General features: G+C 39.6%; 1 long non-coding RNA gene across 1 annotated transcript; it reads left to right on the top strand.

Moving 5' to 3' along the window:
- Positions 1-91,313: 91,313 nt before the first annotated feature.
- Positions 91,314-92,099, top strand: LOC310638826. The gene is made up of 2 exons (XR_014492193.1): positions 91,314-91,528; positions 91,707-92,099. It is a non-coding gene; the product is annotated as an uncharacterized lncRNA (long non-coding RNA).
- The last annotated feature ends 52,080 nt before the right edge of the window (positions 92,100-144,179 follow it).

Here is a 144,179-nt window from a genome sequence, read left to right as displayed (position 1 = left end):
ATTTCACTGTGCCTTGCTATCCTTACAGTAATGAAATTTATCTTATTTGTTGACATCACCCCAAAAAACTTTATACAGGGAAAAAACCTGTTCCTTAAATTTCAGTGAATCTAAGCCAAGTCTCTGACAAATGACATGAAAAAAGCTACTTTCCTTTCAGATAAATAGTGTAGTAGCATGAATCTTTGGATCTTGTTGCATTTCAGTCAATAACTGAATATGAATTTAGCACAAAACAATTCATTGCACAGATTTCCTTTACTGAAGAAATAATGTAACATTAATTATTTTATTTAAATAATATTAATTCAAGGCAACACAAATTGTTCTTCTTGGCCCAAAATAGTTAAACTTTATTCTTATTAGCATCTGAATTTATTTATCTAAATGAAGTAGAGCAGAGGGAAGTTTCCATGGTAACTAAAGAAGTTGGGGATAATGTTATTTCTCCTTAATTGCTGTATATTTGTATACAAACAATGTAACCATATCTTTTCATTTCAGTCAAAGACTTTGAAGTTGCAAGAATAAACTTGACTTTGAATCTTTTATTAAAAAAGAATTTAACCATAAGAGAAGGATATCAGAGAAAAAAAGAGATCACTCTAAAACTTCACAAAAGAAAGCATCTTTTAAGACATAAAAACATTTTCTAATTGGAAATGCTGTGCTAATATATCACATGTTAATGATTCTATCAATTGTATCCCAGAAATGCAATCCTGGAATTTTCATTGTTGAAAAATAATACCAAACTCAGAAACCACTTTCTGCAGTATGGGATGGTTTGTTTCTGGTCTTCTGGTCAACATGTATGTATGTATGTATGTATGTATGTATGTATGTATGTATACATATATATATATGTGTGTGTGTGTGTGTGTGTGTGTAGGATGACAAAGGCATTAAAATTATTCTCATTGCTTCAAAGTAGAGAAAGATAAAAATTCACAAATACTGAGGTTACCTAAGGTTGTTTTTTTTAATATTTGAGTGAAAAATATGATTTGCTGAAGCTTACATAAGGTTCTTATTACACTTGTTACTTTGACCATTGTTTCAGATTGGTATGGACAGTTATAGCTCAGAATCAGTCACCCTGTCACACAAAAAAGAAAACCCTACCAGTATGGGGTATCCTTAAAACAAAGATGTGAAAACCATAGAAATTCTCATGAAATGGTACTCCAACACCAAAGCCTCAAGCCCACATGTTTTTCTTTGTTTAGCCCTGCCCAGATTACATGTGTGCTTGCTTGATAAATTGAGGGATGAACTAGAAAGCCTTGTAGCAATCTGGTTGATGGCACTAGTATCAAGGAAGTAAGATTCTCTAGGTTTGAAGAGAAACCAAGAAGTGGAGAAGTTGCCAGCTCACTTGAGTCAGAATCAGCTATGACCATGAGAACAGTGACTGTTGATGGGAAATCTCCTGCAACATATGAACAAAAAAGTGAGGTACTAGGGAAAGTGTGATGAGGTTCCACAATTGCTTTTCTGTAAAATTGGTTCTTGGTCTCTTTTTTTTTGGGATGGTAGACACTTTTGACATAAGATCCTTGTGTATATGTGTGTGCATATTTTATATACACACACCCATATTTACATATCCCTTGAATCTAGTGAATGCAAAGTAAGATGGATTTGTTGATTTTTAAAGTATTGCTTAAAATGGTAGGCAAAACAAGTCATTTTTTTCTTTCAAAAAAGATTTTTTAAAAAAGAATTTGAACAGGTTGATCAGTAAAGGTAAAGGTAAAGGTTCCCCCGCACATGCGTGCTAGTCGTTTCCGACTGTAGGGGGCGGTGCTCATCTCCGTTTCAAAGCCAAAGAGCCAGCGTTTGTCCGAGGACGTCTCCGTGGTCATGTGGCCGGCATGACTAGACGCCAAAGGCGCACGGAACGCTGTTACCTTCCCACCGTACTGGTCCCTATTTTTCTACTTGCATTTTTACGTGCTTTCGAACTGCTAGGTTGGCAGAAGCTGGGACGAGTAACAGGAGCTCACTCTGTTACGCAGCACTTGGGATTCGACCCGCCAAACTGCCGACCTTCTGATCGACAAGCTCAGCGTCTTAACCCACTGAGCCACCGCGTCCCTATGGTTGATCAGTAGTAAGCTATATTTCAGCCCCAGCCAGGTTTTGTTCATGATGCTACACCCACCCTTTGGATTAAGCCCTAAGCATAGTTTCAGTTCCAGTTCCTAATATTTAATTTAGAACTATCCCTTTAGGATTGAGAGACAGATGGGATGCATACGGTTGTGAGAGAGAAAAAATAAATAGAAATAAAACGAACAAAACATGTCCCTGTTTCTGATTATTATACATGTGGGCTGATGTGTGGTTAGGTTCAGCAGTCACAAAACTTGTACTATATATAATGATGTGGCTCTTAATAGTTCTTCTTACAGGAATGTTTTATTATGTAATGTTCACTTATCTGATTATTTCCTCATTGTTTTAATCCTGTTTATGCATATTTGGATCAAAAGTCATTCAATATCAATTAATGATTGGAACAGTATATAGAGCTGTAAAATCTTTCCTTTCTTCCTTCTTTTTCCTCCTCTTCTTCCTCTTTCCCCTGGCATCATCAGCTTTTGCCCTAAATGTTGACCTAACAGATATATTTGTTTACCTAACAGATGTCCCGTTGCCTGGAGGCGGTTCGGGTTTGGATGGGGAGAAACAGGCTCCGACTCAATCCTGCCAAGACTGAGTGGCTGTGCATACAGGCATCTCAAGTGAACCATTCTATTCCATCTTTAATGATGGGGGGTGAGGTGTTACCCCCCCGTCGATAGGGCTCGCAACTTGAGTGTCCTCCTGGACTCGTGGCTCAGTCTTGAAGATCACATAGGAGCCGTGACCAGGGGGGCTTTTGCCCAGGTCCGCCTGGTGTGCCAGTTGCGGTCCTATCTGGACCAAGATGCCTTGCGCACAGTCACTCATGCGCTCATGACCTCCCGGTTAGACTACTGCAATGCTCTCTACATGGGGCTGCCCTTGAGGATCACGCGGAGGCTTCAACTGGTGCAGAATGCAGCCGTGTGAGTTGTGATGGGGGTTTCCCGATACTGCCATACTCCACGAGCTGCATTGGCTTCTGGTTGCCCTCCGGGTGAGATTCAAGGTGCTGGTGATGACCTATAAAGCCCTAAATGGCTTGGGTCCGGGATATCTGAGGGAACACCTGCTGCTGGCATCAAGTTCCCTTCGTCCTGTGCGCTCCCACAGGGAGGGCCTTCTCAGGGTGCTGCTGGCAAAGGATTGCCGGTGGGCAACACCCAGGGGGAGGGTCTTCTCTGTGGGCACACCTGCCATTTGGAACCAGTTACCCATAGAGCTCAGGACTGCCCCTAATTTTTGTTCATTCCGCTGGGACCTGAAGACCTGGCTCTTTGAGCTTTCCGGCCAGGACTGAGAATTTTTAATTTTTAACTTATTGTAATTGGGTTTTTTAATCAGAGTTATAGGGGTTTTAGATTTTTAATCAAGGATAATTTAATCTATTTTAATTGTTATTAACTTTTTGTATTGTAATGTTGTTTTAATTGCCTTGGGAACCGCCCTGGGTCCAACGGGAGAAGGGCGGTATATAAGTTCAATAAATAATAATAATAATAATAATAATAATAATAATAATAATAATAATAATAATAATAATAATAATAATAATAATATTTAGCACAGATATAGTACTGTAACACAAAAATAATGATAATTTTGGAATCCAAGTAAAATAATAAAAGACATATTAAGGCACCAAAAGCCTATTTTTTAAAATGTTACTTGTGATACATTTGTAACAAAAATAACACATTATATTTATAAATAAACCTACTGGTTTTAATTAAATGATCAAACACTTTTAAAATGTGATGAAAATGTTCCAAAATACTTATAACAGTTTTGTGACGTCTCCAGAAAACTGCAGATTTGCTAAAAGCTTTAGATTTCTTTTACTTTATATCTTTCTACAAGGGTGAGGGGCGGAATCTCAAGGCTTAGTCCATGTCACCATGCTAATTTATGCAAATAAAAAACTACTGGTGGTGTTAGACAAGCAGCATCAAATATTGGCATTTTATTTTTTTAAAGCCCTCCAGGCACAGATTTAAAAAAAATGGCTTCTACTTTTAATCTGTCACACAAACAAAAACCCAAGCGAGACCTCATTTCCTGATGTTTGAAATAGCCAATTATAGCAATTATAATCAATTCAAGATTGGCAGGCTTCCAAGAAGTTTCTGTCATATCAAATAGAACTAAATTTTTGAAAACTTAGAAAAATGTCACAGAAAATATTGAGCCAAATAATTAACTTATTCTTTTTTTGTCAACTTTCAGAAAGACTTCAGTATATACAGTAGATACCATAACTTTGAGGTATAAGTTATTTTGTGCAGATGATCTATATTGATGACAATATGCTGTATATGCATTTTCTGTAATGCTGAAATTTTGTGTCTATATAGCACCAGGTTTCAATAGTTCTCTTGCAGGAAGATAATATTCTTTTTATGTTTATTGAATTTCATCTTATTTGGACAGAATTTCTTATTATTTTATTTGCTCTTGAATTTAACCATTGATTAACTGGCACTAGAGTTTAATAAGTTGAAATGAGATATGTAAACACATCTGACTCTGAGGATAATCTGTATTTCAGAATCTGGATAATTTGTGGTTTAATAGTTCTGTTCCACTTATATGCTTCAAAAATCCTAGATTAAACAAGAGTTCATGGTCCCAAAGAAGGGACAAAGTTAATAAGTAGTAGTTGTCTAACAGAATATAACCTCATTTTCGCCTTCAGTATGTAATTTTAGTTCACTTAATACATTTTCTTGTAAACCTGAGAAGAAATATCTAAGTGCAATATCTTCAGTGAGAATTATTTCATTTCAAACGGATAGGCCTGAAGCTAGTCTTGAAACAAGTACTCCAGACTAGATTGTTTACTAACAAATTTTTTTTAGTTTTGAGACTTGATCTAGTAAATAAGAAAGCAGTCTGATTCGACTGAGATCATTTTCAAGGGGACCCATATTGATTCAATATTAAGTCAAAATAAGGTTCAGAGGTCCTTAGCTTTGTTAAGGCTACACTTTCTTTATAGAGCTAAAGGACCCGATATGTTTGATATTGGCATGAAAATAAACCAATCAAATAGTCAGATTCTATATACATAATATCATCCAGTTAATAACAGGTAAAAAGACAGTGATAATCGAAAGTCTGATGCCAGTGTAATGGGGTTTTCATTGGTTTCAAAGAAATCCATAGGGAGATCATCATTCAATTTTTTTAATATATCGTACGATGACATCATATCACATGATGAAATCAATGAATTTTCCTTTCCTGCTTTGCCATTACTGTTCTGGAGTGTGTGAAAAGACATGTTTTAACCACTCCACAACTAATAAGAAGTCTGCACATTTGCATTGCTAGTGAAAGGAAAATGACGTTGCTTGCACTCTATATTCCCATCCAGAATACTTGATGAGGTTGGGTTTTTTTTACATTTGACACAGTTTCACTTCCAGTCCCAGCCACTACCAATTGCTTTCATTATTTTAACTGAGATAAAGGAGATTGATGCCTGAAGACCTATAAATAATTTAAAGATGTAGAATAATGTTATGTTCATACTGAATTCTTTTATAGTTCTTTATAGAGTTTAAGGTTCCATCCATTGATTATGAACAAGGGTCAAAGCTTTTTTTTTTAAATGTTTTAAAAATTGAAGTTCTATTCCTAGGTGATGGCTTATACCACAGAAGACAGTGATAAGTGTCTTACCAGAGCCAGATGTGATCTGAAGCAGGGAGGTCCTTGGTGCTCTCTGAGCTTGACAGTTTTCTTGCAGATGTTTCATTACCAAACTCAGTAAATCATTAGTATTTCCTTTAAAACTCATTTATTTATTTATTATTTATTGATGGGATTTATATCCCGCCCTATCTCCCGAAGGACTCAGAGCGGCTAACAATAAAACATATAATAAGTACATAAATCAAGATAAAATGAAATTGAGAAAACTCATGCAAAGTTTATTAAAGTTATTTGGATTAGTTCCATGTTTTAATAAGTTGATGGGTTTTTGCTTGTTTAATAAAATGCAAGCTTAACTTTGCCATGAATAAGAGAATGATTGAATGTTTGTGTGTGTGTGTGACTGCATGCAGCAATTTGGTACCATTTCTCATCCCTATTAGATACTTTAGTGAATGTCAGGAACTAATTGGCTTTTCTCTCTGTAGCATTTAAGATAACATTGCAAGAATTATAGAATTATGTATCTTAAGTAATTACTTCAATAATACCCTTTACATTTTCATGCAGATTTAGTAGAAGATTCAATATGAAACAGTTACAATCAACAAGACTACATAATACATATGAACATAGTTTACTAAGTAAAGGAATGCTGACTTCAGAATCACATCTTTTCACTTTTAATGCACTGCTATTCAGAGTGTATAAACATGCACTTAATTTTTGCTCTGTATTTTATGCAGAATATATGTTTACTAAGTAGAAAAAATGTTTTTAAAAATGTAATTATCTAAGGATTCTTCAGTATAATGCCTACTTAAAATTTTAAAGTTCTGCACAATGGCACACTTGAATTACAAATCTCATTTTTATACAGGGTTGTTAAATTCTTCCTGAGAGATGTCAATATTCTTGTTTCAGGTTAATTACTTCGAAAACAAAGGAAGCAATGCTTATACAATACAAAAGTCCTTCTTTGCTTTCCAGAGATGATGATGGATGGATGGATGGATGGAAGAAAGGGGTGGAGAAAACATAGGTTATTTTAAAAATGAGAAAATCCAAGACAAGTAGCCATATTGCAAGATAAAAATAAAGAAAATAAAAAATTGAAAGATTTAGAGTTGTAATATGAAAGAACATCATGTATTATGTAATAATTTACCTAAGAAAAGCTAATTGATTTCATCTTTATAAAAAAAATCCATACAATATGTAGTGAAAGTTATTGGGTACCTGCTCAGTTTTAGCTATGAAGCAATGCATTGCAAATCCATTTACTTTTCAATCTTAACTATAGAAGATTGATCAGTAGTCATTTTATTAGAACTATAAAGCATATGATAAAAATATATTACTTTTAAGCCATGAATATTTCTTCCCATACTTTGTATTTCTTCTAGAAGAAAGACACACTGATTGAAGACTGATCTTTTATTAGACTTAATGGAAATGGATAGGGAACTATTGCATTGTTCAATAATTTTTCCCCATTAAACTTACTTCCTATCAAGCAACAGTAAAAGAGATATTGATGGACTTGACCAGGGAGAAAGCCATTGCTGTTTTACTGTATCTGTATCATCAAGATAATATTTTTTTCATGCTTTTCTTGCCTGAAGCACATAACTTTCCCTCTGCTTATTTAGGCTGACAGATTAGTTTCTTTTCCTTGAACAGAGATTTTTTTTTTGCCTTCCACACTGTATTGTCTTACCCATTCCAAATATGCCACTGTATAGCATTAAATATGCAACTACTTGCAAAATTATGACAGACTTGGCAATCTCTTAAGAAATGTTGATGCAGGAATGGGAAACTTTTTCCAAAATTATTAAGCTCAAAAGTGTGGATTTGGATGAAGATAGAAATATATGGACCAGAGTTATAAGGGAATGAGATCTTTTCATTTTGTCACTCATTTCACTTATTTTAATAGGATTAAGTTATATTAAGATAGCTGGTTTGGTATAGTGATTAAGGCACCAGGATAGAAAACAGGAAGTCAGAAGTTCTAGTCCCACCTTAGGCAAAAAGCCAGCTTGAAGAAAAATATAAGGAAAAATCACTTTCAAAAATCTTGCCAAGAATAAAATAACATATAAATATTAATCACTGTCCATCATATTTTTTTTTATTTCTAGCATTTATAACATGCTGGGTCAGGATTTCTGGGAGTTGAAGTCCACAAGTCATAAAACAGCCAAGGTTGCCTACCCCTGGGCTAGGACATGGATCACAGATACTGATTTAGGTCAAAGATGGTTTGACTACAAATACATTAGCAATTGTTAACATATAAAGTGTTTGCCTTGGTTTCAATTTGAAGTAGAATAAACACTGGACTCATCCAGAGAAGACCCTGACAGTCAGTAGAGACAATAGCATTTTGTTTTCAAACTCTATTTTATCATTCTCCTACATTTTCTGAAAGGTTTTTTAGATAACCTTTAGTTTGAAATAAGGTAATCTGCTTAATGGAATTAAATTATCTTTAAGATATTTTTTAAAAATACATGCAAACAATGTCATTTCCAGACTAGCAATGAAAAGAAATTAAATCTTGGCTGCTGCTGTCAGGAAGCAAACCAATCATTGTACTAATTTACAGATGCCGAAATATCATATTCCATGTCAACTGCAATTGGATTAAAAGACATATTGTTTTTAACACTGCTCAGCACTTTTCAGGTTAAATCACACAATGTGCTCAAGACTCCTCTGTTGTACGAAACTTTCATTGTTATCACCTATAAAAAGACTGCAGAATTTAATTAATGTAAGCTATTTGTTAATTACATTAAACAACTTATTCCTTTTTTAATAGGAAAATCTATCAAATAATATCTTCTCCCAATATTTTGGGAAATAACAAGTACTGATGCGTTTAGCTAGGTTAGCCAACTGCCCATTTATAGGAGTCTAGAATACATGATGTATTTTAAATAAAACTGATGGAGAATCTGTAGTCATTTTCATATGGTACAATTATTATCAACTAAAAAAACCTGTTTTCAGAACTATGATGAAGTCAGTTATATTTTATCTAATATTCCCTCCAGAATTTCCTATAATGTTTTTATCAAGTCATTACTGGCACAGATTATTATCCAGTTTATGCAAATTACCAGTTGGTATCCTGACCAAGAGTCATAAAAATCATCTTCTGCCCTACTCAACAGTATCAGTATTATTAGGTGCAAAAGTTCATTCTTTCTGATATCTAACCACATTCTATGAACGAATGAATGGCTTTTTTCTTGATAAAAAGTGAATGCTGAATATGCATTTATTTGAAATTATGCCATAATTTCCCCGTTGTTATTCATTTGCCCCTTTCAATTTTTTAAAAAGAGTAAAAACATGTCTTAAATGTTTCTAAATGAGTAAAAACATTGCTATTAAATATATTAAATATGACTGTACCTTTGTTGAAAAATTACTTTTCTGACATAAGTACATATAACGTTTTTTATAACCATTTTGACTGCTTGCGTGACTTGCGTTTCTTTCTTTTATTCATGGCATATTGTCTCCCTACTGAAATGGTTAGAAATTTGGTATTCTGACAGGACAAACGTAGAAAAAGTTTGAGTTTTCTGTCTTAAAATTATTATGTCCCTAAAAGAAATGAATATTCAACCATAGGTCACAAAGAGAACTTAAAACAAGTGTCCTAAAATACGTGTGTGTGTGGGGGGGGGGGAATGTGAGTGCTATCTACTACCCAATATATCTTGTTCAGAAAATCTAAGAGGATATTTTTTTAAAAAAAGTGTTGAAAATACTTCTTTTTTTAAAAAAAATGTTTAATAAAGAAATTCAAGTTAAGTGCAGTGGTTAAGGCACCAGGGTAAAAACCAGGAGACTATGAATTCTAGTCCTGCCTGACATACAAAGCCAGGTAGGGACCAGTCACTCACTCTCAGGGCAATCCACCTCACAGGGTTATTGTTGTAAGGAAAAGAGGACTAGTTATGTTTGCCACCTTGATATACTTTTTAAGTAATAAAGGCGGGATATAGGCACTTTGTCTCTCATTTATTTCCAGACAATAGTGGCATGAGGGAAAAAACCTCAATTCTCTTACCTAATGTTGTTTCGCAGTCCCTGTGGCAGCACTATTTTTTAAAAAAATAGTAACAAAGTACTGAATATTAGAACACTTAAAAATGGAAAAGAAATTTCAAAGTTCAGGCTAAAATTCCAGGAAAATAGAGTTTATTCTGAGCTCGGGCTACTAAAAATGAGTCTGTCAAATTCAAATTGTTTTCAGTTTGGAAGTACAAATTTTTTGATAATAAGACTAACTAGATAAATCTATTACAGATTTTTTTTCTGAAGTGAATGGTCATGAAAATGGAATCTGTTGCAGCACAAGGAAGTATATAATTTACAGAATCCATTAATGTCTCCTTGAAATATTTATTGGCTCAGATATTACATATCAGATATACACAATTAGATAAATTCTGGGTAAAATTCATGCATTGTAAAAAGTTGTATATAAAATGATTGCATCTGGCAAAGTTCCATACATAAATACGTGTATTTAAGCAATGTCTATATAAAAATGAATACTTTATAAAAAGCTACATACAAAATATATCTATGTTTTAGGGAAATATGCCCCCCAAATATGTCTCTATTAGAAATATTTGTATATAAAAACAATACTGCTATGTGTTTAAGTGTTAAATGACAAAATGATGCTCACTATTTTGATTGAATAGCCTAAAAACTAAATAATTGTGACAGTGATATGATTTGAATCATATTACACATAGATGTGATTACATATAATTTTATGACAGTGTTCTTAATTGTTCTTTTAAATGACAGCATGAGTGAAAAGTAGTGTTTACATCACCATAACATTTGTTTGAATAGGGATATTTTAATAAAAAAGGGGAAATAATAGGTCTTTTGTAATTGTAAGAGACATATGAAATAGAGAAGGAAGACAGCTACCTTAACATTGCCATGTTTGTAGTTAGCAGATGTTAATTGTTAAAGAGAAAAATAAATATGGAAGATCAAGGATTGGACTATGATAAAAAAGGCCCATCATAAAAATGTGCACAGTCTTACTAGAAAATCAATAAACCTTGTTTTTATGAGTACACAAGAACCCTTCCATATTTTACAAATCAAATCAGCTGATATAAATATCTCCCAATTCTTATGTGAGAGATATGTCTTAAATTTACTTTGCAGCCTATACCATTTTATTAGTAATTATCCTTGATTATCAGTCCCGTATTTTGTTCCCAGAAGTGTTCTGCCAACTTTACTACCTTGGATGTTGTTCACGAAAAAGTTGCAATGATATCTGCAAGATCTACATCAGACACAGGCAATAGCGAATGTGTAAGCAATGAATCACAAAAAGCGGATGCACTATGGAGGATGGGTCAGACAATCATTCTCTGCTTGCTGAAGAAAGTGAATTAGACACAGAGAGAACACAATTCAGAAATTGCAGCTTTAAAATTTTTTCATGTAGAATAGTTTCATTTTAAAAAAAACCACAGAGATGTTTTAATTAGTACTGCTATGAAATCAGAATTCCAAGAGGCTCTAGTGACATATTGCAATTAAGAGTAATTAACTTTATGGATCTGTTAACAAAAAAAATGTGAACTCATTTTTATCAGTATTAATTAATTTCTTGGCTTTTTTAGGTTTATACAATTTAATACGGGAATTAAAAACAATTCAATTTGGCAAATATTCCCCCTTCCCATGCACTGTTACATATATAAATTTGTTTTAATCATTGTCAATTCTTTATTCATTCTGGAAATCAGATAAAGACAACCCCTCCAATTATTTTAAATAAAAATCAAATAGAAATAAATCTTAACTAGACTCTCAGTTTACCTCAAAGATCCAGATTCTAATTTAAGGAGATTCCCAATTGATCGAATTAAGACTCAATGGAATGAGATGGGAGCAGTGTGGGAGCCTAGAGGTAACGATACTTGCTTCACACTTGGGAGGCAGAGAGTTCAATCCTAGGCAGCGATAGATATTTCTCTATCAGGGCGCAAAGAGAAAAATGTCTTCTGCGAACTCCGCATAGGCGTCAGGAAGGACATCTGGCCAGTAAACGCTCAACTCCATTCAGTTACCTTGAATCTACCCTGAAAAAATGGATTACAGGGTTGTAAAAGAGAAAATAAAATCTCAATGGGATAAGATGTAGGACTGCATGTTCAACTATGCTAGTTATGCCATTAAAATGCAGTATGAATTGGGAAAATATATCTGCCCTATACAATGGTGGTTATTTAGTGTCCAAAGAAATCATAAAACAGAAGGGAAAATTTTTATATCTAACCCACAGGTAGTCTTTTCAGCCAATGTTCAAATGTTCTCTGTAACCAATCAATTTTCAGCTTTGCTGTATCCAGGATGGGGAACTTTCACTATCACTGTACTTAAATAGGAAATGTTAGACTGAAACCAATCCAGAAACCTAGTGGAAAGCAAAAATGTTTGCAATATTCAAGGTATAAACCTCCTGATGGCCTGGGAATTTTGGCAAATACAGGTAGTCCTCAACAATATGCCCACAATGAGGACTAGAATATCCGTTGCTAAGCAAGGTAGTTGTTAAATGTATTTCCCAATTTTAAGACCTTTTTTGCCATAATTGTTAAGGAAATCACTTCAGTTGTTAAGTGAATCATGCGGCTATTAAGAAAGTCTGACTTCCCCATAACTTTGCTTGTCAGAAACAGCTGGGAAGGTCGCAAATGGCCATCACCTGAACCTGGGATGCTGCAAGTGCGGTAAATACATGCCAGTTTGATCACGTGACTTTGCAATGATCGTAACTGTGAGGATCGGTTGTAAGTCTTTTTCAGTTCTGTTGTAACTTCAGTCACTAAATGAATGTAGGCAGATTTAGCACTGAGTTTAAACTTTGGATAAGAATGATCTGTCCATTGCAGAGGGAGGAAAAGACCAAAGGAATGAATAGGAGGTGGAAGAGAAATAAAAGGAAATGAGGTTAAGAGGATGGATCCTACACCCTGGAACATTTTTCATCTATGTTTTAAACCACATTATGAATATTTTTTCTGTGTGTTCTGTGTGCTTTTAGACAAACCTATTAATGTGTGCTTAAATGTGTGCTGTGTGCTTTTAAACAAAGCTATTTGATCTACAAATATCGGTTAAAATGAATCTGACCAACCAAACAGGGCAGCAGATGGCTTGGTAGCATTCTGGAGATGAATTTTGCTTTCCATCTTTTTTCCTATCAAAACAACTGCCTGCCTGAAGGATATCTAACTCCAAAAAAGTCCAGAAAGTGCTGGACTGAGGCTGGAGTAGAAGTAGCATTTTTCACCAGGTCTCATGGTATGAACGTTTTTTAAGTGCAGTTAAAAAATATAGTTTCAGAGGCATCCTGTAGCTTATATACTCCAACATTGGACTATTTGTTTTCCGTAACTATAATTATCTGTTTTCTTTCATAAATCAAAGTATTACAATTTAGAATGCAAACTTTAAAAAAGAATCAACTGGGTTTGACACACATTAAAATGATAAATTTAAGGTTATATTAAATTGTAACTGTTTTTATTTGAATGTGAATTAAAACAACATGCCTGTTTTTTAAAAAAATAATAATAGGTGGGTCAGTCAATTATGTGGAGCATTGCTCGGTCCAGAGGTTAAGGTTAAGGTTTTTCAATTTTTATATATTAAATTCATACATACTGTGACCATGTAATATGTTAATATCTACTTTCTACTTTTATAGCTTAATGTACCTAATGCTAGAATATTTGCTATTATTCTGCTTTATTAAACTGATATGCTGACTTTGTTGTGAAATAAGGAATTAGGAATTAGAACTGTGTCATCTCTGTATAAAAATAAGGATTTTCTGTGTAAATATAATTTTTTTCCAATGAGATATAACAGCCATACGATATAGCCCAGAAATTATTTTGCACAGGAACATTTGAAACAGAAACACTGTTATCTAAACTGGAACTTGTTGTAGGTATGTGAATTGAATAATTTGTTCTGCAGTGCAAGATAATTTTCTATACTTTTGTGAAATACTTGAAATTTGCAATCTAAACCCAATTCCCATAAATGGGACTATGTTAGCTTTTTGCAGCAAAAACAGCCAACATATTTTAAAACTTTTTATTGCTTTATTACATTTATAGAATGAGTAATTTATATTTTAATTGATTCAGACTTTCATTTAATACAAGCAATGATATATCTGCAAAATGTATAAATAAGCCATTAGTTTCCATGCAGTATTTAGTTAGCAAAAGTTCTTTATTTCCAAAACAACAAAGATCTGATAGCTCACTAAGAGAACTCAATATTATTAGATTATAGCAAACAATTCTTGCAGCAAATTTTGCCTTTGTGACTGGAACACAGCCATTTTCTAGAATATATCATTGCATTCCTTATTAATCAACTTTCCACAGCAACTGTACTAAAACAAACACCTGTGTGTTTTTTATCCTTTATTTTCCCAATCCCATGATATTCCTTGAACAATATTTTTGTATTCTCTCTCCAAACCAATTGATATGTCTATTTTCTCTGTGAAGTGTACCATTTTGGGTTACATAAGAACTGACACTGAAAACTCAGATTGTATATATAATTTCTGCAACATTGCATTGCAGAATACAAAAACATAAAAACTTGTCTTTCTTGCCTGTAAAATTCAAAGATTGCCAATGTCTCATTGTCTGTTGGCTTCACTTGGCAATAACCAATAACATTCTTGACCCAACCATGTTTTAGCTTTCTTTTTGTATCAAAGGACAATCATGAACTTTTGGTCCATCTCTTGTTCACCAGAAAAGGAGCATATCTAAATTGTAGTCATAGCCAACATTGTAAACTAAGAGGGATGCTTGAATATGTAGCTCAGAAACATCTAAACTGCCTCATATCTTTTACAAAATAATGATAAACATTCTTTCTTTTCCTCCTGGCTTTCTCCTTCCCATCCGTCGGGTCTTTCCATGTGATAGAATTTTGCAAATGAGCCATAAATTATCTCAGAAAATTGTGTGTTGCTTAGCAGCAGCACTTGATGATCCCATCCTCTCCTTCCAGTATTTACTGCACTTTCCAGGTTAGATGAAATAATAGAATTAGGGCTTTATTCCAAACTGTAAAGATATTTTACAGCAATTCTGTCTCTGATGATGCAGAACAAAGAAGGTATTTTTTAAAATGAGAATGGGATGAGACATTGCACTGTTGTTCTGTATTATTCTCATAAGAGACTTTCTTATAAGCTTAGATAATATTTTAAAATGGAACTATATATATATATATATATAGCGTTATCTAGACAAGTATTAATCAGACAAAAATCCTCAGGCTCTTACACATATAATTAGCAATTTAATTATTTTAAAGACATAGAATCAAACTTTCAGTACAATTAATATTTAAGTACTAAGAATTGTAATTACAGCCAAGCTTGTCAAAGCCCATCTTTGCAAAGGAATGGCACAGAGAAAATAGCTTTGCAGTATTATGGCTTTATGTGCCTAAATGCTGATAGAATATGGGTTGAGGCAATTTGGAGTTCTCAGCAGCCTAATCCATTTATATTGCCAATTTAGAGAACAGTGTGAGTCACCAATGAATCTGGCACAACTTGATTATTTGGATGCAAGACTTACAGTGTTTTTTTGTTGTTGTTGTATTTCTGCTAATCATAGGAAAGTACTATGGATAGACTTAATTGGAGGGTTCACATTGCAGATCTGCATAATGCTTACTTTTTCCAATGTTAATCTCTAACTTCCAAGCTAATCATAAACTTGCACTAAAATATCACAGCCTAGTGGTTGTAACCAGGGTTTAGGAATGTTTAGCAATCATTGCCAGAGGTTTTGAAGTGGAAAATTATATACTGTACACACGTGTGTGCAAACACACACACACACACACACACACACACATACACAAACAAACAAACACACACAGGATCTAATTGCTTGACATCTCAGGCCCATTTTGCAGTGTGGTCTAGTGGTTAATGCACTAGAGTACAAAGCTAGACTGCTTTAGGCCTGAAAGCCCTATAAACCATAACTCCAGAAGTCCAAAGTGGATACTGGTTTAACAGAAAGTGTTCTCCTTGGATGAATCTGAGGTGTCTTCTTGTTCAGTCAGAAGACGGTGCATGATTTTATTGCTCATGCTACTTACTTTATCACCTTCCTTGAATTCATGTTCCTTGTGAGGCTTACAGCATGGTTGAATTCCTGATGCACCTGAATTGGCATGAATAGGATAATGGGTGTACCAGTCATTGGGCCAGTCATTCTTTCTCAAACAGCCTACCGCAGAGGGTTGTTCCTGTGAAGAAAATAGAAGAAGGAAGGAGTATTATGCATGTTTATTGCCCTGAGTTATTTATAAAAATAACAAAGGTAGGATAAAAGTAAATAATTGTTTAAAAAGTATACTCTAAAATAAGTGTATTAAATATCTGATAAGTTTAACATAGTGTTTTGGGTAACACCTTCCGTTTTACCCAAGGAAGTCAAAATCTTTTATCCTGCCACATGCCTAATCAGGTGATGTGATTAGATCATTATCTGTGTCTTTTGGAGCAGGAGACCCCAATCCCCAGGCTGTGGACTAGTACCAATATACTGGTCTGTGGCCTCGTAGGAACTGGTCCACACAAACAGTGGAAAAGGGAGTGAAGCTTCATCTGCACACGTGTGGAACTAGAAGATGCCTTCAACTGGACTATCTTCATTAGTGCTACTTTATGCAGAAAAAACGTGGAGACTACTAGAGGGAGGTGGCTTTGCACAGCCTATATTTTTGCAGCCTTATCTTTTAATCCCCGAAACTTTCATGCCAAGTGCAATGTTGCCATCACATAAGTATCCACATAAATATCACAGGAATATACCATGATCTTATTTCAGGGGGTTTTGGTGTTTGCACATGCATGTGTTGTTGTTATTTGTAAACTAGTATAAGTATATTTCATCTACTCCCCTGCAAGGTAAGCAATAAATGAATGGAGTTTAGGATTTACCTTAAGTCTGAAACAGTTTGACATGCAATTAGGTAACTCAGAGAAATGTTTCCACTTGATTATGAGAAACATAAACTGACTGGCTTCAGATGAACCCAAACAAGAGGCTTTAATTACTAATAATTCTTCCTTTTCAGTGCAAATACTGACACTGGCTCATTTTCGTACGTATTTAACCTGGTGAATTAAAATATTGGGTTATTTAGATGGAAGATACGCATATCAATAAATTGGGATGTCAAAAAGCAAATAAGATAATTGAAATTGTACGTATTGGCAAACTCTCCTCAAGTCCATTGTTTCAGTTATCTAATCCTTTCAAGAATCTACAATTAAGGGGAAAGCAAGAATATTGGCCTAAAAAAACCAATGCAAAGAATTTAACTATTTTTTAAAAAGGACGTCTGCTTCTACAAAATATTTTCTTGAAAAATATGAGTAGACAGCAGTATTTTTATACTTTAGAGATTTATTTTATTTTCCAGGTTCTCTAATTAAATAACCATTGATTATGCAGATGAAGAAAAGGCTTTGGCAACCAAGTAAGACAAATAAATGAGATTCAAAGATAAGCAGAACTATGAAAATGAGGAAGATCTTCAGAGGTTACAAAGCTGTAGTCCTGAAAATTAGCTTGTCTTTAAAAAAAATCTTGACAGAGGTTACAAGAGTTTTTAATATTGCACTGAAAAACAGAGAAAATGTCTATATATTGGTCTTAAGAAAACTAAAGCTGCATGATTCTGACAGAAATATAATTTGTTCCCTTCAGTGTCAAAAGATTATTTGGGGAAGCCAAAATGCAGAATTTTACTGCTTTCTACAATTTGGTACATTCTGATATGTGGAGTTTCACATTCTCTAACTGGTTTGCATGTTTATGAAAATTATAACTCTATATCTGTAGAGAGCCTAATTTGTAGCAATGTATAGTTTGTGTTACTAATTATTATAGATAGTGCTATAATTTTGTTAATTTTTCTATTTATCACATCATATCAGTCTGTCAGTCTGGGCTGTCAGTCTTTGTTTTTTTTTTTAGCTCTTTTAATGTTTTAATACCTTATATGCCATCCAAAGTCTATTGGAATTGGGCAACTGATATATTAATAATAATCGTCCTTAATGTGTTTCCCTAAATCATTTAAAGTTGCCCTGACATTTGTATAGTTCATATTCATTGTTTTGTCATTGTTATCAATCATTCAGTTGCTTCCCATTCTTCATGACCCAACAGACACCTGTTTAAAAGGTTTTCTATCAGTAACTGTTTCTTATTCTTTTAAACCCATGTTTAGAATCAGTGAAAGTCAGCCTTGTATTTTGCTGGTGGCATTTTTGATTACTTTGGATTTTTGAATGCATCAGAATATGCCTTCCACTTCAAGTCCAAAATATTTCAGCTTTAACATCTTTATTATTGTTTGATTTATTTCTTTTTCTTGAGGCCCAAAACTATTTTCAAGAAGTTTCTCCAGCATAACAATTCAGAGCAGCAACATTGGGAAGTGTGTGCATGAGAAGGTGAGGGGAAACAAGCAAGATGATAGCTGTGGCAGTATAATTCAAAGTGAGTGAGTGCCATTATGTATCCAGCCCATTTGAATGATTATATTATCAATGTAGTATTGAGTTTTTATTCAGTATATTCATTTTCTTTCTTAAAAAAATTACATTTTTAAAAAAAGCAATTAAAGATCCATCTCATTTTTATAATTTCCCCTAACATTTGCATTGAACTATTATGTGTAGAATTAGAATAGAATAGAATAGAATAGAATAGAATAGAATAGAATAGAATAGAATAGAATAGAATAGAATAGAATAGAATAGAATAGAATAGAATAGAATAGAATAGAGCTGGAAGGGACCTTGGCGGTCTTCTAGTCCAGCCCCCTGCTCAAGTAGGAGGACCTATACCATCTCAGACAGGTGATTGTCCAGTCTCTTTTTAAAAACTTCCAGCAATGGAGCACCACAATTTCTGGGGTAAGCTGTTCCATGGTTGATTGTCCTCACTATCAGGATGTTTTTCCTTAACTCCAGGTTGCTTCTCTGTTTGGTTAGCTTCCAACCATTGTTTCTCGTCCTTCCCTCTAGTGCTCTGGTGAACAACTTCACTTCCTCTTCTTTGTGGCAGCCCCTCAGATACTGGAATACTGCTATCATGTCTCCCCTATTTCTTCTTTTCTTTAGACTGGCCAAACCCAAGTTCTGCAGCCATTCTTCATACGTTTTGGACTCCAGGCCTTTGATTATCTTAGTTGCTCTAATTCTACCCATATTTATAATGTAAGTTTAAATTATGTAACTTTCTCCAATGCAGTTTTTTTAATACAATTCTTCCCAGACTTTGCTTACTTTTTAAAAGTGATCCTACATATTTTTATATTTAATTTACATAAATATATCTTCTTTTTCAAGTACAACTTTTATACTTGAATTGTGTATGTGTGTGTGTATGGTTGCTGTTGTTGTTGTTGCAATGCACTGTCAGTCCTTCAAGGCAAGTCAGATAAGGAAACAGACTCCCCAAGGACTGCTAGAACTTAATAATGGAATAATGGAATCTTGAAAATCTGATACTTTCTCTTTCCCCATTGTTATATCTATTAGAATAAATCTTTAGTTTCTTGAGTTTTTCCCCCCACCCTTCTTACATGGTTCAATGTAACTTCCGTTGAATACTTCTTCAAGATTATCTGTATAATCCTCCACATGCTTATAAAAAAGGGGACAGCTTGCACTGCAACACACTTTTGTCAGACTAAACCCTCTCTTGCCAATCCCACCCTCCATGAATGCTGCTGAATGGTACTTTACAGTAGAAATGGTTTCAGTCCTTTATATGTATGTATGTATATATATATATATATATATATATATATATATATATATATATATATATATATATATATATATATATATATATATATTTATATAAGAACGAAGCTGAAGTCACCAGCCTGAGGATGACAGATGAGATTTCATCGAAACTTTGCCCTGATACCTCCAATTCTACGTGGGGAAAAAACCCGAATGACCAAAAATCTACATACAAACACCCGCAAAAACCTCAGAAAACATATATTTATTTTATTTTATTTTATTTTATTTTATTAGATTTATATACCGCCCTTTCCCGAAGGAAAATTTACATATATATATGTAAATTTTTTGAATTGCTAACAAAGAATTAAAGGGAGACTGATATGCATTTCAAACTTATTTGTTCTCATCAGTCAGCCATACCCTTCTGAGATTCGAACCTGGGCTGATTGCGTCTTAAGCAGTTGTTTTAACCCCTAGGCCACAGGCTCTCTCTCTCTCTTTGTTAGCTGAGAAGCAAGGGAGATGTGTGTTAAATGTCTGCTAAATATTCAGATTCCCTTGCTAGGCCCCAAACATGGGACAAATCTTATTTCCTGTTTCAGCCCAACCCAGGTTCGAATCTCAGAAGGGTATGGCTGACTGATGAGAACAAATAAATTTGAAATGCATATCAGTCTCCCTTTAATTCTTTGTTAGCAATTCAAAAAATTTACACAAATATGAACTGTCACTCATCCACTGCCTGTGGATGGCCCTGGGTTGGGCTGAAACAGGAAATAAGATTTGTCCCATGTTTGGGGCCTAGCAATGTAATCTGAATATTTAGCAGACATTTAACATATATATATATATATATATATATATATATATATATATATATGTTCTTACTTGCTTACTTGGAATATAGTGACATCTTGGGTATGTGTGTGTGTGTGTGTGTGTGTATGTGTTTACGCACACACATGCATGTGCGCATTTTCAAAATTAGTCTTGATTCTTGGTGACTGCCTAAGTTAGACCCTACAATTTTCTTGGCAAGATTTCAGAAGTGATTTGCCTGTTTCTTAGAGCTGAGAGTGATTGACCCAAAGTCAGCCAGCTGACTTCATGCATGAGGCAGGACTAGAATTCACCACCTCTCTGTTTCTAGCCTGATGTCTTAACCACTACACCAAACTGTCTATCCATATTTTGATAGGCAAAGCTAATGTGATATGTTTGCAATGTAACCATGAAATATCTGGGCACTCTCTTAAGTGGCCATTAGGGTTCCTGTTTACTTTTGCATTGCAATGGGAGGTGCATTGATGTAATTAATTTCATGATGAAATACCACACTGAAAAATATAAGCTTGTAGCAATAAAATGTTACTACAAATTATGCAGAACAATCTGACCACAGCTTCTGTTTCACTTACGTTTACTTGGTTTACTTATACATAGTGGAGAGCTGTTTGCAATGGCAATGATCATTTTTTTATATTACCTATGGTTTGTGTGTGCCTTTGTGCTTTCAAGTCAGTCTTCACTCTCAGTGACTACATCAGCCCTGCAGGTTTTTTGTCAGTATATTCAGAATTGGTTTGCTCTGCTTTCTTCCTAGGTGTGAGAGACAATCACTGACCCAAAGTACGCCCAGGCCCAAACAGTCTCATGGTCTCTTGGCTTCTAGCTTGGCCCCTTTAATTACTATACCAACCTGGACTGTTAAAATAATTTGATTGTTGTGTTTTAGTTATTTTATTTGAATTATTTAGTTAGTTTTAATTTAATTTAGTTTTAATTTAATTCTTACTGTAGGATGCAAAGCTGCAATCCTCTAAAAAAATAAAACTGTATCATCTTCTTTTCAATTCATGACTGCTCCTTAAAATTATGGAAATTGATTTCAGACTGGATTTAATATTCGCACTGAAATAAAGCATCTTGTCTCAAAGATGGGGCAAATGACATCAGGTTCAGTAGGCATAACAATCCTTTTAGGATCAGTGAATAAGTTTACAAAACTAAATTATAATTCTTTCTGGATCTATTATTTTCTTTCACTGTGTTAAGGGACGGTGCACCTTTTCCTGGCAGTGTTCTTATAAGATGGTGTGCTGAGTCTTACAATTTCAAATACTAGAAATCCATAGGCCAGAACCCAGGAGATTTGGGCTGGTTTTACATTGGAGGGTGAGATTGCTCAGTACACAAAGCAATTTCCCCCCCTAAAAATAGTGGTGGGAAAGAATTTCTGAGCATACCTAGAGCTGATATACACCCAAACCTCCATTAGTCTGCTTATAGTGTGAAGGTTTAAATCATTTATATCCCATTTATTCTGTTTTAGAAATAAGCCATTCAAGTTTTTAAGGAGAACCACACTGAGATTGTACTTTGAAATAAAGACTAGTGCTGTGACCCAGAAAAAAAGATAGATAGTGAAAAGCAGACAACTGTCCTTCCGTTATAGTATGCAGTATAGTATCCTTTATAGTATGCAGTGAAATGAAACGGTATGCAGATACAATAAATGCTATTGTTTGCAATAGTGGTAAATGCTATTGTCTAAAGCAGCAGCTCCCAATCTTTTGGGCACCAGGAATTGTCATATGAACATCATGCCCCCATCTCTTATCAAAGGCATTCCAGTGTAAAGACTGAGGTGTGTTTTATAATATTTTCTTTATCTTTCTTATGTGGCATAATAAACAAACATATACTCTATACCTTTTCTTTGTTTAGGGCTTTCTGCAGGAGCCTGATAATCACTGCAATTTATGCATGCCAATAAATTACATTACTGTTGCATCTATCTCCAATCATTTTGATTCTTAGTGTAAGTGGGCATTTCCCCCACAATAGTTTAGGGTATAAAACATTGAATTAACTGCATCATTTGATTCCCTAGTTAGAAAACTAAATCCATACTGCCTTTTATTTTACAATATTGTATTTTTATATATAATATGCTGTTGCATTAATGTTGACTCTAGTGACAACCTGGTTAAGTCTCTGTGATTTTCTTGGCAAGATTTTCAAAAGTGGCTTACTCTTGCCTTCCTCCTATGGCTGAAAGAAAGTGACTGGCCTAAGGCCACCCAGAGAGCTTCATGCTCAGATAGGACTAGAACTCCCAGTCTTGGTTTCTGGCCTAATGCTTTAACCACTGCACAAAACAGGCACCTTTGTTGAAGCTTGTAAAAATCAAAATCATCAGATTGGGTTTTAATGTAAAATCATATTATTTGCACAAACCAAAATACGGCCATATTTTCTGAATTGTACTTTTCCTCAATTTTGTGATGTCTTCTTCCTTCAAAATTGCTATACAATGTGAACATGGAGAGAAAGAACATGCACAAAATATATTTGAGAAATAATCACACAAAAACAATATTTTTTATAGAAAATTGCTTGTAAATATAGAAACTTTAGGAAAGCTGCAATAAATGTATGCATTAAGATAAACCTTCATATTGGATTTTCAATATTAGAAACTCAACCTGAATTTAAAATATTTCTTCCTTTCTGATTTTTGGATCCCTATATTGTTGCCTTTTTTTCCTATTATTTTCTTGCTATGATAGTCACAAACATATTTTCTTTTTTACAGTAGCAGAAAAAGCTACCAAAAAGGGTTATGTCAGTCCTAAGAAAAATACATTGTTGATGTGCTGAGTTATAAAAGCATTAATATAATCATGTGTCATCTTGGCTTTCTTTGAAGAGTTTCACTGAAAGGAAAGCGATGTGTTTGCATTCCATTTTGACTACACTGTTAAAATATTAAAATAACAGTTCCATATTTCTCATCGCTCTGATCTCATGTATTATGAAGGGCAAGCATAAAATACAAATGAATCCATTGCTACTGTGGCAAATTAAGTTCTGTTTAGAAAAAAAATGAAATGTTGGCCACATTCCTGCCCAGACTGCCAGTTTCATTTTAAAGAAATTAAATGACATATCGTGCTCCACATACTAATAACTAATTATAGATAAATGTTCATTAGGTTATTTAACTAACATTACAAACTTTCACTAAATTCCTGTTAATGAAAATTATACCATAAGACAAGAAATCCCTCTATAAATATCTATAAATTATTATACTTACATTGATGAGGAATATCCATGGCAGAAAGGCAGTAATACAGTAACGGAATTCCTACATAGATTTCAAGACCACAGATACCTTATTTAACAAATGTTATTCATTTGCTTAAGACTAATAGTCTTAAAAATATATCTTCTGTAAGATTTCATCCCCTTCATGGATTACAGCCTTGTCGTGGTGAAGGGGCTTGCGTAATTCAATGAAGCTATGAGCTATGCCATGCAGGGCCACCCAAGATGGAAAGGTCATAGCAGAGAGTTCTGACAAAACATGATCCACTGGAGAAGGAAATGGCAACCCACTCCAGTATCTTTGCCATGAAAACCCTATGGACAGTACCAAAAGGCAAAACGATACTACGCTGGAAGATGAGCCCCTCAGGTCGGAAGGCATCCAATATGCTACTGGGGAAGAGCAGAGGGCTAGTACTAGTAGTGCCAGAAAGAATGACAGAATGATCTCAGTTCAAATCCAAGGCAAACCATTCAATATCAGAGTAGTCCAAGTCTATGCCCCAACCACCAGTGCTAAAGAGGATGAAATTGACTGGTTCTATGAAGCCCTACAGCACCTTATAGAACTCGATGTCCTCATCATCATGGGGGATTGGAATGCTTAAGTAGGAAGCCAAAAGATAACCAGAATAACAGGCAGGTTTGGCCTTGGAGTACAAAATGAAGCAGGGCACCGGCTGATAGAATTTTGTCAAGAGAATATGATGGTGATAGCAAACACTCTTTTCCAACAACCCAAGAGATGCTTTACACGTGGACATCACCAGATAGTCAACACAGAAATCAGACTGACTATATGCTCTGCAGCCAAAGATGGAGAAGCTCTATACAGTCAGTAAAAACAAGACCAGGAGCTGTCTGTGGCTCAGACATGAGCTTCTCGTTGCAAAGTTTAGGCTTAAACTGAAGAAAGTAGGGAAAAGCACTAGGCCACTCAGGTATGAATTAAATCATATCCCTGTTGAATATACAGTAGAGGTGACAAAAAGATTTAAGGAATTAGATCTAATAGACAGAGTGCCTGAAGAACTATAGACAGAGGTTTGCAACATTGTACAAGAGGTAGCAACCAAAACCATCCCAAAGAAAAAGAAATGCAAGAAAGCAAAATGGCTGTCTGAGGAAGCTTTGCAAATAGCTGAGGAAAGGAGGGAAGCAAAAGGCAAGGGAGAAAAAGAAATATACGCCCAATTGAACGCAGAATTCCAGAGAATAGCTAGAAGAGATAAGAATGCCTTCTTAAATGAATAGTGCAAAGAAATAGAAGAAAACAATAGAATAGGGAGGACCAGAGATCTTTTCAAGAAAATTGGAGAGATGAACGTTTCATGCAAAAATGGGCATGATAAAGGACCAAAATGGCAGTGACCTAACAGAGGCAGAAGAGATTAAGAAGAGGTGCCAAATTATACAGAAGAACTATACAAGAATGAGCTTAACGTCCCTAATAACCATGATGAAGTGGCCACAGACCTTGAGCCAGACATCCTAGAAGGTGAAGTGAAGTGGGCCTTAGGAAAGCTGAGCAACAAAAAAGCTAGTGGAGGTGACAGTATTGCAGCTGAGCTATTCAAAATCTTAAAAGACGATGCAGTAAAAGTGCTACACTCAATTTGCCAGCAAATTTGGAAAACTCAACTAGAGATCAAATTGCCAACATACGCTGGATCATGGAGAAAGCTAGGGAGTTCCAGAAAAACATCTACTTCTTCTTCATTGACTGTGCTAAAGCCTTTGATTGTGTGGATCATAACAAACTCTGGCAAGTTCTTAAAGAGATGGGCGTACCAGACCATCTTATTTGTCTCTTGAGAAACCTATCTGTGGGCCAAGAAGCAACAGTGAGAACTGGACACGGAACCACTGATTGGTTGAAAATTGGGAAAGGAGTCCGGCAAGGCTGTATACTGTCGCCCTGCCTATTTAACTTATATGCAGAGCACATCATGAGAAAGGCAGGGCTAGATGAATCAAAAGTTGGAATTAAGATTGCCGGAGGAAATATCAACAACCTAAGATATGCAGATGATACCACTCTAATGGCAGAAAGTGAAGAGGAACTAAAGAGCCTCTTGTTGCGGGTGAAGAAGGAGAGTGCAAAACTTGGGTTGAAACTTAACATTAAAAAAACCAAGATCATGGCATCTGGCCCTCTCAATTCCTGGCAAATAGATGGGGAAGAAATGGAGGTAGTGACAGATTTTATTTTCCTGGGCTCCAAGATCACTACAGATGGGGACTGTAGCCAAGAAATTAAAAGACGTTTGCTCCTCAGGAGGAAAGCCGTGGCAAATCTAGACAGCACACTAAAAAGCAGAGACATCACCCTGTCAACCAAAGTGTGTATAGTCAAGGCTATGGTCTTCCCAGTTGCAATTTATGGCTGTGAAAGTTGGACCATACAAAAGGCTGAGCGCCAAAGAATTGAGGCCTTTGAACTATGGTGCTGGAGAAGACTCCTGCGAGTCGCTAGGACTGCAAGGCGATCAAACCGGTCAGTCCTAGAGGAGATCAACCCTGACTGCTCTTTAGAAGGCCAGATCCTGAAGCTAAAACTCAAATACTTTGGCCACCTAATGAGAAGGAAGCACTCACTGTTAGGTTTCAACCCAAGTTTTGCACTCTCCTTCTTCACCCGCAACAAGAGGCTCTTTAGTTCCTCTTCACTTTCTGCCATTAGAGTGGTATCATCTGCATATCTTAGGTTGTTGATATTTCTTCCGGCAATCTTAATTCCAACTTTTGATTCATCTAGCCCTGCCTTTCTCACGATGTGCTCTGCATATAAGTTAAATAGGCAGGGCAACAGTATACAGCCGTGCTGGACTCCTTTCCCAATTTTGAACCAATCAGTGGTTCCGTGTCCAGTTCTCACTGTTCCTTCTTGGCCCACATATACTGTAGGTTTCTCAAGAGACAAATAAGATGGTCTGGTACTCCCATCTCTTTAAGAACTTGCCACAGTTTGTCGTGATCCACACAATCAAAGGCTTTAGCACAGTCAATGAAACAGAAGTAGATGTTTTTCTGGAACTCCCTAGCTTTCTCCATGATCCAGCGTATGTTGGCAATTTGATCTCTAGTTGAGTTTTCCAAATTTGCTGGCAAATTGAGTGTAGCACTTTTACTGCATCGTCTTTTAAGATTTTGAATAGCTCAGCTGGAATACTGTCACCTCCACTAGCTTTTTTGTTGCTCAGCTTTCCTAAGGCCCACTTCACTTCACATTCTAGGATGTCTGGCTCGAGGTCTGTGGCCACTTCATCATGGTTATTAGGGACGTTAAGCTCATTCTTGTATAGTTCTTCTGTATAATTTGGCACATCTTCTTAATCTCTTCTGCCTCTGTTAGGTCACTGCCAATTTGATCTCTAGTTCCTCTGCCTCTTTGAAATCCTGCCTGTACTTCTGGTAGTTCTCAATCCACATACTGCTGGAGTCTAGCTTGTAGGATTTTAAGCATAACTTTACTAGCATGAGAAATGAGTGCAATGGTGCGATAGTTTGAACATTCTTTGGCACTGCCTTTCTTTGGAATTGGAATGTAAACTGATCTTTTCCAATCCTGTGGCCACTGTTGAGTTTTCCAAATTTGCTGGCACTTTTACTGCATCGTCTTTTAAGATTTTGAATAGCTCACCACAGGGACAGGGCTTTTAAATCCCATATTCTTAGAAGTGCTTTATTGCGTGTCTGGAAAAAGTATTATTATAAGTTAAATTATAAAATACCGATTTGGGGAATTCCTGGACACGCGATAGAGGGCGTATCTATGGGAGTGAGTATGGATATGGTTTCTTATAAGGAACTACTTAGATTGCAAGGGAATGATTGGCAACTTAAACCATTAGAGGAGTTAAGACAAGAAAACATAAGTTACTCTTGGTTTCAATATACCCAATTGAAAGCTAGGTGGAAGTCAGATCAAAAGGTTGGCATCACAATTACAGATCAAAATTTAGTAAAGCAAATTAGAGATTTAAATTATGCACATATAAAGAGGATATATAATGCTTTAATTGAATTGGATTCGGAAATGGAACTTGTTAAAGATTGCATGATAAAGTGGGCACAAAATATTCAGGAACCAATTTCGTTGGACACCTGGGAGATAATTTGGGTCAGAAATGTTAAATTTACTCAGGCTCAAAATTTAAGAGAAAATTTTTATAAAATGTTTTATAGATGGCATCTGGATCCCAAGAAGTTGTCCAACATGTATCCTAATTTACAGTCTAAATGTTGGAGGTGTGGTAGTTTAGAAGCTACCTATTTTCACATGTGGTGGACTTGTAGAAATATAAAAGCTTTTTGGATTAAAATTTGGTGGAACATTCAAAAGATTTTTAAGAGAAAGATAAAGTTTTCTCCGCAATTGTTTTTATTGGGTATTGTTGTAGATTGTGATGTTAAAGAAACTAACTTGATGTTGAACATGATAACAGCAGCACGGTTACTGGTGGGACAATATTGGAAGAAGGATGGTTTGCCCACTATAGAATAATGGGTTTTTAAAGTTTCGAATCTTGCAGAAATTTCTAAGATTTCTGCTTATTTGAAAGATCATTCACAGGAAAGATATATTTCAGTTTGGAAGAGATGGATAAATTATATTCAGAACAAATATGGGACTAAAAAGTTCCATTTAGGTTATGAGTAGATTTTAGTGGGATATTGTTATTGGTACGTTGTTTGTAGTTACCGGTATGTTAAAGGAGAGTTAAAGCACATTATGAATTTGGTTAATTCTATATTATGCATAATTTTTATTTAGAATATGATTATTGTAACTATAATCCTGTATTTAGCTCTGGGAAGTGGGGGGGGAGGTGGGTGGGTTTGGGGTGGGAGGGATTTGGGGATATATTGTAAAATTTTGTTTTTGTAAAACTCTTTAATAAAAAAAAGATTTTGAATAGCTCAGCTGGAATACTGTCACCTCCACTAGCTTTGTTGTTGCTCAGCTTTTCTAAGGCCCACTTCACTTCACATTCTAGGATGTCTGGCTCGAGGTCAGTGACCACCTCATTGCATTGTGTCATGTCAATGGATAGACTGATACAATGTTTTCTGATTATTTTTGATATTGCCTTGTGGAAATGTATAAAATAAATATTCATGTTTATTAACTGTATAATGATTGTGATATTTGGGAAAGTTTCCATGCCCTTTTTCATAGATAATAATAATCTTTATGTTTTTGCAGCATTGGAAAAAAATGAAAAATGTAAAAAAAACTTTAAAAGAAAAGTAGTTATCAGTTGTCAGTTGCCCATAGTATATTGTATAATGTTATTGACCTTGAAACAATAGAGAGAGGCAGATGGATTTTGATATAAAAGTTAAATTGTGGAGGTTTATTCTCCTTCAAGTGCCCAGGCTAATCAGATTCAGAACTGTTCAGGGATCACCCTTTCATGCTTTCTGAGTGAAATAGTTCTGATAACTGAATAAAACACCTAGTAATTTCAACCTAATCTACATACAGATAGAAAACTACAGGTTTTTCCTTCTCTCTTCCTGGGCAGGCAGGATATTTTCATTGCAGAGTTATATAAAGTATTTGGCTATTTTATGTAGATGTTTTAAATATTGATTTTAACTGGTCGTTGGGATCATATAATCAAAAGGTGAGGTAGAATAAATGAAATAAATATTTCCATCTATATATTTCTTTTTTTAATGGATGGCCAGAAAAGCAAAGCTTGAAAAAGAATTTGCACAACAGTTATGAATATATTGACATGGGTTTCAAGATGTTGTATGTAAAAATGAACAATACCTTTTCTAACAGAATACTACTACTCAATTTTTCCATTAAAAACTTGCTTTATTATTATTATTATTATTATTATTATTATTATTATTATTATTATTATTAATTTTATTTGTATACCGCCCTTCTCCCGAAGGACTCAGGGCGGTGAACAGGGCAATACATATTAAAAAACAAGATACAAAAATTAAAAACGATTAAACAAATGCCCATGAATAAGTTAAAACACATTAAAATAGATTAAAACAGATTAATAAAACCCAACCCCATCCCATCAGGCCAGGCCAGCTTGTTCGAAAAGGTAGGTTTTGAGATCGCGTCGGAAGGAGCGGAGGTCAGGGGCCATCCGGAGCTCGACTGGAAGATGGTTCCATAAATCCGGCATGCCCACAGAGAACGCCCTCCCCCTGGGGGCCACCACTTGACATTCTTTGACCGGTGGCACCCTGAGGAGGCCCTCTCTGTGGGAGCGTACTGGGCGGAGGGAAGTTGACGCTGGCCGCAGGTGCTCCCCAAGGTATTCCGGACCCATGCCATGTAGGGCTTTGTAGGTCATTACCAACACCTTGAATCTCACCCGGAAGACAACTGGAAGCCAATGCAGCTCGCGGAGCAGAGGTGTAACATGGGAGTGTCGGGAAACTCCCAACACAACTCTCGCGGCTGCATTCTGTACCAGTTGGAGCCTCCGAGTGGTCTTCAAGTAGAGAACGTTGCAGTAGTCCAGATGAGAGGTCACAAGGGCATGAGTGACCGTACGTAAGGCATCTCGGTCTAGATAGGGCCGCAACTGGTGCACCAGGCGAACCTGGGCGAAGGCCCCCCTAGTCACAGCTACTATATGGTCTTCTAGAGAAAGCTGTGAATCTAGGAGGACTCCCAAGTTGCGAGCCCTATCTACGGGGGGGTAATAACTCACCCCCCATAAAGAGAGATGGGATATCCTGAATATCCTGAGATGCTGGTACGCACAGCCACTCAGTCTTGTCAGGGTTGAGTCGAAGCCTGTTCCTCCCCATCCAGACCCGAACCGCCTCCAGGCAGCGGGACATCACGTCGAGGGCATCACTGGGGTGGTTTGGGGTCGAAATGAAAAGCTGGGTATCATCAGCATACTGATGACACCCAACTCCAAAACCACGAATGATCTCACCCAGCGGTTTCATATAGATGTTGAACAGGAGAGGCGAGAGGACCGACCCCTGAGGGACTCCACAAGTATATATACCATGTTTGTAGGAACCCTTATTTTCTTTTCTAAGAAGATAACTCTGAAACTGTCTTGGTATATATACTTTACTTACCAGCTTTCAGCTGAAAAACATCAAAAGGCACAATATAATAAAGTATGTGTTATTGTATTCCCACATGCACACATATAGCACATTTATATTTGTACAGCACAGTATAATGGGCACAAATATATATAGCAATAGCGATAGCAAAAGTACTTAGACTTATATACCGCCCCATAGTGCTTTACAACTCTCTCTGGGCTGTTTACAATGTCAGCATATTGCCCCAACAATCTGGGTCCTCATTTTACCAACTTCGGAAGGATAGAAGACTGAATCAAACTTGAGCCCCATCAGGATCAAACTTCAAGCTGTGGGCAGAGTTTGCCTGCAATAGTGCATTATATCCACTGCACCACCAGAATGGATGATAATTAGTTGCTGATATTATGGTCTAGATTTCAGATTGTCTCTGTTAACAAGGAAAATATATGTGGATGGATTGGGCGGCTTGTTGATAGCAAAGATTATCCTTCAGAATGACTCCATCTAGCATTATTATTACACAATAAGTGCTGGACCCATAGGCTCTTTCTTTCCACTTTGATGCTGACTGAAAAGCAGTATCTTATAAGGACATATCTTCAGCTGAACTTTCAGCATCTTACACCAAACACAACTTTCAGTCATCATCAATGATTCCACTCAGGAGAGTAATTTACAACATTTTTGTGAGATGGAGAAGCAGTATCATATATTTTTAGATGTTCAAATTGTAGAAATTTGAGGGATATAATTTCAGGCTGGGTTATACAAAAAAGATTTAACAATTTACTGTTGAATATATTTTTTAAAAAAGTATGTTTTGTATTTAACCAGACATAGTCTAATATACTGTCAAATCCTTATATCATGGATCTGAAAAAAATGGAAAGAAGTCTTTAACTCCTTCACTAAAATGTAATCTGCCTAATCTAAAAAAATTGTAGCTTTTAAATAAGTATTTCCTTCTTGCTTCTCAGCTCTTATTTCTAACCCACCTATCACTGATTCATTGATCTTCCATAAAGTCACTGATCTCTTACTATCTGCCGTTATAATTCCCCCTTCTATTATATTCCCTAGCTTGATATTTCTCTATTAACCAATTTCACTCAAAAGCAATTCCCATAATCTACGAAAAGATTAGTAAATTGCCTTCCACTGACTAACCTTGCCCTTTTTTTATTCTGGTCTTTAAAAAGTATGTAGCAGGTAGTTAGGAAATATTTCTTTTGATATATTCATTTGGATGTTTTCTGTCCTGTTATCTTTCTACTGCAGGCTACTTTTCCTTCTCTTTTATTTTTTTTATTTTTTACTTTCCCTCAGCACACCCTTTATCTGCCTTCTCTCTAGCATTCCAAAGTTAGGGGACCTGAAAATGTGTGATGAAAAGGAATAAAGCACGTAAGCAAATAGCTTTAAAAGACACTAAACTATGTCTAAAAATGTTATAGGTACAGTGATTTTTTTAAAAAAAACAAACAAACAAACACAACACTGTCTAAAATATTTAAGACTAGGTTGACCAAATGGTTGAAGTGTGGGAAGAATTTTGGAGAACTGAAATAATTTGTAACATCTTTTCCTGTGTTTTGTTCTGAACAATTATTTGTAAAATGTTATTTAAGTTGTGCAAAGTGAAGGTGTGAATCAAGAACAACCTTCCATTATTAACAATCTTTTTGAAAAGAGCTATGTAATGAAATAACTTAGTGAAAGAACAAAGAAGAAAGAGAAAGCACATACTGGATGAAAATAAAATATTACCAAACAACTAGAATATTTACAATTATAGAATTTAAAATTCATTATTTCATTATGAGCATACAAAACTAGTTTAATTATATTATCCTTGAGAAATAATTGTAAATCATGTAGAACTGCAAACATTAATATGTATATTGACCCTTCTGGTCCCAATTCTAGTAATTTGGTCTTATATTGTCTAGGGGATGGCTCCTCATACATCACTTCTCAGGTTTCTAAATTTCTTTTAAGAGCTGTAACTATTAGAGGAGAACGGTGCAATTCCCTTCCACCAAGGCTTCTGGTGTCCAATTGTCTATGATTTTACTTTCCCCATGTTTTTCTTTTGTTGCACTTGTACTTTGGACTGTGACCGCAAATAAATAAGTAATAATAACTAATATGTATATTAATGTCACCAATAGTTACCATCATCCAAAATAAATGCACATAACCTTAAAAAGAAAATAAAATCTATACCAAAAACAATTAGTAAAAACCAAATTATGTTCTGCAGTCCCTCCCACTATATCCAACTGGGCATTGCATAAAAATTATTTATAAATATTAAAATTTATTATGGTTACTGCCTTTACATCAAATATTCCCCCAGAAACAATATTCTAATTTGAGCTGTTATTTTAAGAAAAACAGACATAATCTATCAAAGAGATTGGAGTAGGGAAGAAAGATCTATTATTCTCTTAATAATGTTCTACTATATTGCAAAAATAAATGCATTCTGATAATGTTCTCTAACCTCTCCAAATTGGATTCCAAAATCCTCTTCCAATAAAATGTTGGAGAATGTTATTTTCCTCTCAGTAAAAATTGAATGAAACTGTGCCTCAATTTCTCTATCTCAGGATAAATGACATATAACAACTACTATAAATGTAAAAAATGAATTAAAATTACAAAAAAATAAAACAAGACAAAAAACAGGGGGTTGGAGGGGAGAAGTGGGATGTCTCCTCTATTAGTGTATCAACCACATCCAGCCAGCAGCTTCTCAGCACCTTATGACAACCAACATAGCCAGGTTTTAAGGATTTTCCTGAAGGCTAAAAGAGAGCGGGCAGATCTTAACTTCTTTGGCAAGATGTTCCAGAGGGTAGGACCTGCAGGAGAAGAGGGCTGTTCTCCTGGATTTTATCTGCTGAAATTATTTGGCTGATGCATTAGGCACCTTCTGCCAGCACATGGACTGGGCCAATCCTATTAAGGAAAGATGATTTCGCAGATATACTGGAACCATGCCATTAAGGGCTTTAAAGATAAATGTCTATCTATATTTTCAATCATCCAGGTCATTGTTGTTCCAAAGGTGCTTTTCAAAAGGCAACTGGACTTTCTTGGTTCTTTCCTTGAAAAAGTGTTGGTTCTTATTCAAGAAGCTTCTTCTGTTTTGGCTGAATAGTGGGAAATGCAAAGATTTATACTCCTTGCAGTCATTTGGCTTTAGCCACCTGAAGGTCAGTAATTAGTTCTCTGAGAGTTGTTGAGAACTGAAGAAGGTTCTTGGATGAGAAGAAAAGTTTTCAAAGAAAAAATACCAAGAAAATCCATTTGCTTTTTGAAAAGCAACTTTGGGCTGGCTTTAAAGGTAATAACCAACACCTTGAATCGCACATGGAAGCAAATGGTCAGCTAGTGCAGCTCACGTAACAGTGATATTATATGTGCCACCCCAAGCACCTCAAAACTGCCATGGTGCTGCATTCTGGACCAATTGTAACTTTTGAATGATCTTCAAGGGTAGCCAATATAGAATGTGTTGCAATAATCCAAGTGGGAGATGCCCAGGACATGAATGACTGAATGCAGGGCCTCACTATCTAGAAAAGATTGCAATTGGTGCACCACATGAATTGTGAAAAGCTTGTCCTAACTACAGCTGCCTTCCGATCTTCAACCAGGAGCCGTGAGTTAGGGGAACCCCCAGGTTGCACACCAGATCCATCTGGGGCAATGCCATCCCATCTAAAACTAAAGTTGATAAGTCTCTGGGATCCTGAGCTTGGCATATCCACAGCCACTCTTACTAGGGTTCAGTTGAAGCTTCTTGACCTCCATCCAGGCCCCCATAGTGAAAGGGAAGCCACAGCATCACTTGAGTCACCAGAGGTGGAGATGTAACATTGAGTATTATTATCCCATGGTGTCTCTATATACATGGAGATTGGATTTTTGTTAGAGTTCAATAGAAAAGAACATTCTTTTTTAGGAATTTTTAAATTATTGATTAATCATAAATTTTAATATGCCATGTATTTTTTTAACAAGGCATCATACAAGTTTCTGGATTTTCATTCTGTATTCCTTAAATATTTGCACATTTTATCTTGCAACAATGAACTAACCAATGCTATTACATTTTGAAACTCTGCTTTCATGTTGGTGTGAATCAATAGTGTCCATCCTTTTCTTGATATCGGACCAAAATCATTTCATGAAAGAGGGAAAGTTTTGAATGAGAATCTTGGACTCAGATCTCCTCTTGACAGGGAAAGTAATTGACTGACTTGGCAAGTTGCTGTATCATGGTTTAAAAATTTCATTTTTAAGGATAAAGAGTAACGTCTGATAAATAAAAATGCAGAAACCTGTGTATTCTGTTCTGACTCCCTTAGAAGAAAGATTGATCATGAATAAAATTGCAAAATTATGATAATAAATAGATCCACCTTCAGATTTCTGTACATTGCTTAATGCCAGTTTTTTTTTATTGAAAAGTTTTAAAATACAATTTTCCTTTAAGAATCCCCCCTTCCCCCTCCCTCCTCCCCCCTCCCTACCTCCCCCCCTCCCCCCTCCCCCCCCGGACTTCCCAGAGCTAAATACAAGGTATATATATAAAAAGCAATCATAAACAATCATATACTAACAACTATAAACTCTAAAATCCATCACTCTCTAGCTTATATAGGATAAAACAAGCCTTAATAATATTGAATATGTATAAAAAGAAACTAAGATAAGAAAAGAAAAAAAGACGAAAGAAGACTTATTCAAATGCTACATAAAACTTCTTAACCCTATACTTATTCTGGATAAACTCAATCCATTTTCTCCATTCCATAATATAGCGTTCTTGCGAATGATCTTTCAAATAGGCCGAAATCTTCGCCATCTCTGCCGGGTCGGAAACCTTTAAAGTCCACTCCTCTATGGTCGGCAGTTCCTCTTTCTTCCAATATTGGCCTATCAAAAGTCTTGCCGCCGTAATTAAGTTCAACATCAACTTAATGTCCACAACTGTAGCGTCTGCAATTATTCCCAACAAAAAAAGTTGCGGACAAAACTTTATCCTCTGTTTAAAAATCTTCTGCATATTCCACCAGACTTTTATCCAAAAAGCCTTAACCTTCTTACATGTCCACCATATGTGAAAATATGTTGCATCTTCATCACCACACCTCCAACATTTAGGCTGATAATTCGGATACATACTTGCAAGCTTTTTAGGATCTAAATGCCATCTATAAAACATTTTGTAAAAGTTCTCTCTTAGATTTTGAGCTTGAGTAAATTTTACGTTCCTCACCCAAATCTTTTCCCACGTGTCCATTATGATGGCTTCCTGGATGTTTTGGGCCCATTTTATCATACAATCCTTAACAAGCTCTGTTTCTGAGTCAATCTCTATCAATGCAAGATATATCCGTTTGATATGTGCTGGTCCCTGATTTCTAATTTGCTTTATCAAATTTTCATCAGTCATTGTAAATCCATTTTTCTGGTCTTCTTTCCACCTGGCCCGTAACTGAGTATATTGAAACCAATTTTGAACAACCTTCTCTTCTCGCAAGAGGCTATATGATTTCAAACACCAAACATTTCTTTCCAAACTGAGGATCTCCTTGTACGTAGTCACATCATGTTTGAAGCCAGCATGTATATTTTCTATTGCGTGTTTTGGAATTGCCCACAATGGTATCTTGCAACTTAACTTATGTCTATACTTCTTCCAAACTCTCAGCAATGCCTGTCTTAAAATATGCACCCTAAACACGTTGTCTACCTTCTTATCATACAACAAATATGCATGCCAGCCAAACAACAAATCGTGGCCCTCAAGATTTAATAACCTCCCTTGCGTCAAATTAATCCAGTCACTTATTCCTACTAATGCAGCAGCTTCATAATATAATTTAAAATTAGGCAATTTAAGGCCACCTCTCTCACGAGTATCCTGCATAATCTTAAGTTTAACTCGTGGTTTTTTTCCTGCCCACACAAATTTATTGATACCTCGCTGCCATTCCTCCAAGTTAGAATCTTTCTTAAGAATCGGTATCATTTGAAATAAAAATAAAAATTTAGGCAGGACATTCATTTTAACTGCTGCAATCCGTCCCAACAAAGACAATGCCAGTTTTTCTATGATACAGAATGGTTCACATTTCTTCCTCAGACCTAAAAGTAAAAGCAATTCATAATTTACTATTGATGTAATAAACAGATTTAGAAAATGTTTATCCTGATTACACCCAAAGGTATTAAGCTGGACTAAGTCATCATCAGTTCATCACATAAATAAGACTGGTTGTTAAATTTCAGTATGAAAATGTAAACTGCATACTCATTTAATTTACAAATGGACCATAAAAATATAAGCAGATGTTCTGGTACTAACATTTTATGAATACGACTTATGTTTAATAATTGATACTTCATGTATAATTCATATATATTCCTATTAGTAGGACAGTGAATGATGAGTAAATGTGGTTATTCATATTAGAGTAAAAATGGAACATTAGAGTATATCAGTAAATAAAATGAGTATAGTATCAAGTAATATAGTAATTTCATACTAAATATGGATAAATATTTTTTTTTACAAATGCCACCAGTCTGATGGATCACATGAACATGGAGGTGGTGTGTCAGTTGTAACTTTGAGGACAGGTCATACGTTATTTTTCCTGAGTTCATTGTAACTGTGAACCATTATTAAACAAATATTTGTAAGTCAGAGGCTACTGTAACTCTATCTGAAGGTCCTTGGGAAATCAATAACATTTCATAAAGATAGTGGCAGCTCCAAGTTAAGCTTGTTTGGGCTCAGACAATAAGCATGGTTGAAACTGGCTACAGTTTGGATGCCAGACCATGACTAGGCTAGACTGTAGTGGTATCATTATGTGGGCAAATAAGGGGTGTCATCTTGACTTTTTTTTACTTCCCTCACAAATGTTGTAGCAAAATTCTTTGATTCAATGGAGATTTTACTCAATAAAGATAAAAAGTTTTATACTCTATCTGGCACAGTTACACTATATTATAACCATTTTTGTTTCATGTCCCAATCTGAACATCTGAGATCTTTTATAGTTCCACTACCAAACACCTTAAAAGTTTATATCAAGATAGTTCTTGCCAGAGTACAATTATCATAGTGTTCCATGTGAACTTTGAGCAATTCAGTTTCCAAGGAAACAAAGAGAGTATTTCTCAAGCCACTGAAATCAGCACACAGTTTGCCAGCATGTCAGTGGGGAAAGAATTCATCACTCTATTTCTAAGGTAAAGTGGAGCTAATCCTTACAAAGAGATTCTGTCACTTTATGTGGGACAGCCAAAAAGCATAACATAGAAGTAATAACAGTTTAAAAGTAGGTGAGGAGAAGGGCCACAGTGATGGTGGAAAAAAGAGAAATATTAATTTTAACTCTTTATCCCTACTAGGTGAGTTCAAAGAGATGTTCAGTTAGTAACTCTGTTAAAAAATGCCTGCCAGTCCATCTTTTTTTTTAACCTAAAACACAAAGGAAATAGGATGGATGCCCTTAAGGAAGTAACTAGGATGACTCACTTGTCTCAGCAAGGATTTCTCTTCTTGTAAGTAAGGAGAAAAGTTTAATTAATGTATAACAAAGTATAGGAATGTCCAAATTGAACAGGGCCTGGAAAGTCTCATTCAATGGAGTAAATTTAACATGAAAGAATGAGGAAGAATTCTTCTCGTTCTCTGCCTGTTATACTACAAAAAGACCACAGATATTAGAAATATAAGATCTGGACAAATAACTCTACGTCTTTGCTGCCAGTTATTCATCTTCAGGATTTTCACAACCTTGTTCTAGTAGCACTAAGAAACATTACAAATAATTTCTAAAGAATATGACAATGTCACATCATAAACCTGTATCAGTTCACCAAATATATAATAGCAAAACAAATGTTTCAGTTTCAGTTTCAGTTTTATTAAATTTTTATACCGCCCTTCTCCCTAGGGACTCAGGGCGGTGAACAGGGCAAATGATAAAAGTACAAAACTACAAAAGTTAAAATAGAATTAAATTAATGCCCAAGATAAAACAGTAAAATATACAAATATTTAAAAACCCAAATTAACTCCCCATCAGGCCAGGCCAGCTTGTTCAAACAGGTGGGTCTTTAACCCGCGCCGGAAGGAGCGGAGATCCGGTGCCATCCGGAGCTCCACCGGCAGTTGATTCCATAAGGCCGGGGCGCCCACAGAGAAGGCCCTCCCCCTGGGGGCCACCAGCCGGCATTCTCTGACTGGAGGCACCCTGAGGAGGCCCTCTCTGTGGGAACGCACAGGGCGGAGGGGGGTTGACGCCGGCAGCAGGTGGTCCCCGAGGATAAATATATGTCATAATAAGGGAAGCATATTGTCAAAATCCATTTATATCACATTTCATAATTGTATAGGTAGAACAACGTGCTATTTCTGGGGATTCTGCCATCTCTTCGAGGGGGGGGAGAGGATGGTTACTAAAGCGATTTTCAAACAACAGGGAATGTTTTAACTGGGGGAGGGAGGGGGACAGACAGGTCTGATTGCATCTTCATTTACAACTGAAAAGGAAAGCAATAACCATAAAACCAAGGAGAGTTCCCTTTCCCATGGAAGGACCTGACACCTAGCAACTGATGAGAGCCTGACCAAATGGATGAGGGGAGGGGCTGAAATGGGAATGTGTTATATAGGATTGAAATGTAACTTTGTTAGACTCCGTCTTGTATTCCCACAATCAATTCCATCCTAGTAAACATTTTCCTTTTGGACTAAACTTGCATCCAAGAGTTCTTATTTACTAAGATGTGGATTGAGGTGGGTCCTGACAGTAGACGGAATCTGCTTTAAGAGTCAACCTGGAAGGGAAAACCTTACCGGGGGACTTTGCAACAAATACAATGTCTGGCGACGAAGCAAGAGAGGAGGGAAGCCCCATGGAGGGGGAGTCTTCCCCCCAAATGGAATCCCAGAGACGATGGGAAGCTGAAGCAGCAGATTCCCCCAGGGAAGAAGCGGTGGAGCAGTACGACCAAAAACCCCGATGGTCGATGGGCGTTGGAAGGAAACGTGAGTGGGAAAAGGCTTCGGGAGAAACAACCCTGAGGTGTAGTAACCACCAACCGGAATGGAGGCAAGAGATGGAGAGCTCCATGCACGCCAGCGAGGAGGAGCGGATCCTGGAAAAGGCCATTGATCTGATGAAAGCAACCCTGAGCTCACTGAGGGAGGAGAGAGCTGAGAATCGCAACCAAGGCAGCGCCTAGGGACGCAACTGGAAAGGTAACGGAGGGGATCCAACACCTGAAACCCCGGGGCCGTCCAATGGAACAGGAATTGCTGCCTCAGCAGTACCCACCCCCCCCAGAACCACAGATGGGGACCAGGATGAGGAGCGATACCGGCCACGGTGCAGACAACGCTCCAGCCAAAGATTCCCGCCCCTGGAAGTCAAATTCAAGGGGGAGCCATCACGACTGGGATTTTTCCTAACCCAAGTCCTCAGCTACATGGAAGAGTACGGACGGGACATCCCCAGTGACAAAACACGCATCCGAATTGTGCAATCTGCCTTGGATGGGACAGCTGCAGACTGGGTGGTGAACTTGCATGACTCCAACGCCCCAGAACTCAACGACTTCAACCGATTCATGTCATCTTTGAGGCAGCGGTTCGAGGATCCTTTGGCTGACCATAAGGCCCAGGAGAGAATCAAAATGGTGAGGCAGGGCAGGCGAGCAGTGGCTGATTATACCCAAGAATTCCGAGCCATTGCCAGCAAGCTGAACTGGCCAGAAGACATCCTCCTTAGCCACTTCAAAGACGGTCTGAACTACGACCTGTATGACGATTGCCTGCCTCGAGGAGACCCACCCCACCTCGACGACTGGTACATCCTGGCGGAGGAAGTGGAAATAGACCTACTGAAGAGACACCGCAGAGGAAAACCATGGGGCCGCCTGCCACCCGAGCAAACACGCGAGGGGGAAAAACCACCAGCCACAGCCAAAAAATCAACAGGTTGCTTCAACTGTGGGAGAGAGGGCCACCGTGCTGCAGAATGTCGTTCAAAAGCCCCCCCACGAAAACCAGAGGCATCATCTTCCAAGAAGCCAGGGAAGCCCCAAGGCAACACAAAAGAATCTTCCATGAAGGGGACAGAGGCTGTAGAGTCCACAATTCCTGCCAGGAACTGGGACTGGACTCTGGCCTGCACCGCAGGGACGGTGGACAACTCGGAAGACAGCTCAGAGGGAGAACCATTGGTAAGTGGACCCCTTCCACCCATACTTAAGACAGTGACTATATTAGCTTCCCCTATGCCTGAAGCAGCCAAAATAAAAGCTCTGATAGACTCTGGGTGCATCCGCTGCCTTATCAGCCCAACGCTGGTGGAGAGATTGAGCATCCCAGTGAGGAGGCTAAAACAACCAATCTCTTTTAGTCAATTAGATGGGACAATAGCAGGGGGAGGACCAGCCACCCTAGCCACTTTATCAATCCACCTATCACTGGGGCCCCATGAGGAGGACATAACGTTTATAGTGGCCCCAGGCATGGAATGCCCAATGATCCTAGGACTGGAATGGCTGAAGAAATGGAACCCCGGGATAAACTGGAGGACAGCAGAACTCAACTTCCCAAAGGGGGGGGCAGAAGAACGTAGACTCCAAAAGCACCCCCCCAGCCCAGAGGGAGGAGACAGCAGCAGTGGGGAAAGAGAAGGGATTACCAGAGATACCGGAGGAATACAGGGACCTGGCTGAGGTTTTCAGTGAGGAAAGAGCAGATTAGCTTCCCCCCCACTGCCCCACAGACTGCACCGTAGAATTCAAACCTGGGGCAAAACTCCCAAAACCCAGGATGTATGCCATGAGCCCAAGGGAAATGGCAGAAATGGAGAGATTCATAAAGAAAAACTTAGAAAGAAGATTTATTGAGCCTGCCAAACCCAAAGTGGCCGCCCCGGTTCTGTTCAGGGAGAAGAAGGATGGGTCTTTTCGCTTGGTTGTGGATTATAGAAATTTGAACACAATTAGTGAATGTAATCTGTACCCCCTTCCCCTAATGGAGGATATGCTATCCCACTTATCGAAAGGAAAGATTTTTACCAAACTAGACCTGAGGGAAGCATACTACTGTATTAGGATTAAGGAAGGAGACGAATGGAAGACTGCATTCAACTGCCCAATGGGGTGCTATCAATTCAAAGTATTGCCATTCGGACTGCAAGGGGCCCCCGCAGACTTTATGCAATTAATTAATGACGTGCTGAGAGAGCACCTATATAAGGGGGTCCTGGTTTACCTCGATGACATCCTTATCTTCACAGAAACCAAAGAGGAACATATCAAACTAGTCAGAGCAGTCCTGAAGAAGTTGCGAGCTGCCCACTTATATGCTAAATTATCAAAGTGTGAATTCTATCAGGAAAAAATCGACTACCTGGGATATCGCATATCTCCAGAGGGCATCGAAATGGACCCTGAGAAGGTCAGGGCAGTACTAGAGTGGGAACCCCCCCTGCACACGGAAGCAATTGCAAAGTTTCCTGGTGTTGTGACTCAGGGTCAGCCTGTGGGTCCGACAGCCGGCTCCGATGTATCGGAGGACTCAGATGTGGGGGAGGAGGGAAACGAACCGGCTGATGATGATTTGGAGACTTTGCAGAGTCCTCAGCCGGGAACCTCTGCTCAGCTGTGTGAGCCCGAGAGTGCGGAGGATGATGACCCACAGCTGGCCCTGTTCAAGGACGCCCGACGCAGGAGGCAGTCGAGCAGGGACAAACAAAGAAAGGCTATGGGACTCCTCGGGAGGAGGCACAGGGAGACCACGCCCTGAGCTCTCTATAAAAGGAGTGTTTGGGGAGGGGCTGGTTGCTGAAAGCAACTCTTTTGCTTGAGAAGATAAGCTCTTGTGTGTTTACTATTAAATCTTGGCAGAAGCCTTTTAGCCTTGGACGCTTTCCAGTCTCTTCTTTTGATTAGGGGTGCGAGAAGAGGGCTGGTTCAGAACAGTTTGCTTTCAGCCACCCACCCCTTAATACTACGATGGAGCAGCTTCTTGCCGAGAATGCCCAGCTCAACCAGCAACTCACCTTGCTGGCCACTCAGGTGGCACAACTGCAGGCTCAGGTACATGCTGCCCCCCCACCCAGGAGGAAATGTCAGATAGCTATGCCGGATAAATTTGCTGGTAAACCAGAACTGTTTCCTGCCTTCCTGGGACAATGCCAGCTTTATATCAGCGTGAGAGCAGCTGATTTCCCCTGCTTTGCTATCGGGAAACGGCCCGAGCCCGATCTAGACGGTGTGTCCATGGACTTTCTGACGGATCTACCCCCATCCTCCGGCTTCACGACAGTGTTTGTGGTGGTGGACATGTTGACCAAGATGGCGCACTTCATCCCCTGTCGCGGCTTACCGTCAGCTCGCGCCACTAGTCGCATGTTCATCCAACAGGTGTTCCGGCTGCACGGCCTTCCCGATAGAGTCATCTCCGATAGGGGGGCCCAGTTTACAGCCCGCTTCTGGCAGGAGTTGATGCGGGCGTTGGACATTAAGGTTTGCCTCTCGTCCGCGCATCATCCTCAGACCGACGGGGGTACCGAGAAGGTCATCGGCATCTTAGAGCAGTATCTGCGCTGCTACGTTAACCTGCAGCAGGACAATTGGGTGGACTATTTGGCCATAGCCGAGTTTGCCTTTAACAACTCGCAGCACACCTCCACGCAGATGACACCGTTCTTGGCCAATGTGGGTTATCACCCTCGGTTTTTCCCCCTTTCTCCCGTGGACTCACCGGAGCCGGCAGCGAACGAATTCATGGCGGAGTTACAGGCGATCCATCGGTTGGTGCGACGGCAGCTGGAGAAGGCCAAGGCCGACTACAAGAGGTTCGCCGATCGGTCGAGAAGGGATACGCCTCCACTATCGGTGGGGGATCGGGTCTGGCTGTCCACCAGGAACCTACCATCCACTCGGCCGGCGAGGAAGCTGGACCACCGTTACCTTGGACCGTTCCCAGTCGAGGCCGTCATCAACCCGGTCGCCTATCGTTTAACTCTGCCACGTTCCCTGCGCGTGCACCCCGTCTTCCATCGGTCCTTGTTGGTCCCCGAACAACCGGCTTGTCCACTTCGCCAAGCGGAACCTCCCCCATCAGGACCTCGTGATGGCGACAGCACCCCCGAGTACGAGGTCGCCAGCATCAGGGATTCCCGCTGGCTGAAAGCAAACTGTTCTGAACCAGCTCTCTTCTCGCACCCCTAATCAAAAGAAGAGACTGGAAAGCGTCCAAGGCTAAAAGGCTTCTGCCAAGATTTAATAGTAAACACACAAGAGCTTATCTTCTCAAGCAAAAGAGTTGCTTTCAGCAACCAGCCCCTCCCCAAACACTCCTTTTATAGAGAGCTCAGGGCGTGGTCTCCCTGTGCCTCCTCCCGAGGAGTCCCATAGCCTTTCTTTGTTTGTCCCTGCTCGACTGCCTCCTGCGTCGGGCGTCCTTGAACAGGGCCAGCTGTGGGTCATCATCCTCCGCACTCTCGGGCTCACACAGCTGAGCAGAGGTTCCCGGCTGAGGACTCTGCAAAGTCTCCAAATCATCATCAGCCGGTTCGTTTCCCTCCTCCCCCACATCTGAGTCCTCCGATACATCGGAGCCGGCTGTCGGACCCACAGGCTGACCCTGAGTCACAACACCTGGGGTTTGCAAACTTCTACCGCCAATTCATCCCCGCATTTGGCCAAATAGCCATGCCCCTCACAAATTTGTTGAAAACGAAGGGGAGGGGTCACCCGTAAAACCCAGCCAGCCTCTGAAATGGTCAATGGAATGTCAAGCAGCATTTGAGAGGCTAAAGAGACTTTTTTCTGCTGAACCTGTCCTAAAACACCCAGATCCTGACAAACCTTTTGTAATACAGGCAGATGCGAGTGATGTAGCGGTAGGAGCCGTACTATTACAAGAAAATGATGGGGGGACATTGCAACCATGCGCATACACATCCAGAAAACTCACAGAAACAGAACAACGCTGGCCAATATGGGAAAAAGAGGCATTCTCGTTGAGGTGGGCATTACTAACATGGCACCAATTTTTAGAAGGAAACAAAATACCTTTCCAGGTCTGGACAGACCACAAAAATTTGGAAGCACTAAAAACACCCAGGAAGCTCACTCCTAAGCAAGCCCGCTGGTCCCAACATTTTCACTGATTCAATTTCACTCTCAAACACTTACCGGGGGGGAAAGAACTTCCTGGCAGATGCATTATCCCGCATGCCCCAATATAACAGCACAAGAGTTACTGACTTTAAACCACTTGTACCGGAACAACAACTGGCAGCACCAGTCACCACCAGGGCACAAGAAAAAATGAAGCCGAAGGTAGATAGCCAAACTGGAATAGAATTCAGGAAATCTTTGGAAAGTGATGAATGGTTCCAGAAAAATAAACATGTGTGCACAATTAAAGATGGACTGCCATGGGTGGGGGAGAAGCTATATATACCTGCCACACAGAGAATCAATTTCATGCAACTGTGCCATGATACAAAATCAGCAGGACACTTTGGCTTTGTAAAAACCTTACACTTAACTAAAAGGCAATTTTGGTGGCCATCTATGAAAAAGGGCATAGAAAGCTATGTGGGTAGCTGTCAAATTTGTGCGAAGGCCAAAAGACTGCAAGGGAAACTGCCAGGTCTGTTACAACCGGTGGCAAACCCCTCAGCCCCATGGAAAGAAATAGCCATGGATTTTATCATAGAACTGCCAGAAAGTAATGGAAACACCGTAGTCTGGACTGTCACAGATCTGTTCTCTAAGCAAGTACATTTCATACCTTGCCAAAAAATCCCGACTGCAAAAGCATTAGCCAAACTTTTTGTACAGCATATTTACAGATTGCACGGGGTACCACAACGTATCATATCTGACAGAGGGGTGCAATTTACGTCGGCATTTTGGAAAGAATTTTTATCCCTCTTAGGAACCACCCAAGGACTGTCATCTAGTCACCATCCTCAGACAGACGGAGCTTCTGAAAGACTTAATAATATACTTGAACAATATCTGAGATGCTATATTAATTTTCAGCAGTCCGACTGGACGGACCTACTGCCTTTTGCAGAAGTAGCATATAATAATGCAGTCCACTCAAGCACAGGTTACACTCCTTTTCAAGTAGCTACAGGCCAGAGTTTCAACCCAATACCAGAACTAACCCCAAAAGAACCGGTTATCCCTGATCTGAAGGAATGGATTGCTCAATTACAAAATACATGGCCAATCGTTAGGAAAGCGTTGGAAGATGCCAGAAAAGCATACAAGACACAGGCAGACAAAAAAAGAACCGATCCCACACCATTTAGGGTAGGAGAGATGGTATATTTATCCACAAAATACCTGAAATCACTCCAACCCTGTAAAAAACTAGGACCAAAATATATTGGACCCTTTCCAATTAAAAGAATCATAAACCCAGTAACAGTTGAATTAGAACTACCCAAAAATCTTAGACGAATACACCCAACCTTCCACTGCAGTCTATTAAAGAGAGAACAACAATCACCACTACGAGCAAAAATCCCACCACCACCACCCCCCATCATGGTGGAAGGAGAACAACATTTTGAAGTGAAAGAAATCTTAGATTCCAGAAAACACCATGGAATGATACAATATTTAGTGGCATGGAAACACCTCCCCTCCTCAGAAAATGAGTGGGTTAACAAACTCCATGTTAAAGCACCTAAGTTGCTTAAGAGGTTTCATACAGAATATCCAAACAAACCAGGCTAACATTTATATGTTTTCTTTCCCCACAGATGGACTCATCTTTTTTCTGAAAGGAGAGCCGAATGTCAGAATCCATTTATATCACATTTCATAATTGTATAGGTAGAACAACGTGCTATTTCTGGGGATTCTGCCATCTCTCCGAGGGGGGGGGAGAGAGGATGGTTACTAAAGCGATTTTCAAACAACAGGGAATGTTTTAACTGGGGGAGGGAGGGGGACAGACAGGTCTGGATTGCATCTTCATTTACAACTGAAAAGGAAAGCAATAACCATAAAACCAAGGAGAGTTCCCTTTCCCATGGAAGGACCTGACACCTAGCAACTGATGAGAGCCTGACCAAATGGATGAGGGGAGGGGCTGAAATGGGAATGTTTTATATAGGATTGAAATGTAACTTTGTTAGATTGTATTCCCACAATTCCCACAATCGATTCCATCCTAGTAAACATTTTCCTTTTGGACTAAACTTACATCCAAGAGTTCTTATTTCCTAAGATGTGGATTGAGGTGGGTCCTGACACATATAAAGTATTATGTGTCATTCAAATTATGAAATTTCCTTTTGTTTTATTCCATATTTGTTCAAATACAGAAAGAGAGGTATTCTTCAGAACACTAAAACTGATGGAGAATGGATGACTATCCATCTTTAGGATATTACAGGGGATACAATAAATATAGTAAATATTTCTGTTTCCTCCCTTCCTCCCCATCCTCCCTTCCCTCCTTCCCTCCCTTGCTTTTTGTCACATTAGCCCATGATAATCACAGGAGGAAAGGGTGTTGAGAGAAGGGACAAGAGCAAAAGAGGCAAAAGAGCAAAGAGAGATGAGAATAATGAGAGCAACTAAAACTTCAAATAAATAATCATGGAAGAAGAAATAAAAGCAATTTCAATATACATAAATGGACTGAATTCGGCTATAAAAAGAAAAAGAACACTAAATAAATAGGGGAAATTAAAAATGGAGTAAAAGAGGTGTGGTATTATATATTCAAAAAATAATACAAACTACATTGTTATATTCAGACGAAGAAGGGCAAATTTTAATCATGGAAGTAATTATGAATTGTAAAAAAAACTTTATTGGTAGAGATTTATGCCCCAAATGAAAACCAAGAAAATTTCTATTCAAAATTACACCAGAAAATAATAGAATTGGAATTCAAAAGCATATGTATGATTGGAGATTTCAATGCTATTGTAAAGGCCGGGCTGGATTATAATATGAGTGGGTGAAAAAGAGAATACGCTTAAAAGACAGCTAATTTAGATGGAAGAAAAATGAGGACATAAGGATATTATCATACCTAATATAAACATTGAAAATCCAAGGAGAAGAGCTGCTCGGACATCATCCCTGAATTGTATCGGAAGAGGAATGGGAGGGAAGAAAGGAGAGGAGAGAGGGAAGAGAGTAGAGGAGGGGGAAGGAAGTAGGAAGGTTGGAGGGAAAGAGGAGGAATGGGAGGGGAGTGGTGAGGGAAAGAGGAGAGGAGAGGAAGAAGAGGGAAGTAGGAAAGAAAGGAGAAAGGGAGAAAGAAAGTAGAGAAGAGGGAAGAGAGAGAGAGAGAAGGAGGGTGGATACAGTGAAAGGGGATATGGACGAGCAGCACCCAAATTTACGTGTATGTATTTATGTATGGCAATATACTTGTTGACTTGTTTGTGGAAGAAATGGGAAAATAAAATTGAATATATAAAAAAAGATAATCACTAGTAGGAAAGAAGGAAACATATAGATTTCATACATATAAATATGCATCATTAAATGTAAGCCAGAAGTTGGCAATTTATGAACCTTGGGGTATGTGGGGCAAACTGAATTTCTACTTGGTGGCTCCTGGAACAGCGTTTGATTGGCTGTAGAAACCTTAGCATTGTACTTTTTTAAAAATCAGAAATATCTAATCCCCTAAAACAAATATACCAAAACTCCATGTGAATGACTTGCTTAATCTCTTTTTCATCTATATGCACCCTCCTGATGTGACACAGTCTTCTATTGTATTAATTCACCCCTATCCTCCAAATAGGGGTGTTAAGGACATAGTGGTGCCAAATAAACTATACATGTTTACTTGGATTTTTTTTCTGGGAAGAACCTTTGTAAGAAGCACACTATAACATTTAGTTTCAAGTTTGCAACCCTCAATTTATTTTATTTTATCTGGAAGGAGCCCAGTCATCAGGCTCACACTTGACACAAAAGCAAAGAAATATAGTTATGGCAAGTGAATCCAGCCCCTATGCTTGCTTGCTCAGTTGTCAAGAAAATTTAGGCAATAGGGTTATTGTATTAGATCGTAGCTCAGTTAAACCTAGGTTAGTATAATTATGCAATCAAAGCCAGTTTCACTGGAAATAGGATTTTTTTTTGGTTCTTTAATCTTAGACAAGGATATATTTACTTCAAAAATGACATGAATGCAGTGCACATTCCTGTTTGGGTTTTTAAGAATTCTACAGATAACTTGCTATTTTGAACAAGCTAGGCAATTTAATTTCAGCCTGATTTTTTTTCCTGTCTACCTCACTGGCAACCTTTTCAGGTTGCTGTAGCAACAACCTATAGCAGCCATCTGACGTTTCAACCTGCCCCAAGTAAGTTTTCACATTTGTGAGATAATGCCATAGTAAATGGACTCCTGACCTTTATCTGAAGCAAAATAGGCTCTGTGAAATATTCAGAATGGCAGAACTTGATATATCCTCTTAAATAGAGATGATATTTGTTCTAGACGGTTGCTATAAATTGTTTCTTTTTCAGCAAAATATTAAAATATAGCAGTTCCCGGTTTCAAGATTTTTCATGGAATTTAGAATTGCTGCATTTGCTTTTAGAAAAACCAAAAGTAATGCATTGGTTTGACTTTTTTTTTTAAAAAAAACCCAAATGTAGCATTTTGCTCTCCAATGGATACTACATTGTAGTTATCGGACCATTCAGTGTGCTATTTTTTCCTTCCACGTATATAAAGAATACACTTGATTTATGCCAATCCCACTGAATGCAAAGGAGTATAATACACCGAGACTGAGGGTTCAATCTTGCAGAAGTGAAAGTCACTTTAGGTAATGATTGTTGCAGTTCTTTAAATTCTGCATTTTGGGATGCTTCCCTTGATCCTTTTGAAGCCATATCTTGCTATGGTTAAGTGAAAGCATATGAAAGTCAGGGACATCTTCACTTTGGAGAATTTTTTTTGTTGGCTGGCTCAAGTCAGCTGTCCTTAACTACAAAAGAGCATCAAAATTATCAGAAGCAAAATGGATAAAAACTATCTTACTTGGTAATTTATCATCTAGTGTTATCATTTTAGCCTAATGATCAGTCATACTGCCAGGAAAAATAGGTTACCCTTTAATATTAATTTCCAAATGCAGGAATTGGGTATGTCAATTCTAGTGAAAAGAACTAGGGGTGACATGATAGTAGTGTTCCAATATTTGAGGGCTGCCTCAAAAAAAGGGGAGGTCAACCTATTTTCCAAGCACCAGAAGGTAAGACAAGAAACAATGGATGAAAACTAATCAAGGAGAGAAGCAACCTAGAACTAAGGAAAGTTTTTCCTAACAGTGAGAACAATTAACCAGTGGAACGGCTTGCATTCAGAAGCTGTGGGTTCTCCATCACTGGAGGCTTTTAAGAAGAGACTAGATAGCCACTTGTCTGAAATGGTATAGGATCTCCTGCTGAAATGGTATAGGATCTCCTGCTTGAGCAAGGGGTTGGACTAGGAGACCTCCAAGGTCCCTTCCAACTCTGTTATTCTGTTCTTTTCTATATTTTAAAGTTATTTTATTTCAACTTCGGGTCCACAATTATATCAAAATCCTGAAGCTCTTGACATATAAACCATCCAAAAGATTTTCTCCCTAAGGAAAAGAAAAAGGATTGTTTTATGCCTAATAATAAGGGCTGAAAGTACTGACATGGAAATTTTTGAGTAGAGGTATAAAAAAATGGAGGAAAAAAACGAGCCAAGAAGTCTAGTCATTTACACCGTACAACACATTTTTGTTTTAATAGAACTCAGTTTAGCAGCTTTCAGACACAATGAATAATTTTTAATTGCCGTGTTGCATCCATTCAATTGCCAAAAATCTGCTAGATCCTTGTCTCTCAAACTGAGGGTTTACTGCAAATGATACTGTGAAAATCAGTTTCATTTGTCATTACGCAAATAACAAATCTGATGCTAGTCATATATATTTGAAGTTAAATATTTGGCTTTCAAAGACATTCCTCCTCCAATGTTTGCTAAATGAAGGTTTTACTTTCACTTTTATAAATTTATAAACTTAATTATAATTATGCTTTAAAAGTTTACTTTGAGGCACTTCCCTGAGAGAACATTCTTTCTTTCTCTTTCTTCTTTCCTTTCTCCCTCCTTTTGATTTTCCTATTCCATTCTTAATATCTAATAAAAACCTAACTGGAAAGGTCCTCTTAATTTCTTTTCTCTGTTCTCAGGTCTGAAAAGTTTTCTCCTCTCCCTTGTGATGACCAAAGTGGAACAAGTAATATATTATGGAAGAAAGTCAAAGGCAGTTGAGGAGACAAATGAAAAGCCGTAACAATACTAAAGTTATTACTTTTCCAGTGATTTAAACTGTGACATTCATTTCTTTCCTTGATTTTCGTGCTGAAAGAAGAATTCAAGAAAAAGAGAAGATCCACCTAAACCAGGAGTGTTAAACTGCCGGCCCACGGGCTGGATGCACCATGCTGAAACCACTCCCACCCCATTGCTGGCAACGGGAAAAAATTGTGACACCTCTGACCTAAACTATTATCAAGAAGAAATATTTAAAATAGCCTCCCTGAACTGATGCTCTCGAGGTGTGTCAGATCATTTATTTCCATTGTCCATAGCCAGAACACGGTGGGCTGAGAGTATGATGAGAACTTTGATGGATCTGGTATGATTAGAGAAGGTTAAGCCAACAACAACAAATCCTAAATGAATAATAATACAGAATGTTTTTTTACAAACCTATTTAATGCTATAGTTATTTGGATCATTTTTATTTTCTATAAAAATGTGTTCATAATTTTTTCCCTTTCTGACATTATTAAATATTGTTTTATGTCTAGGACAGAGTTTTTAAAAGTGTGGTCCTAGGACCTCTTTCCCCCCACTTTTTTTAAAAAAAATAAGTTCCCATCAGTGTTCAGAATGTCTCTATCACTTATAATTTCTCATAATAAGTTATATTTGGATAACCAAAAGCTTCCCTTATTCAAACCCTCTTAGCATTTTCATATTTCCCCTCTTATACCAAAATACAATATTTTAGTTATAAATCCTATCTTTTTAGTTATAATAATACTTCTATTTGTAACAATTATCTATTCTTAGCCGTGTTCAAATATCTGATTAATAGTATAATATCCCATCTAATGGGTCAAAACCTCTATTTCCTTCAGTCTTACTCTAGCTTTCTTCCTTTGCCAACTAACTTTTCAGGTCAATGCATTTGAATCATCAAGTAATTCTTCCTCTATTTTTGTGTATATTGTTTGGAATAAGAATGACAATTTGATTAAAGTATTTTTGGAAGGACGCTTAGTCCACTGATATTCATTAAACAGCCTTCCTCCTTTTCCAATTTCCCACAATTCTCCTAACAGCTCTGTCTTCCATTCAATCAGCTCTTCTTTCTTATCCTCAAGTGTGTTCTGAGATCTTGACAGATATCTTTTCCATTTCTGATATTATTGCTACGTCTTCTAATTCTTTGTTTGTCTGGGTCTGTCTGTTAGTTCCTTTCTTTAGGTCCTCCATCTTTGGATCTGCTTCCTCTGATTTTCCTTCTATTTTCTGGGTGGCTAGTTCCTCCTTTGTAGTTATTTTCTGAGTCTGTAAATTTAGATTAAAGAATTGTTCTTTTATCTCCTTTGTGTTATTTTTAGTCTCATCATGAGCTAAGACAATTGTTTCTTGTATTGATTTTAACATAGAAAGAATGAGGGTCCCCTCCTTCTCCATCGCCTCTTTGGGGTGACTTTCAACCCTTTTTATTCATTGATTTATTGATTTATTGATTTATTGATTTATTGATTGGTTTTATATACCGCCCTATTCCCGAAGGACTCAGGGCGGTTTACAGGGCAAAATTAAAAAAACAATATAAGTTAAAATAGAGTTAAAATAAAATTAAATAACAATTAATAGCCCCAAAATTTTAAAATTTAAAAATTTAAAACCCCTCAGTCCAGGCCAGATAAATCAAATAACCAGGTTTTTAGGTCCCGGCGAAATGAACGAAGGTCGGGGGCAGTCCGGAGATCCACAGGCAGATCATTCCATAGGGCAGGCGCACCCACAGAGAACGCCTTTCCCCTGGGGATCACCCGCTGGCACTCACTGACCGGCGGCACCCTAAGGAGGCCCTCCCTGTGGGAGCGCACAGGGTGATGGGAAATTGATGCTGGCAGCAGGTGCTCCCTAAGATAATCCGGACCCATGCCATTTAGGGCTTTATAGGTCATCACCAGCACCTTGAATCTCACCCGGAGGGCAACCGGAAGCCAATGCAACTTGCGGAGGAGAGGTGTTACATGGGAGTATCGGGAGACTCCCATCACAACTCGCGCGGCTGCATTCTGCACCAGCTGAAGCCTTTGAGAGGTCCTCAAGGGCAGGCCCATGTAGAGAGCATTGCAATAGTCTAACCGGGAGGTCACGAGCGCATGAGTGACTGTGTGTAGGGCATCTCGGTCCAGATAGGGCTGCAACTGGTGCACCAGGCGGATCTGGGCAAAAGCCCCCCTGGTCATGGCTCATATATGATCTTCCAAACTGAGCCGTGAGTCCATGAGGATGCCCAAGTTGTGAGGCCTATCAACGGGGGTAACACCTCAACCCCCATAGTTAATGATGGACAAAACTGGTTTATCCGAGATGCCGATATGCACAGCCACTCAGTCTTGGCAGGATTGAGTCAAAGCCTGTTTCTCCCCATCCAAACCCGGACTGCCTCTAGGCAATGGGACATCATGTCAAGGGCATCACTGGGTTGGTTCGGGGTGGAAAGAAAAAGCTGGATATCATCAGCATACGGAAGATACCCCACCCCGAAACCACGAATGAGCTCGCCGAGTGGTTTCATGTAGATGTTGAACAAGAGGGGAGAGAGGACCGACCCCTGAGGGACTCCACAAACAAGAGGCCTCGGGGCGGACCTCTGCCCTCCCATCAACACCGACTGCGAGCGGCCCAGGAGGTAGGAGGAGAACCACTGTAAAACAGTGCCCTCCACTCCCAACCCCCTGAGACGCTGCAGTAGGATACCATGGTCGATGGTATCAAAAGCCGCTGAGAGATCTAACAGGACTAGGACAGAGGAACAACCCCTGTCCCGAGCCCGCCAGAGTCCTCAATGGGGGAAAATCAGACATGGAAGATGGAGCCCGGTCTTCCTGTGCCTGTCATGCCATGACATCAAGCCGCGAGGGTTTCTGAAGTGGACATTATACTGCGTATTAAACTGTACATGTAGTCCTTAAGTTATGATGGTAATTGGGACTGAAATTTCCATCACTAAGTTATGTAGTTATAAAGTGTAACATCATGGGGCCAATTCACAGTGACAGCAATCTTGGCTTTCCATGTGCTGTTCTTAAATGAATATCACCAGTCATTAGCTGAGGACTCACTCCAATCTAAACCATTTTGGGCTTGGTTCCTCCCAGCCCTGACCTTGCTTGTATGGTAAGGAACTAGTTTACAATTCTCCATATCTGCCTATCTTCTCCACATCTCTGTCCTTTGGGTCACCCTGAACCCTGTACCTTGTGCGCTAGCAAGTAACTCCAGAATCATGCAGTTCTAAGGCTGGTTACCATGTTGCACCTCAGGGGCTTCTTAGTGTGCTGTAGCTTCAAGACTGCCAAAGCCCCTGAGCCACAGCATGGCATGAAGCTGTAGCTATCCCTGGAAACTACAGCCACCCTAGAAGCATGATGCAAAGCTACAGTGCTCGGGGAAGCTCCAACATCACAATGTAAAGCCCCAGCCACTCAGAAAGCCCCAGCCACACTAGCCCAGTCCCAGCCTCAATTGCCCCCACCACCCTACAGTCCAAGGCCCTTACTGCCCTTGTGTTTCACTGCCCCAACTGACCATCACTGTTCTTGCTCATGCTGCTGACATTCTGACTCTTCACGAGGAAGCTGCTGGCCATGTGAGGCCATCTTCCTTACTTCTTATGATTAAACCACTATTCATGATGATGACAAGAAAGTCTCATGCAGCCGGCAGCTACCTTGCAAAGCACTAAGTTAGACATGTCTGGTCAACAGCCAGAGCAAGAAGATGACGGTCAGCTAGGACAGCAGGAGTCACAATTGCAGGAGGCCAAAAGGGGAAGTACGAGGAGGTACTTGAAGCACTCCTGTGTTCATAAGTGCTAGCAGACTGCCAAAGATCAAATTTTGATCATGGGGGCACTGCAATAGCTGTAATTTCAGGAACTGATCATAAGTTCCTTCATTCAGAACTGCCATAACTTCAAATGATCACTGAAAGAGTGGTCATAACTTGAGGACTACTTGTAAACAGATATGTAGAATGTTCCCAAAACGAAAGCCAATCTTTGTATTATCCACAGATTTAAATGTGCATAAATGCCATTCTTGGCTAAAATGTATTTCATTGACTGATGCTGGAAATAAATGTGATATTTTCAGTGTTACATTTGAGTGCTCTAATCTCTACTAAATCATTTTTCCCAGGTGTCACCTCTAAGACAATGATTAATGACATACTAATAAAGCTCACTTTGGCATTCTGAAACGAAAATGTCATTTGTATTGGGCATGAATAATTTTTCAGCTAAATAGAACCGTGCAATGTTCTTGTTCAAGGACTTTTTTAAAAAAATGCCTTAATACAAATGAAGGGGAAAAAAGAGGGAGAGAGTGGGGATCTGAATTATCTCCATGATGAAGTGATGTTTTTGTTTACTGATTTTTCTCTATTGTTTTCTTCTCTTGTATGCTCTTGGTAGCCCAGCTACTATTATGAATTTTGGGCCATAATCAGATTTACAATATCGTTGCTCATGTATTGTTCTTATCTAAACTATAGTTAAAGCACACAGTAATCCAAATCTGCCATTGGAGTGTTTTCATATCAGATTATTCTCAATGCCCTACCAGTTGCAAATGGTCAGGACAGGAAAGAAGAGATCTAGTTGCTGCCTCTCAATTTCTATTTCTGCTTTCTTTAATAAAATAAAGAAAAATGTACACTGTTTCCAGTGATTTTTACTGCATTCGAACCCAAACATTTGGCAAAGCTCCCAATGTATGATTTTGGCAACTTGTTCATGATGTTGTAGATAATCAATCTGTCTATGTACATCAGTCTGTACATGTATATGAGCTCAGCTTGTCAGTTAGACATGGCAAAAAAGGAAGCAAACTGTCATTATTTCTCCTTCACTATACAGATGGATTATCACACTTTTAGGGAAGTAACAATTAGATTTTCCATCTGGTGAGTTTGACCATTCTGGATAGTACAGATGGTCCTCGGCTTATGACCACAATTAGGACCAGAATTTTATTGCTACACAAAGTGATTCTTAAGTGATTTGCACCCAACTTTTTGACATTCTTTGCCCTGTGGTTAAGTGAATCATTGCACTTGTTAAATGAATCACTTGGTTGTTAACTGACTTTGTTTGTCAGAAAATTGGCTGAGAATATTGGAAATAGTGATCATGTGGCCTGGGACACTGCAATTTTCTGTTGCCAATTTTGATCTTGTGACCATAGGGATGCTGTTATGGTCATAAGTGTGGGAACCAGCTTAAGTCACTTTTTCCAGTGTGATTGTAATTTGCAACAGTCAGTCAACATACAAACCGAATTAATCTTTGAGGTGAAAAGTTCACCATTGATAGAGAATAGAACGATATTGTGAATCCTGAAAGAAGTCCCCAAACCTTTCAGTCAAACATTGACATTTTGTTTTAAAAAATCTACTATAAGAGAATACAGAATAACAGAGTTGGAAGGGACTTTAGAGTTCTTCTAGTCCAACTTCCCCTGCTCAAGCAAGAAGCCCTATACCATTTCAGACAAATTGTTGTCCAATATCTTTTTAAAGACCTCCAGAGTTGGAGCACCTGCAATTTCTGGAGTCATTACATTGATTAATTGTTCTCTCAGGAATTTCTCCCCTCCGCCCTGTGCGTGCCCACAGAGAGGGCCTCCTCAGGGTGCCTCCGGTCAGGGCCCCCTCAGGGTGCCTCCGGTCAGGGAATGCCGACTGGTGGCCCCCAGGGGGAGGGCCTTCTCTGTGGGCGCTCCGGCGTTATGGAACCAACTGCCGGTTGAGCTCCGGATGGCATCGGACCTTTGCTCCTTCCGCCGCGGGCTGAAGACCCACTTATTTGAACTAGCTGGTCTGGCCTGATGGGGAATGTTAGGGTTTTTAATGGGTTTTTTATTGCTTTTATTGTTATTGTAATTTTTAATCGGGCATTCGTTTAATTCCTTTTAATTTTTGTATTGTTATTTATATATGCCCTGTTAACCGCCCTGAGTCCTTCGGGAGAAGGGCGGTATACAAATTTAAGAAATACTAATACTAATACTAAATACTTAGTTCTAGTTTGGTTCTTTCTTTGATTAGTTTCCATCTATTGCTTCTTATCCTGGGTTAAGACATGAAGTAGTATTTCTAAATATTTCTATTCCAACGTGTTTGACCTTTCTCTCAATATCCCATAATCACAGAACTGATTTACATAAATATATTATGTTGCTATTTGCTTTCATATTCTGTAGATATTAAATGACTTCTGACCTTTCAATGTGCCTTATTATTCCAATCAATATTATCTTAATTTCTATGTGAGTCTTCTTAGTAGTGCTACCATTTTCATCCCAATTCTTTATAATCTTTCCTGACTCTTGTTTACACCATTATATTTCTTTCTTTGTATAACAATGATTTCATTTGGAATCCTGAAGATTAAGATACAGGTATTATTTCTTTTGTTTATATTCAAAATTTACACAGAGCAAGACACAACACAGTTTCATCCAGTTAATATCGAATATTAATCTCTATTCAATAAATAATTAAATTATACATAGTCTTGAAGTCCTGATGTAATTCTAATGGGATTTAATCAGATCAGCCCTTTGAATTGCATCCTCAGATTCAAATGCCAAAATTATTTAAACTGTCAAATGAAATCAGGTGCCTCTGAGTCATTTTGGAGAGATCTATATGCAGTTTGGAAATTGGATGGATTTACTGGATTTACAGTTTCAAAAGTTATGTGGGAGTTGAATAGTCTGAGGCTTTTTGCTATTGACATGAGTAATTGGCCAGTCACAGATACTTTGAAAAGCATCACCACTCATAATAGAGTAGTGCTCTGTTATTTGTGATCTACGTACTTTTCTGCTGAAATTTCTTTAAGCAGCTTTTGTTAGAAAGAATAAGACAGAGAAGAAAGAGGAGAGAAATTTAGAGATTCTGACTTAGCTTGCTTGATGTGAGCCTCTAACTTTCCCCATATTTCTTTATACATATAACTTTTTAATTTCCTGCATTTCCTCCATTTTTTTCAGCCACCAAATTTCTCTTCTTCTATTTCATTCTCTTTCATTCCATCTCTACCACCTATCCTCTTTAAAAATCTTGAAACTTAAATGGATTTAAATAACTTTTGCTTTAAAACCATGAATGTTAAATTCAAACTAAAATCCCAAACCAATAACTTATTCTATCATCTCTCTCTCTCTCTCTCTCTCTCTCTCTCTCTCCATCCATCTATCCATCCATCCAGTGGTGGAATTCAAATATGTGAACAACTGGTTCTCTGTTTGGAAGTCCATTCTGGGCCTGGCAACAAAAAATTAGATACCAGTTCTGCCAAAGTGGTGCGAACCAGCTGAATCGCACCACTGTACTATCTATCTATCTATCTATCTATCTATCTATCTATCTATCTATCTATCTATCTATCTATCTATCTATCATCTATCTATCTATCTATCTATCTATCTATCTATCTATCTATCTATCTATCTATCTATCTCTATCATCTATCTATCAATATATATTTGATCTAGGTCTTTCCTGCCTTTTCTTGGAAGACTCAAGGTGTTGTACACAATGGATCTTCTGTAACTTTATTCCCTCGGAACAATCTACAAAGGCACTCTCTGTAAAGCAACCCAAAGGGATCCATGTTTAAGAGATCCATATTTAATCTGTCCCCTTCATGGATTACTGACTTGTCATGGTGAAGTGGCTTGCGTAATTCAATGAAGCTAAGAGCTATGCCGTGCAGGGCCACCCAAGATGGAAAGGTCATAGCAGAGAGTTCTGACAAAACGTGATCCACTGGAGAAGGAAATGGCAACCCACTCTAGTATCTTTGCCATGAAAACCCTATGGACAGTACCAAAAGGCAAAACAATATGACACTGGAAGATGAGCCCCTCAGGTCTGAAGGCATCCAATATGCTACTGGGGAAGAGCAGAGGGCTAGTACTAGTAGCGCCAGAAAGAATGAAGCGACTGGGCCAAAGCCGAAAGGACGCTCAGCTGTGGATGTGTTTGGTGGTGAAAGGAAAGTCTGATGCTGTAAAGATTTTTTCTCCATAGGAACCTGGAATGTAAGATCCATGAATCAAGGAAAGCTGGACATGGTCAAAAAAGAGATGACAAGACTGAACATCGACATCTTAGGTATCAACAAACTAAAATGGACAGGAATGGGTGAATTTAATTCAGATGACCATCAGGTATACTACTGCAGACAAGAATCCCTCAGAAGAAATGGAGTAGCCTTCATAGTCAATAAAAGAGTAGGAAAAGCAATACTGGGATCCAATCCTCAAAATGACAGAATGATCTCAGTTCGAATCCAAGGCCAACTATTCAATATCACAGTAGTCCAAATCTATGCCCCAACCACCAGTGCTGAAGAGGATGAAATTAACCGGTTCTATGAAGCCCTACAGCACCTTATAGAACTAACACCCAAAAATGATGTTATTATCATCATGGGGGACTGGAATGCTAAAGTGGGAAGCCAAAAGTTAACCGGAATAACAGGCAAGTTTGGCCTTGGAGTACAAAACGAAGCAGGGCACAGGCTGATAGAATTTTGTCAAGAAAATACGATGGTCATAGCAAACACTCTTTTCCAACAACCCAAGAGACGGCTCTACACATGGACATCACCAGACGGTCAACACAGAAATCAGATTGACTATATGCTCTGCAGCCAAAGATGGAGAATGTTGTGTATGTAAATAGTTAGCAATAAGCCATGGAAGAGATTGCAAACACAGTGCAGCTTTGCAAGGTTTAAAGCGGGAAAATAAGGTGCAATCATTGGACGCCACAACCAAGGAGCGGGAAAACAGACTGTTTGTATTGGTTACAGTTCAAACGCTTTCTCTATAAAAGGGTTGCAACATTTGACAGTTGACAGTTGACTTTGTGTATTCAATAAACTCGTTCTGTGTTAACCACTCTGAGTCCTCGTCAATTCGAACCAAACAACTGGCGACGAAGGTGGGATTGACAGAAGACCAGAGATTAGGAAGAATTGTCGTGAAGGCGGCAAATTCAGAGCGAGTCACAGTCAACCGAGCGGCCGCGGCAGAATAGGAAAAAATTCTCCGAATGGCGCAAATCGGGTCACTGAAGGAATTCGACCCTAACTTCCCCGAAGATTGGGAAGAATACATCGGTCAGGTCGAAGGATTCCTGTTAGTGAACGGAATCACTGACGACCGAAAAAAAGCGGCGGCACTTTTGACAATTTGCGGCACTCCGGTCTACAGAGTTGCTGTCGGGCTGTGCCAGCCACAACCAGTCTCCAGCGTGCCCTATGCCGACCTCCTCGCAAAATTAAAGGTTCACTTTACTCCCCGAAGGTCCGAACTCTTTTGGCGGCGCATCTTCGAGAAGAGAAATCAGAGACCGGGGGAGTCCATACAGAAATTCGTCGCTGCCGTCAGGGAAGCCGCAGTACGTGGCAAATACGATAATTTAGAAATTAGAATTCGGGACAGAGTCGTGCTGGGCTTACGTGATGAACAATTACAAAATAGAATAATCACCAAACCTACCGGCGATTTACAGGAAGTGCTCGACGAACTCCTAACGTATGAGTCAACCGGGTATCGCGACCCCCCCCCCGCAGTAGCATGGCGGCAGCACCCGAAATTAACCAAGAGGGCTATGTGGACTGCGGGGAGGTGGATCAGCAGTGGGAGGAAGAGATCGCCGAAGTCTCCAGGCGATTCGGAAAGATGGCACCAAGACAACTCAGAAGCGAGGGGCCTGAACCTGGCCGCCGGCAACAACCCGCAACACCGCAAAGACCACCGACCGGGGCACAACGACCGTGGCGGGACACCGCAACCAGACCGCGCGACAACGACACCCAGAACCGATGTGGCAGCTGCGGCGGCAACCATCCCCGCGCTTCCTGCCGATTCCGCACCGCCAAGTGCAGGGCTTGCGGCAAGACCGGCCACATCCAGGCCATCTGCAGAAACCGCGTTCGGGACACCCGTCTGAACGAAGTCGATGTGTGGCCAGAGGGTAAGGTAACCCCCAATGCTAGTGGCAAGGAGACCCCTAGAACCCGGGTGAAATTTCCAAACCTAAGGGAGGTGGCCCGAGTCAATCGGAGACGGCGGGGAAGGGGGCACAATTTTCCGGACGGAAAATTAAAAATCACAGTCCTTCTGCAAGGGGTCCCTTGCAGAATGGAAATCGACTCAGGGGCTTCAGTGTCGATAATTTCCACTGAAACCCTTGAGAAAATTGAACAACTAAGCGGAAAAAGAATTCCACTTAGTCCAACAAATATTCAATTAATGGACTTCCAAAAAAGTCCAATAATCGTAAAAGGAAAGACCAGCCTTAGAGTAAACTTTAAGGGGTTTAAGGGGGTCTTAGATTTGATAGTTACGAAGGGGAATAGGACCAGCTTAATAGGGCTTAATTGGTTTCCTGCCCTGGGAATTTGGATAGGGGGAATAAATTCAGTGATTAGAAATAAGACCCTCGAATCCGTCTGCAAAGAATTTGCAGACGTATTCGATGGATCTCTAGGCAAGTACAAAGGGCCCCCCATTAATTTTAACCTAGACCCCTCAGTAAATCCAATCAGGCTAAAGGCCCGGAGGGTACCTTTTGCCTTAAAAGAAAAAATCGAGGCCGAGCTCGACCGGCTTGTAGGCCTCGGAGTTTTAGAACCTGTTGAGGGCGGTTTGTGGGAGACACCGATTGTCACACCCCTCAAACCCAATGGGGATGTGAGAATCTGCGCCGACTACAAGGCGACCCTCAACATTGGAATGAAAAAGCATGCTTACCCGGTCCCGACGGTGAAGCAGGTCCTCGCCACGATCCAGGACGCCGCCATCTTCGCCAAGCTCGACTTGGCGCATGCGTACTTACAGTTGACTGTTTCCAAAGAGGCTGCAGAGGCACAGACAATTGTTACCCACAAGGGGGCGTTCCGAGTCCACAGACTGCAATTTGGAATTGCAGCAGCTCCAGGCATCTTCCAAGAAGTGATGGAGAGGACCTTAAAGGGCATACCTGGAGTATGCCCTTACTTTGATGATGTCCTAATAGCTGGAAAAGATGAAGGAATGTTAGTAGAGCGGCTGGAACAGGTACTGGGTAGATTTAGAAAGGCTGGATTAAAATTAAAAAAGGAAAAATGTAGCATAGGGGTTAAATCCACTGATTTTTTGGGGTTCAGGATTGACAAAAGCGGAGTCCACCCTACCCCTGAAAAAATTAAAGCAATAAAAGGGGCTCCTGAACCAAGGAACAAGGCTGAGCTACAGGCCTTCCTAGGCTTGGTAAATTTTTATCACACTTTTGTGCCACATAAGGCTGCCATTGCAGAACCACTGCACAGGCTTTTAGATAAGAAGACCCCTTGGCATTGGCAAGACAAGCACAAAGCGAGTTTCCAGACCTTAAAAGACATCCTTTCCAGTAGCTCAACTGTAACCCACTTTATAGAAAACAGACCAATCTACCTGGCGTGCGATGCTTCGCCTTATGGCGTTGGGGCAGTAATCAGCCATTTAGACACCCAGGGATTGCAAAGACCCATTGCTTACTACTCCCGCACACTAACCAAGGCAGAGCGGAACTATGCTCAAATAGACCGGGAAGCTTTAGCCATAGTGGCAGGAGTTAAAAAGTTCCACGACTACCTGTATGGCAGGAACTTTACAATACTGACAGACCACAAACCCCTGCTGGGACTGTTTACCACAGATAAACAGACTCCCCAAATTATGTCTCCCAGGATGCTGAGATGGTCCATTTTCCTCTCAGCATATTCATTTTCCCTCCAATACCGACCAGGTAAGGACATGGGTCACGCAGACGCTCTTAGCAGATTGCCCCTTAGCACAACAGAGGAGGACCCTGCCCCAGTGGGACAAGTAATGTCCCTACAAGATATTCCTGATCTGCCCCTAACTGCTAAAGACATAGCTGAGGCAACCAATAAGGACCTCATCTTAAGGAGAGTAATGGCCTGGGTCATGAGCGGTTGGCCCAACGCCAACCCGGACGTAAAATACAGTCCATTTTTCAGAAGGAAAGATGAACTATCAGTTCATATGGGTTGCTTACTCTGGGGAACTCGTGTAGTAATTCCAGAAATCCACAAATCAGCTATTCTATTTGAATTGCATGAGGGACACCCCGGAATAGTAAGGATGAAGGCCCTGGCTAGGAGTCACTTGTGGTGGCCAGGATTGGACCACGACATTGAGGAATGCGTTGCCAATTGCCATCTGTGCCAACGTTCCAGGCCTGAACAACAACACATCCGCACACATAAATGGGAGCTAGCTAGGAATCCTTGGTCCAGGATTCATATTGACTTCGCTGGACCTTTCCAGGGGTTAACGTTCCTTGTAGTGGTCGACAGCTACTCTAGATGGCTAGAAGTAGTACCGGTCAGTTCAGTAACGGCAGGCAGAACAATACAGGCATTAAGGGGCCTCTTTGCCACTCATGGGTTGCCGGATTTAATAGTGTCTGATAACGGGCCACAATTCACATCTATTGAATTTCAGGATTTCCTCAAGGCCAACTCGATTAAGCATAAGACTTCTGCACCCTTCCACCCCTCCACCAACGGATTGGCTGAAAGGAATGTGAGGACCACGAAGGACGCGCTTAAAAGAATCATTCGAGGTGACTGGCATCAGAGACTAGCTGAGTTCTTGTTGGCTCAGCACACAACCCCTTGTTCGGCTACAGGGAAAAGTCCAGCTGAAATGAGGTGGGGCAGGAAAATTTTGACCAAGTTGGACAGACTACACCCTGACAGACTCCAACCAAACATTGAATTAGACATTCCTAACAGAACATTTGAAGTGGGGGACTTGATTTGGGCCAGGAACTACGCCCAAGGGGACAAATGGATTCCAGGGGTGGTAACTGAAATCTTAGGTCCCCTATCATACATCATTGAGGGGGAAGGGAATAGGATCTGTAAAAGACACATAGACCAGCTGAGGAAAAGATCTAGTGGGTGTGTGCCTGTTGAGGGGGACCAAAGCTCAGTAAGGGGAAACAGTACAGACAACATTAGGCCAGAAAGCGGTGTAGAGGTTGGGCAAGATGACACATTCCCTGATGCCCAACAACAACAACAATTCAGTCCAATTGATTGGGAAATACCCCTGCGAAGTAGGCCAGTGACCACTGAATCCCAAACACAACCTAATACACAAGGCAGTACATCTGAAGCCAGTAACCCAGAGCCCAGGTCTAGTAGTAACCAGCATAGTAACCAGCAGCCAAGCAGTCAACCAGGAAGAAGGGTCCCTAATAGCCAAAGTAACAGATACCTGTCCAGAATACATAGGCCACCAAAATACCTAATGGATTTTGTAAAGAAATGACACCAACTGGGGGGTAAGGGGTGTTGTGTATGTAAATAGTTAGCAATAAGCCATGGAAGAGATTGCAAACACAGTGCAGCTTTGCAAGGTTTAAAGCGGGAAAATAAGGTGCAATCATTGGACGCCACAACCAAGGAGCGGGAAAACAGACTGTTTGTATTGGTTACAGTTCAAACGCTTTCTCTATAATAGGGTTGCAACATTTGACAGTTGACAGTTGACTTTGTGTATTCAATAAACTCGTTCTGTGTTAACCACTCTGAGTCCTCGTCAATTCGAACCAAACAGAGAAGCTCTATACAGTCAGTAAAAACAAGACCAGGAGCTGACTGTGGCTCAGACCATGAGCTTCTTGTTGCAAAGTTTAGGCTTAAACTGAAGAAATAGGGAAAAGCACTAGGCCACTCAGGTATGAATTAAATCATATCCCTGTTGAATATACAGTAGAGGTGACAAATAAATTTAAGGAATTAGATCTGATAGACAGAGTGCCTGAAGAACTATGGACAGAGGTTCGCAACATTGTACAACAGGTAGCAACCAAAATCATCCCAAAGAAAAAGAAATGCAAGAAAGCAAAATGGCTGTCTGAGGAAGCTTTGCAAATAGCTGAGGAAAGGAGGGAAGTGAAAGGCAAGGGAGAAAAAGAAAAATATGCCCAGTTGAATGCAGAATTCCAGAGAATAGGTAGAAGAGATAAGAATGCCTTCTTAAATGAACAGTGAAAAGAAATAGAAGAAAACAATAGAATAGGGAGGACAAGAGATCTTTTCAAGAAAATTGGAGAGATGTAGGGAACGTTTCATGCAAAAATGGGCATGATAAAGGACCAAAATGGCAGAGACCTAAAAGAGGCAGAAGAGATTAAGAAGAGGTGGCAAAATTACACAGAAGAACTATACAAGAATGAGTTTAACGTCCCTGGTAATCACAATGAGGTGGTCACTGACCTTGAGCCAGACATCCTAGAATGTGAAGTGAAGTGGACCTTAGAAAAGCTGAGCAACAACAAAGCTAGTGGAGGTGACAGTATTCCAGCTGAGCTATTCAAAATCTTAAAAGATGATGCAGTAAAAGTGCTACACTCAATTTGCCAGCAAATTTGGAAAACTCAACAGTGGCCACAGGATTGGAAAAGATCAGTTTACATTCCAATTCCAAAGAAAGGCAGTGCCAAAGAATGTTCAAACTATCGCACCATTGCACTCATTTCTCATGCTAGTAAAGTTATTCTTAAAATCCTACAAGCTAGACTCCAGCAGTATGTGGATCGAGAACTACCAGAAGTACAGGCAGGATTTCAAAGAGGCAGAGGAACTAGAGATCAAATTGCCAACATACGCTGGATTATGGAGAAAGCTAGAGAGTTCCAGAAAAAACATCTACTTCTGCTTCATTGACTATGCTAAAGCCTTTGATTGTGTGGATCATAACAAACCGTGGCAAGTTCTTAAAGAGATCGGCGTACCAGACCATCTTATTTGTCTCTTGAGAAACCTATATGTGGGCCAAGAAGCAACAGTGAGAACTGGACATGGAACAACTGATTGGTTCAAAATTGGGAAAGGAGTCCGGCAAGGCTGTACACTGTTGCCCTGCCTATTTAACTTATATGCAGAGCACATCATGAGAAAGGCAGGGCTAGATGAATCAAAAGTTGGAATTAAGATTGCTGGAAGAAATATCAACAACTTAACATATGCATATGATACCACTCTAATGGCAGAAAGTGAAGAAGAACTAAAGAGCCTCTTGTGAGTGAAGAAGGAGAGTGCAAAACTTGGGTTGAAACTTAACATTAAAAAAACCAAGATCATGGCATCTTGCCCTCTTAATTCCTGGCAAATAGATGGGGAAGAAATGGAGGTAGTGATAGATTTTATTTTCCTGGGCTCCAAGATCACTGCAGATGGGGACTGTAGCCAAGAAATTAAAAGACACTTGCTCCTCAGGAGGAAAGCCGTGGCAAATCTAGACAGCACACTAAAAAGCAGAGACATCACCCTGTCAACAAAAGTGTGTATAGTCAAGGCTATGGTCTTCCCAGTTGCAATGTATGGCTGTGAAAGTTGGACCATAAGAAAGGCCTTTGAACTATGGTGCTGGATAAGAGTCCTGCAAGTCCCTTGGACTGCAAGGCGATCAAACCGGTCAGTCCTAGAGGAGATCAACCCTGACTGCTCTTTAGAAGGCCAGATCCTTCTAGCTAAAACTCAAATACTTTGGCCACCTAATGAGAAGGAAGGACTCACTGGAGAAGAGCCTAATGCTGGGAAAGATTGAGGGCAATAGAAGAAAGGGACGACAGAGAATGAGGTGGCTGGATGGAGTCACTGAAGCAGTAGGCGTGAACTTAAATGGACTCCAGAAGATGGTAGAGGACAGGAAGGCCTGGAGGAACGTTGTCCATAGGGTCGCGATGGGTCGGACACGACTTCGCAGCTAACAACAACGATTTAATCTGTTTTTAATGCCACTTTAATCAGTTGTCTAATGAGTGCCAAAATCTTCACCACCAGAAGGAAGACATAATATATAATTTACATAATCTAGAAAATATGACTAAAATGAGTAAATATATTTGTTTCAGTTCCTTATTTTTCCCAAATGTATTTCACCATATATTTCAGCGTTAATTGTTTTCTATTTGAATCTAATAGAATTAGTAGAAAGGGCAGAAAGAGCAATCTTCTAAATCACCTATTCATTTTCACTGGCCAGATATAAAATTAATCTTCTTACTAGAAAGTGGTTTTTTTTAAAATAAAAGGGGTAAATCCTGATACAGTTCACAATCTTCCAATTTATGCACAGAGCCCTGGAATTATGAGCCATAAAAATTAACTTTTATCTGACCTTAATCATATTCATATGGATGAAAGACAATTGTGGACAGTGGAAAGGCTAATCTGAATATATAATTATAGAAAGAGCAGATCTTCCAATCTCTCCAGTTTTCTGAATGAGATTTTTTTAAAAAATGTATTAGTTGGTTTTTTTTCATTATTTCTCAAAGCAAATACTTTATTTCTTAATGGTAGAAATAATTCTTACTTGTCTTTACTCTGTTATATCTGCAGGTCTTGTTGATTTACTCAGAAAGTGAAAAAAAGCTGTTAGGCCATAGATAAGTCTGTTCTGTACCAAGAACATGATTATCAATTTTGTCACCAAACCATAGGTGTTCTCATGATAGCCTAAGGAAATTCAGTCTTCAGAATTACTTTGGAATTAACATATTGAAGCTAAAGTTTGATTCTCATGATCAGCTTTCCCATTTTTGTATTTGTCAGTCTGGATGTTTTATCAAAAGATAATTATTTTGTTCTCAGAGTTTTTTAAATTAAAGTTATAATTCCCTAATTGCAAATCTTTTTGGGAGGCACTCTCCAGCAATAAATTAAGTTGTAATGAACTACCATGCTCACCTGTAAGTCTGTCCAGTAATAGTGAGTGTGACTGGTCTGGTGTTGTGTGTTACTTCACAAGAAATAAACATGCCTGCATCTATAGCAATATATATAGCCACAATCAGAAACAGTATGAATATTTCCCCTTTGTTATCCATGATATTCTCTGAAATTGCCCAAAGTTTTCAAAAGGATGCTTCATTTGTGTCAATGCACTTCCACAAAATACCCTTTGAATATTTTGCACAATCATATTAATTATGGTCAATAGGATCCAATCATTAATTTTAATTATATTCATTCATGAACTAAATGTTCATGCCAGTACACTTCAGAAAGTGCTCTTTGAAATGTTGAAGCAGTCTTGTGCTCTGGGAAGTTCAACAAATCTGATCTGAAGGTTTTCCATGATCTTCACATGCACAGCTCCTTCTTTTCACTGACAGTCACAGAAGAAAGAAATCTGCTGCAACATTTAAAGAAGTAGCTCTTGTTTAAATGCTTTGCTTAACCTTAATAATTAATTCAACATAATTTTTTTAAAAAGACTTAATTAGCCTAGAACCAACTAACTTAATATACAGATAACATTTAATCATGTCACTGAAAATTTCTAAGACCACAGTATCTTGTGCTAGATATCTGCTGGGAAAAATAAATATTTCAATGTATTTATTTAGTACTTCAGTATTTATTAGTGGTAAAAATAAATCCACACAATTAAAAAAAGATAGATCAGCCAGAGATTTAGCAAACTGACTAAAATCTGTTACTAAAAAGAATGACTATTATTGTTATTGTAATAATGATGATAATGATGATTGTTATTTATACACAGTATACAAGAAATTCTGTTTTGGTTTTGATACTTTTATCTACTGCATCCTTCTCAGGGATCTAGACTAGTTAAAGGCATTGCCAAAATGCTCCAAGTAATGCAGCTATTTGTGACTGATGAGTTGAGGTTCTTATTGTGTCCAAGTGCTTTTCAGATCTTTTGGTATGACACCAAAAATATTGGCACAACTAATACTTTCCTTTTCCACATCTCCTCAATCCATATGTCTCTTATTTATTCTTCTAACTCTGATTACTGCAAACATTTGTTTCTATACTATGGTTGATAAGATATTTTGACTGGCTTAGACTTAGGGAAGGCAGATGTTGTTTGATGCTGGTGCTAAAGATATTGTCTTAGGATGCAAGCTGTTCCAAGTAAACCTGTCTGTTGCATTTGATTGACTGTTATTTTGTTCTTCTTATTTTTGTTGTAATGTGAAAATGGAATTGGATAGTCAAAGAAGATGAAATGGAAGATTTGTTTGATTGTTGTTACCAGGCAGATGAGGGTTTGTTGCATTTTTGTATTTGGAATTTTACTTCAGTAAGCTGCCCAGAGTCACCATAAGTGAATTGGGCAGTCATACAAATTTTCTTTAAATTAAAATAAAAAATATAAAGTGCACAGATTTCTATTTATATTATTCTTTCCTGAAAATTGCCTTTTCATATTTTATTTTGCCACAGAGAAAGAGCAAGTAGGATTCAGTAATGGACACCCCAGGCGATGTGCTGTTTTAATCGAGCAGGTTTTATGCCATGCCAATTTTTTTTGGTATGTTTACTAAAGTGCACAATCTCCTGTATCTCAACTAGAGTCTAGACTTTCAGACCTCTTTTGTTCAAATTTCCTAAGAATGGTGTAACTATGGTGATGAACCAGGCTAGTTAACTATGTCTGATAGATATTAGAGCAAATGGTTTCTATAATCGAACAGTTAAGACTGGAGAATTCTGTTAGTTGCAACAATTATCTGAGCTCACAAATGAAAACAAAATAAGCTGTTAAAATACTGCTCCTGTCAATGTGACCATATGTTTAAAAGAAGCTATTAGAGAAAGCCTTGCTCAGTAATCTTATAAGGGAAAGCATACATCTAGCCAAATCAAAATAGCAGATGGTAGAAAGCAATTAAAAAAACTCATTATGAAGTGTGATCAACGCTATTCCACCATCATATAACCCAATCCAAATATGACTAAGCAATATTTCATGACACGCCTCATTGATTCAAAATCAATGGGTCTTGAAGGGAAATTTTAAAAAAAGGAAAATGACAAACAATTGGGACATGTTTCCAGAAAAGACAAATTTCAGTTGAACTGGATAACAAGATACTGGTATAATTATACCACAGAGCTAATGATAATGGACCTAGAAAAATGTTTGAAAATATATTATTTTCTCATCTTTATTTTTTTAAGTGTAATAAAACAAATTTCTCAGAAAATAAAATATTTTTCCTGGTGAAATATACTGATACATAGTTGGTCAGAAAGCCTTGATCTTAGAAGCTCTTGATCTCTGAGTTTCTGCACTACTCTTTTGTTAAAAATGATACATGTAAACTCCCTTAATCTTAGGAATGAAAATGGTTAAGAAGTTGATGGGGCTTCAGTAATGGTCTTTGTATGTCAAGTTTTTCAACACTTTTGCAAACATTTGTTTCTTTCTTTTTTGTGGACTGAGCATTTTTTAAATGTTTTGGTTAAACATGGACCTCTTAGAAGTCACAAAGCTTGTTCTATTAGAATAATTACATGCCTTCTTAAGTATAGGTAATTCTATAATAATATTTGTTTTACTGAAGGAAAACTTGGTAAGTTAGACATTTTTATAACACTACATTTAGGTTAAGTGCAAGCATAGACAGACCTGTGATCTTGATTGAGAAATATATAAAAATCCTGTTTTAAATTGCCTACATAGAGTTTCCTAAATCAAGAAAAATGTTCTATCCTTTTCTCTCCTCCTTGATTCACCCCAAGATATAAGTTCTTTATATGTGTGTCTGGAGTTGATTTATTGGATGTCTGTGATTCCAAGCACATATCTTTAGAAAGAAAAATCAGGACCAATTTTATCTGAACATTATCTATTCAGTGGGACAGTCTTTTTATCCTAGTGGCTGTCCATTGATTATGAACGCTTCCTATTTGTCCATAGTCTTTACTTTGCATTTGTTTTCAAGAAATAAACTGATGGATGTGTCTTATTAATTTTTGTTCCTGTAAACTGTCAAAGTTTGGCAATACAAGACACCTAGAAGTTAAATATGAATTGTGTCATGCGTTGTGACAGTGCTGAACCGGTTCTTGGATTTTTGGTGGTCATGTGCTCATGATCTGGGTGCTTGGCATCTGGCTTACAATTATGCAGCATCCTGAGGTCACATGGTTACCATTTGTGACTGGTTTTTTTGCTGGCTTCCAACAAGCAAAGTCAGTGGAAACCCAGCAAGAGGTAAAAAAATGGCTTAGAGTAGAAATAAAGGTATCTAGATTAAAGTTCGTCAACTAGCCAGACTCACTGAATTAGTTTGGGCTAGTATCCTTTCTTAGCTCACTGCAGAGTTGTTGAAATGACAAGTTATAAGTAAAATTGGCTAAAAATCAAATCAATCAACCAACCAACCCACTAATCCATATATGCTGTTTTTCTAATTGGCTTTTTCCAGAACATATTTTTAACTTCCTAGTTCTGATACTTCATATTGACCTCCTAGTTATAACTAATCTAGCCTTTCATAGCTTTCTAAGGTCAGATGTGTATGATTTCATTATTAACTGCTTCTAAATTTTTAATTAAAATGAAAAGCCATCTATAATTTCACATTTCTATAGCTGTTAGGTAGTTGCAATTTATTATTTAGTAAAATACTGGCTCTTCCAAAGACAGCAGAGAAGAAAGGCTTTCCTAGGAGGTCTATTTTTGCCCCCCCCAAAATTGGACTAAAATTTGTTTAACTCCTTTTCCACCATCAAGTTCAAGTTTTCTCCGATAGCTATTGATTTCATTTGTTTTAAACATTTAAACATTCATAAGTAAATTTCAATAGGATGTACTTGAAATTTAAAAAAGTAACTGAGGAGGAGATAACCAGAGACTTATTTAGATATAGCCACATTTAGTATTTAGTAATTTGAAAAAGTACAGTAGACAAGTTTGGTAAAGTGGGATACCATGAATTCTAGCTGACCTTAGATACAAAGTCAGCTAGAGGACCTTGGGCCAGTCAATCTTTCTCATCCAGAGGGAGAAGACAAAGGCAAACAACTTCCAGAAACCTTGCCAAGAAAACTTCAGGGACTAATTTTAGCAGTCACCAGGAGATAACTCTACTTTCTCACAAATAAAATAAAAATTTAAAAGTAATAATTACAAATACTATTTAAAAAAAAGAAATCCACAATCTTTCAAAAGATAATCCTTCATGAAGAAAATTACTTTCAAATTATAAGAACATTTAATCAAAATCTTAATTAATTTATGTTTTTATTATTTGCATTATATTGTATTATATTTGTGTGATTCACTACTACCCACATTGCAAACCAAACAGTTTGGAAATGTTTCTGAAAAGTAAAATATCCACTTTGTAATATGCATGATTTAGAGATAAGTTTATTCTGAAATGTATTCTTCTAATTTTATGCTTGAATTTTAGCCCTTAACAGATTTTTCTCCTGTGTTATAATAAAATGTCATTCTTTTAAGGATTTAAGTAATTCTGGCTGTGATTGGATATTCAACAACCAAATGCTATTAATTTCCTGATATTTTTTTTCAGAAAGAGAAAAAGAGAGACTGCACAGGATACTTTATCTTGCATAAATATCTCAATAACTCTTCCTGGTAAAGCTTGCTTGAAAATGACAAAGGAAGCCTGATAATGTCTCACAGTGCTAAGCAGCACTACAAGCAGAGAACAATAATGTACTTTGAATTCATGAATATGAATGCTTAGAACTGTGCCATCTCATTTTTTTTGGAGTACAAATTAAATATATACTATTATTCTGGACTACAAAGTAAATAAATGAGGTATATTTACTCTGAAAAATTGAACATTGATGACATCCTTAATTGAGCTATGTTTGTTTTTACATTTTAAAGAATTAATACATCACACTTTCAAAAATCTGGAATACCTGCATTCTTGCATAGAAAAGTAACAGGCCAAAAGTCCATTAAGATTATCCCTTCTACTGTGATACACATTTTGAATCATAAAATGTACAGCCTGAGTAGTTTTAAGAGCCCGTTTGGTATAATAGTTAAACACAAAGCTATAAATCAAGAGGCTGAGAGTGCTAGTCCTGCCTTAGGCACAAAATCAGTTGGGTAACCTTGGTCCAGTCCTCCCTCAGAGCCCTTAGGAAGGAGCTAATGGCAAACCACTTCTGAAAAGCCTTGCAAAGAAAATTGCAGGAACTTGTCCAAGGTTGCCAGGAGTAAAAAAAGAAACAGGCTCAAAGTTATATTGCATACTAATTTCAATGGGCTTATCTGATTGTCTAATCAATGACATGAAAATAAATAAACAATATCCACTACATCTACCAAATATGATGTGTTTAACATAAACTCGTCAGGAAGGAAAAAATAATTTTTTAAACCACAATCTGTTTTATTTTGTTCTAAAAGACATATACTTAAGACATACAATTTGCCAATTTTTTTACCAGAAAGCATGCGCGCGCGCACACACACACACACACACACTGATTACTTGTATTTTTGAACTTATTTTGTATGTAGATATTTCTTCACTCCATTAACTATCCATCAGACAGACTTAGACATTCAGGATTTTTCAAGTAAACTCTTAAACTCCTTTTCATAGTCTTCTTTCTTGGAGATACCTATTGAAAACTACTAAACTCAGAGACAGCCCTGCTGTATTTTAGTTTGTATTTGAATACTATAGTTCAATTGTTTTTATTTTTATGGTTTTTTTCTTTTTTGCTCTATTTAGTTTGTATTAGTCTTATTCTTGTGTTTAAAATTATCAATAACAACTTTTATACATATAAAATTTTAATTTTTAGTAATGTTTTATGTTGTAGCATTAATAAAAACAAATACAAAGAATTTAAAATTCAAGTGATTCCTCTTTGCTTTATATATGTATATTAATTTTGGGGAAAGTTGTAATTCATGGCAGAATAAAAGCATTGGATTTAATCTCAGAGAGAAACACTTAGCAATAATGTCTAGAGGTCTATCAAACACATTTTATTTCCATCCAAGAAATGCATCATAACTGTCAAAAAATGTAACCTACATGTGATAATATTCATTTTATCAGCATGTTTATGTTATCCCGTTAGAAGTTCAGATATTAGCCTGCTGTAATTCTTGCTCCTTATGATAATCTTAAGCTGAATATTTTTACAGATTTCACACTTCCATTGGTAACTGTAAAATGTATTCATTTCTTACTTAGACTTATATATGGCCTTTCCTTCTAAAGCTCAAAGTGGTTTCTATGAATATATCCCTTAATTTTTATCTCTATAACATCAACCTGGTGTTATATTGAGCTGAGAGCAAGATAATTGCCTAGTTTTTCTGGTCATAGTAGTCAAATTGAGTACATCTAAAGGTACAAACAAAATGTGACAGATCTGAAAACCACATTTTTTAAAAAAAATACTTGAAAGATATTGATTTGCTTGATTGGGCAAAGGCAAATACAGATTATGATTGTTCTTTGTTGATCTAAAACTAATATATGAAAATAGTAAAGAAGTAGAATCAGCAAAACAATACAATAAACTTCCTAAATAATGCCTATTGCAATGGAGTACACTATTCAAACAATGCCTTTTTTCCCTGGCCCAATATATTTAAATGGTATCTGGATACTATGGGCTCTGGAGAGCAGGAATGATGACACGAGGCTGATTACAGAATAACTCATACTTTTATTCTTGCTGGAACTGTACTGAAGCTTGGGCCGCAACCAGCCACAATATATAGTCTAGCCCCTAGGCAGCAGCCAATAGATTTGAACCCATGCTTGCCGCCTGGAGCTGACCAATTGCAGGACTGGAGACGGCCTGTCTGGGTTGCTGGAGAGCCGTTAGCTCCTCCAGCAACGCATGTGGTATAATACCACAAGCCCAATACATAACACTATCCATCACAAATATAGTACCTGCGCCTTGTACATGGAGAATGGGAATAACCAGGTAATTTGAAACATCCTTTTCTATTCTATAAATCTATGTTTCTGTCAGACAAGTGAGGAACCTCATTACTGTAGTCCTCTGATTGGAACATTCAGTTCCCTCTCACTTGAGAATATAAACCTTCTGTTCAATTTGTTTCTGATATAAAAAGAATTAGAAGACATTTAATATTTAATAGTATTAAATTAACATTTAATCAACATTTAATATAAAACATTTAATATAAAATATGTTATGGTTACTAATATTAATAACAATAAACTGATTTTAATTTAGCAATAAAAATTAGACATTCACTATTTCAGATTGTTTCAAATTTTGTATTTTAAATGTTGGCTTTGTCTGTTTTTATGAATTTCAGTTATTTAGGTTTATGTTACATACTTATAGAAATGTATTTATCTTCTTCTTTCTGCTCCAGAATATATGGTGTTACTGTATTTACAAATTCAACTGTTATTTATTTTTTAAAAAACATTTAGATAGCTGCCCATCTTATATCAAACTCTGGACCCAATCAAAGTAAAAAAAAATCAATAATAAAGCAAAATGATAGAGTGACATTGCTTCCTACGATGAAAATACTTTAAGAATATGGATCTCTTTCTTGAAAGAAAAACTTATTGTATATACAAACTACTGAAAGAGTTCAGTACAGGTTTTCTTAGTTTTATATATATATATATATATATATGGCCCATCACATGATCAATGAGTATGGTGCAAAGTAAATTGGGTTTATGAGCAAACTCCCCATCCCCTAATACCTACTCTGATGACGCTGACAGTGGATCAGGGAAAGCTAAGACAGTAGATTTTTAGGTTTTAGAAATGGTTGATTTTATTGTTTTATGGTTCTTAAACAATAAACAGCTGTTTTACAATTATCCCAGAGTTCAAGGATTTTATACCATTGCACAAATATGCCTGGGATTCATATTTTTAGAGTTATTAGGTATACACACACACACAAACAAACACACTCACACACACACACACACACACATACATTTCAGCAAATATGAGTATTTTGTTTGTAATGTTGCTAATATTCAGTTTCTGCAAATAACCTCCTGACAAGATGCTATTTTTTATTTTCAAGTATATGAGCATTTTTGTACAGAATGTTGTGTAATATATAGTATTTTTATTGATGAACAGCATGATAAATTTCAGAAAATTTAAACTTCTAAAGAAATGTTGCTTTATGTATTGATTTTAAAATATGTAATTACATACATTTTGTCTTCAAATATGAATTGAATGAATTTTCCTCAAACTTCTGCTAGACCCACAACTTCCTGTTTTCACACAATCATAACTTTTTTTTCTTTTGAATTGCACTCAGGTTGAAGCTTTCCAGCTGAAGGTAAGCATTTAAGCTCTGGTAGTCAATTTTTACAAAGTAATCATCAACACAAATCCTGGCAACCATCACTCATCCGTAGAAAATTATTTGTTTCTCATAGAAAGAATCTGAATTGGTTTGGTTTGTTCAGTAAACATGCAATCATTCTAAAATTCATGACTGTGGAGACAGTGCAGTGAACTGATCTCATATTCTGAACAAACAGAATTTGCTGTCTAGCTACCACAGAGACAAGAATGAACATGGCTGAAAATGTCTCTTTATTGTAACCATATCAGATAGCTGATAGTTGCTTCAGCAAATGGGAACTTAGAATTTAAGAATTTAAGCTGGGTCAAATCCTAAATCCTTTGTGCACTCTTGAAGCCATGTCATTTCACAAAGAAAGATTTGGATTTCATCTTATCTCTAATCCTCATGGTGTCTGTTGATGATTGATGCTTGTTTATATTATCTGTGTTCTTGCTACCCTATTCTGATAAATCTGATAAGTTAGCTGAAATATTCCAGATGCTAACTAAGTCTGAAAGTTGCTGGCACTGACAAGTTGTTAATATGTAATTATGTTATCTGTGTTCTTGCTCTCCTGTTCAGATAAGTCTATTAAGTGAGCTGATATATTCCAGATGCTAACTGAGCCCTGAAAGTTGCTTTGCACTGACAAGTTGTTAATGTGTAATATAAGATGTAAAGGTTCATATGAAGTGAGACAGTTTGTGGTTATAGAGACATTGTGAAAATTGTTTCTATCTCCAAGTGTGAGAAATGAAAGAGAGTCAGATATTCAAATTGACAGACAAAGGCTCTTTTTATCTTTGCATTGAATAATGCAGTGTTTTTCAACCTTTTTTGGGCAAAGGCACACTTGTTTCATGAAAAAAATCACGAGGCACTCCACCGTTTTCCACACCGTTGGACCTCCCCACGGTCGCTACACGAATGGTCGTAAGTCGAGGATGGCCTGTGTTCTCAAGGGGTTGGACTAGATGACCTCCAAGGTCCCTTCCAACTTCTTCTTCTTCTTCTTCTTCTTCTTCTTCTTCTTCTTCTTCTTCTTCTTCTTCTTCTTCTTCTTCTTCTTCTTCTTATTATTATTATTATTATTATTATTATTATTATTATTATTATTAGCCTCTTTATTTTATTTTATTTTATTTTGGGGCTTTTGTTTGTTTGTTTTTGCTGTGAAGGAAAAGGAAAGCTTGCATTTCTTTTTAATTTATCTTTCTGTATTTTTTTCCTTCTTTTCTTTCTTCCTTCCTTCCCTCTCTTCCCTCCCTCTCTTTTCTTTCTTTATCTTCCTTCCTTCCTTCCTTTCTCTCTCCCACTTTCTTTCCCTCCCTCTCTCAATTTCTTGCTTTCTACTTGTTGTGGAAATTGGAAGCTACTTGCATTTCTTTTTAATTTTTCTTTCTGCATTTTTCTCCTTCATTTATTTTTCTTTCTTTCTTTCTTTCTTTCTTTCTTTCTTTCTTTCTTTCTTTCTTTCTTTCTTTCTTTCTTTCTTTTTTCTTTCTTTCTTTTTCTCTCTTTCTTTTCTCTTTCTTTCTTTCTATCTTCCTTCCTTTCTTTCCTGCCTTTCTCTCTCCCACTTTCTTTCCCTCCCTCTCTCAATTTCTTGCTTTCTACTTGTTGTGGAAACTGGAAGCTACTTGCATTTCTTTTTAATTTTTCTTCCTGCTTTTTTTTCCTTCCTTCCTTCCTCCCTTCCTCTCTCTCTTCCTTTTCTATTCTCCTTTTTTTCTTTCTCCCTCCCTTTTCCCCTTCCCCCTTTCTCCTTTTTTCCCTTCCTTTTTTCTTTCTTTCTCACCTTTACCATCAAAAGCACTTCACTCCAGAGGGGGGGGGAAACCCCAAAGGTTTTTAATTGCTTTGGTCCAAAGGACATTTTATTATGCAACGTATCAAAATGACAGGTTAAAAAAAAATCAGCCATGTAATTTTTCAGACGCAAGCGAAGCCTCCAAGAGCGAAGCGGTCAGATCCCTCTATTTCGGGCTGGGGCGAGGGGTCGCGGCAAGCAACCAGGCAGCCGACCAGGCAGGAGTCTCGCATCCTCAGCCATGCGGGGAGTAAGGAGTAAGCGGCGCGTGCTGGGGAAGAAGAGCTTTTTCGAACGTTGCAGGCAACCAACCATGCGACAGCTCAGGCGAGCCAGGCTGGCTGCCCGTCCGTCCTCTTCCGATAAGCGAGCCGGTCGCCTCTCCCCAGCTTCTCTCTCTTCAGCAAGAGACCCTCCGAAGCCAGAGAAGGGGGCTGAGCTACGCTGCCGTGCAGCCCTGGTGCCTAGAGAGGTCGAGCCCACTTCTTTTCCCGGGCTTTTGCTTCCAGCAAAGTAGGGCCGTCAGCTTAGCCAAGGCTCCCCGCCAGAGAGTCTTGCAGTGCCGCTCCGCCCGTGGCTGTTCCTCCTCCTCCTCCTCCTCCTCCTCCTCCTCTCACCGCTGTCTCCTAGGTCAGTGTTTTTTTAATTCTTCCCACGGCACACCAGGCAACATCTCGCGGCACACTAGTGTGCCGCGGAACAGTGGTTGAAAAACACTGGAATAATGGATGGTTGCATGCTTCAGTAACAATTCCAAAATCTTTCCAATGTTCAAAAGATCCCACCCAATTGGATTGGTTGGGACCTAAGGAGTTAAAAGGAACTACTCACAGAAAATATTTCTGAATGATAAATAGAGCAGACACTGCACATCACATCCACTGCCATGTTTCCTTTCTTTCTGCCAAAACACATATATTACATCACAACCCTGGAGAAGACTCAGGGTATAGGAAAGAAGTATTATAGGTTTGGGGTGAATATAATGTAATAGATATAATAATAACCTGATGGGAAAATTCCCATGTCTGGCTATAGTAATTGGAAGATATAAGTTGTTTAAAGCAAAATTTACTTCTGCTCAGAAATCTGGAAAATAAACTTGGTTGCATAACTGAAGCATGTATTTTAAAGTAAGTGTAGAAAAGCAAAAAGGATTAAAGAAGTAATAAAAGAATATTGAGTGAGGAGATTTCTGACAGTTATTTTAGGATCTAATCTGGTGCATCCATGATGGGATCAAACAAAGTCAAAATCATGTGCATGATGTTTCAGTTAAAGCTCTGGTCTTTTTTTATATGCGTCACACATATAATATGTGAAGCTTCAGTCGACAAGTTATGGGCACTGTTATGTACTGGGCTCTTGAAGAATACCACGTGGGTTGCTGAAGCAGCTAACGGCTCTCCAGCAACCCAGACTACAAGTCTCCTGTGCTGGAATTGGCTATCTTCAGGCGGCAACGGTTGATTTAAATTTGTTGGCTGCCGCCTAGGCGCTACACTATGTATTGTGGCTAGTTGCAGCCATTTCCCTAGTACAGTTTCTGCACGAAATAAACTATGAGTTACCCTGTACTCAGTTCCTCATTTTCATTCCTGCGCCAAAGAACCCTCTATTTAATAGTGGCGATGAGGATGGGATCCTGCTTCACTGAATAAAGAGTTGAAGTCTATGAGGGAAAGGCAGCACACGCCGGAGGGAAAAGGCATTTCCCCTCCCTCAAGGTCGGCTAGGAAGCTATGCTAGCGACCTCATGCTCAGTGGACTCATTCCCTGAGCCTAGAAGCAGGATTTGGAAGAACACAGGAACCAGCAAGAAAGAATGCCAAAGGTCAGAAAACTGCGAGAATTCGACGTGAAACACCCGGAGGAATGGCCATCATATTTATCACAAGTAGAAAACTACCGCAGGGCTAATCAGATCGCAGAAGAAGGACTGAATGCCGCAACGCTACTCTGCGTGTGTGGCCCAGCAACCTTTGATTTGGCCGAGAACCTTTTCGCACCAACACCGATTGAAGCGGTCTCCTATGCAGATCTCAAATAGAAGCTAACCGGGCATTTCCAGCCCAAGATATCTGAAATGGCTTGGCAGTTCAGGTTCGACCAAAGAGTGCAGCTACCCAGTAAATCTGCTTCGGAATTCATAGCGGGCCTAAGGCAGGCCGCATGCCTATGCAAATTTTCAAATTTAGAAGAGTGACTATGAGACTGGCTCGTCTGCGGCCCACGGGACAGAACACTTCAGCAGAGACTCTTTACTAGGCCAAACTTAACATTTTTTGAAGCACAAGATGAAGTGATGGCCGATGAAGCTGCTGGGGGCACAGTTCAAACAGTACAGCTAACCAAATCGACAAAGTTTGAAGAAACGGTCCACCGTGAGGACACCAAATGCACCGAAAAATCTTCTGAGGAAGAAGAACCTGAAATCAACCGACTCCAAAAGCAACCCAATGTGCAACACTGCAACAGCCAGCAGCGAGAGGACAGTTACAAGGCAGTTCTCTTACTGAGATGTAAGGGGTGCAGCAGCAACCATTTTTGCGCCAATTGCAGATTTCGATCAGCTACGTGCAGAACTTGCAGAAGGACAGGCCACATTGCAGTGGTTTGCAGAGCCCACCAGAGATACCAGCCACCCAAACACCAGTCGGAAGAACCGACTAGGAGAGGTACTGGGGCCCAGGGTCCAGTTAATGTGGGGTTTTTCAGAAGCTGTAGAAGCATATGCCGCACCAGGGCTCGACGCCCCCTCAAACCCAAACTTAAGCTCATGGTAGTGCTACAAGGAGTTCCATGTAAGATGGAATTGGACTCTGGCTCTGCAGTCTCAATTATTTCTCAAGACACTTTTAACTTTGTGTGTAGGTACAGTAACAATTGGGCCAAACTAAGACCCTCAGATATAATCCTAACGGACCTTCAAAATGCTCACGTTAAAGTTAAGGGAGAAGCCACTTTGTTGGTAAAGTTTAAAGGGTTTTTGGGGCACCTGGATGTAATAGTAGTAGGGGACCAGAGAACTAGTCTCATTGGACTCGATTGGTTTGATGCCTTAGGTATTCAGATTACTGGCATAAACCGGACACAAACTACAGACCTCGCATCAGTATGCAAGGACTATGCGGATGTTTTTGATTCAACCCTAGGAACATATACAGGCCCGCCTATCTCATTTAAGCTAGATCCCAAGGTAGTTCCAATCAGGGTTAAGCCTTGTAGGCTCCCCTTTGCCTTAAAACATAAAATTGATTCCAAAATCGATAAGCTTGTAGAACAGGGCGTGTTACAGCCTGTTGATGGTGGGGAGTGGGAAACTCCTATAGTCACTCCACTTAAAGCCAACAGAGAAATTTGCATTTGTGCTGACTATAAATTCACTCTAAATAAAGCCCTCAAGCAACACGCTTACCCAGTCTTGCAAAGGCTTCACAAAGCAGGCCTCAAATTAAAAAAGAACAAGTGTAGTATTGGGGTTCCTTCAATAGAATTCCTGGGATTCAGAATTGATACTAACGGCATTCACCCCTCTGATTCTAAAGTGAAGGCCATTAAAATGGCTCCTAGGCCCAAATTAAAAGGAGAGCTACAAGCATTCTTGGGCCTCCTTAACGTCTATCACACATTTCTACCTCATAAGGCTGCAATAGCAGAGCCCCTCCACAGGCTTCTAGATAAGAAAGCTCCATGGAAATGAAAAAAGTTTCCAGGACTTAAAAGCACTATTGTCAGAAAAGTCCACTGTAACTCACTACAAAGAGTCTAAACCTGTACGTCTTGCATGTGATGCATCTCCCTATGGGGTGGGGGCATTTTTAAGTCACATAGAAAAAAATGGGAAACAGGTTTCTATAGTGTTTTACTCAAGGACATTGTCCTCTGCTGAGTGCAACTATGCCCAGATTGATAAAGAGGCCCTAGCTATCATTGCTGGAATAAAAAAATTCCATGACTATTTATATGGCAGGGATTTCACAGTCTACCCTGACCACAAACCTCTGTTGGGACTTTTCACAACAGACAAACAAACCCCCCACATTTTATCTCCAAGAATGCTGAGATGGTCTATTTTCCTATCTGCATACAATTTTAAATTAATTCACAAACCGGGCAAGGAAATGGGCCATGCTGATGGCCTCAACAGACTACCACTGCCACTAATGGACCCAGATCTGGCTCCAGTTGCTAGAATATTATCCATACAGGACATACCTGAATTTCCCCTCCATGCAGGGGACATCACTGCTGAAATTGCCACAAATAAAATACTTAGTAGAGTGTTGTCATGGGTATACATGGGCTGGTTGGATAAAAGTCCAGGCTCAGAATTTCAGAGCTATTTTGTCAGGAGGCATGAGTTATCTGCCCAGAAAGGGTACATTTTATGGGGAAACAGAGTCATAATTCCCACTTTCCTAAGAGACAGGGTTTTACATTCATTACATGAAGGCCATCCAGGCATTGTCAGAATGAAAGCTGTAGCTAGAAGCTACTTCTGGTGGCCTGGCCTTGATAAGGACATTGAGGCTCAAGTCCATGGTTGTTATACATGCCAGCAATCTAGGCCTGAAATGCCACAGGCTCCAGTTCACAGGTGGGAGGAAACGCACACTCCCTGGTCTAGGATTCACATAGACTATGCTGGGCCCTTTCAGGGACAGCTCTTCCTTATAGTAGTGGATAGCCACTCCAAATGGCTGGAAGTAATTCCAGTTCCTAACATGACTACTGCTAGGACCATGCAGGTGCTGAGAAAATTCTTTGCCACACATGGGTTGACAGATGTCTTAGTTTCAGAAAATGGGGCCCAATTCACTGCTGCTGAATTTCAGGCCTTCCTTAGAGCTAATCTCATTAGACATGCAACGTCTGCGCCTTTTCATCCATCTTCTAATGGTCAAGCTGAACACATGGTGAGGACAATGAAGGAAGCACTCAAGCGCATTGTCACAGGTGACTGGCATCACAGATTGGCAGATTTTTTACTCTGCCAGCATTCTATGCCCTGCACTGCTACAGGCAATAGTCCTGCAGAATACATTGGGGGAGGCATTTGATCACTAAACTGGATAGGTTGCATCTAGATAGAGTGGTAGCAGAAGCCTCTCGACCAAAATCCCCAAGGGGGCTGCACATGGGCGATTGGGTTTGGGCCAGGAACTATGGTCATGGGAATCTGTGGGTTCCTGGTCAAATTACCAAGGCATCCAGACCCCTATCTTATGAAGTGGGGTTGGAGGGAGGGCGAGTTGTCAGACAACACATTGATCAGCTCAGGAAACTGTTTCCAGAATGGCCACTAAGTGAGGACTGCATCATAAGTCCCTCCCAAAGTCCTAAACTTGAGGCCAAGCCAGTCCTCACATGGACTATCAGGACTTTTCCTTCTTGACTGAGGTGGAACCGGAGGGAGAACTGGGGAGCCCTGGAATGCAACATGGATCCTCTGAAGGAGCAAGCCAACCGAACTTCAGCAACTGCTGTGCCTACTCTGCCGAACAGTCTGACTCTGGGGTGGGCCAACCTGGAAAGGCCAGCCAGAGTGCATCGAATCCCCTTGACTCAGGAGTACAAAGGGACACAAGTCTACCCAGCCCACTGGGTAAACTGGTAGACCACAAAGTGATGGGAACTCCGAGATGTTCCTCTAGGGCACAGAAGCCTCCTTCATAACTTGCAGATTACGTTGTAAAATAAAGAGCTATATATTGTTGTAATTCCTGTTTGCCACTATGCTATAGGAACTAGTGCTATGATGTAACTGTCTAAAAGTGCCATCTTTGAAGCCTATTCATTGAAACGTTGTTTAATAACATTGTAACCTACATTGTTTTTTGTTTTTTATTATTATTATCACTTTTACTTTAGTGTGTTTGGATAATGAGTCTTGATAATTGTTGAGACTAACTGGTGTTATTATGGTCTGTTCTAAGAGGGGAGGGGTGTTATGTACTGGGCTATTAAAGAATACCACGTGGGTTGCTGGAGCAGCTAACGCAGACATGTCAAACACAAGGCCCGCGGGCCACAAACGGCCCGCCATATGATTGAATCCGGCCCGCACAACTCTCCCAGAAATTACAAAGGTCCGGCCCCCACCACCTTGGCGCCGGCCCGGCTGAGCACCTGCTCAGTAGGAGGCAAGTGCACGTGGGCTGGTGGAGCCCAGCAACATTTGCAGCTCGTTAGCCCCTCGACAGCTCATTGGCCAGAGCCCAGGCAGCCTCCTCCCAGTTCCAAAAAAAAAGTGGGACTAAAAAAATTCAATCGATCAATTCAAACTGCTCACAAAAAAAAAACAACTCTCAAAGTTCGAATTGATTGAATGAACTTCTTTGGTTTGTGGGACTGCCAAACTTCTTTGCTTCTTTGGACTGCACGTGGAGTCAACGGAGGAAGAAACAGGAGGAGTGGGAAGGTGAGTGGGACCTTTTTCTACTTGCTGTCCAGGTGGGGGTGGACAGTCTCTGGTGAGGGGATGAGGCGCCCAGGAAGAAAGGCGGACTTGAGGAGGCCAGAGAAAGAGCTCTGTTACTTCTGCCGGCACGCTTTGGCATTTCATCTCCTCGTTCGGGCGCTGCGGAGGGCGAGGCGAGGCGAGGCGCCCGGCCCGATCCTACAGCGCCCCAGCCCAGACACGCCTGCGGGAGGGGAGCCGAGCTGAGCTGTTAATTTCCCCGTTCAGGTGCTGCGGAGGGCGAGGTGAGGCGCCGGGCCCGATCCTGCAGCGCCCCAGCCCAGACACGCCTGCGGGAGGGGAGCTCAGCGGTTAATTTCCCCGTTCGGGCGCTGCGGAGGGCGAGGTGAGGCGCCGGGCCCGATCCTGCAGCGCCCCAGCCCAGACACGCCTGCGGGAGGGGAGCCGAGCTGTTTCTTTCCCCGTTCGGGCGCTGCGGAGGGCGAGGCAAGGCGCCCGGCCCGATCCTGCAGCGCCCCAGCCCAGACACGCCTGCGGGAGGGGAGCCGAGCTGTTTCTTTCCCCGTTCGGGCGCTGCGGAGGGCGAGGCGAGGCGAGGCGCCCGGCCCGATCCTGCAGCGCCCCAGCCCAGACACACCTGCGGGAGGGGAGCTCAGCGGTTAATTTCCCCGTTCGGGCGCTGCGGAGGGCGAGGCAAGGCGCCCGGCCCGATCCTGCAGCGCCCCAGCCCAGACACGCCTGCGGGAGGGGAGCCGAGCTCAGCTGTTAATTTCCCCGTTCGGGTGCTGCGGAGGGTGAGGTGAGGCGCCGGGCCCGATCCTGCAGCGCCCCAGCCCAGACACGCCTGCGGGAGGGGAGCCGAGCTGTTTCTTTCCCCGTTCGGGCGCTGCGGAGGGCGAGGCGAGGCGAGGCGCCCGGCCCGATCCTGCAGCGCCCCAGCCCAGACACACCTGCGGGAGGGGAGCTCAGCGGTTAATTTCCCCGTTCGGGCGCTGCGGAGGGCGAGGCAAGGCGCCCGGCCCGATCCTGCAGCGCCCCAGCCCAGACACGCCTGCGGGAGGGGAGCCGAGCTCAGCTGTTAATTTCCCCGTTCGGGTGCTGCGGAGGGTGAGGTGAGGCGCCGGGCCCGATCCTGCAGCGCCCCAGCCCAGACACACCTGCGGGAGGGGAGCTCAGCGGTTAATTTCCCCGTTCGGGCGCTGCGGAGGGCGAGGCAAGGTGCCCGGCCCGATCCTGCAGCGCCCCAGCCCAGACACGCCTGCGGGAGGGGAGCCGAGCTGTTTCTTTCCCCGTTCGGGCGCTGCGGAGGGCGAGGTGAGGTGCCGGGCCCGATCCTGCAGCGCCCCAGCCCAGACACGCCTGCGGGAGCCGAGCTCAGCGGTTAATTTCCCTGTTCGGGCGCTGCAGAGGGCGAGGCGAGGCGAGGCGCCCGGCCCGATCCTGCAGCGCCCCAGCCCAGACACACCTGCGGGAGGGGAGCTCAGCGGTTAATTTCCCCGTTCGGGCGCTGCGGAGGGCGAGGCAAGGCGCCCGGCCCGATCCTGCAGCGCCCCAGCCCAGACACGCCTGCGGGAGGGGAACCGAGCTCAGCTGTTAATTTCCCCGTTCGGGTGCTGCGGAGGGTGAGGTGAGGCGCCGGGCCCGATCCTGCAGCGCCCCAGCCCAGACACACCTGCGGGAGGGGAGCTCAGCGGTTAATTTCCCCGTTCGGGCGCTGCGGAGGGCGAGGCAAGGCGCCCGGCCCGATCCTGCAGCGCCCCAGCCCAGACACGCCTGCGGGAGGGGAGCCGAGCTGTTTCTTTCCCCGTTCGGGCGCTGCGGAGGGCGAGGCGCCCGGCCCAATCCTGCAGCGCCCCAGCCCAGACACACCTGCGGGAGGGGAGCTCAGCGGTTAATTTCCCCGTTCGGGCGCTGCGGAGGGCGAGGCAAGGCGCCCGGCCCGATCCTGCAGCGCCCCAGCCCAGACACGCCTGCGGGAGGGGAGCCGAGCTCAGCTGTTAATTTCCCCGTTCGGGCGCTGCGGAGGGCGAGGTGAGGCGCCGGGCCCGATCCTGCAGCGCCCCAGCCCAGACACGCCTGCGGGAGCCGAGCTCAGCGGTTAATTTCCCCGTTCGGGCGCTGCGGAGGGCGAGGCAAGGCGCCCGGCCCGATCCTGCAGCGCCCCAGCCCAGACACGCTTGCGGGAGGGGAGCCGAGCTCAGCTGTTTCTTTCCCCGTTCGGGCGCTGCGGAGGGCGAGGTGAGGTGCCGGGCCCGATCCTGCAGCGCCCCAGCCCAGACACGCCTGCGGGAGCCGAGCTCAGCGGTTAATTTCCCCGTTCGGGCGCTGCGGAGGGCGAGGCGAGGCGCCCGGCCCGATCCTGCAGCGCCCCAGCCCAGACACACCTGCGGGAGGGGAGCTCAGCGGTTAATTTCCCCGTTCGGGCGCTGCGGAGGGCGAGGCGAGGCGAGGCGCCCGGCCCGATCCTGCAGCGCCCCAGCCCAGACATGCCTGCGGGAGGGGAGCCGAGCTGTTTCTTTCCCCGTTCGGGCGCTGCGGAGGGCGAGGCGAGGCGCCCGGCCCGATCCTGCAGCGCCCCAGCCCAGACACGCCTGCGGGAGGGGAGCCCAGCTCAGCTGTTTCTTTCCCCGTTCGGGCGCTGCGGAGGGCAAGGTGAGGCGCCCGGCCCGATCCTGCAGCGCCCCAGCCCAGACACGCCTGCGGGAGGGGAGCCGAGCTCAGCTGTTTCTTTCCCCGTTCGGGCGCTGCGGAGGGCGAGGCGAGGCGCCCGGCCCGATCCTGCAGTGCCCCAGCCCAGACGCGCGCGCCCCTAGGAGCGGAGCCACTTCTGCAGAGCCACAAGAGTGAAGCAGCAGCCGCCCTCCTGCAATCTTGGGCAGTGCCCAGACTGGCTCCATTCCTCTTTCCTGGAGTTGCTTCTCCCCCTCCCCCGCATGTTCCCAGCCTGAATCACATGTCACTGGCCTCCTTTTCCGCGGACCATCCCTGCCAGTGCCCCCATGAGCCCCATCCCCTTGCCCCCTGGGTCCCCAAACCTCATTATGCTCAGTCTCTTGGTGGAAAATAAGTTGAAATCAATGGAGGGTTGCTTTGGGTCTCCCCCAAAGGACAGACTGACAGACCTTGAGAGAACTAATCAGCATTGCTTGCAAAAGCTAAATTTTGGATAGATATTTCAGGGATTTTGAACTCTATTTCTGGGCTTCATGGACATAGGAGAGTTGTTGGGAAAAAATGGAGCAAGTGGTTCCTTGTTTCCTATTTGGGAAAGCTGGATGTGTCTTGATTCCCCCCCCCCCTTGCAAATATCAGAATCTGATCAGAAATGGAGGCTGAGTAGTCCTTGTGGCTGCTAGACCAGCTTCTGAGTGATGGTGGATTGCTGATTTTTTCCTCCATCCATACAGGATCTCTTGCATAAAACATATAATTTCAATTGTATCAAAGAGGGCTGCTTTCTTGCTTTCTCTCCACAGATGCTGTTATGTTGCTAAACCTACTCCAAACATCTGGACTTGCAGCATCTTAGGATACCTACCTAGTGTGCTCACAACTGCTTGCCTCACACAGTACCTGAGACTTTGAGCTTTCTGTCCAGTCTCATCCATATATTTATCTGCAGGGAAGAAGACCTGCGTGCCAATATTTAAATCCCCCAAAATGGCCAAACGGAAAGTGGACTTTGAAAAAAGATGCTTTCAAAAGAGGTGGGAGCCAGAGTACCTGTTTGTTGACATTGAAGATAAGGCTGTGTGCCTTGTTTGTGGAGCTACTGTGGCTGTATTTAAAGAGTATAACTTGAGACGGCACTATGAGACGAAGCATCAGGACAAGTACAAAAACTTGAACATGGAGCAGAAAGCACAGAAGGTGGAAGAGTTGAAAAAGAGCCTGATGTCACGGCAGCATATGTTCAGAAAAGCAAAATCACAAAGTGAAGCTGCTGTGAAAGCTAGTTTTATAGTAGCAGAAGAGATAGCCAAATCAGCCCGGCCATTTACAGAGGGGGAGTTTTTGAAGCACTGCATGATTAAAGTGTGCGAAGTCATGTGTCCAGACCAAAAGCAAGCTTTTTCAAACATAAGCCTAAGCAGAAATACTGTTGTTGATCGGATATGTGAGCTTGCCACTGATTTGCAAGGACAATTGGTTGAAAAGGGAAAAGAATTTATTGCTTATTCCCTTGCTGTGGATGAGAGCACTGACGTCTCTGACACAGCACAGCTGACAATCTTCATCCGTGGAGTGGACTCAGGTTTATGCATTACGGAGGAGCTTCTGGATATAACATCACTGCATGGCACTACCACAGGGAAGGACATATTTGAAGCAGTATCCAAAAGTATACATGACATGAAACTACCCTGGGACAAACTTATAGGACTCACAACAGATGGAGCACCTTCAATGTGCGGGGAAAAGAGTGGACTAGTACAGGGGTCGGCAACCTAAAAAAGAAAAAGAGCCACTGGGAACCGGTTCCATCACAAATTAAAAAAAGAAGGAGCCGCGTGCGTGTGTCCATGCACGCGCATGCGCAAAAAGGTTTTTTGCGCATGCGCGGACGCACGCGGCTGCCATTTTTTTAAAAATGAGATGGAACCGGTTCCCGGTTGCCCGATGGCGACGGCCCGTCTGCAAAGCTGCCGCTTTCGGCAGCTTTGCAGACGGGCCGTGGCAGCTTCCTCAAAGAGCGGCGCCCCTGCCCATTCTGAGAGGTGCGCGCGCACCTCTCCGAACGACCTGAGGTGCGCGCGTACCTCCGCGCGAATGGGCAGCGGTGCCGCTCTTTCAGGAAGCCCGCCGCGGCCCGTCTGTGAAGCTGCCGAAAGCGGCAGCTTAGCAGACGGGCCGCGGCAGCTTCCGCAAAGAGCGGCGCCCCTGCCCATTCCGAGAGGTGCGCGCGCACCTCTCCGAACGACCGGAGTTGCGCGCGCACCTCCCCAAACCTTTGGGGAGGTGCGCGCGTACCTCCGTGCGAAGGGGCAGCGGCGCCGCTCTTTAAGGAAGCTGCCGAAAGCGTGGAGTTGTCGTTGTTGTTTTCCCAGCAGTTACGTCCCCCAACTGTTGCAGCAGTACAAAGCCTGCCTTCCCGACCGACGACACGCGGCCGACGCCCCAAGGGACTTTAGCGAGGAAACTGAGGAAAGTTCGTTGCGCGGCTGCCCCTCCCCCCACCCCCGCCGGCCTCCTCTCCTCTCCTGCCACTCGAGACGGGACGGGAAGCCCCGCCCGCTCAGCTTCTCAAACTTAAATTTCCAACGGGCAACTTCGACTTCCGCTTCGGGGGGGGGGAAGCGCCCGGCCGAGTTTGCGCAGGGAGCCCGCCAGCGCGCGCTGCTGCGCACGAGTCTTTCCTCCCCCCTCCCCCCCGCCACCACTCCCAACTCCCGCCCGTCTCGAGAGTCTATAGGCGGGGGAGTTTTCCAAGCGCCGGAAACTTGTCCGAAAGTTCCGAGAAGCAAAAAAAAAAAAAAAACACAACCTGCCCCACCCCGTTGCCAGCGGCGGCGTTTTTACGGGTTCGGCGTTGCTCGGAGTGAAGTGGCGTGAGGGAGTGAGGGAGGGAGGGGGCCATGTCCGGCGCCTCCAACGTAGCCGCTATGAAGAAAGTGGTGCAACAGCTGCGGCTCGAGGCCAGCGTGAGCCGCGTGAAGGTGAGCCCCGGAGTGGGGCGGAGACCCAAGGCCGCCCGCTCGCTCGCCGGCCCGTCGGAGCGCCTCGGCCGCCATTTGCGCACCTCGGGGGAGAAGGCTGCGTGGGCGCTCAGTTTACGGCAGTTTACGAAAGCGGCAGCTTCCTGAAAGAGCGGCACCGCTGCCCGTTCGCGCGGAGGTACGTGCGCACCTCCCCAAAGGTTTAGGGAGGTGCGCGCGCACCTCCGGTCGTTCGGAGAGGTGCGCGCGCACCTCTCGGAATGGGCAGGGGCGCCGCTCTTTGCGGAAGCTGCCGCGGCCCGTCTGCTAAGCTGCCGCTTTCGGCAGCTTCACAGACGGGCCGCGGCAGCTTCCTCAAAGAGCGGCACCGCTGCCCATTCGCGCGGAGGTACGCGCGCACCTCTCCAAAGGTTTGGGGAGGTGCGCGCGCACCTCCGCCCATTCGGGGAGGTGCGCGTGCACCTCTCCAAACGGGCGGTGCCACTCTCCATTTGGAGAGGTGCGCGCGCACCACTGCCCGTTGGAAGAGGTGCGCGCGCACCGGGCGGCTGGGAGCCGCAAGAGACGGCTCAAAGAGCCGCATGCGGCTCCGGAGCCGCGGGTTGCCGACCTGTGGACTAGTAGGAAGGATGCGAGACAAAATGAAGAGTGAGAATTGCACAGGTGAGCTGACAGCATATCACTGCATTATACATCAAGAAACACTATGTGGCAAAGCCCTGAAAATGGACCATGTAATGCACACTGTAACAAAGACAGTTAACTTTATAAGAGCCAAAGCTTTAAATCACCGTCAATTTAAGACTTTTCTTGAAGAAATCAATTCTGAACTTGGTGATCTCCCTTATCACACAGAGGTGCGATGGCTAAGTCGAGGGAAAGTGCTCAACAGATTTTTTGAATTACGCATGGAAATTTGTCAGTTTCTTGAAAGCAAAGGAAAAGACTGCACAGAATTGAAGGATGAAAAGTGGCTGTGTGAATTAGCATTTCTATGTGACATTACTAATTATCTCAGTGCACTAAACCTACAGCTTCAGGGACGGGACCGTGTGATCACAGACATGTATGATGCTGTGAAAGCTTTTCAAGTAAAGCTGCGACTGTGGGAGACTCACATGCAGCAAGGAAACTTGAGTCACTTTCCCAGTTGCCAAACAATAAAAAACCAGGTCTCCACCACTGCCTTCTCAAATGCTGAGTTTGCTAATAAACTGAGCACACTTCAAATGGAGTTTACACGTCGCTTTGCTGATTTTGAAAAACAGAAATTCAGTTTTGGACTGCTCAGCAATCCATTTTCAGTTGAAGTGGAGAGTGCTCCTGTAAATATCCAGATGGAGTTGATAGAACTCCAATGTAACAGCACACTGAAGGGAAAGTACGATTCTGTAGGACCCGCACAGTTCACCAGGTTCATCCCTGAAACAATGCCCCAACTCCGCCTACAAGCTGCTCGAATGCTCTCCATGTTTGGGAGTACATACCTCTGTGAGCAACTTTTCTCTGTCATGAGGGTGAACAAAAGCGCACACAGAAGTCAGCTCACGGATGCACACCTCCACTCTATCCTGAGAGTATCCACCACTCAAAACCTATCCCCAAACGTGGATGAACTTGTAGCCAGGAAAAGATGCCAAACATCCAGTTCGGACAAAATGGCATGAGAACTAAAAAGCTTGTTTTTTTCTTTGTTTTAAATGTGTTTTTGCAGATTTATTTGAAATAAATAATTTATTTGTTCATATTTGAAATTTTATTCCTTTTTGCCCCACTCTTAGGCATAATACACTTCTGAACTAATATGATACAATGGTCCTACATGCAACTGGCCCTTTGAAGGCAACCATGATGCTTGATGTGGTGAAAGTTTCCAGGAAGCAGTTTCCTCCAACTTCTTCTGCCTTGAAAGATCTCTGGAGAGGAGCATGCAGGACTGGGAAGTGCTGCTCCCCTGCCTCCTCTTGCTCTCCAGAGATCTGTCAAGGCAGAAGAAGGAAACCCCCCCACACACACACACAAACACACACACACTTCAAGCTTGGAGACTAGGAGGCTATCTATATCTGAGCTAACAAACTACCAATCATGCCTGGGCTTGGGAAGAAGGCCCTTTCCATCCTCTGTGGATAAAAGCCCCTAAACGTGGAATATAGTGCGTGTGTATGTGCACATGCTTGGCTGCAGAAGTTTGGGGAGGTGAAGAGCTTGTGGGGCAATGACATGTCCCCACATCAAATTAGCCGGTGCAACTTGTTCTCTCCTGATCCAGGTATCTCGAGTCAGCTGCGCTGAGTGAGCAGCATTGAGATGGCCACGCCCACTTGGTCACGCCCACTTGGTCACACCCACCCGGCCCCCCGAGGGCAGCCATAATGCTGATGTGGCCCTCGATGAAATTGAGTTTGACACCCCTGAGCTAACGGCTCTCCAGCAACCCAGAGTACAAGTCTCCTGTGCTGGAATTGGCTATCTCCAGGCGGTAATGGTTGATTCAAACCTATTGGCTGCTGCCTAGGGGCTAGACTATATATTGCAGCTAGTTGCAGCCATTTCCCTAGTACAGTTTCTGCACGAAATAAACTATGAGTAACCCTGTACTCAGTTCCTCATTTTCATTCCTGCGCCAAAGAACCTGCTATTTAACAGGCACCTTCCTGACTTAATATCCTCACCACCACCCCATGGATATTCTCTAGATCTAAGGTATCTATTATTAAATTGGGTTTAGTTGCATATATGTCTCAACAATAAAATCATAAGCCAAACTGAAAGACAGTACAATTAAAGATTTCTAATTTATTGAAATATATTTGTAGATATCTCTTCTTGTATAAATTATTGGACGATAAGATTATAAACTATTGATTTGTAACCACCTGAAAAACTATTTAAATAAACATAATGGATTTTTTAAAAGTTATGAATACAGTAGATATTAGCAGGGGCCTGTGAGATAAGGCTACCTTTGTGTGTAATTCGTGAACAATAACTAAGAGCTGTGCAAGATAGATTGAAACTGCAAGAATAATAAAAAAGGAAGGGAAAAAGGAAGGGAAGGGTAACAATAATTTGCTTAAGATTTGAAGTTGTGCAATGTGCGGATCTATTTTTTTTAAAAAAAAACTAGGTAGGAAACGAACGTAATGTCCAAAGTGATGTTCATTTACCTGTGCCAAGGATGTTGTGGTAAATTATAAAGTTCAGTCTGTGTCTAAAGAAATGGAATTTTTCAGTCAATAAAGCAATCAAAAAGCTCTGTGAATAGCTTACAGAGAATAGATTAGACTCACACCCTGGTCAGTACCTCTTTACTCTGCTACCATCGGGTAGGAGATACAGGACTATAGTCGGCCGTACCAACAGGCTGAAGAACAGCTTCTATCCATGGGCTGTTGGGCTCTTGAACAGCAAATAAGTTTATAATTTTATGTATGATTGACTTGCGAGGCTGATGTGTTGTGCAATTAGCTCACATGGTGTAACAAGATGGTGGGTTTGTTGTCACCATGAGTTGTGGTGGGGGGCACGAAGGGAGGCTCAGCCAATCTCAATGTATACATGGTTGTACTTTGACAATAAAGGTTCATTCATTCATTATGGAAAAATTCAAAGGATGACTGAATTTCAATTCAAATTCAACAATCCATGACCTTTTGGGTCATCATTTCAAAGATATTTATCTAATATTATCAGAGATTACCTAAATAGGAAAACAGGATCACCACAGGCACAAAGCAGTGGGAGCAACTTTCAATTCTTCCCAAGTAACCCATTGATGTTGGTTCTAGGAAGCTGGTTGGGAGTATTAAAAATCATTCTTCCTCCTTCTCAGCTGACCCACAAAACTGCCTGCCACTTTGCTGAGAAGTGAGGGAACAAAGGAAACTGTGGAAATAAGGAATACCACATTCCCACTTCCCTTACTGGCATGTCTTCAATGGTCTTCTCCCAGCAGGCAGGAAGAAGGTTCACCCCTCTATCAGCCCTATATCACAAACATCTGAGGCATCTGAGTTGCTCTTTCATGCTTCTCTTGCCCTTCCACCTGCATTAAGAGATTTTAGTTTTAATTCTGAAGCACCAATTGCTGTTCTCCCATCTTCCCTTGTATCTATCACACAACAGATGATAAGGTAAAGAAAGGTAAGTTAAGTTAAAATGAGGTAAGGTGAGTTGAACTGAGGTGAGGAGAGGAGATAAGCGATGAGATGAGATAAGATCTAAGATTTATTGTCATTTATCTCTACGGACAATAGCACACATTAAAATGAAATTCCAATGCCTCGCTCTCGAAAGAAGGAAAACCACCCACCATACAATGTCACCAGCACAAGTATAATCAGTGCTTTTTTTTGTAAAAGAAAAAGGTGCCGGAACTCACACATGTCATACAACCTGCCTTGCCTAACCTACAAGGTTCCATCCAAAAAAGGTGCCGGAAGTCCGTTCTGAGCGTTCTATGAGAAAAAAAGCCCTGAGTATAATAATAATAAGATAATAACACCAGCAGCACTAAAAAATTCCAAGTTATTCAAAAGAGAAAAGTCTTTCAAGGTTTTTTGGAAATGTAGTTGGAAAGTGTGTTGGAACTGAAATGGCCACAATTTTCCAATCTTCATTCCGCAAGAGTCATCAGTCTCAGCATTCTGTAATTTAACCTATTTGAGTTACTTTAGTTCAATTATTATTTCCTTATATCTTCCTTTTTCAATCAATTGGAGGTCACAAATAAACAGATACAACAGTTTTAACAGTATGTTTGGTTCCAAATCTTGAATCCCTTTTCATACCTAACAGATATAACAATTTGCAGCCTTCTAGCTATTTTCTAGCTAGAACATCATTAAGGAGAATTCTGATAATTATTCCTAACATGGAATCTCTAATCCAGGTACCAGTGAATATGGACTAGGTACATGCTTTTCTGGTTCTTAAGTAGACAAAGGTTATGTACCCTAGAAAAACAGGTCACACAAAGAAGAGAGTTTTGGGAATTTCTATTGTGCATATAAACATCTTGAATAATATTGTATGTAGACCTTCATGTTCTGCAGCTAATATGTTAATAGGTTTACATTTTAAAAACTCAAACAAATTTAAAATAAACTACTTGTCATCAATAAACCATAAAATTGTCATGATATTGCACTGCAGTAAATCTTCTACATTTCCCTTTATAAACCTTTCATTTAGTTATTTCTTTGCAAAATTTAATATAAATTAAATCCTGCAAAATTTACATTCACTAATGGTGCCTATTGAAATCAGGAACACTGACATACTTTAAAACCTATTACTTTAAAATGATGATGCAATTCACTCTGAATATTAAAGTATTGTGTTTGATATTGATAGCAAAAGTGTGATTCAGCCAAATATACTAATTAAAATAAACTTATGTTCAATACTGATAATCTGACATAGATATTAAGTCAAAATTGCTATTCAAGCCAATTTATTTTAGATTTTGCAAGTTCTTCTCAGAAAGTTTCTTAATGCTTCTAACTTAGTGCTCCCCAAGATTGAGGATGTAACAGTTTAATAACAATATAAAATAACTTTCTCAAACAACACTAATTTAACACAATTAATTATTGATTGATCTATAAAGAGACTAGAGACAGACATTTTGGTATAGTGGTACAGACATCAGGCCAGAAACCAAGACAGTGTGAGTTCTAGATCTGCCTTCTACCCAAAGCCAGCTGAGTAAACGTGGGCCAGGCACTTTTTCTCAGCCCTAGGAAAGAAACAGTGGCGAACCATTTCTGAGAAACCTTGCCAAGAAAACTGCAGGGACTTGTCCAAGCAGTTGCCCAGTGGTCAAAAAGACATTTCTGCCTCAAAGCAAACCATTGTTTTGAGGTCTCAACACTGATAAGACAAGAGCATATCAACCTTTTCCTTTATTTTTTCTTTATTGTTTGCGTACAAAGCATACAAAACATGAATTTCTTTGACGATCAAGTTTTCCGATCAATTAACTAACACATTCAAAAAATAAATACAGAAAGAATTACAGTATCTTCCTTCCTTCCTTCCTTCCTTCCTTCCTTCCTTCCTTCCTTCCTTCCTTCCTTCCTTCCTTCCTTCCTTCCTTCCTCCCTCCCTCCCTCCCTCCCTCCCTCCCATCCTGGTACTAGCAATCATATACAATTTAAAGTCTGAAATTAAAATTAAAATTAGGGTTATGTAAAACTATAAGAGGAACTCAACATACCAACTTGCACCAAACCCAGAATTAAGGGAACAGACAAAAAAGATGAGACAAAAAAACCCAGTATTTTTGCCTAGAATTAAAATAGAATATTAAAATAAGTGTAAGATAGGAATATATTTCAGAGAATATTTGACTGGTATGTAAAATTCCCCATTGACTCATTTTTGAATCAGAAAACAGCATCTAGAATGAAAGGTGGGAAATAGAAAAGTGCAATATTCTACTGCAAAAACCTTTGTGTATTTTCATGTACATTTTTCGTATGTGCAAATTCCCATATTCATTTATATATATATAAATTATATAAAATTCATTCAGGGATATATATATATATATAAATATATATATCCTTGAATGAATTTTACACCAGAGACTCATTAGAAATATGCTGTATTTGCCAGTCCAGACATAGATCTTAAATAAGTATCCTCACACAAATTCTAAAATGATCAGCAAAACCTCATAGTCATTGTGAAGAGCAACCAATTATAATGCCAATTTCTGTCAAAAGCAATGTATTTCTTACATAGTGGTTTTGAAAGTATTTGTGAATTTTGTTCTTCCCATACCATAGAAAAGCATGCCATCCAAGTTGTAGGTCACACCCTTCTAGGTGTAATGGTCTTTTATTTCTAAGAGTTATCCATTCTTTTAACAATGTTAGTGTGACTGCTTGATAGTACAAAACCCAGTCTCGTAGTCTAAAGCCTCCATTTTCTTTTGCTTCTTGTAACATTTTCAATCTGATTCTAGCTTTTTTCCCTTGCCAGATAAATTTCAATATCGATGCATTTAATTCATCAAAATAATTTTTGTCAATTTTTATCAGTATTGTTTGAAATAAAAAAGTAGTTTTGGTAAAATGTTCATTTTCACAGTCCTATTCTTCCCAAGATTGATCACTGTAGATTTTTACAGGTCTAGTTTTATTTGTTTTAATAATTTTACGTAATTATCTTCTTTTATTGTTGCATACCTTTCTGTTAGATATACCCCCAAGTATTTAACTTTCTTAACTACTTGAAGGTCTTTTTTCTGATAGTTTTTTGTTTGTTTATCTGTAAGACTATAACTTTAGTCTTTTCTCTATTTATTTTCAGTCCTGCTACTTCTCCAAATTCTTCAATCTAATAATTTAGAACTTGTCTTAAACGGATCCTCTAATATAAATACCAAGTCATCCATGAATGCTTGTAGTTTGTACTTTTCATCTTTTATTTCCATTCCTTTAATTTCTGGGTACTGCCTAACATTCCTGTTCAACACTTCCAGGGTTAAAATAAATAATAGTGGGGATAATGGACACCCTTGTCTTGTGCCTTTTTTAATATTGAAACTCTCTGTGAAATCTCCATTCACAATTATTTTAGCTGTTTGTCTATCATAAATTGTTTCCCTTTTGTCCCTTTTTGATCTTGTGACAAATCTGACATGTATCTCTCTGGGGACTTTGTTTCTTTTTGCATAGCTTGAGTTGACTCTAAATATTTGATCTATTTCTCCCTCTATTTCCTGCTTCCTCACTTCCAGCGCACCGGCCAACAGTTTTATCATCAGGTCAGCAAGGTCCTCCTCCTTGTTTTCCATTATATTCTGGAATCTTAAAAAATAAGATGCCTTTTCCATTTCTAAAAACCTCTACTGAATGCTCTAATTCTCTACTTGTCTGCATCAATCTTTGGTTTTCATCTTTTATTTCTTCCATCTTTTGATTGGTTTGTACTGATTTGTCTTCAATCGTCTGGATCCTTTGCTCATTCTTTGAAATCTTCTGTTGGAAATTTTCCATTTGGGATTTCAAATCATGGATTTCTTCCTTCATTTTATCAAAATTATCTTTTGTTTCTTCATGATTTCTCTTTGGATCTTCTTTAGGTGATACAATTGCCTCCTGAATGCATTATAATGTGGTTTGCATATCCTTCTGAAAAGTATTAGTTTTTTTCTTGCTTAACATTGCATCAATTGATCTCTGATGCACAGGACTGGGGATAGTAGAAGATGGAGCTGAGGATGATTTTTTGCTAGCTTTAGCTAAGCTAGAGACACTTATTTTTGTTCCCATCTTCACAGGTTTTCTCAGTTCTAGCATATACCCCTATTGTCAATTAATAGTAATATATGTTCTCTAAGTTCACCTCTTAGTCTGTAGTCTCTTATAACCCAATAGACTTCCCCACACAAGAAGGAAAACCTTCTAGTCCACTTCTGTCTTTCTCAAATACAATCTTAATGATGGAAACTAGAGAGGGGTGAGCTCCTGTTACTTGCCTCAGCACCTGACCACCTAACTGTTTGAAAGTATGTAAATGGGATTAGATAAATAGCTACCACTTTGGTGTGTTCCATGTGCCTCAGCATACAGTCATGTTGGCCACATGACCATGGAAATGTATTTGGACAATGCTAGCTCCTTTGGCTAAAAAAACAGAGATGAGCACTACCCCTTAGAGTTGGAAATGACTGGACAGTGGAAAACTTTATAGTTGACATATAGTATAGTTGACATATAGTATACAATATGTCAACTGCCTGAATTTGCAGTTGGATTTGAGCTTTCAGTGGAGTGTACGCATTAGTTCTATATGCATCCTATTGCATAAAATGACATTTTGGATTTATAGAGGTATGTAAAGCTTGAACAGTGGCATTTTCTTTCAGAAAATGTGTGCATTATTTGAAACAGTTAAGAAAACAATTTTAAAACCCCACAAGGCTGATACAAAATTAACTTGGAATATATCTTATATGCTTATTAACCTAACCACATGTTTATTGGACCTGTGCCCTTCCTGGCTGGTCTATGCAGCCCGGGAGAGGACACGCAGCTGGTTCCAGGCAGTTATATCGGCTTCTCTGAGTGAGGGTACCTTCCCCGCCGTCTTGAAAGAGGCGGTGGTGAGGCCTCTCCTCAAGAAGCCTGCCTTGGACCCAGCTGTATTGAACAACTTTCGTCCTGTCTCCAACCTTCGCTTTCTTGCGAAGGTTGTTGAGAGTGTGGTGGCACATCAGTTCCCTCTGGTCCTGGATGAAGCGGATTATCTAGACCCGTACCAATCGGGTTTCAGGCCCGGGTACAGCACGGAGACGGCATTGGTCGCGCTGGTGAATGATCTCTGGAGGGCTCGGGACAGGCGGCATTCCTCTGTTCTGGTCCTATTAGACCTCTCAGTGGCTTTCGATACCATCGACCATGGTATCTTGCTGCGGCGTCTCAGGGGATTGGGAGTGGGAGGCACGGTTTTACAGTGGTTCTCCTCCTATCTCCAGGGACGTTCGCAGTCGGTGTTGGCAGGAGGGCAGAGGTCGACCGCGAGGTCTCTCATTTGTGGAGTTCCTCAGGGGTCGGTCCTCTCGCCTCTCCTGTTCAACATCTATATGAAACCACTGCGTGAGATCATTCGTGGTTTTGGAGTTGGGTATCATCAGTATGCTGATGATACCCAGCTTTTCCTTTCGACCCCAAACCACCCCAGTGATGCCCTCAACGTGATGTCCCATTGCCTGGAGGCGGTTCGGGTCTGGATGGGGAGGAACAGACTTCAACTCAACCCCGACAAGACCGAGTGGCTTTGCATACCTTCATCCCGGGTTTATTCGGACATTCCACCTCTCTCTATGGGGGGGTGAACTATTACCCCCCGTTGATAGGGCTCGCAACTTGGGAGTCCTCCTAGATTCACGGCTCACCCTGGAAGACCATATAGGAGCTGTGACTAGGGGGGCTTTCGCCCAGGTTCGCCTGGTGTGCCAGTTGCGGCCCTATCTAAGCTGGGATGATCTATGCACGGTCACTCATGCGCTCGTGACCTCTCGACTAGACTACTGCAACGCTCTCTACATGGGGCTGCCCTTGAGGACCACCCGGAAGCTCCAACTGGTACAGAATGCAGCCGCGAGAGTTGTGTTGGGAGTCTCCTGATACTCCCACGTTACACCTCTGCTCCGTGAGCTGCATTGGTTACCAGTTGCCTTCCGGGTGAGATTCAAGGTACTAGTAATGGTATTCAAAGTCCTACATGGCAGGGGTCCGGAGTACCTGAGGGAACACCTGCTGCCAGCATCGACTTCCCTCCGCCCTGTGCGTTCCCACAGAGAGGGCCTCCTCAGGGTGCCACCGGTCAGAGAATGTTGACTGGTGGCTCCCAGGGGGAGATCCTTCTCTGTGGGTGCCTCGGAGCTATGGAACCAGCTACCGGTTGAGCTCCGGACGGCGCCCGACCTTCGCTCCTTTCGCCGCGAGCTAAAAACATACTTTTTTGAACAAGCTGGCCTGGCCTGATGAGGGGATTGGGGGGTGGGTTGTTATTGTTATTTTATTAGGTTTTAAAGATGTATTTTAGTATGCGGGCATTTATTTAATTTTGTTTTAACTTTTGTAATTTGTATTTTTATTCTTGCCCTGTTCACCGCCCTGAGTCCTTCGGGAGAAGGGCGGTATAGAAATAGTATTAAATAAATAAATAAATAAATAAATGACCAATTTTAGGATTCTTTTTGCTGAGATAAAATAGAAAGGGTGATTTCCTTCTCTGATGAAGCTTGCATATGTAAGGTGAAATGAAATATTAAGAGACCTTTAATTTTTATTGTCAACTGACCCAGAAGATGCTTTGCCTGTTCTTCAGCCAATCTCTCCTTAATGGACTTAAATTACAACATAAATTCAATGCAAAACTGCTGCTTCATTTGTTCCATTTCTAGCTGGTAAAATAATAAATTAATAAAGTGAAGCTTAGTTATTCTCTATAGGTGATTAGAAATAAAATAAAGTTAGATGCAAGCATTGCTGTACCAGATTATTTCTGGAATATTCATATTTCAAATAAATAGATTAGGTTCATGTCAGCAGTTCACCTACAAGTGAGTTGAATTATAATGCAGTTAGCAATTCTAATTAAATGCACATTTGTGTAGTATACAATTAATTTCAACCTGAAAAATATGATGAGCATGTAAGGAATATTAAGAGAATGTAGCATTGCTTCTTATTTACCTTTTGTAAAATATGTATAGCCTGGAAACTTGTGCATTTCAAGATACATTTTTAATGACATTAACCAAATCTGTCATTAAATTAAATCAATGCATCATTGAAAAATTAAATCAATGCATCATTGAACAATCATTTATTTGACCAGATTGGGATAGCATAGTTCCAGTCCATTGGCAACTATTTCTAAAGTTTTTTTTTAAATTGAATACAAAACAGAAAAATAAAAAGTTGCCAGACTTTTTGTTATTTAGCCTTTGAAGCAAGGACATCAAATTTCCATGCCTAATACATTTGAGCAGCGTGGGGACTGTCTCTAACTCCATTCACCAGCCTCCATGTGGATGTGTCAGGGGATTTTCAAAATTGGCAAAATGATGGATGAAATGTTGATACAAGCCCTTTTATACAAGCTTTGATATTACAAGCATGTTCAAAAGGACTGGGCTTCAATACTCTCTTAGCAATGTTGACTTCTCCCTGCAGATCTTACTGGCTTCAGTAGTACTACTTCAGTATCACTGATATTAAAAGGAAGGTAAGACTACACTTGGGGATGTAGTGGCCTAGCTTGTTGACTGGAAGGCACTTCGAAATTCAAGCACCACGTGGCAAAGTGAGCTCCCATTCTTGCTCCATCTCCTGCCAACTCAGCAGTTTGAAAGCATGCAAATGCAAATAGATAAATAGGTACCATTTTGATGGGAAGATAACAGCATTCTATGTGCCTCAGCATATAGTCATATCAGCCAGTGTCTTCAGAAAGCACTGGCTCCCTCAGCTGCAAAATGGAAATGAGCACTGCCACCTAGAGTTGGACACAACTGAACACACTACTACATGCAAAGTACAAAGTATAAGTAGATTAACTTCTGGGGTAATCTAAAACCTTTTTTTTCATGAAGATTCTGTAGCCTCCTGAGTGCTTTAATAATAATATTGTCACCCTCTGACTAGTAAGTAAGTTCAATTTTTCGTTCATGCCTATTAATGGGGCAAAGCAAGCAAAAAATGAAGTGTGTTACTGAAACTGTACAATAATGACAAGTTCCTAATGACCTCTTTTTAATTATTAAATATAGAGCGGCAAAGTAGGTCACTATTTCTTAAGAGTTACCATAACCCTATATTAACCTGCATAGTAATTGCAACTTTCAGAATAGATATGAGTGGGGGAAAAACCTTTTCCATTACAGTTGTACAAACAGACACTTCTTATTCCCTTGTTAACTGAAAGCATATTTGCTGTGGTGTTTTGTGATTTTTACTAGAGGAGCCAAAAGTGGCTGATGTTGGCTTTGTTTATACAGTAACAGGTATAAACTAGTTTACTATTCAGGAATATCTGAATACACCTTGTTTAGATGCAGGGTCAGTGTGGTTTGGACCTCACTTGGCAATGGTTTGGGACCAGCCAGAAGAGATCCACTGAAATCATTAGGACTTATGTTTGTCTGCTTTCAACCCATAAACTTTTTTTTAAAAATCTCTTAATAACTTTTAAGTTATTAACTTTTAAGAACAATGAACAGTAAAGCTCCATTATTCCTTATATTAAAGATTCCTTTTCTATATGTTGCACATGTTGATGACTTGAGTAAAGTTATTAGTTTTATCCCCAACATTTCTATTGTCAGTTCTTTACTGTCAAGATAGTAAGAACATTTTAGTGGACAGCAAGTGTGTCTTCAAGTAGGCTGAATGACCTTCAATAAATGATTAATTCTGCACCATTTTGCTAAATAATCTTCTCCTTTCTCATGTGGGACTGTTTTCATGGTCTTTATAGATTTTAAATCAATTTTTAATAGAGATAAGCTGTGGAAGAAACTTCTATTAAGAAGTACCTGTATGAAATTGGCTGTATGAAAATTGGTACTTCAAATTCACATGCAATCTTCAGGAGAATCAGAAAAGCAATGACCATTTAGAGGTGATTCATGGCTGTATTTTAGCACTCATATTTTATTATTTAGCATTAGCACACTAGCTAAAATGTTCACATATTCTGTTTACCTTGCCCAATGCTGGCCAAGAAAACTGTATGCTTTTTTATTATAAGCAGATGTTACAGCCATTGTTTTTATGATACTGGTAAACATGAAAAGAACACTACATGATGTGGCCAACTGTTGCAAAACTGAATATAATATAAATTATTCAGCCAACCAAAAGAATGCTTTTGGCAAAAAAGAGGAGTCCCTCTAGGTGGCAATTAAATAGAATCAAATTATACAAACAGTTTGAAATACTTTGATTTTAGATTGGTCTTGATCAAAAACTTGGATTGTTTTTCCAATCATTGACCAGGGGGTGATAGACCCATATAAGCAAGGCTACTATTAGTTTTTATTTTCAATTTAGAAAACATTATTGTGACCCTGAATATGATACAAAGAGGCTTTTTCAATTGCTATACTGAATCCTTCGGGAGAAGGGCGGTATATAAATTGAATTAAATAAATAAATAAATCCAAATACAGTATATTATTGACAATAGTCTGAATAACTGGAACAATTTCATTCTAAATGCTTGAATTCTATTCTTGATATTTCCAAAGTTGAGTCAATGCAGGATCACTAACTTTCATGGAAGCAAAGGTGGACATTCTTCAATTTTTGTTTAAAATGTGATTTTGTAGTTGCCAGCATTACTTCATTAAGTTTCAATCTACTTGAACAGCAATACTGGAGCTAAAACTCCTGTTCTATGATTTTTGTACTGGATTTGTTATCATATTGGGTTTTCAAAAGGCTAAAAAACTATCAGCCAAAGTAGCTGGAACCCAAACTTATAAGAGAATGGAAGTTCAATTTCTAGTTGTTATATGCTGGAAATTGAATCTACTGTATATTGTTAACAGTCTTGCTCTGTAATCTGGTTTTCCATATCTTGGTGTTGAAATGTCATAGAATTATTGTGATAGGTCAGTTTAGTGCTCTGCCCTTGGTCCTTGGTGATGGGCAGTTATCAGAATGGAACAATCTCTGCCCATGTGGGATCAGTGAAGAAGAAAACAATAAATGATTAGCTAATGAATCACTAGTTTTCCCATGGAATCTCTAAATTAAGCCTATATTTTCACTTCCGTGCATGCAGTCATTAAATCATATAGTACTGTAACATTTTAGCTTCATTAAGGTGCAACTTATCTATTTTTCTTTCATTCATTTATCTTTCCTATCTTTAGAGGTGATATGGATATTACAAAATGGCAATTTATTGCAATATACATGCACATGAAGTAGTAAAACAGCAAAAACAGCAACTTAAATAGAGAAAAGAAAAAATACTTTTGCTAGTAATAGTAACAAGAGATGGGCAGCTTACAAATTGAAATACACAAACATTACATAAATAAACAAGAATCTTCCCCAATAAATTTATGTAGTTTGGAAGAAAAATTCCCCTAAAGAAATTTTTCTGTGCACAAATACAGCGGAAAATTGTGAAAGGCAATTTATGCTTAGTTCCACCTAGCACATTGACTATATTCAGAAATTGTCACCTACATTGGTTCTTGAAGAGTGATTATGTAACAAACCTGTCTATCTATCTTGAATAGTATATGGAGATTTCCCTCATTTAAGTAACTCAACAAAATAATATGTGAACCAAGACTCCAAGAAAGTTCCATGATCCTGGAATTTTGAAACTATCTTTTCCTGGTTCCAGTCTAGTACCTTAATCAAACCCTTTCCATGTTGCTCAGATTGCCCATATCTAGCAAACTATTGTGGATAGATGCACAGGCTTTTTGAGCTGGATTGAATTATTCATGGTATTTATTCTTACTGGAGGCACGCCAGTCACTTTCTGTAACCCCTAGGTTACAGAATTAGGCAATGGCAAGCCAGTTTTGAAAAACATTGCCAAGAAAACTACAGGGAATTATCCAGACAGGATTGAACAGAAGAAACAAAGTGCTTGATATACACGGCTTAGATTTTCTATTGAAATGAATATTTATACAGAAATGCGCAACAAATCATATCTCAAGAATTTTGCAGTAGAGTCTACAACACTGATTCCTCTTTTAGAAAAATCACTGAAAAGCCTAAAAACTGCCAAGTCCAATATTTTATATTCCTTCAGAATGGCAGACTGGACATTTTTTTTCTTTTAAGGTATAGTAATAACAGAAAAGATCTTTGTGAAGACTTAACATCTATCCATGGGGGAAAATAACATTTTTTTATTCAATGGTCCCTGCTGCTGCTGCTGATAAGAATTGTGTTTGATCTGAATCTCAGGAGTTAGATCTGAGGTAGCCTCAGATCTTTTCTACACTGCAACTTTAAGCTACTTGATTCCTATGCATAAAATGATTGGAAATGAAGGGGTCTCCAGAAATCCTTTTCCTGATTTCTTCTTATTTGTACATAGACTGATGTTCTATCCAGATTAGGTTTACCAGGACCCATATTTGTGAATACTCCAGTTTCTTCACTCTACCCAACATGCTGGAAAATCAATAACTGTTTCTTTCTATGGGTAGGTCTTTAAGGATATGTGGTTTTTAATGATAGATCTTTTGTGTACACTACCTCCCTTCCTTATTGAGCCTCGCTTGTAATTTGACATTTTCCCATATGTGTATCCCCCAGTGGACCAGAAAATGATAAAATAAAGAAAATAAAATTTTATCATTATTCTAATCATTTTGGTTTGCCAGAAAAGCTGGCAGGACTCTGGCCAATTTTACTAAGCTTGTAAGCCGCCCTGAGTCTTCGGAGAAGGGCGGGATATAAATGGAATTAAAATAAATAAATAAAATAAATAAATAAATAAATACCTGGATTGAAAAAGGAAACAGCCACCATTTTATTATTCAACGCATGAACCTGGTCTTTTCTTTTAATAAGGTCTCTCATTGTTACAGAGCTTCTAGCCTATTCCTTTCACAATTCCGGTTTAGGAAAAAAAAATAAAGTCCAGCATTTCACTAGTCCAGCAGCCCAGGATAAAATGGCCATGGAGGGCGGTTGCTTCACTTGGGATGTATACATGTGGTTATGATCTTATTACAACATACAGTAGCCAACTGAAATAAAGGGACTTTTTACAATACAATGAAGTGCAGAAAATGAACTGAACAACAACATGTGGACTAACACATGACAGAAAATCCTACTTTTTATGCAGAAAAAAATAAAAAAAATGGGAAGAGTCTGATGAGATGATTAAAGGATGCCATTTTATGTTCCTACATTGGTAAATGAGCAACATTTATGAATTCCAAGTTATTTCTTGGATTTTCTGTCTATTTCTCCATTGTTTTTGTTTGTTTCTTTTCTCTCATGTAATGGATAACAGGTAACAATAGGTAACAATAACATAAATTTTAGAATGTTGTTTGGAAATGATTGGTTGAAACACAACTATTTTGCTTAGTAACTTTCCGGACATTTTAAAAGGATGTCAAGCTTATCATCAAACTAATTTTATTCCAACCATTAATTCCTCTCCCATTTCCATTGTGAGGACAACTTATGTATGACAACTGCTGATTTCCCCCCCCCTTCCCACTTCTATTCTCAGTTTTCTTAGGTGCAGCTAGGAAAAGTGAGGCAATTTAATTACTTAATTACCTTTTCATTTATAAGATTTATTGCTGATAAAGCTTATTAAATTGTTTTATTATGTGAATGCCTTTACAATTTACACCGGCACCCTGTCAGATAGGTCATAAGAAGTTATAAAAAGTAAGGCAATAACTCACCAACACTATTAGAGATGGCAGAACTGAGATAGGATTAGAAAGTAAATTTCCAACTTTAAGTCCAGCAACTTTTTAAGATGGACTACAAAGATTATGACTTCATTAACTGAGTTATGATAAACCTTATCTATATTCTCCTTCTCCAACTTGACCTGTGTACACAAAACAGATGCCCATGTAGCATATTAATGAAGTTATGCAGTGTTATTCCATAGAAATAATAAAAAACCAAGAAGTTTGTATAATATGCTAAAAATAAATGTTTTATTTATAGCATGGAACAGATGGCCTATCTAGTAATTACACAATGCCTCCATTTGAAACTCACAGTGGGTTTGATTCAACACATTATACATACAGTAAGAGCAAAGCATATCTGTGGTCAAGGCTGTCATATTCAGGAAAAAAATATATCAGAGAATAACGATGTAAAAAATGAATGCCATTAAATTAACAGTTAATGTCCCCTTTCTCTAATATACTCTTCCTAGGCTCAAAGGAAACCAATACCATTATAGAAATAAAATGATTACATTGTGTGAACTTCTTTCAGAGTACATACATATAATTGAAGCTACTTTCCTCAAAGAAGGAATCCTTCAAGCTTCCATTAGTTACATATTACCAACCCAGTTACTCAAGAGAATACTATGCATAAGAGAATAGACCCAAACTTGGTCAAGTACTTCTCTAGGAAGTGACTTATTATTGTCCCAATAATTAATTTCTTCAGTATGTGGGAAAGATTAAACTAACATATATCAGCCTAGATCACCCATTTAAAGCTGTAAAGAAATCACACTTAATCCATGTACCAAATACCTGCAGCTGCTGGCTGAAACACTTCTGTTTTATAAAATGGAAAACAATGCCAATTTTATGGGTCTGCTTCTTTCTCTTTTTTCCTATTTCTGAGATATTATATCTCACTGTGCCAACCAGTTGTGTGCATCTGCTAAATAATTAACTAGTGAAGAATGTAGCTGGTAATTCACAACCCAGATACAACCACATTTCCCCCTATAACAAAATATTCTACCTTGACAACCAGCTATGCCCAAATTCCTAGCATCTCAAAAGATATAATTTCATGTTGGAATAGAGTAGACTATCTCTTTCCTTGGATGAGCAGCATAAATTAAATTCCTCTGCTGGACACTTAGAGGCTGCTGTGCCATCTTTTCCACAACTTTTTATCTAGGTTTTAAAGAAAGACAGATGGAATATTTCAGATGTTTGAATGTGTGTTTGTATATGTGAAATGTGATATTTAGCTGAATTTTGCAAGATAAGGATTGTTAATGGACCAAGAACTCTGAGATTTTTCATCCCATTCTGCTGAAAAACAAAAATAAAGCAGCTGCTGACATATTAATATTTAATCTTGAATTTTGAAATAAATCAAATTGATTTGGCTTTGAATCTCAGGTCTATTGAATATATTCCAGAATACATTTCTATGGCTATTTCCCACACTAGCAGATAAGTTCTGAACTAAAAATTATTTGTTAAAATATTTATGGCTAATTGTATATCAGTACATCTAAATAAGGTTTCCAGTCAGTGATATGATTCAAAATGATAAGAAAATGCACAATCAACATAATAATCAATATAAAATAAATAATGATAAAATAACTATTAAGCTGTATCCAAAAAGCATAAAAATGTATGTAAAAGTCAGGTTTAATTTTATGCCAAAACAGAGATAGATTTAATACTAAAAGACTATTAGAGTAAAAATCTAACTTAAAAAATAGTGTTTAAGAAAGTAAAAATCTGGGAAGGGTTTAGAAATTATATGAACTATTTTAAACATCCAGAATTCAAGAAATGATATGGAAAGTATATATCTCATATGCATATAGACAGGCAGACAGAAATGACTGAAAAAGACTTGTCAAATGGCTAACAAATAGAATAGGAGCAAATACATTAGCCTAAAGTCTAAAATACTTTTTATTTATCATAACTGGTTGCTGAGTAAGTAAAAACCTTTGGTGGCTATATCCAGAAAGCACATTTTATAACAAGTCTTCTTACTTTTGTTTTTTATTTATTCTGGTTATGACAGCTATTACAGAGATCTCTGTAATGCAGACGCATTAGTGACACCAATAGTAGGAAGTCAAAGTACACATATTGGATTCCTGGCAGTAAATATTTAAAATCAACATTTCTTTAAATTTGCAAATTCCATTTCAAGTATCTCTTCTGTCACTTAAAAGATTGAAAAAAATGTACAGAGTTCATACAGGTTGTTTTTAAATATAAAATCTTTCAAAAATACAACACAGTTATTCAAACTGGAAGTTGCTTATTATTATAAACTGAGAACACGGGCCTACTCTTGAGCTGTCTTCTCATGACAAAGATAAGTAAAGGATTAATTTGCCAGCAAACAAAATTTGGTTTATCAGAAATTAGAGTGTCTCTGAGGTAAACAATGAATCCTAGGAGATCTGAAGTTGGATCAGGACTGAGTAATGAAGATGATGGAAACATTGCTTCTATCATGAATAATTGATTGATAAAAAATATGCCAAATTGAAAACACTTGGTGAGAAGACACAAATGAAGTCCATACAGACACCAATTTCTATCCTGCTCTCATTTATAATAGTAAAAGCAGATCATACTGAAATATTTCAGGACTTTCTTTCACTTACTGAGTTAAGAGTCTAAGAACATAAAAGAGTTCTTGTTCCACAGTGAAATAAAGTTTGATCAAATTCATTATATTATTTTTGCAATGGCAAACCAGAAGTTCCTGTGAGAAGGTAATCAATCTTTGATATCAGGATTAGAATTTATTAGCCTGTTTCCTTTCCACACAATGCCACCACACAGTTTGAGTGACTGTTTAGAATTCATGACATAAAGAATAATGAGGAACAATCAGCATTTAACATCATTGAAAAAGGAAATGGCATTCTATATATTACTTGCCATATTAAAATAATACAGGGAAAAATAGCCTAGTGCCCTCAAATAGCTTTCCTTTAAAAGTCCAATTATCTCTTGATGCAGTGCTAAGTGAGACTAATAAAATGAAAGGGTTGAAAGTGATCTTGGAGAAGATCTAATCTGCCCTACTGGCTATAGCAGGTATTCCAGATAAATTAGTATCCAGCCTATGGTTAAACAACTCACAGTAATGGTTACCATTTGTATTTGTTTTATGATGTTCAATGAAAATCCATGTTCTTGTAATTTATGCCAAATATTTATTTTCCTGTTTTCTGGAAGGATTAAGAAAAGTTCTGCCTTATGATAGCTCTCACATAATAGAATATAACTATATTATTTTTTTGTACTCTCCTCATTCTCTAATCACCTAAAACTGTTCCTCATAAGTCTTTCTTTCAAGGTTCCTATCAACTTGGTTGCTGAATATATGACTCTGTGTTTGTCTCTGTTGAAATGAATTTTTCTGATTTTGCCAGGTATTCAGGATTCTTTGGCATCTTGATATTGTCTTCCATTTGATATAATCTTCTCTGAGAGCTGCATTGGCTTCCAGTTGCCCTCCGGGTGAGATTCAAGGTGCTGGTGATGACCTATAAAGCCCTAAATGGCATGGGTCTGGATTACCTTAGGGAGCACCTGCTACTAGCATCAGCTTCCCATCATCCTGTGTGCGCCCACAGGGAGGGCCTCCTTAGGGTTCCACCAGTTAGAGATTGCCGGTGGGTGATTCCCAGGGGGAGGGCGTTCTCTGTGAGTGCGCCCATCCTTTGGAACGAACTGCCGATGGAGCTTCGGACTGCCCCCAACCTTCGCTCATTTCGCCGGGACTGTTTGAATTGTCTGGCCTGGACTGAGGGATTTTTAATTTTAAAGTATTTTAATTAAATCATATTAAATTATATTAAATTAATTTAAAAAATTTTAATTTTATTGTTATTATGAATTGTGGGCTTGTACTAATTTAATTCCATTTTATTCTCTTTTTGTACTGTTTTAACTGCCCTGTGAACCCCCCTGAGTCCTTCGGGAATAGGGCGGTATATAAATTTAACTAATAAATAAATAAATAAATAAATAAATAAATAAATAAATAAATAAATAAATAAATAAATAAATAATCTGAACAGCCAGTTTAATTCCAATAATCTTCTCTCTCTTCTTGGGCTGTTCCTTTGAAAGGAAAGAGTGAAGAAACACTATCTGTGTTCTCATTTCAGTCACACTCTTGCTCCTCAATTCATAATCCCATACAGTGTTCAAAGTCCTATTGTTTGCTCTTATGTGGACCAGTAGGGAGAAGTATTTATCAATGAACTTAAAGACTTCTGGAAGTCTTTCCTTCAAATCCCAATTGTCTTTCAGGAAGGCAGTACACTTCTCTTGATGACAATTGCTCTTCAATCCCATTCAGTAGGGTATATCCAATCATTTACCACCACCACCCTTACTTCCTTTTCTTCACAGCACATACATAATTCTTTCCTCTGATGAACCTCTAAGATCTCCCTCAATCCCTGAGGGATTGTCGCAATTGCTCTTCATCCAAGGCTGGCAACAAGAGCTCCTTGTATTTCTGGGAAGATGTTTTGCTAGTGGGTAACGTAATCTTGAAAGCTTGTCAGAACAATTATCCGGCTTAATTTACACCTAACATGATTAAGTCAGAATGTATTTTTTCACATTCCCCACCCCCCAAATTCCCTGATAGGCAGTTTTTCTCTCAAACAGTTCATCTTTATAGTTCTTGACAAAAACAAACATGACATCTCCTGCTGGCCAGAAGAAAAGTTCCATCTCTATGTACCTCTGAAGATAAATTCATCTCTCTGCGAGTTTGCCGAATGAGTTGCTCTCTGGAGAACTGGCTTCTTTATATGTTCCTTGAAACTGCCACAGCAAAATCAGTACCAAGGAATATTCCAGGCACAAACAACTGGCAATCAGCAACAGTCAGGAAATAGCTAGCAGCAACTATAAGTTAGGAGCTTCCATTTCATTGGCTCTCCAAACTTTTCTTAATAACTAAAAAAATGTGATATTTAAAAGAGAAATCTCAAAGTTAATTCTCAAGTTTCTGAACTGTTTCTCCAACAGAAAGATTACCACCTGATTAAGCTTTCACACACACACACACACACACACACACACACACACACACAGAAACACAAACACACACCATTTTTACTACATTAACCTTTACTACATGAATCACATAAACTATTGTTAGCCTCCCAGAGTCACTGTAATGAGATGGACAGGCATATAAATTGAAATAATTATAACAATGGATACTTGGGAAAAGATTTGGGTGAGAAATGTAAAATTTACACTGGCTCAAAATTTAAGAGAGAATTTTTATAAAATGTTTTATAGATGGCATTTAGATCCTAAAAAATTAGCAAGTATGTATCCGAACTGCCAGCCCAAATGTTGGAGGTGTGGTTGTGAGGATTAGTTTAGTTTAGTTTTTATTAAATTTTTATACCGCCCTTCTCCCAAGGGACTCAGGGCGGTGAACAGGGCATATGATAAAAGTACAAAACTACAAAAGTTAAAATAGAATTAAATTAATGCCCAAGATAAAACAATAAAATATACAAATATTTAAAACCCAAATTAACTCCCCATCAGGCCAGGCCAGCTTGTTCAAACAGGTGGGTCTTTAACCCGCGCCGGAAGGAGCTGAGATCCGGTGCCATCCGGAGCTCCACCGGCAGTTGATTCCACAAAGCCGGGGCGCCCACAGAGAAGGCCCTCCCCCTGGGGGCCACCAGCCGGCATTCTCTGACTGGAGGCACCCTGAGGAGGCCCTCTCTGTGGGAACGCACAGGGCGGAGGGGAGTTGACGCCGGCAGCAGGTGGTCCCCGAGGTATTCCGGACCCATGCCATGTAGGGACTTGAAAACCATCACTAAGACCTTGAACCTCACCCGGAAGACAACTGGTAACCAATGTAGCTCGCGGAGCAAAGGTGTAACATGGGAGTACCGGGAAACTCCCAAGACAACTCTCGCGGCCGCATTCTGTACCAGTTGGAGCCTCCGAGTGGTCTTCAAGGGAAGCCCCATGTAGAGAGCATTACAGTAGTCAAGGCGAGAGGTCACGAGCGCATGAGTGACCGTACACAGGGCATCCCGGTCCAGATAGGGCCACAACTGGCGCACCAGGCGAACCTGGGCGAAAGCCCCCCTAGTCACAGCTGCTACATGATCTTCCAAGGTAAGTAGTGAATCTAGGAGGACTCCCAAGTTGCGAGCCCTATCCACGGGGGGCAACAGCTCACCCCCCATAGAAAGGGATGGAACATTTTGAATGTCCCGGGATGCCGGAATGTACAGCCACTCAGTCTTGTCCGGGTTGAGTTGAAGTCTGTTCCTCCCCATCCAGACCCGAACCGCCTCCAGGCAACGGGACATCACAGCGAGGGCATCACTGGGGTGGTTTGGGGTAGAAATAAAAAGTTGGGTATCATCAGCATATTGATGATACCCAACTCCAAAACCACGAATGATCTCACCCAGCGGTTTCATGTAGATGTTGAACAGGAGAGGCGAGAGAACCGACCCCTGAGGAACTCCACAAATGAGAGACCCAGGGGCCGATCTCTGCCCCCCTGCCAACACCGACTGCGAACGTCCCAGGAGATAGGAGGAGAACCACCAAAGAACTGTGCCTCCCACTCCCAATCCCCTGAGACGCCGCAGCAGGATACCATGGTCGATGGTATCGAAAGCCGCTGAGAGGTCTAATAGGACTAGGACAGAGGAACATGCAATGTATAATCATATATGGTGGACTTGTAAAAAAGTTAAAGCTTTTTGGATTAAAGTGTGGTGGAATATGCAAAAGATATTTAAGAAAAAGATAAGGTTTTCTCCACAGTTATTTTTGTTGGGTATTATTACAGATTGTACTGTCATAGATACTAAATTAATGTTGAATTTAATTACGGCAGCAAGACTTTTAGTAGCGCAATATTGGAAGAAGGAAGAACTGCCTACTATAGAAGAGTGGACTTTGAAAGTTTCAAACCTGGCAGAAATGGCAAAGATTTCATCATATCTGAAAGAACAGTCGCAACAGAGATATATTGTGGAATGGAGAAGATGGATTCAATATATTCAGAATAAATATGGGACTAAAAAGTTTCATTTAGTATTTGAATAAGTATTAGTTTTACATGATGTATTATCAGTTATTCATTATTGGTTAGTAATTTAGTTATGTTTAAGGGGACTTAAAGCGCGATAGAATTTAATATGTTTTTTTTAGTTAGGTAGAATATTTTAGCTTAAGTTTGTAAAGTTAATACCCTGTATTCAGCTCTGGGAAGTTGGGGGGGGAGGGTTAGGGAGGGCAAGGGGGAGGGGAGGGGGAGGGAGGGAGTTTATGTTATTAAAAATGTATTTTAAAACTTTTCAATAAAAAAATTGAAATAATTTAATTCTAAGAAGCTGAAAAATTAATATATTATTTAAAGTAAGCTTTCATTGGTTTACCAGAATAGTATATTCATTAATTTCTTGTGTAATATGGCCAGTTCCTTTTAGATGATAGTTAGGAAGAATCAAATCTCTACTTTTTTTCCCAATAGAATTGAAAATAGTTTCTTTTCAGTTTTAGCAGTGGGGAGGGAGTAGTATCTCTCTCTTCATCCTCTGCCATTTTGGAATTAACAAATCACACTTATTAGACTGGTGCAAGGATTTGATATACTGGTACCTTGGAACTCATCATTAATTGGTTCCAGGAGGCACGTTGCACACCAAAAACAATAAGTACAAAACAACTTTTCCCCATAAAGAATAATGTAGTGAGTTATAAGACACCTACATGTTCTAGCTTGTGTGTTGAGTACCATGACAAAATTTTCAAGTCAAAATGCTTTGAGTACCAAGTTTGATGAGTTTCAAAGCAGTTGAGTACCAAGGTATCACTGTACTTCTGAAATAGTTTTAAATGGTACAATGATTTGTAGAGTAGATAATTTGTAGAGTATATTTTATTTATTTATTAAATTTATATACCACCTATCTTACTGTTGAATGACATATGTACATAGCCTGTTGCATGCAATATTTCTCTAATTTTGTTTAATGCAAAGCAGCTTCAACACTTAGGAAAGCACCAAAAAAAAATTACAGATGAGTCACTTAATATCTGCTAGTTGTCAGAAATATATATATCCCCAGGATAATTTTCTTCTCAACACCTCTCATCTGCAACTGTCCAGTGTGAACATCCGGGAATAGCAAACTTTTGCTAAAATAACAATTTGATTACCAAATATTGTTAGAGAAGTGAAGATACAAAGAAAGGGTCACTTTGAATCATGAAAATGTAAAATATATTTTAAAAGAAAGATGTCTATCTGAATAAAGGACCAACAGAATAACTCAGTTTTCTAAATCAGGCCAGGTGACATTTGCCAATAGAAACAAATGAACAATAGAAATAGTTGTTTGGAGGAAGATGTGCCAGGAAGAGAAAATATGCATTAGAAACTGCTGATGCAATTCTGTTTCTACATTCTGATCAGAAACTAATATGTATATAGTGCACTGGCTTAGTGAGAATGGCATCTTCATTTACCAGCAGTCTATGAAGTTATTCTTGGTCCATTTATAATCTGGCACTTTGCACAGAATTCTTTCAGAGCTTGTCACTGATTATAAGTCCCTTCTGCACTGCCAGCTCAATGTCTATCTCAACATATTTTGCTTCATTTAAACTTCCCTTTCAGCAGCGTGCAGCAAAGAAAGCTCTATTGAAATGCCTTCTCAGTACGCATAAATAAGAATGCAGCAGTTTCACTTCTTGCCTCTGTTCATGCCATATTCCTGTCTGTATTGAAAAGAACTAGGACTCATCCTGTCTTGTTCACATTTACAGAAATATGTCAGAGGAATGAATAAATGAATTGTGCCCATTTAATACCATCTAAAAAGCGGTCACAGTGGCTCTATATGTATGATTAGAGGACAAATGATCTCTGATACAGATTGCAAAACCTTTGCATGTAATTTCATGTTGACCATGTGCCTTAAGACATATTTTAAAGAAATGGCTTAGCTTTATTTTGGGATGTTTCTTAAGATCTGGAATCTGTAATGCAAAGCTGGGAGTAAGATGCTTTTAACTGGCATCTATAATCACTGCAATATGTGACTCAGTCTTTTGATTTGCCAATTCATTTACAGAAATAAAATATCATAGAGTTTCTGGAGTCTTATATTCATCCAAGGGAATAATAATTTACTCTTATTCAATAGAGTTAAATTTCTTGATATATAGTAATGTGATAGCAGTTCTTCTGCATTCTGCAAAACAACAAAAGGATACAAATAGAAAAATAGAAAAAGCAATAATCAGAATCAGAATATTTCAGCCTTCCAGGGTGTCTTATCATAAATGGCTAACCTCTGAAAATACCATTTCTGTTCCTCTATTGACAAAAAGTCCTTTGAAATTTCATTTCCCTCAGCAGACCATGGAAATTACTTTGAATGATGGGGTCTAAGAATGCTCCCATTCCCAAACTTGCTTTGCAGTCTTTATTTATTTACATAACTTATATATGTATGGACCATTGTATGGTCACCCATACAATGATTCCAGATGGGACACTCCCAGACCCCAGACCAACAGCCTCCCAGCTTAATCCAATGCTTGTGGAAACAATCAGATTTTCACAATCTTCCAGAAGGTTAAAAAATAAGGATCACTCATATCTCATGTGGGAGGCTGTTTCAAAGAGTTCTGGCAGACATCAAGAAGGTTCATCACATTATATGACAATATTTTAATAAGAGGACCTGGAGCATGCCTATCTTATCTAACCTAGCGTGATAGAGAGATATGTTCTGTCTATCTTTGCAGGGAGAGGCAATCCTGAAAATAATCTGGTCCGATGCCACAAAGAGTTCTAAAGGGTTCTAAACTCCATGGGTCACCACATTCTGAGCAGTTGCAGTTTCTGGATGGTCTTCAAGTATAACCACATATATAGTGCACTGCAAAAATCCAAACAGATCATGACTTACTTTGACTAAAGCATGAGTGACAATGAGCAAGTAGAAAAGGAATCACTAAAAGTTGTCTTCTTTTCCTTATACTGAAGCTCCTAGTGTAGGAGATGACCAGGCTGAGCCCGAGGGAGGCGTCAAATGCATCATCAGTCATGAGTCCCTTCACACCCACAATTTATCTAAGTCTGGCCCACCTTGAATTCCTTATCTATCGCCAAATTGCTTTGACCATTAGTATTTGAGATTCTTGTAGAGAGATTAAGCTTGCAATAAATATTTATACCCATTTGAATTACCTGGATGTCCTGATTTCCCTAGTGTTTGATATTTATTTATTTACTTATTTACTTGAATTTATATGCCGCCCTTCTCCCTAAGGACTCAGGGCAGCTCACAACAATAAAAATTAAAAAATAAAAAAAATCATGGAATGAAAAGTTTAAAAAGAATTAAACTAGTAAATACAATGATAACATGACAATTTAATATCCAGTAAAATCTAATTAAAATACATAGTCAGTCCAGATCCACTTGTTGAAAACACCCAAGTTTTCAGGTCACGAACCACCAATAATGAAGGTATTTCATTTCTGATAAAAGATGGTAATTATAAGTTTAGATTCTGATATAGTCATGCCTTGAATTTCCTCAATGAAATAATTGACAGTTAAGTTAAACATGACTACCTGATTCAATTAATTTAAATGGTAATGCTCTAGACACAACCTTGTCAGAAACCAGCCCATAAACTTTAAAAAAATGTTAGTGAAGCATAGGCTAGGCAAGCATGTTGCATAGTATATATACTGCTATCCAAACATCCTCCCTCACTGCTATATATAAGAATAAATCAATTCATTTATATATATAATGAAGATAAATGAATAAAACATTAGAGTAATAGAGATTGTTTTACTATAAATTGGCTTACTTTATATTTTTAAAGTGGTCTATGCTTTCTACCACAACTAAGTATATTTACTACATTTCCTCCAGATGCACTTTTAAGGATATATAGATATTTATGATATTTACCTACATTAGATGTTTCCTCTAGGACAATATGTTTCAATATTTATCAAAGGTGTTGTAGTAATGGCTTACCCTGATGCACAATACACCACTATCTTAAGAGAACAAGAAATGGTATTTTAACCAATGCTGCATTTAACGCTGAGGCCAGAATACTGCAAAGGGAACTGTTAATGGATCATGTTTAAAAAGGAACCCACTGTTATATGGATTCTCAGTAATTATATTTGCCACTATACATTATTGTGAACAATCTTGTGCAAGTAAGACTGGACACTTGACTTTAGTGGTTTTAAACAGAACTGTGAATTTCTCAGTGACCTATCCAATCACTGCTGAATTCATCATCTGATGTGATGAAGCTGTTGTGGCAGCTCTATCAAAACATATTCACCACAACAGTTGCACAATCTTCTTTGCAATGTCTTTAAAGGTATTTTTTTAAACTCTTCTAAAAGAAGGCTTTACTATATTCTCACTTACTCTTAAAGCACTTAAGAATTTACTTCAATTTTCTCTTGGTGGCATAACTGAGCATATTTTATTGCTGGTGGTGACAAAGGTTGCTATTGCAGTTGTCATTGTTTTCTACGATATATCCATAGCTTCCCCTGTTTCTCATAGTTTCTAATCAGGAAAGGTCTCAGGGGAGGAGTTTCATTATAATGCTTGCTCTTGGAATATTAGATGATTGCACAATGCTTATCCACATAAAGTTACACACAGAGATACCTTGATCGCCATATCATTCAATAATTACTGAAACACCATAGACTATCCATGAAAATTTCACCAAAATTCTTTTCTTCTGTGAAAGAAATTTCAAAGCAAATTTCCTTTCAACAAATTTAATAGCAACCTATAAAAACCCAGAACAACAAAGAGAACATCCTGAAAAAAATGTCCACATTATTTCAGTCTATACTAGCTACAATAATACCATCACAATTAATACTTTGGCTGCAACTCAACATAGTCAAAATTCCAAGGCCAACTCAAATGGCTCATTGCTTTTTTTCCCCTGTGGCTGACTGAGTTTTTTCCCTATATTCCCAAATAGTGACTTACAAGAGAGATACCTCTAATGTATTTGCTGATGGTCTCCTGATAATTTTGCATGTCATTTTCTGTTATATGTAAAGAGAACAAGTTGGCCAGGATTCTTGACATGTTTCTCAGTTAATGGAGCAGAACAAGCTGTCACCACAAAGCAACGCAAGTTCTATGTGAAGTGCACTTGCAGTGTCTCCAGAGTCATTGATATGGTTTAAAATGAAACACCAAAACTGCAATATGTCTCAGACACAGCCACATCTTTCCCTTCCAGGTTGAATATGTATTGGAATCAACATATATTCTGCTAGGAAAGATGCAGCCTTCCTTCTGTTATAATATTAGTGTAGTTTTGCTCTGCCAAAATGTTTCAATAATTAGGCTACTTGCAAATGTTAAGTGATTAAGAAATAATATTTGTACTGATATTCTGGTTATTTTGCAATGATTCTCTTGGCATTCCAAGTTGGAGAAACTTCAGATATTTAAATTAATGTATGGGTATATATGTTCTATTGCAGATATATCTATTTATCTCTATTATCTCTATCTATCTCTATCATCTAAATCAGGGGTCTTCAAACTCGGCCCTTTTATGACTCATGGACTTCAATTCCCAGAATTCCTCAGCCAGCGTGCCTGGCTGAGGAATTCTGGGAGTTGAAGTCCATGAGTCATAAAAGGGCCGAGTTTGAAGACCTCTGATCTAAATCTATCTATTATAATATCTAGAATAAGAATAATATTCTAGTAATTTTTTATTATCTTTGATACATGTTGACAATAGCAAATTGCAACCATCTCAATTTTTTAAGTACTCACAAAGATCAGAAGCAAATGTTAGGCACAACCTGTAGACAAAAAGATTCAGAAATCTGAGATAGATTCATACTTACCTTCAATAATTCCAAACTGCACGACTTCCATACAGCTCTGGATTGAGAAGCAGGCAAACGACCTTATTACCATTATTCTCTTTAGGAAACTAAAAATGGGTAACACCTAAAAACTCATTACAGAAGTACAGATATTGTAATGCATTCCAACTCTGTTCTAATTTATTTGAGTCTTATCTATATGTACTATTATACATAAACATTGAAACAGCAATGTGCTCTTGAGCCACAAACTCTTGGGTTTGTGTGCTTTGCTATTTCTGCTTCCAGGGAGAATTACTGTTACACAAGCCCTCTGACCAACAGTTGCACATTAACTGTGATGGATCTGCACATTCTAAATATTCATGCTGATGCAAAATATATAGCTACAAGAATTAGTGGCAAATTACTTCTGAGAATGGTGCTAAGAAAACTGCATGAACTTACCCAGGCAGTTGGCAGAAGTCAAAACTGACTAGAAGACACATTAATTTTTGTAGATTGCATTGTAGGAGTTGTTAAGGCTAAAGCAGTTTATAAACATGAACAAATGATTATTTTTATTTATTTTGCAACTTAGCAAGGTAAGTCCAACTGAGCAAATTCATTGCAGGCTATTTCGATGTGGAATCAAAACTCTAAATATAGTCAAATGTTACTCAGACATTGTTCAGGACTGTAAGTCTTATTTCTTGGGAGAAGGAAAAAATCAGCAGAAAATGCAGATCAGTTTTTGGTTGTTTTAATTTATTAGTTGAAAAGAGATTTCCAATAGCATTTGCGATAAACTTTGCTATACCATGCTTGCTAGTTTGACTGTAATAGTGCCTGTGAAATCTGTAAAAGGCATCTACTGAATAAGAAACCCATAATTTCCCTAGGAAGTGGCATCAAATAGTTCTTTCAAAAGCAATCTAGTATGCTGTCATTATGCTCATTATTGTGTGCATTAACTTGTAGAGCTGAAAATTGAGAATGAGCCTTAGATGGCTTCCTTTTTGGTCATGGCTTGTCTGGGAGGAAATATATTCCTTAGCAGCAATGATACAAAAGTGTTAACTTAAGAGGGACTTGCAATAAAGGCAACAATAATTTATTAATGCATTCATCAGATTAAATGCAGTACAGTGCAGCTGTAGTGTATATTTACTTGAAACAGAAATATATTCCATTGTGCTCAATCAGTCTTGCAACTCAAGTCTACACAATTTTAGCCCATGCATTCTTAAACAAATGAAAAGAAGCAGATTAATATAGCAACAAAAACATTTTTTCTATAAATAAACTTGGTTGGCAGATACTTTTATGTTGTCTACAATAACTTGATGATAGATTCAATCCTGGTGTCTTCAGTTAGAAGATTGGGGTTGCCAATTATATGAAAAATCTCAAGTTCTGTGCTTGGTGAATCATTAACATATGGAATAAAATCAATAAAAAATATGGCCTTGCAGTGCTTTTGATTCAAGGGCAAAAGAGGCTTTTGAGTATATAGTGAAATGAATGTAGAATGTGTCTGCAATTCCCTAACTAAAGGTGTCTTTTCCCAGAATTTAATTGCAGCTGCCGAAGACAGTGTGATGGAAATGAGGTTGGAAGACCTCATTATATGGGAATGAGCTTAGAAGACAGGAGGAACAGCTACTGTACAGTCAGGGGTACTAACTGTAAGAGGCAGCTTAGTTTACAGAAGGAATATGGGCAGAGCAAATAACTCACTGGGGACCCTTCCTGGTTTCTTGGGATAGTAAAGTGATGGGAAAGAATGTACTTTCAGAAGTACAAGACTGTATTAATATAACTTTACAGTATAGTAGAATTCATTCATCTGGGTGTGCTTCCTCAAGGTACTACCTCAAAAGGCTGACATCAATTTTGCAAGTCTGAAAGCAAATGTCTCCCCTATTGTCTTTCAGCCCAAGAAACTAGGGAGAGCCCCTTCTGAGATGTTAGCCATGCCCATATTCTTGCTGCAAGTTAAGCTTCCCCTGGCTGTGGTGCTCCCCCAGCTCTCTCAAGCTAGTTCACGCATATATAGTTACAGGCAAGCACACAAGCTGAGAAATAACGCGGCTGCTTTAAAAAGTTGCAGACGAGAGCAATGCCTGTGGCTGTGCTGTCTTTTGAAGCTTCAGATCTAAAGTTCTCTACCAAGGAAATAAAAAATGAACATCAAGACTGCCCAGCTGCTATTGCAGATGGGAAGGTCTTCGTTTAAAAAAAAAAGATGTTTTTTATTGCAAATAACAATTATGAAAGATAAAGGACATTATTTTAATTAAAAAAGTTTTCAGTTCACTTGACAGAAAAATCAGCAGATGAGTTACTCCGTAAAACTGTATATTAGCAAATGCTGATGTGCATGAATGTTCCTCTTAATTTGTATACCCAAGTTTCTTGTATTTAATTACATTTTAGATACTTTGTAAAAATTAATCATCACCAACAGATATATTTTACCTAAATACAGTGAAGCCTTCATTTCTTTATCAATAGTAAGTAGCTTGTAACTGTTTGGTATAGTAGGACTTTAATTATATATGTGCAAAAAGGAATTAAATATTTGCACAAAACTGATTTTTCTCTTTCAGTCTTCCTTCTAAAAATATTCTTTTTATGGTTTCCTTTGAAATCCATTTCCTATATTCACAGCCCTAAATCTATAACTTGGGTGTGCACAATTTCTCTTATCTATTAATTTTTTCATTGCTCATATTTGAATCGTTATTTCACATACTGTATATGAAATCCTGGTGCATTAATATTTAAAAAAACAAGATATCGTGGTTTTTATGCTTTAACACTGCATTTGTGTTTGAAGTTACCATTAATAAACTAATTGTAGCTAAACATTTTACTGAAGAACAACTAACCAATGCAAATTCTTAAAATAATGTGTACGAATTGAGGCCTGATTTGCATATACAATATATCCACTAAAAACTTTGAATAAGGCCAGAAATCTCACACACACACACACACACACACACACACACACAAACAAATCAAATTATAGTATTTAAGATTTGATATGTAGGAAATGATTACATACCTACATTCTGATTTGATTTTCATCTTCCATAGCTATATATAAGACTAAAAAGATCATAAATGCATGAGCCGGTTTTATGTCAGTTCAGAAATCTAAAAACTAGACCAATACATGACCATGGATTTATCCTAACTCATATGGTGCCCACAGATGAAAACAAATATTAGACAGGGGAATGGCATGGTTTTAACTTGGAACTAACTCTTCAAAGTTAAAAAGGATATGCTAAATGTCATAAATGAGATGTTGTTGTTGTTGTTGTTGTTGTTGTTAGCTGCAAAGTTGTGTCCGACCCATTGCAACCCTATGGACAACGTTCCTCCAGGCCTCCCTGTCCTCTACCATCTTCTGGAGTCCATTTAAGCTCATGCCTACTGCTTCAGTGACTCCATCCAGCCACCTCATTCTCTGTCGTCCCTTTCTTCTATTGCCCTCAATCTTTCCCAGCGTTAGGCTCTTCTCCAGTGAGTCCTTCCTTCTCATTAGGTGGCCAAAGTATTTGAGTTTTAGCTTCAGGATCTGGCCTTCTAAAGAGCAGTCAGGGTTGATCTCCTCTAGGACTGACCGGTTTGATTGCCTTGCAGTCCAAGGGACTCGCAGGAGTCTTCTCCAGCACCATGGTTCAAAGGCCTCAATTCTTTGGTGCTCAGCCTTTCTTATGGTCCAACTTTCACAGCCATACATTGCAACTGGGAAGATCATAGCCTTGACTATATGCACTTTTGTTGACAGAGTGATGTCTCTGCTTTTTAGTGTGCTGTCTAGATTTGCCATGGCTTTCCTCCCGAGGAGGAAGCGTCTTTTAATTTTTTGGCTACAGTCCCCATCTGCAGTGATCTTGGAGCCCAGGAAAATAAAATCTGTCACTACCTCCATTTCTTCCCCATCTATTTGCCAGGAATTGAGAGGGCCAGATGCCATGATCTTGGTTTTCTTAATGTTAAGTTTCAACCCAGGTTTTGCACTCTCCTTCTTCACTCGCAACAAGAGGCTCTTTAGTTCTTCTTCACTTTCTGCCATTAGAGTGGTATCATCTGCATATCTTAGGTTGTTGATATTTCTTCTGGCAATCTTAATTCCAACTTTTGATTCATCTAGCCCTGCCTTTCTCATGATGTGCTCTGCATATAAGTTAAATAGGCAGGGCGACAGTATACAGCCTTGCCGGACTCCTTTCCCAATTTTGAACCAATCAGTGGTTCCGTGTCCAGTTCTCACTGTTGCTTCTTGGCCCACATATAGGTTTCTCAAGAGACAAATAAGATTGTCTGGTACTCCCATCTCTTTAAGAACTTGCCACAGTTTGTTATGATCCACACAATCAAAGTCTTTAGCATAGTCAATGAAGCAGAAGTAGATGTTTTTCTGGAACTCCCTAGCTTTCTCCATGATCCAGCGTATGTTGGCAATTTGATCTCTAGTTCCTCTGCCTCTTCGAAATCCTGCCTGTACTTCTGGTAGTTCTTGATACACATACTGCTGAAGTCTAGCTTGTAGGATTTTAAGCATGACTTTACTAGCATGAGAAATGAGTGCAATGGTGCAATAGTTTGAACATTCTTTGGCACTGCCTTTCTTTGGAATTGGAATGTAAACTGATCTTTTCCAATCCTGTGGCCACTGTTAAGTTTTCCAAATTTGCTGGCAAATTGAGTGTAGCTTTTTTACTGCATCGTCTTTTAAGATTTTGAATAGCTCAGCTGGAATACTGTCACCTCCACTAGCTTTGTTGTTGCTCAGCTTTTCTAAGGCCCACTTCACTTCACATTCTAGGATGTCTGGCTCGAGGTCAGTGACCACCTCATTGTGGTTAACAGGGACATTAAGCTCATTCTTTTATAGTTCCTCTGTGTAATTTTGCCACCTGTTCTTAATCTCTTCTGCCTCTGTTAGGTCCCTGCCATTTTGGTCCTTTATCATGCCCATTTTTGCATGAAACGTTCCCTTCATCTCTCCAATTTTCTTGAAAAGATCTCTGGTCCTCCCTATTGTATTGTTTTCTTCTATTTCTTTGCACTGTTCATTTAAGAAGGCATTCTTATCTCTTCTAGCTATTCTCTGGAATTCTGCATTCAATTGGGCGTATCTTTCTTTTTCTCCCTTGCCATTTCCTTCCCTCCTTTCCTCAGCTTCTTGCAAAGCTTCCTCAGACAGCCATTTTGCTTTCTTGCATTTCTTTTTCTTTGGGATGGTTTTGGTTGCTACCTGTTGTACAATGTTGCAAACCTCTGTCCATAGTTCTTCAGGCACTCTGTCTTTCAGATCTAATTCCTCAAATCTATTTGTCACCTCTACTGTATATTCAACAGGGATATGATTTAATTCATACCTGAGTGGCCTAGTGCTTTTCCCTACTTTCTTCAGTTTAAGCCTAAATTTTGCAATGAGAAGCTCATGGTCTGAGCCACAGTCAGCTCCTGGTCTTGTTTTTACTGACTGTATAGAGCTTCTCCATCTTTGACTGCAGAGCATATAGTCAATCTGATTTCTGTGTTGACCATTTGGTGATGTCCATGTGTAAAGCCATCTCTTGGGTTGTTGGAAAAGAGTGTTTGCTATGACCATCATATTCTCTTGACAAAATTCTATCAGCCTGTGCCCTGCTTCATTTTGTACTCCAAGGCCAAACTTACCTGTTATTCTGGTTATCTTTTGGCTTCCCACTTTAGCATTCCAATCCCCCATGATGATAAGGACATCATTTTTTGGTGTTAGTTCTATAAGGTGCTGTAGGGCTTCATAGAACCGGTCAATTTCATCCTCTTCAGCACTGGTGGTTGGGGCATAGACTTGGACTACTGTGATATTGAATGGTTGGCCTTGGATTCGAACTGAGATCATTCTGTCATTTTGGGGATTGTATCCCAGTATTGATTTTCCTCCTCTTTTATTGACTATGAAGGCTACTCCATTTCTTCTGAAGGATTCTTGCCCACAGTAGTATACCTGATGGTCATCTGAATTAAATTTACCCATTCCTGTCCATTTTAGTTCACTGATTCCTAAGATGTCGATGTTCAATCTTGTCATCTCTTGTTTGACCATATCTAGCTTGCCTTGATTCATGGATCTTACATTCCAGGTTCCTATGGAGAAAACAACTTTACAGTATTGGACTTTCCTTTCACCACCAGATACATCCACAGCTGAGCGTCATTTCAGCTTTGGCCCAGTCGCTTCATTCTTTCTGGCGCTACTAGTACTAGCACTCTGCTTTTCCCCAGTAGCATATTGGACGCCTTCCGACCTGACCGGCTCATCTTCCAGCGTCATATCATTTTGCCTTTTGGTACTGTCCATAGGGTTTTCATGGCAAAGATACTGGAGTGGTTTGCCATTTCCTTCTCCAGTGGATCACGTTTTGTGAGAACTCTCTGCTATGACCTTTCCGTCTTGGTGGCCCTGCATGGCATAGCTCATAGCTTCATTGAATTACGCAAGCCCCTTCGCCATGACAAGGCAGTAATCCATGAAGGGGATAAATGAGATAAATATGATCAAATAATCACTGCATTAAAATATCTGTGTGCAGATGTTCAAAGGGATGTACTGTTTGAAAGTCAGAAAAAAGCAGTTTTTTATTTTTCTTATTTAAGAATTGATTTTTGTGTTTAAAATCATATTCCTGTGCCAACAATAAAAATGTAATTATGTAACAGTAAGGAAGTATGAGGAGCCCAGGTAGTATTTGGCTTGATGTGACCCAGAAGAAGGGAACAAAAAACGGATAGTACGGTGTAAAACTGTAACATAAAAGGAGTCATTTTAAGGGGAATTTAGATTGGGGTGAAAACAAAACAGCAACATCAGTCTCACAGACTAGATTTAGATGATTATTTCATCTAGAGAGTTATTGGCTAGAAACCTGGGATCATTGTTTGAGGTAGTTCAATAAAGAAACTTTGTTTTGGATCTTTACTTCTTTGATTCATACTATAATGGGTCATTTTTTTCCACAACATGAAGCTTTAATCCCTAGAATGAAAAGTAATGAAGTAGAATCTTGCTTCTCTTTGCTTCACTTCACATAGTAATAGCAGCATCTCATATGCACAAAAACTTTATTAGAGAAGCAAAATGGCTGAACTGTTCCACCTTTACTTTTCTATTGAAGTGAAACACTTCGTAAAGGCAGAGTGATGATGAGCTTGTCAAGATACGCAATCTACTCTTGTCTAGTCCAGAACATCTGAACTGGACACAAATGTCTTTTAAGTTCTGCACCACATTTGCAGACAGAGAAATCTCACAAAAGGGAATCCAAATTGTGTTCAAGTGTGTATGCAAGGTAAATACATCGGCATGATATACTTCACTCTCAGTTTCAACTGTAACAGAGAAGGCATTCTATGGCAGTAGACATAATCTGCCAAAAGTAGTAATTGAATAAGTAATTTTTGGACTAAGCAACAACGTTGTCCCTTTAGATGAGCTTCATTTTTTCTTTCTGGCACATTGTATGAGATCACATCCTAAAATGGGAATTCTTTTCTCATGATGGAATGCTAATTAGAAGTTGGGACATGTTTGATCACTGCCTGATAACAAGAAAAGGGTTACAAAGTACGAATGGGATTTATAGGTTTCAAATAAATAGAAATTAGAGAAAGAGTCATACATAAACACAATGACATTTAATAACCAATCTGTGCTGTATATATTATAGTTATTTACTGAGTCATTTGCCATGCCCATATTCCTTCTGCCAGCTAAAGCAGCCTCTTATCAGATCGTTCCCCTGACTGTACAGTAGCTGTTCCTCCTGTCTCCCAACCACAATCCCACATAACCACTGGCTTTTGCAGCTGCAGTTAAATCCTTGGGAAAAGACATCTTTAGTTAGGGAATTGCAGATTAGACTAAATTAAGAATAGAACATACACTAATATGATCTCTTTCCTTTGTTGTTGTTGTTGTTAGTTGAGAAGTCGTGTCCAACCCATTGCGACCCCATGGACAACGTTCCTCCAGGCCTTTCTGTCCTCTACCATCTTCTGGAGTCCATTTAGGATCATGCCTACTGCTTCAGTGATTCTCTTTCCTTAGTCTGTGTTATTGGCTTTAGCATATATGGCTACCTATTTATTTATAAAATTTATTTGCTGCCGATCTAATCTCAGGATAATCATCTATGATAGATGAAGCTGTGTATAATCAGCCATTAAATTCAGTATGTACAAGAAATAGCGTATAAAATCCCATATTTTCCTTAAAGCAGCTTCTCTATATAAAATAGGCATCTATTTTTATGCTCCAGAAATCAGTGCTGCTTTTTATGCTTACCTTATTCTTATGAATGGCAGAGTGCTTCTGTTGCATTCGTCCTGTTCCCCCTTTTCTATTTACAGATCTTGCCTTCACTTCTTTCTCATGAAATTAAATTCAGGGGGAATACAGAAGAATTTTTCAGCACAGAACTAGCAGTAATTGGTGTAAAACCTGATAATGCCAATCATGTATTACATTCGTGGCATGAGCCCACAGCTTGCACCTCTTCTAGTTCTGCACAAAAGATTTTTCAAGGACAATTCACACAAAAGCTTTCTGCATATATAAATTATAATTGGCTTTGCTGCAATGGAAAACGCCGAATGCTGAACTGCAATAGTTAAAGGTAATAGAAAGATTGATATGCCTCACTTAATTTTTTTCCTAAACATTTAATATTCTTCTGCTTTACAAATTTATGGGCCTTAGGTTCACATTTTGTAATCAAAGACTGAAAAAATGCCTCTTATTGTTGTAGAAAAAATGTCAGGTTTGATTTAATCCCATTTTTTGAAGTCATACTTGGCTAACCATACCTATTATTTCAGCAAAGACTATAGTCATGCTCTCCCTAAGTAATATAAGCTTCAGTTAAGAATATATACCATTGCAGTTGTCTATGAGCTATATAAATGTCAAATGCAGTGTGACATGAATATTATATTCACCCACTTTCCTGTTTTTATCTTGGAAATTAAAATCCTGCAGTATAGCTAATATTTAGATTAGGTCTTTTCTGGAATTTGTGTATTAATAATTTATTTAGATGCATGCTGCTAAATGCTAGAAAAATTGAAATAAACATAACATTTAGGGAATGCATATAGATGGGAGTTTGGCATAATAGAGTCGGTGCATGATCTATGAGTTAATATACAGAAAGAATGGGAATTACAGAAAGAATGGGGAGCTAGATATCATATGTCTTAAAAGTCTCATTCCCATGACTGAGTTTTTAACACAGGTTTTGTACATCATAGGCTGTACATCATGCCACCATGTGCTAAAGTTAATCACTTTGTCCCCAACCCCCAACTCTCGACATTCTGCTATGCTGCCTTATTGTGCCAGAGGGATGTTTCTGGGAAGAATGAACAAAGAATGCTGGGATACATGCCAATGGATGGAAACTAGTCAAGGAGAGAAGCAACCTAGAACTAAGGAGAAACTTCCTGACAGTTAGAACAACTAACCAGTGGAACAACCTGCCTCCAGAAGTGGTGAATGCTCCAACACTGGAAGTTTTTTTTTTAAAGAAGTATATAAAGCCAGCAGGATTGCCCAAGGTGTAAAGGTCATCCCAACTGCCCAGCTAGAGCAAGCAGGCACCTTTATTAGGCAGCAGCAATAAAGGAAGAAGTTGGAGGAAGATGACCATATTAGTAATAATAGTACAGATTTCATTTCATATGGAAAGAAAAAGGAAATGACAAGCCACTTTTGTATTTTATCCAGATAGACAAGATTGTGATTAACAATCTACTGCTTCATGAAGACCTCTCAGGTCAGAAGACACTCAACATGCTAATGAACATCACTGATGGTGAACCAAGGGACCGAGATATGAAATTTTTTTAAAAAAACTATTAAGGATATAATGTGAAAAAAACCAGTCAAAGACCAAGAAATAGAAGAAATCAAACCAAACCGAATGACAAAACAAATGGAAATTGCCGAGAAGAGGAAAGAAGCTAAAATAAAAATAACAAAAGACAAATATCTCAGAAAGGAGTGAACAATTTCAAAAACAGATGTTACAAGAGGCTAGAAGCAGTATTATAATGGTGTCTATAAATACATCAAAGATGGAAACAGATCAGAAAAACAAGGAATGTCTTCCAAAACTCAGAAAAATATTTCAACTTCAGCCTGGTATGCTGAAAGATGTTGCTAGAGTGACAATAACTGATTTAAGAAAGATCAAAAGAAAGACAAAAGAAGTATACTGAAACTCTATATAGTAGAAATTACATACAAAAAAAATCTTGCAAGATATTCCCTATTTACAAGAATCTCTAGAACTAAAAGATGAATTTATATCAGGACTTTACAGAAATTGATGGACTACAGAAATATGGAAAGCAATAAAAGAAGGCTCAATAAACATTGCGTGGAAATTGGAGAACAACATAGTGGCCAAGAGACTGGGAGAGATGAAGCTATATGCCAGTAGTAAAGAAAGAAGATGTAACATATTGTGCAAACTATCACACAATATCCTTAATTTCACATGAAAGCAAAATAATGCTTAAGGTCATTTGACACAAATTGGAGCCCTACATGGAAAGGGAAATGCCAGATGTTCAAGTTCATTTTGAAAAAGGATGAGCAATAGGAGACATTATTGTTGATGGGTGCTAGATAATTTTAAAAAGTCAAATAATAAAGAGAAGTTAATATGCATTTCATTGATTACAGAAAGGTTTTTGGTTGACTTTATGAAGCTGTGGAAAGTCCTTAGGGAAATACACTACAATATCTCATTGCCCTCATGTGAATCCTACACACAGAACAAGAACCCAGTCCAGGAAGATTATGGTAAGATACACTACTTCAGATGAATTTTTAAAAAAGAGACAATGCAGTATGCTTTCTCCTTATTTACTCCTCCTATATATTGAATATATATTGAGGAAGGCTAGATTGGAATAAGATGAACATGGTTTTAAAATTTGAAGAAGAAACATTGAACCCTTTACTATGCTAATGACACTACTCTGATAGCTAAAACCACAATATAGACCAATATCTGCAAGCTGTATTAATGAAAGTGAAGAAGCATATTAAAAATTGGCTAAAATGAAATATAGAAAAGGCCAGGCTAATCAGAACAGGTAAAGTAACCAGCTTTGGAATTGTCAATAAAGATTAACATTAAGCAAGTGTGAGTCTTAGATTCCGATTTTTAAGTTAAGCCTTCAAAGAAATCTGCCTGTAGGGATGTTTCTGTTAATTTCTCTTTCAACCATATTATTTTTAAAAAAATAATTCCAGTTTTTTGTATTTCACATTTATGAAAAAAAAAGTTGATAAATGCTTTAAAAAGAGAGAGAGAAGCAAATAACATTGAAACATCTACAAAAAACAAACAAGCTCAGAGAGCACAATGACCCCTCAAATAACATTTGAATAATTTGGGAATGGCTATACCAAAAGCACGTACTTGCCATACAATGATGAGTCTGACTTTCTTGTAATTTATAACTGGTTGTCCAGCCTTGCCATCTTTATGCTCTATGGAAGATTCCAAGCATTTTATTAGCCAATAGAACTAACAATATAGACAAAACATTCATTTGATCAACTGAATCCTAAACCATGGAAACTTACCAGAGGGTTTGTACAGTAAGAATGGTTCAGTGGAAACACAACTCTTTTAAGTTCACAAACTTTCTGCACTGCTGAGTGCAGGAGAAAACACTCTATAGATGATCTGAACTTTCTTCTCAAATGAGTCTATCATATGATCCAGCAAAAATGGGACTACACTCAATTGTTTGCTCTCTGCTATAGGGTCTTCTAATATTCACCCATACTGAATCATTCTGATGACTCTATGAGCAAAGTTGCTCTAGGGTTGACCTTGACTTCTCTTCATTCTTTGTGTTTACAACCCCTATTGTAATGGAAAATGGTATCTCATGAATATTGTCAAATTAACTGTTCTAAGTAAAACCACATCCATACTTCCATAAGCTCCTTTTCAATATAACAAATCGAATAAATTAGCCATAGGGATTAAGGTGTTGGACTTGGACTGAGGAAGGACCCATAAAATTCACTGAATGACTTTGGGCTAAATTATTTATTTATTTTTATATCCCTCCTTTACCAATAACTCAAAGCAGCAAATATATCTAACACAACTTTCTCCTATTTTCCTCATAATGATCCTGTGAGGTGGGTTGGGCTGAGAGAGATTTACTGGACCAAAGTCACCAGCTGGTTTTAATGGTTGAAGCAGGACTTGAACTCATGCTCTTCCACTTTCTAGCCTGGTGCCTTAACCACTAAACAAAACTGGCTGTAAGAGATTTACACTCTGCTCAACCTGAGTCTTGTTGGAACTGCTTTTCATTCTGTTAGACACTGTTGGAAATCAATCTAGCACCTACTTTGAGATTCAATTTTCAAATTGATTGGGGAAAAAAGCAGATAAAGGAGAATACTTATAGCTCAGGGTTGAAATGAGGAGTGCTTGGTGCTCTCTGAGCTTGGTCGTTTCCTTGCAGACATTTCATCACCCAAACTAGGTAACATCATCAATACTAGACTAGCACAGATGATATTACTTAGGTTGGGTAATATAACATCTGCAAGAAAACAGCCAAGCTTCAGAGAGCACCAAAGACCCCTCAAAAAAAGAAAAGATAGAAAAAGCAGAATTATAGTAACCTACATTATTAGTACATATTTCAGCAAAATAAATTAATGGAATTCAGTAGAGTTTAGTTCCATATAAATTTGTTCAGGATTGTTGTGGCAAAGTCAAACCAACTACAATTAAGAGATTGAATCTGTCTATATGCCAGAATGAGTCTCTTGGATACAGCAATGTCTCACCTCCATTTCTATCCATTCCTATCCCTATATTGCTTTCTATTAGTCACTTTGAAAAGTATTTCTATTTTTACTTTCTCTTTCATTGTTTCCAAAGGAATGGAAAATATTAATATGCCCTGAATGTGCTGTAGGCAAAGAATTCATGGAAGCATAAAGAGACCTGAATTCAGCAGACTTCTATAGAAAGTTGTTTGGGGACCCACCATTATTTGACAAGCTATCATTGTTCCTATCATTGTCATGAACTATTAATGGTACATTCATGTCTGTGGAGTTTCCAGGAGGCATGTGAGGTTTCCCAAATATAGACTGCATTATAATCCAGGTTGTTTAGCAAACTTAATGATACAGTACAAAAAGACTTTAAAAAGTGGTGTTAAGTGGCCATCCTCTTATTTTACATTGTTTTCATCTTATTGCTTTTCATTTGTCCTGTGTCATTCTGTCTTTTGTTCAACTGAAGTACAGTCACACTTGACTTATTGGTATTTCTCTGTTTCCATTCTTTGTACTCCATTTGCTTAATTCATATTCAAAGTATAACTAAGATGATATTCTTCCTTTTTGACTTTTAACCAACACTTTGGCTACAAAATCCTAGCTCTGCTTTTCCACTCAAGACTCCCAGTGGGGTATTTGTCTCACTACACCAAAATCTGTTATTTGGCAACCATGCTAATTTCTGAGTCAGATGAATCAGGCTAGCAACAGTGTATCTTCTGAGAGCAAAAGAGCCAGAGTGCTAGTCCCCAGTTAATGACCCCAATCATCCATTTTTCTTGGTGCACTTTTTCCTCCCAGACATTCTCTATTAAAATGCACATGCTAACTGAAGGAGGCAGAGAACAGAGATGATATGAGGGGGATGTTCTTTTACCACCATTCTGTTCTTTAGAAAGTAGGTTGTGCTCCTGAGCTACCGTATTCATTAATCATCTTCAGGATTCTCATTAACAACCTCATTCTTTCTCTCTTTAAAATAGGCTCTTTAACAAGAGTCCTTTGGTGTCTGCTCTTTCTCAGTCCTCTTGAGGCTTAGAAAGAAAAACAAATTAATTCTTTTTAGTGTTATTTCTCCACATCTACAATCAATTAATTATCCTTGCCATATTACAGACTCTGCACAGACCTCTCCTGTGATCTTTTGCTCTTCGTATAATAGGAGAAAATTGTGTCACTTATCTGAAAACTCTTGTGCAATTTATGTTATATAAACTGTACAGGCTTCAGATTACTCTTTTCCCTCAAATCTCACATTTTGTAAGGTGACTTAGAAGTCGTATGTTGCATACTCTGTATTTGGGTTGTGCAATTGATTCAAAAGACCTGTTTGCAGTGCACAGGAATATGAGTGAAATATCTCTCTCTGAAATTTTAAAGCAGCTGCATCTTTTTCAGGTTTATGCAGCTGCTTCATAAGCTGTTTCCAGATATTTCCATATGTAACTCACATCTACTTTGCTTTATTTTTTGTGCAGCTATTCTTCACTGCTTCATATGTAAGTGTATGTAACAATTACTTCCTTTTAAATGAAGAAAGTAATGTTTAATTAAAGATATATTCATAACGTTAACACTCTGCTGAGACATTGATGATCACTTTTTGTATTGATTATTGGTTAGCCTTCTCAACAATGTATAATGGTTCCTTCCAAAGCAGTGTACAATGCTGTAGTAATCAAAATGTCCTGGATTGAGTTGCTTATCCTATCTTTGCTAACTGTATTTAGCCATAGTGCGCCATGATCTAATGCACATGTGGCTGCATGGATGTAATCAAATAGCTTACTGACAATGAACCCCACACTGACAGAAACTGTCCAATAAAAGGAATAAAAATGATCTAGCAAGATGCAACTAGATCAGAGAGTGCAATGGAGACCTCCACATATTGACAGCACTCGTCCAAAAGTTCTTATCTATAAAAAATTGAGCAGATAAATTGTTATCTTCATGGTCATAGAGAACATTACAAAGTTACACGATAATCCTATGTCATTTCAAACAGGCAATAATTAGTTGTAAGGCAGTGCATTCATTAACACTGTTGATAACATACTATGACGATCCATATAATCAATAATATAATGTTTCTTGGGATAAAGTAAGAGTTCATACTGTGTGGCCTTTCAGCCTTTTGGAAGTTTAGTAACAATTTTCTTTAGTATCCAAAGCCTCGCTAAATTCTAAAACATCATTTTAAAGTTCCTAGCAGACCAACAACTTCCATAATTGAATCCATTCTTTTATTTTAAAGAAAGCTAAAGGAACATTACAGTCTGGATCATAGCTATGTAATTGCTGATCTGCCAAAAAGCCACTGAACTGCAGTTCCTGTAAGTTTATCTCTGACTGATTTCATAATCAGTTCCATGGCAGAGTTCCCGAAGGAACTTTGGGAACCCTGAACAATTTTAGATAGGCATATTACTTATTGAGAGGGAGTCTGAGTGGAAACCCTCAGCTACAGTTTGGAAAATGCTTTTAGATAATTGCCATAGATACATTAATCATAATGAAGGATTGTTTTGCCCACAAATTTCCTACACTTTATATATGGAAGGGACGCGGTGGCTCAGTGGGATAGGACGCTGAGCTTGTCGATCAGAAGGTCGGCAGTTTGTTGGGTCGAATCCCGAGTGCCGCGTAGCAGAGTGAGCGCCTGTTACTCGTCCCAGCTTCTGCCAACCTAGCAGTTCGAAAGCACGTAAAAAATGCAAGTAGAAAAATAGGGACCACTACTGTTATGTATTCACATATTATTCACATTGTTATGTATTCATTATTCACATTGTTATGTATTCACATATTATTGTTATAGAGATTAACAGGGCTGAGGTAAAAGCCGCGGCAGCTTTTGACAGCTGTCAAAAGCTGCCGGACAGAACTACGCAGGCGCAACCGACTGACAGTTCTGCACGCGCCACCACTGACAGCTCCGAGCTGTCAAAATCAGCCGGCTCCGATTGGTGGAGACGAACGGCGCAGGAACCAGCTCAGCCCTGATTGGCTAACTTGTTGACAGCTGCCAGTATAAATAAGAGTCATGTTCCTCTGTTGTTTGCCTGGTTCGGAATAAAAGTTAAATTGTTTAACTCGCTGTCTCGCCTGCTTCTTAACTAAAGCACTGGCGACGAAGGTGGGATGCCTGCTTGCCTAAGCTGAAGTCACTACCTAAGGGGAGAAGAGATTTTTTCCCTTAGCCCGAGCTAGTCACTCGCTGAAGTCACTCGGAAGCCGAACTTCCATACAACGCAAGCAGCTGCACCCATGGCTTACAGACAGCATGACGAACCATGGCCACATTCGAGAGTTCAACACCCGTCACCCAGAATGCTGGGAATCTCATCTGGGCCAGGTAGAAGGATACCTGGTGGTAAAGAAGATTATGGACGACCGGGCCAAGGCAGCCGCCCTCCTCTGGCTCAGCGGGCCCACTGTCTATGATGCCGCTGTGGGAATCTTCACTCCTGAACCGATCGCCACTATCTCCTACGCCGATCTTACCGAGGGGCTGAGTAAATACTTCATGCCCATCAAGTCAGAACTCTTCTGGAGGGTAAATTTCGCCCGGAAACTACAGCTTCCTGACGAGCCAGCAAATGACTTCATAACCCGGGTCAGACACGCCGCACGGCGGTGTCAGTTCCCAGACTTAGAAGACCGAATCCGGGACCAAATCGTCATAGGGCTCAAAGATGAGCGGCTGAGGAAGAAGCTGATCGCCAAGCCAGAAATGACAATGACCGATGTGGCGAGGGAAGTCATTGCATACGAGGACAGCCACGGTGACAACCAACGTTCACCTGACAGTGGGTCCGTGCACCAGGAGGACGGTGGGTTCAGCAGTCCCGAAGATGACGACATCTCCATGGACATCGATGCGGTACAGCGGCGGTTCGAAAAGCTCAGGCTGCAACGCAACTACAGAGGGGGGCCTGCCAACAATCAGAGGGGCGCTAACTTCCAGCCAAACAGGGCTAAGTGTGCCAGCTGCGGCGGAAGCCACCCGAGAGCAACGTGCCGGTTCCGCAGTGCCAAATGCCATGGGTGCGGAAAGACAGGTCACCTCAAAGCCGTGTGTCGCAGCCGGAGCCGAGAAAATCTGCATGAACTGGAGGTGACACCCGCAGGTATGAGCCAACACACACCCAGGGCCAGGCACAGTTCCAAACCCCTAGTGCTTAATGTGAGGGGAAGGGCGGGGGAATACACAGTCCACAGCACTCTTAAGCCCAAAGTCAAGGTGGACGTTCTGATTCATGGAATTCCCTGTGAGATGGAAGTGGACTCTGGGTCCTCCGTCTCACTCATTTCATGGCAAACCTACAGGGACATTTGTAACCAAAGTAGAAAACGGCCCACCCTTCGACCCACCAAACTCCGCCTAGCTGACTTTCAGAAAACGCCCATTAAACTCCGGGGAAAGGCTTCCGTCCCTGTGGAGTTCAAACAATTTAAAGGATCCCTCCCTATACTAGTGACCCAGGAAAACAGAATCAGCCTGCTAGGACTAGACTGGTTCGAGGCGCTAGGGATAGCGTTGACAGGCGTCAACGCCATTCAGCTGTCAAACTTAGAATCCGTCTGCCGTCAATTCGCGGACGTCTTTGACAGCTCGCTAGGGAAGTACACAGGACCGCCCGTATCGCTAAAACTAAACCCTAATGTAATGCCTGTCAGAATCAAGGCAAGAAGAGTTCCCTTCGCCTTGAGAGAAAAAATAGAAACTGAGCTAGACCGATTAACTAACTTAGGAGTCCTAGAACCAGTAGAAGGGGCAGAGTGGGAGACACCCATAGTGACCCCAATTAAGCCAAATGGCCAAATAAGATTATTTGCCGATTATAAAGCGACCCTCAACCGCGCATTAAATGCCCATGCCTACCCGGTCCCAGCTGTCAAAGACATCCTCGCGGCCATTAAGTCAGGCGCCATTTTTGCCAAGTTAGACTTGGCGCAGGCGTATTTACAGCTGCCTGTCACCCCTGACACCGCCTTAGCTCAGACAATCGTCACCCACAAAGGAGTATTTAAAATTAACCGCCTTCAATTCGGCATCTCTGCAGCCCCGGGGATCTTCCAAGAAATCATGGAAAAAACACTTAAAGGGATCACCAGTGTCTGTCCATATTTCGACGACATCCTAATTGCAGGGGAATCAGAAAAATACCTAGCTGACAAATTAACAAAGGTGCTCCTTAGATTCAGGGAGGCTGGCCTCAAATTAAAACGAGACAAATGCTCCATCGGGGTGCCTTCAACAGAGTTTTTAGGATTTAAAATTGATGCTAAGGGAATTCACCCCACTGAAACAAAAATTAAAGCCATTAAAACAGCACCAACCCCTAAAAATAAACAAGAACTTCAAGCCTTCCTAGGGTTAGTTAATTTTTATCATACCTTCCTGCCTCATAAAGCCTCCATCGCTGAACCCCTACACAGGCTATTAGATAAAGGCAAACCCTGGAACTGGTCATCTGAGCATGATAAAAGTTTTAATCTACTAAAAAACTTACTCACCAGCAATTCAACAGTAGCCCTGTTTAACGAACAGCTGCCCTTATGTCTGGCTTGTGATGCCTCCCCCTACGGCATCGGAGCGGTCCTAAGCCACTTAACTAAGGAAGGAACGCAGACCCCTGTAGCGTTCTATTCCAGAACGTTGTCAAAACCTGAGCGTAATTACGCTCAGATTGATAAAGAGGCTTTAGCTATAGTGGCTAGCGTAAAAAAGTTTCATGACTACCTATACGGCCGACACTTTACCATTTTTACGGACCATAAGCCTCTATTAGGACTTTTTACAGTAAACAAACTAACCCCACAAATATTATCTCTCCGCATCCTGAGATGGTCTACCTTTCTGTCAGCCTATTCATACAACTTAGAATACAAGCCAGGGAAATCCATGGGCCATGCTGATGGCCTTAGCAGACTGCCCCAAACGATAGTCGACCCAGACCCAGCACCAGCTGGAAAGATACTGGCTATCTCAGACCTGCCTGAATGCCCATTATCTGTTAAAGACATCTCTGCAGCCACTGCTGCAGACAAAATATTAGGCAGAGTCTTAGGCTATGTCACGTCTGGCTGGCAATGCACACCCCCAGACCCAAAATTCCAACCTTATATTTTAAAGCAAAAGGAATTATCCACCCATCAGGGGTGTCTATTATGGGGCAGCAGGGTAATCATACCTGACAAACACAGACTCAAGGTGTTAGAGAGCCTCCACGAAGGTCACCCTGGGACCGTCAAAATGAAGGCTCTGGCCAGAAGCTATGTCTGGTGGCCAGGATTAGACAAGCAAATTGAAACACATGTAGCCGGCTGCTATTCCTGCCAACTTGTTAGAGCCGCCCAGCCACAGGCTCCCATACACAGATGGGAAAGTACAAAGACACCCTGGTCTCGTATCCACATAGACTATGCAGGTCCATTCCAGGGACAATCATTCCTAATAGTCGTGGATAGCTATTCGAGATGGCTGGAGGTAGCACCAGTGACTAGCACAACTTCAGCAGCCACAGTACAAGTTCTAAGGGGGTTGTTCGCAACACATGGGCTTCCAGATGTAATAGTCTCCGATAACGGCCCCCAATTTACTTCCTACGAATTCCAGAGTTTCACAACGGCGAACTCTATTAGGCACACCACCACGGCTCCATTTCACCCATCCACGAACGGCTTGGCAGAGGTGATGGTGAAATCAACCAAAGAGGCACTGCGGAAAATCATCTCCGGCAACTGGCACCGCAGACTGGCTCAATTCCTTTTATCACAACACACCACCCCATGCACAACTACTGGGAAGTCTCCAGCAGAGCTTCGCTGGGGCAAAAGACTAACTACCAGACTGGACCGTCTACATCCTGACAGATCCCCTCCAGACCCAGAACTGCCCCTCCAGCATAGAACTCTCAGCACAGGGCAAGCTGTCTGGGCAAGGAACTACGGGGGGGGCAACAAATGGACACAGGGGGTTGTCATTGAACAAACGGGCCCCCTATCATACATCATAGACACAGGACACAATTCCCACATCCGCAGACACATCGACCAACTCCGGTGTCGCAGCCCGCAAAATATGGGGGAAAGGGGGAACGACGAAATGCAGGCAGAAGCCCCACCGCAAACACTTTCATGCCACAACCCCCCCCGATCAGAATGTACCACTTCAAGACCCCACTCCTAACGACGCTGAAACGACGGAACCATGCCCCATGACCCCTGAAACAGTCTTCAAGTTGCCTGGGGAAAAGGAACAACCAGCTGAGACGACCCCCCGGCGCTCTGAAAGGATAAAAAGACCCCCCGCCTACTTACAAGACTTCGAATGGGGAAACCCAAAAAAGAAACAGTTGGGGAAAAATCAACACAATCAGAGGGAGGGGTAAGGGGTGTTATGTATTCACATATTATTCACATTGTTATGTATTCATTATTCACATTGTTATGTATTCACATATTATTGTTATAGAGATTAACAGGGCTGAGGTAAAAGCCGCGGCAGCTTTTGACAGCTGTCAAAAGCTGCCGGACAGAACTACGCAGGCGCAACCGACTGACAGTTCTGCATGCGCCACCACTGACAGCTCCGAGCTGTCAAAATCAGCCGGCTCCGATTGGAGGAGACGAACGGCGCGGGAACCAGCTCAGCCCTGATTGGCTAACCTGTTGACAGCTGCCAGTATAAATAAGAGTCATGTTCCTCTGTTGTTTGCCTGGTTCGGAATAAAAGTTAAATCGTTTAACTCGCTGTCTCGCCTGCTTCTTAACTAAAGCAACTACGGTGGGAAGGTAACAGCGTTCCGTGCGCCTTTGGCGTCTAGTCATGCCGGCCACATGACCACGGAGACGTCCTCGGACAAGCGCTGGCTCTTCGGCTTTGAAACGGAGATGAGCACCGGCCCCTAGAGTCGGAAACGACTAGCACACATGTGCGGGGCAACCTTTACCTTTACCTTTATATATGGAGAAAAGAGACAGCCAGTTCTTATGTGTGAACACCTATGGTTATTAAAATAAAATAATAAAATAGCTTGCAATTATTTGAAATATGGCAGAACAAACACCATACATTTATAGACTTTAGAGTTCAAATTAGGTGGTTGTAGGATAATTAAATTAGAATACAATGGATCATAAAGCAATGAAGCCTTGTTAGGTATACACCAAGAATTATATCCCACTTTTTCCATTTTAATATAGTTCTTGGGACTCACACTTCAGTTTATAAGTTTTGCTAGCAATTGTGGGGAAGTAATCATAGTGCGGCTGGCTGGAGAATCAGTGCAGATCTTATAAAACAAAATCATTAAAAGAGGTTTAGATAGACAAAGAACCATAACTGAATCTGTGAGTTGCTTTCTCATAACTTCTCATAACATATTTTGCTTTATTTATTTAATAAGGCAGACTGGATAAAAATAAAAAGCAAAAAGAGAAAAATGAAATTATAAATATATGATTCTATATAATATAATATTATATGTGTGTGTGCATGTAGAAGTGTGTGTGTATGAATGAAAGTTTATATTAACTGTTTCAGTAAATAATAACTGTATAACATACCATTTGTCCTATGTTTTCCTAGTATTTTCCTACAAGTGCAATGCCCACTTTTTTTGTATCAACCAAGTGTTGAACCATTGGTTGTGAAAGGAATTGAATGACCCTCTTGTCACCCAAGCCTGATGTCATGGGCTGCAGGAAAGTGACTGGTTTAAAGTCATCCAGTTAGCTTTCATAACTAAGGTAGTTATTTCTAGCTATAACCATCCATATACTGTGTAAATTTCATGTATAGGCAACTTGTTCATAAGTCATAAGTAATATACTGAAGGTCTTTAATCCACTAAGTAATTAGGACCATAAATTTTTCTTTCCAGTGTTGAAATACTAACATCTTAGCAATGATTAGGGAATAGAGAATCCATTTCAGTTGCCCAACTGTCAATTTTCATGTTAGTAGATATGCAGTTCAAAAGAATACACACTCACATACAGGAGAGAAGCAACTTAGAACTAAGTAGAAATTACCTGACAGTGAGAAAAATTAACCAGTGAAACAGCTTAACTTCAGAAGCTGTGGGTGCTCCATTACATGAGGTTTTTAAGAGGTTGAATAGCCATTTGTCTGACATGGTATAGGGTCTCCTGCTTGAGCAGGGGATTGGACTAGGAGACCTCCAATTAGTAACAATTATCAATACTAACTGGACATAATCTAATTTTTAGAGTGGTCTACTTAATCCTTTGAAATTAATGGGTATAATATGCTCAATTCACTGAACTGAGATCATTATGTTTCAAGCCACTCACAATGATTTTTATTATTAATATAATTCATCATCATCATTATCACCATCATCACCGTCATTTTAGCCATTGTCTACCCACTGCAGAATGAAAGCCTCTTCTGCATGTTTCCAACCAATACAGCCCTGAGTTTTCTTTTGCCAATTGGGCCTGCAATACTTGCTGATGTTCTTGGTCCATCTTGTTTTAGGTCTCTTTTGTGGATGCTTTTTATCAAGTGGGATCCATTCTATGACTGCCTTGATCCACCTGCCCTCTGTTCTTCTTGCTATGTGACCAGCCCATTTCCATTTTGATTCTTACTACAATCAATCAATCAATCAATCAATATATATATATATATATATATATATATATATATATATATATATATATATATATATATATATATATATATATACACATATATATATATATTTGTTTTCTGAGGTTTTCGCGGGTGTTCGTATGTGCATCTTTGGTTATTCGGGTTTTTCCCCGCGTAGAACTAAAGGTGTAGGGGCGACGTTTCGACGGAATCCCATCCGTCATCATCAGGCTGGTGGCTTCTGCTTCCTTCTTCTGGGAGAAGCATGTGGCTGTTTGTTCCTCTTTTTTAAACTGCCAGAGGGGGTGTGTTCTGTGGGTGGTGTGCTCTGATTGGGTGGGGGAGTAAGTGTGTTCTGATTGGGTGGGGGTGTGTTTTGAGTGGATGGGCTGGTCTCAGCTGCCAGCCTTAGACCTGAGCTGGTGAGTTGTGCTGCTTTTGTTCGGCTTCGTGTTTGTGGTGGTGCCATGTTTTTATAGTGGGTGTCAGTTTGCTTATTGTGTGGTTTGGAGGGGTTTAAAGTGGCTGATGTTGCAGCTGTATTTAGGTTTCTGTTTTGTGGTTGTGCCTCGTTATCATTGTGGGTTCGGATTTGCTTTTTGAATGGTTGTGTGGTGGTGATGTCATGTGGTGTTATCATGAGTTTGGGTCTATCATTCTTGGTGGCTGGGACTCGTCTGTCAATCAAAGCGGGTTTCCAAATGGTTGGTAGGCGAGAGGTATCATCTCGTTTGTTTATGCTGTGGGGGCGTTTTTCTATCTCAATGGCTTCTCTGATTATTCTGTTGTTAAAATGTTCAATTTTGGCGATAGTTTTGGTTTTTTTAAAATCAATTTCATGTCCCGTGGCTTCAAAGTGTTGGACCAGGGATGAAGTTTGTTCTCCTTTTCTGAGTGAGTTTTTGTGCTCTTCAATGCGTGCACTTATTCTTCTGTTGGTCTGTCCGATGTATGTGGTGGGGCAGGTGGTGCATGGGATTTCGTATACTCCTTGGTTTTCTAAGCCAATTATGTCCTTGGGGTTTCTTAGGATGGTGGATATTTTTCTGTCTGTGTAGAATGCTGTTTTGATGTTGTGTTTTTGGAGGACCTTACTGATTCTGTCTGTGGTCCCTTTTAAGTATGGGAGGAGGGCTTTGCCATTTTCTTGTTCTCTGTCTTGGGTTTTTGTGGGTGTCTCTCTTCGGATTAAGTTGGTGATCGTGTTTCTTTGGAATCCATTGGCTGTTAGTACATTAGTGAGAGTGTGTAGTTCGGTTTTTTGGTGTTGTTCGTCAGCTAGGTGTTTTGTTCTGGAGATGAGTGTCTTGGCTACAGAGTTGATCTGTGCTGGGTGGTGGTGTGAGAGTGCGTTCAGATAGCGGTTTGTGTGTGTTTTTTTATGGTAGATAGTGTGTCCTAGGGAGCCG

Source organism: Vipera ursinii, assembly GCF_947247035.1.
Source record: "Vipera ursinii genome assembly, chromosome: 3".
In the NCBI taxonomy this organism is placed as follows: domain Eukaryota; kingdom Metazoa; phylum Chordata; class Lepidosauria; order Squamata; family Viperidae; genus Vipera; species Vipera ursinii.
The sequence above is the reverse complement of the archived record's forward strand: the minus strand, read 5'-3'. Positions and strand labels throughout refer to the sequence as shown.